The sequence below is a fragment of the Haliotis rubra genome, unplaced genomic scaffold, assembly GCF_003918875.1.
Source record: "Haliotis rubra isolate DU_JTF1 unplaced genomic scaffold, ASM391887v1 Scf158, whole genome shotgun sequence".
NCBI lineage: Eukaryota > Metazoa > Mollusca > Gastropoda > Lepetellida > Haliotidae > Haliotis > Haliotis rubra.
Window position 1 is genome coordinate 1,452,224 of NW_025765536.1, and position 144,179 is coordinate 1,596,402.

Below are 144,179 nucleotides of genomic sequence, written 5' to 3' on the forward strand. Positions count from 1 at the left end.
TGTCAAGTTATACCACGGTGAAGTGTCATGTTATATCACGGTGTAGTGTCAAAGTTATATCATGATGTAGTGTCAGGTTATATCACGGTGCAGTGTCACGTTATATCACGGTGTTGTGTCAAAGTTATATCACGGTGCTGTGTCATGTTCTATCACGATGTTGTGTCATGTTATATCACAGTGTAGTGTCAAAGTTATATCACGGTGTAGTGTCAAAGTTATATCACGGTGTAGTGTCAAGTGGTGTAGTGTCAAAGTCATATCACGGTGTGGTGTCATTTTATATCACGGTGTAGTGTCAAGTCATATATAGTGCAGTCATAAGTTATATCACGGTGTAGTGTCAACTTATATCACGGTGTAGTGTCAAGTCATATCACGGCGTAGTGTCAAGTTATATCACGGTGTAGTGTCAAAGTTATATTACGGTGTAGTGTCAAAGTTACTTATATCACGGTGCTGTGTCATGTTATATCACGATGAAGTGTCACGTTACATCACGATATAGTGTCAAAGTTATATCACGGTGTAGTGTCAAATGTATATCACGGTGATGTGTCAAGTTATATCACGATGTAGTGTCATGTTATATCACGGTGTAGTGTCAAAGTTATATCACGGTGTAGTGTCAGGTTATATATCACGATGTGGTGTCAAGTTATATCACGGCAGAGACCATATAATATTATATGGTCTCTGATCACGGTGTAGTGTCAAGTTATATCACCGTGTAGTGTCAGGTTATATATCACGATGTGGTGTCAAGTTATATCACGGCAGAGACCATATAATATTATATGGTCTCTGATCACGGTGTAGTGTCAAGTTATATCACGGTGTAGTGTCAGGTTATATATCACGATGTGGTGTCAAGTTATATCACGGCAGAGACCATATAATATTATATGGTCTCTGATCACGGTGTAGTGTCAAGTTATATCACGGTGTAGTGTCAAAGTTTTATCACGGTGGGATTTCAAAACTGTATCACGATGGGGTTTCACAGCTATCCCACTATGGGATGTCAGAGTTACATCAGGGTGGAGTGTGAAAGTTATATCACGGTGGGCTTTCGCGGTTTATTTTTATAACCGTGTGGTTACACAGCAATAAAACGGATATGTTTCATAACTATGTCACGGTGGAGTGTCAAAGTTATATCACGGTGGTGTTTCACAGCTATATCACTTTGGAGTGTCAAAGTCAATTTGTTCATGACAATTAGCACAACACAAACTACAATTTTCGAAAGTATTATTTAGTAAGTTAACAGAGTGAGTGAGTTTAGTTTTACGCCGCTTTAGCAATATTCCAGCAATATCACGGCGGGGGACACCAGAAATGGACTTCAAACATTGTACCCATGTGGGGAATCGAACCCGGGTCATCAGCGTGACGAGCAAACACGTCAGCCCCTAGGCTACACCACCGCCCCTCAGTTAACAGACAAATTACAGGTATTTTGAACATAATTATTTATTACAGGTATACTGAAATGTACTTGTAATATTTCAAAATGGGGTTTCCACCATGTCTGCACATATATCTGTGTATAAATCTCCTAAATTCTATATATTTTCCCTATACTACATTACTTAAATTGCAATAAACATTGCTCCCGTCTTACATCAAAACAGGATCATATATGAAGCACATCAAACGGTTCCATAATACCATGTTCAATAAACGCCAGGGTGAAATTCGATCAGAAGAACAATTACACAACTTGCGTTTGAGACGTCCCCTGTAAGAAAGGTTATTTGTAATATATAATGCGTATAAACTCTGTATTAAGACTTAAAAAATAATTTGTCAACAAAATGTACTATCTGCCAAAAACGTCACGCTGAAAGGCATATGTGGGTCTGACTCACAGATGTATTTAGATTTACGTGTTTGATATCATTCGTTTCTTTGCTGACATCCATTTAGCATGTTGCAGGTGCGCTACGAACCGGGTGGAAGAAACGAGCTGTTTCATTGGCTGTTGCCGTCACGTGTAGTCTCTCACGCTCGAGCGGTTAGTGCGAAGCTTCACATTGACACTGCTGCAAGCGTGTGGATTATTGGCGTTATTGTTTTGGAATTACAGTTATTCCTGATCACAGTAAGTACTGAAAGGCCTTGTGCGTTGTTTGGCTGCATGGGAGATGTTTGTTAGCCTCAGTAAACAAGCAGATTTGACACAGACAACCCGACAAATGATCTCAAAATATCGATCATGAAGCACACGCTGAATGACAGATACTCATCACACTGCCTACTGTTACATAGTATACAACAGCTATAAAACCGTTTGTCGATAGGTCGACAGGCTTCAGAAGTCGCCCTTTCATGTATTACACAAGCAGCAGACGACTCATTCTGACAGTCTTATCTCTCAAAATCTGATAAAATAGAGCTGATTGGGCCATGTTTGCTGCACTGTCTTTAGAATGAAGTCTGACAATGTGCATCTAGCTACGCCATAGTAATGTGTATTATTAAGTCGAAACGATACAGACGATATGTGGATAAATTGAGTGCATTGTGTACAATTCTCTCATATCATTATATATATATACGTCACTATATGGGTCTGTCTGCTCAATGCTCACTGTGTAGCAGGTGGACCGGTTAAGCCAGGTATGTATAATGAAGCTACGAGGTTCACAGTGTAGCCTAGATTTACCACAGTGTTTACAGTTTACACCTGTCAATACTACTGCTGTCACTGAGCAAGCAGATCAAGTTCTTAGCAGTGGGACACCAGCTCATCACACCACTTTTTGTGGAGAGCTTTTCTCGTTATCGCTCTTGTAATTTACTGGTAATTAAACTATGGCATTACCTGTGCAGGCAGCTCAGCTCGTTAACAGTAGCCGGTTTTCCTATTACCTAGGCTAGATAACACTAGTATTCAGCACACTACACCTTCCTCAGGTGTTAGTTTTTGGGAGGGTGGGGGGATATATGAAGGTTCAGGTGTGCCTTACCTTTCTGAGAAACATGGCACCACAAGCTCTTGCTTGTCCGGTTGCATCAGAACATTGAATCAATTGATCTTTTTAAGATAATTCTTTAAGCTTAGTTTTGGTTGATGAGTCATTATTGTAATGATAATATAGTTGGTGAGTTTTATGACTTTCCTGTCACTGACACTCTGCTACTTGCAGTATAACTAATAAACACTTGCCTTTTACTTTGAGCATGTTACTGTGCTGTTGGCCTGTGGCAAGTGAGCATTTAGCTACAGTGGCTGAGGCATCAGGGCACAGAAGTAGCTACTATTATTATAAGTAACAATAGCAGACTCATGGTTTTTAAGTGTGAGCAATGGCAGGTTGACTACCAGCCAACTTTTTTGTTTTTTATTTAAAAAAAAACAATCCTTTTTTTTCTAAAATATGAATATTTTTGGCTCTGGCAACATAGCATTCTTCCCCACCTAATAATATCATTTAAAACCTTTGTTACTGATGATACGTAAGGATAAGCAGACTCTGGTGTTTGACATGGACACTTACTAAGCATAAGAATCGTTGGGCTTTATGCATATGAAGCAGTGAAACAAAACTTGTGAAGCAAATATCATATGAAAGTCTTTGATATTGCACCGTTCATGACTATTTAAACTTAAAACGTCTGACTCACACCAAGAAGGTTTAGTAGTGTGTGTGGCCTTGTATTGTGTACACGTTCTTGTGATTTCTTGCAAATCAGTGTCAGTAAAATGAGATGTTTTACTCCAATTTTCATTTAATATCTCTATCAAGTTCTTACAATCCCATCATAAGAGGTCATAATGAATAAATGAATTCAGTTATGAAACAGAAATGGCAGAGTCAAAAACATTTCCTTGATCCTACAGATGTTAAAACAGGAACTCTTGTCAGACAATGGCAGTTTCTCAGCATGCATCATATAAAGAGCCACTTAAATATTGAAATGTCTGTAATAGCCATGTCAAAGTGGCTGCAAGTATGGATGAATAATTCATGAAATACTCAGCAGTCTTGAATTTTACTGACTTCTTGTAGTAAATCACATACAGTTCACTTGACAATGTTCTGTCTGTGATATATACTGTTTGTGGCAATATCTAGGATGAGGACTGTGAAGTATTCCTGCCGTCTTTCATAATGTCATTTACAGTATTAACTTTTATAAGTGGATCATGTATCTTCAAAGATATATTCAAAATAGGAAGATGCACTGAGTTTGAACCTTGTGATCTGGCTTCTGTATCTCTGTATATGTTGAACAATTATACCTGGCACAGTCTGTTTCAGCTGGGTTCTGTTGTACTTGATGACAGTTCAACATGTGGTACTAGCTTCTGACCCAGATCTAGTAAACTTGAGTTATTTGAACTGAATAAATGTTTATCAGTTTTTTTACAAGTGTTGATTTGTATAAATACTTGTCCACATTTTGTTACAAAATACCCTGACATTTTATGCATCAATACTTGAAACACTATCTCTGTACTATTTGAAGATGCATTGTTCATATCTCAAATTGTCATCTTTTGAAATGGCCCCTGTAAACATCTTGTAACAAATTGTCTCCCTAGATGTTTATAGACCAGTCCATTCACAAATACCACTCTCAAGTCTGAGGTGAAAAAATTTAGAATTTTACATGAAGGTTGAATTGATAACATTAGACAACCAAATATTGGGGTTTCCCTGCTCCGTTTTTGATAATTTCATATTCTTCCATTTTTTTAAATATCGCCTTGAACAGCATGAATATATCACATTTTGAAAAATACAATAAACAGGAATTTCCCAAACCTTGTGATAGGCAGTCACTAGTATTTCAAATTATTGTATACTGGTACATTGGTAATACCAAATTTGTGTTACCTTTCTGTGAAAATATACTTGAACTTGGCTGATCTAAAACAGCAACGAGTATGGGTTGCAGATGCCCAATTCCAACAGTGATGGGTCAATTTTGTCACTGTTTGTTGGTCTGAGATATAGAAATAAACTTGTCACCACACATAATACCTGTGCACGTGTATCTTTGTGCGAGCGCCTCTGTGTTTTACCACTGATACTATGTGTGCATGTGTGTCTGTGTGTGTGTCATGCTTTTTATTTCGGCTCTATAATTCTATGTAATATATTTTAATTATTTTCTCTATCTCACATATTTTAATGATTTTTAAGTCTCTTGGTGGAGGGCGGTGGGATAGCCCAGTGGTTAAAGCATTCGCTCGTCACGCCGAAGACCCGGGTTCGATTCCCCAATGGTGTACAATGTGTGAAGCCCATTTCTGGTGTTCCCTGCTGTGATATTGCTAAAAGCGGCGTAAAACCATACTCACTCACTCACTTTTGGCGGCTTGTGCATGCATAGCTCTATAAATTTATATATACATTATCTGCATGTACAAGATGAGACTAAAATAAACAAACAACTATTACTGCTATACTTGGTCCTCACCTCTACTCTCTCCCCCTCCCTAATGTCCCACCCAACACATACCTGGAATCTTGATCACTGAGAACTGATCCCTACATACTTGTCAATTTTCTAGCTGAATTGGTCCGTGACATGTGGATGTCCACCACAAACCGTGATTTATTGAGGCAGGTAACACAAGATGCCAGTGACCACAGGGTGTTGGTGGTGTGTAAATATGGTCTTTTGTCCTGTCAGAGTGTGTATTTCAAGCAGGGACCACCAATGATTTAAAATGCGTGATTCCTGAACATTGCAAGTGTTGGATTACTGTTTGTATTACAGTTTACTTATTGCATCAAATCTCCCGTAATACTCTGGGCCTGAATGAACTACTTACGACATCATAATGTTATTGATGGTTGATTTGATGTGTTGAAAGTGCTGTTTGACCAGGAATCAATATAGTTGCATGTGGAGAGTAATACACACGGCTCTCAAGGCTCAGTCTGTGGAGCTTGCTTGCTGCACAATGTATCTATGACTATGGAGGACTCCACTTGGGTCCAGCTGGCAGCTCCCTCACAACCATTTACCTAACAGGCGATGACCATGGACAGGTACTGTGTCCATCAGCTGGATATCTTTCAATAATAAATGGCATGGGCAAATCATCTGCACTATTGTTAACCCATAAAGTGATACCTTATTGGCTAAACAAACATTGAATCAATCATTGACATTTTCTTTGGCAAGTGTTTGCTCAAGGCAGTTAAAGTTTAGCCTTCGGTTTTTCTCCTATTTACAAGCTCTTAATAAGAATGAACAGTCTGAATTTTTGCATATATATAGTCAGATTAATTAAATCTGCAAGTTGAATTTGTTACTACAGTTGGGTGAAGATTAGCCTTGCTCCAAGGCTGTACTGAGTGCTGAGCCCATGGATGAATAGTAATGATATTCTTCTAAGAGGCAAGTCTAGATAAGCGGACAGTACATCTGAGAACCCCAGTCAGTTATTTATTATTTTTTAAAGAAATTATCATTGAAACTCTTAATTTTTACCTTAGAGACTTGTGCAAGTCTAGGTGAAGATGTAAAATGGAAACTGCAATTTGAGTTTTTTAGCATAAAAAGGCTAAACAAATACTCCCATCTTTATAGAGCCATTTGAATCTGTGAAAGGGCACTGTCAGGTGGAAGTGAGCTGTCCATTGATCCAGCTTCAATTGTAGGATAATGTGGCCACCATTTTGGACATTCCAGCATTGCACCTTGCCTGAGGGTACTGGGCAGTTGTAAGTCTCACTGCTCATTAACTGGAGCTGATGTTCTTCTTGTGCTGTGGAATAGTGCACGTTCCACTCATTAGTAACACGTTTACTCTCTATCATTATGAGCTTCCAGGCAATTTCAGTGTTTATCCTTGGACTGGCTTTCTGAGCATCACATTGCTGTAGGAAATCACTACTGGCATTGTTTGGAGATGCAGTTTCCACGGTAACAAGGTGGTAGCGTTGTGGAGTGAGTCACTGGATTTACTATTGTCAGCATGCAAGAAATGCTGTGAAATATTCATACAAGTGTGGTTGCATGGTGTGTATGCCAGAGTTTGATCATCGAACTGTCTGCTGACATTACTATTCCTCTAAGGTATATAAGCCCAGGTAAACATGTGCAACGAGATGCTACCACAGAGGAATGCATTGCTGTCATTGTGGCGAGGTGTTAGTAGATAACATATCCTATGTTGAAGGCTTAGCTTATCTGTAGTAGATACTGGTTCTGGGTGAACACAAGTACAGAGACCACCTCGGCATTCTGTGTGTGTTTACATGAAGCATAAATATCACATAACTCTGAAACTCTACTTTTATTTTGACAGCATTTCGTAGTGCTTGATATTTTATGTTCAGGATAATTCACTTGTGTTTTGTGTAACACATGGAGTTACCATGTTGAAGAGATGTTATCCTTGGGTTGCACAATGTGTTTTGGTGTCAGCAGTCACTGATGGATGTAAGACTTACCTATGTGTGCTTGATGAAAATAGTATCCAGAAATAGTTCGAAGGGTAGCAGCATTTGGTAGAAACCTGTGATGAAATAGTCAGTGAATTCAGAAGATAAGGAATAAGAGATCATACAACAGTATATTGTAGTGCAAAATCTTCAGCAATATGTTGTGATACGGTTGTAAATGTAGCAATATTCTGGGGCAAATATAAATAAGTATATTTTATAATATTTATGTGTATCTGAGGTTATCACAGGGTATAAATCTGATTAACCCATGAAAAATGTATTGGCAATATTCGCCAGTTCATGGAGGTATTTTGACAGGTCGCCACTGGCCATAAAGCAGTCAGTGTATTAATAATCAGATGTCAGTTAGGAACTTGTGGAGTATTGGGTATAAATTATGGCCAGTTGGTGTAGCTGTTGAGGTGTAGTACAGGTTTGTCTCACATGCTTTTGGCCCCACACAGCAGATACAAACACTTAAGTTCCAGTCCAAAGGGTTTTGTTTATATTGTTTGTTTTCATTCAAGAGTAGATGTGTATTGATTCTGATTGACATTCTCGGTAAACGCCTGCTTCCAGCTGTAATGATGATTATGGTATTGTAGGAAACAATGGCATTGTGACCATGACACAGTATGCTCACAAAGTACAAAGACAATAATTAATTCATTTAGGTTACTTGTTTATTTATGCCAGAGGCCGTCAGTAACCAAAATGCATGAGCAAATTTCCAATATCAGTCCCCAGTATCTGTATTGTATGAGACTAGAAATGAATAGAAATGGACAGGGGTATCCCTTCTGTGATTCACTTCTAATTGTGTCGTTACAATTGTGAATAATTGATAACAAACTGTAGTGGGAGACAATATTGACCATGCAAAGAAAATGCTCGGAGTTCGGTGCAGGACAAAACCCAGGTTATCTTGTGTCATTGTTAACCATAATGGACTTCTTAGTTGGGCTTAGCATCTTGTAGACACAATACTAGCGACCATATTGGATTCACCAGCTCTTGGCAAGACAGATTGTGGTCCGGCATATTCTTGTAGAAATAGTGTTCCCATGCTACGGGTGATTTGGGAAGCACTAAGGGTGTATTGATCTGGAGGCAAGTTAGTCTGGGTCGCGTCTTTCTTAGTCATAATAGTCACTTCCCTGATCAATACGTGTACTGTAATGGATGCTGTGATCCCATCTTATTGTTGGGGGATTAGTCATGAACCATCGGTAGGGTCTACACAGGGCTCCGTGGGTAGTAGTTCCCCACTACTACAGCCTGATCATACACGTACTAACAGTAATGAAAATAATAGTATTGTGTGACTCATCGTGTATTACATGGAGTCTGGTTGGGATAGTCATCAACTCATAGGCTGCATCACTTGTTTGCTGGAACCACGTTCATGACTCCTTGTATCTCTTTGAGAACCCATGTCAACTTCAAATTAATTGTGAATAATTGTGAAATTAATTATGAATGCCAATTTAGGTTTGTTAATATTAGAAATCTTTGGGGTTTTGTTAATATTAGAAATCTTTGGGGTTTTGTTAATATTAGAAATCTTTGGGGTTTTGTTAATATTTGAAATCTTATAATAAAGTAAGCTTCTGAAGCTTGTCACCAGTGTATTAAAAACAACGTTTAGTTAAGATAAGCAAATGTATAATTTACCTGTGCTGTGAGCTTGATTTATGGCTATGGTTTATGTTTTCACAGACATGCATTTCATGATTGATTTCTAAATGCTGGTGTGAGAAAGTTGAAGGTATCTAGTGCACCTCCTTGTGTGGTAGTGATCTATAATTGACGCAATCTGCCATCAGTGTCTGTCAGAACAGATTAATGTTTAACTGGCCTGAACCAAAGCAATAAACTGTACATGTCAGATATGTGTGCAGAGCTCTTCTCTTTGATCTCGCTCAAGGTGAGATTATTCAATTTGTTTCCATGACATTTGACCTGGATGGTTCCTACTTTCCATACACACACAGGCAAACAGTGTAGGTGAACACACACAGGCAAACAGTGTAGGTGAACACACAGTCAAACAGTGTAGGTGAACACACAGTCAAACAGTGTAGGTGAACACACACAGGCAAACAGTGTAGGTGAACACACACAGGCAAACAGTGTAGGTGAACACACAGTCAAACAGTGTAGGTAAACACACACAGGCAAACAGTGTAGGTGAACACACAGGCAAACAGTGTAGGTGAACACACAGTCAAACAGTGTAGGTGAACACACACAGGCAAACAGTGTGGGTGAACACAGGCAAACAGTGTAGGTGAACACACAGTCAAACAGTGTGGGTGAACACACAGGCAAACAGTATAGGTGAACATACACAGCCAGGCCTGTGTAGGTGAACACACAGAGCCAGGCCTGTGTAGGTGAACACAGACAGCCAGGCCTGTGTAGGTGAACACAGACAGCCAGGCCTGTGTAGGTGAACACACAGCCAGGTTTGTGTAGGTGAACACAGACAGCCAGGCCTGTGTAGGTGAACACACACTGCCAGGCCTGTGTAGGTGAACACACACAGCCAGGCCTGTGTAGGTGAACACACACAGCCAGGCCTGTGTAGGTGAACACAGCTGTGTATGTTTATATAAGGGACTTACAGGATCACTTTGTACAACCGCACCATGATCTCATCTGGTCCTGACCATCACTGATGACTGTTCGAAGGGCAGACCGCTGACCAGCCTATGAATGTTTTATGACCATACTCATCATGCTTCTATCTAACTACGACCCACTAGATGCATTGATGATAGAAATACAGATTTATATACCAGTTTTTACCAGGTGTCTATAATCACTGATAAGGCCACATTTTCATATCATAAAAAAACACCCAGTTAACAAAGTTAATATGGTTAAAGTTTTGATTGTGAAAAGAATTGCTAAATCCTGTTAACATATCAACCTTCCATATCATTCATTGATAATACAGTTGTCCCAGTTGTTCCCAGGTGCTGGATCTAGGTGACGTGTAGAAGTGTATGGGTGACTGTTATACGTTCAGGATGCCATATCTAGCTTTCAGCTTCTTCCAAGATGGACACAAGTGTATTTTGATGGCAGCAGCATGTAGCATATTCAACGGTATGGGCCCAGCATGGCTGTTATTACATGTATTGTGTCCACCACAAAAGCTGATAATATCAGACTTGGTTAGAATTTAATAGCTTCATTGTCCAAAGGATGGGATAATTGAAATGAAAATAGGTTTCCCCTGCCCGAGGCAGGATGTATGACCCAGGGTGATGTTAGAATAGGATGGAAAGTTGATGAAATGTCAGACAGTGGTGGCCGGATCTGTGGCTGGTGAGAGAAGGTGGGTGGAGACACAGGGGAGCAAGTCAACACTCAATAGGAAATACCTGTAGCAGTGTAATTCCAGGTACAACTTGGTGACACTCAGGTGTATTGGTACAGTTGAATATTTGTACAGGGTTTTACTGGATACTAAATATTGCATTCTACATAAATACTGAAGCAATTGAAGCATGCACATAACATTTATATGACATTTATATTTTGAAAAGAAACATAATCAATCATGTTAATAATTCTAATGTTTATTGCTTGAAGCTCCTATGACTCAAGGTGTATCATCAATTTGCAGCTTACACGGTGTATTCAGGTACATTACTGAGCTGAGAGTCATAATGGAAGGGAGTTTCTGTTTCCCTGTTGGTCTGTGTCACCTTGTGTATCATGATACATAGAGAACACTACGCGAGGTCTCATTACATACGAATTGTACGAAACAAGTGTCCTTCCTATGGTATCGAAAGCGATGTCAGAAACCATGGGAAGGTCACGAGTTTCGTATAATTCGTTACGTAATGAGACCGAGTGTGGTATGTATTACCACGTCTTACATGCATTAAATTGACATTATAGCATATTTTTGTGTTTCCTAAAGAAGTTGCGGAAGAATGTTGTTCTGTACACTTATTGCATAACGTCACACTCTATTGACGTCACTACGCCATTCTCGTCTGCCCCCTTGGTAACTGACGTCACGATGCATGTCAGTTGTCATCGCCTCGTACAGCCTCCTACATTAAACTACTCCGTAGCACCCCGTTTCTTGGTTTGCAGCTGCTTCGCTCGGCTAACATCACTGGTGGAAACTTTGTGTTTATGTTTTTCGACGGATATAATGTCTCAGTTAGACTCACAATTAAACAGCGATTTGGCAATGTACGTAATATTTACATTCCCACAATGCATATAAGTTGTAGAATGAATGAATTCACGTGTTTGTGATGAATGAACATGTTGTTACGTCACGTGACCTAATTGAGAGGTCATTGGTTATCCAATCAAATCGTTAGAATCTCAGGTCAAGTCATTACGACAGGTCAACGCGATATGACACTTGTGTTATATATGAGATTAGTATGCCACTACCCATACGTTGACCACGTGGGTAATAAAATAGTGTATCACTGCAGTGTATCAGACACAGTGGGATATGCTGCTGGGTGATGCTGTTCAGTGGAGTCGCTGAAGACCCGGGTTTAGTTCCCCACATGGGTACAATGTGAAGCCCATTTCTGGTGTCCCCCACCATGATATTTCTGGAATATTGCTAAAAGCGGCATAAAACCATACTCACTCCTCAATGGAGTAGATATCTATATGGGATACTCAAGTGTTTCAGCAAAACTGATCGCCAGCCAACTTACTCTAGATATTTTACAACTGTGTTTGGAAAGGAACACTTGGTGTCATTATTGACATCATTAAGTGGTCAGTGAGATTTCCCAGCAATACATGACAGAGGGTACATTTGTAGCTACAGTGTATAATTTATATGGTGGCACTTAGTGTTCAGATGCATTGCCGTTATGTGAATAACATGGACTCAAGTGGGTATGACTCCGTACTGGAGTCCAAGTTATATATGTCCTCAGACTAGGTTTAGTAGTGGGATTACCCAAGGCAGGTAACTATAACCTCAGGTACATGCCACTATAGGGCCTAAAAAAAATGTTTTGGTTCCAATTACCCGACCGACCCTTGAATTCTGGTGCCGACCCTTGATTTTTTAAGAGGTATGAATAAAATAAGCTTTCAGATACCATTGTTTTTTCTCGGCACCAATGGACATCGGTCATTCTGATAGGGAAAGTCGACATGATGGCCACAAGCTTGACTGAATAAACAATTATACATTGATAAATGTGTTATTAGTTCATACATTACTTCTAAAAAAAAGGTTTAAAAAACCCCATTCCTACCTACCTACCCTAAATTTTAAAGAGGTGTAAACGGAACCACAACATTTTTTTTGTTAGCCAAGGACAGTAACCTCTAACTCTGAAGTACAATGAACATGATGTTGTACAAGTGGTTTCGGGGGTTGTCTTGATAACCACTATGGCATCATGAGGACAACTGATACATAAAAGGTTATGAGACAGTCCCTAGAGAGATTGAGGGAGGGAGATTGGTTCAACAACTCTTTGACTAGTAGTTGTAGTGAATCTATGAGTGATATGGCTTACAATGAGAGGAATGCCTGAAGTAATGCAGGTCTCGGACATTTACCTCAAGTATGAGTATGGTGCTGACAAACTTAAAGATGTAATCACAACAAGATCAGGAATTTAACTCACGATCATAGGTTTCTAGTGTTCTCAAGGGATGCAACTCTGCACAGTTATATGCTATGCATTAGATAACAGGGCCACTTGTGAGCCCTGCGGCAATGTGATGGTATTGTAAATAACTGAATGATCAATATAGCATGCATATTTAAACTGCTATTCTCAGCTGAAAAGCAATTTGTTCTGATTTGATAGATGATGGCAAATCTAAATCGAACTTTGATATTATTGTTTGTTTTGATAAGACAAGGCATACATGATGTCTCAAGGCTGAACATACCAATTCTGATTAAAATACAAATTGGACAAAATTGCAGGATGTTGTAGTGTTCATCATAGTGGTTTTCATCATGTTTGTGTAGGTTAAGAGAGGAGTGAGTGAGTGAGTGAGTTTAGTTTTGTTGCACTCGCAATATCCCAGCTATACGGCGGTGCTCTGTAAATAATCAAGTTGGGACCAGACAATCCAGTGATCAACAACATGAGCATCGATCTACCCAATTGCGATATGATGACGTGTCCACCAAGAAAGTGAGCCTGACCACCCGATCCCGTCAGTCACCTCTTACGACAAGCATGGGTTGTTAAGAGAGGATGGAAGTATTGGATAATGTATATTGCATATATTATATGTATCGAACCAAGCATGTTTGAGAGATTGTGTGTGTCATTACCAGTAACAAATTGAAGATGAAGTATAGCAGGCACTAGGTTGTGATTGAAATGAGGACACTACTTAGCAGAAGCTTGTATAGCTTTGCATGAAAACAAAATTAGGTATTTTGAACGAGTATAGAAGATCATCAAGTTACCACAAGCGGACCAAATATGAAGATTGGGAATTAGGTAACGTTCAGGCTCTTGCAACAGTTGGATGGGTAATGGTATAGGCCCCAAGCAAATGCTGCTGAAAGAAAACATGCTCTTGTGGTGCTAACAGGAATTATTGGTCTCAAAAGCATATGGACCCGTGAGGATGTGAAGAGAGATACAATTGAACCACATGTTCCAGGGGTGAACTCAGACGGTGTTGAAATGTAGGTTGTGGTTTTTCGTATCTGTGTCAGGTAATGGCATTACTATAAATGGACGGACCACTAAATCAATAGATTAGAAGCTTGGCTCTGAGAGTTCATTATCTCAATCCTGCCGGAAGGAGGCTTCTTCTGGCCAAATGGTTCAGGACCAATTTGAGATGTAATTCATCCAAGTCAAAAACACTAACACTGGCTATTGCTATATATCATAGAGGTCTGTTATTGTTTTCTAAATATCAATCAAATATCAATAAATATCGGAAAAGTAAATTTGAGTATCATTCTATCAATATAAAAATAGTCTGAAGGAAAGCAACATATTTCATGTCGCTTGCAAGTGGTGTTGCATTTATGAATGGATTACTAACAAAAACCGTGTTCCTAGCATAGTTTACAAGCAACCAATGAATACAGACGTAACTTTGTGTATTGTCTGGATAATTTCTATATTGATAATCATGAATAATTCTCCCATCAACGATAGTTCCCTTATTCACCCTTTTCAGTCAGCCCAGCAAAATGGAGGATAGACATTAAATGAAGCTCAGTCCAATTCCATTGTTTTGAATTCATGTCTTTAATGTAAAAAATCGAGGCATGAATACTCCTGCAGCTAACTTCAGTCCTATATCGCTGCGTTACATCAGTGACCTGTTTAGCACGTCCCAGAAGGCTAGCCAGGCTCGTGCTGTGTGATTGTTGAATATTTCATGATTCGTTTTGATTTGCTAGAGGTATGGGCTTTATCATGTTGGTCTTCAAAATGTAGGCTTGCAATTTCCTTCAAATAGAGTTGTAAATATTTGTACAGTAAGTTGATGATTCCAGGTCAAACCCAAATTTAACACAGAAAGCCCTGACACAAGATACAGATGAAGACCTGATAGTATCAATAAAGGACAAGTAGCCTAACACCCTGCCTTTGATGGTTTATGTGCCTGACGGCAAGGCAGTATTCTTTACATTTAAACATCCCTTATGGAGTTGCTTTTACTGGGGTCCTTTTACTTGGATTGTAGGGTAACTTGTGATTGTTGTGCGGAGTGTCATGTTGATGTACTGAAAACAAAGGTACCAAGTTGTGTTAGCTGTTTGGTGGGTCATGTGAGCCGATTGCAGACATGTTTTGAGGATATTCGTGTCAAACACAATCGAGGGTATAGTCATGTGGCTGACAAGTTTTGTGGACAATTCTTATGAATTATCTAGTGCAGTTTGTTAGGATATCTATAATTTATGATAATGGATTTGCTTAGAGCTGAGTTCATGCCTGGCTTCAATCACAATACTTTACGGAGTTGCATATAAAATAATGTTGATAAGAAGTAGAATGCTAAATGTCATGTGAATGTATGTCAGTATGTGTACATCTAGAAGTACAGACACTGATCGCCCCTGTGTGACAGAAGTATGCTCATTGCTCAATCATCTTGTTTATACCAGCCAGTTTAAACAGACACATCAGTCACAGTGGTATTTGTCTGAGGCATGAATTTCACTTCTGGGACATTGACTTATGATAAGCAGAATATCCAATATAGTTTTTTTTAAAACATACATTGAAGAATGGCCTCATTGTATTGCAGATGATCTTACAGGATTTTCTCAAGACTTCTTATATTGAAGAATGTCCTTTCAAACATGATAATGGAAATGTTCTGCTACCCCGGTCTAGCAAATTCACCGAGACAATGAAAAATTATGAGTGTCATCACACATGTCCGGTTGATACTAAGGATAAATGTTCTGTTGCAAATATGAATTCAAAATCGTGGAATATTAGTTTCCGCAGGGCATGCAACCATCGTAGCACTAAGCACATGTGTACAACTAAGCACATGTGTACAACTAGACATTGTTTTAGTATTGGTTATGCCAAGATATTCAGACTATGACGTAAATGTGATAGTTATGATTAATATGCATTATATCTGTAAAGACACAGTTCTCTGTGGTATCATCAGGGTCTTTCATATAAAGTTGTGTTCATGAACTGTCTGTCTTTTTCAGGAATCTCTCCAGCAAGACACAAACAGTGGAATATATCTGGTAAATCCTCTGGATTTATTCAGGTGAGTGATTCTCACAGCAGGTGTTTTAGTCCATAGTTTGTCAGGTGTAATTAGGTTTTGAATATTCATACTGTTCAGGACATTTACACCTGCTGTATCAGCTGTGCTGTGTAGTTGCCTGAGGCAGCACTGGATCAACATGCTACTCATGCAGAGTGTAGAATTACTGAGTACTAGGAGCATCATGTAGCAAGGGATGGAAAAAACATTATTTTACACCCGATAGAACGAATTATGTGAAAGACACTGTAACATATTCATTGTGGGTATCCTGAAGAATGGTTATGTTGTAGGCACATGGGCATGAAGGCGAAGTTTGGAATAAATTCTGATTGGTGGTGCTATAAGTATAATCCATGAACAAGATTTTCGGTTATAGTTATCTCAATATCTCAAGTATCTCTTCCAAACAGTGTCATTGTTGCAACTAACCCTGGTAATACAATCTTCTAAATCATGTCTGACTAAAATTATGGATTTCTCATTATGATATATATCTGTCATATCACCAAGATACCCGGACATGGATGTCCCTTTTTGGACATGCTACATGTGTAGTGTGATTGGCCACTGCTTGTGTCAAGGTGCTCAGTGGCCATGAATGAGAGTGGGCAGTATGACAGAAGCCACATCGGTGATCACACTTTAATGGAACCACTGCAATTTTTGTCTGATTCCACAACTCCTTTGAGAATGCTGGGGGCATGTTGAGCTCTTCTCCTCCTCCATGTAACAGAGATAATCAGCAGCCGGTACTTAACATGTCTGTCAATCCTCCACAACCAGTTGGTAATCAGTGAAGGGCTGCGGCAGGACCTGATTGTCAGCTTTGTCTGAATTCATCCAATAGCACCTGCGGCAGATCAGGATAGGATTTTCACCAGCAGCCATTCAAAATTAAGTTGTGTCAATCAGTGGTATCTGACTGTAAATAACAGTCCATTTCCTTGCCTGTTTGGCTACTCATATGCTGAGACATGCTAGTGATTCATGTCCGATCAGATGTCTGGCTGGTTAGGGGGAGGGCAATGGTCATTTGTGGTGTATCCCTTAATACACCAACAAAGGGCTGAAGATAGTAGTCGGTCATACAGACCCTGAAACAAATATATATATATATATATATATATATACAGCCCATGCAAGTCTAGAATATGTGGCAAGTCTAGAATACCACAGTTTCAGGAGAAAATGAAAACAGTTTCTATGCTCCATTTCACTATGTTTTTTATGTTGTTATAATTTAGGAACCATATTTTCTGTAATATATTTTCATGTCAGAGACTAGACGTTAGTGTAATAGTCCAGCTGCTCTGTATACAAGGCAGCATCGGCAGTGTCTCCGTCTTTGTACGTCCATCTGGAACAGTAATACCTGCCTCCACAAGTACTATGGATAAAGGTTCAAAAAATTTCTATGAATGGGTATTATTGATATATTTTATATGTTTATTATTATTAGTTAAGAGGATTCAGCATCAAATTGGAGACATTTTCTGCTTGATTTGAGGTAATCTGATACTGACTGATTGAGTTTGGTTTTATGCCGCTTTTAGCAATATTCCAGCAACATCACGACGGGGGACACCAGAAACGGGTTTCACACATTGTACCCATGTGGGGATTCGAACCCGGGTCTTCGGCGTGACAAGCCAACTCTTTAACCACTGGGCTACCCCACTGTCCCAGGTAATCTGACAGAAAGGACCCTTTTGTTCTCACTCACTCAATCACTCACTCAAACGATGTGCCAGTGCAGTCTGTGAAACTATTCACAACAGTATGTAAAAATCTGAATTTGCAGAATGACTGCCATTTTCATATAGATGTGATCTTGCTGATTATGCACATTTCCTTGCTATCATTTACAATGTTCTCATCATATGTTCCACCACACATCCACAGATATGGTGCTCTACAGATCCTTGTAATCAGCAAAGTGTTGCCCACTTTAAGTTCTCTTTCAGTCTCACAGCATGCCTATCATTAAAGTGTAATTTGAGGAGATTTAGGAGAGGATGCCAGGCCATGTCAACAGGCTATCTATAGGTTAACTTGTCACTTAAACCAGGTTGGCATCTTAAATGCCAGTAATATTACACTGGAGGTACCAGGGTAAAGTTCAAAAATGAAAACCTTTTTGAAATGTTTTTTATCTCTAATCTGTTGCTCAATGAATATGGTAGTGTAAACTGCTGTTACAACTGTTAATATTGAAGTATCTGAGATCTCACCCAATATATGGCTGCTCTGAAGGTTTCTCAGACATACGCACAGAAGACAGGCAGAGTTACGATCACCTCAGTTGCCTTAAGTCAGTGGTATTCTTAGGGTGACTGCCGCCATATTGCTGGAATATTGCTGAGTGTGTCGTAAAACTCACTCACTCGCTCACTCTTGAAGTGGAGAATGCTTCCTGGAATGCAGTTTCTAATCTACTGGTATTAGTTTTTCTGATACAAAACCTTATCTTATTCATTATGACTGCATATCACTGTGTTCTGCAGTTGCATGGCACTATTTTTTAGGGCTGCAATGATTCGGTTTGATAACCATTATCACTATTTCAATTCAATATTAGAATAACTATTATAATTATTTCCACACAGCCAGAACATAATTTTAACCACAACTCAAACCGGTTCGAGCGTTGAAATAAGATGAAACATAATTGGTTGACGCCGGGCTAATTATCCAATGAGAATTCATGTTGAAGTGGAGCACTTTTATGGATAGACAACTTCTTTGTTGCAGTAGTAGTTGCGACGTTTTGGTGTAGATCCTAACAACTAACACCGTTATCATTCAAGCAAAACTGCTGCAACAAAGAAGTTGTCTATCCATAAAAGTGCTCCACTTCATCATGCCAGCTTCTAGATGCCACTTAAGGAAGAGAATTGATGTTAGTAGACATCGCCAAGTTGACGATGGATTTCACACTAAAAAAGCTGACTCTGAATGTTAAATCAAATCTTGTACTTCTATGAAGAATCAAATCGAAAATGATCCAATCGAGGGTCCAATATCCGGAAAATCAAATCGAATCGAGGTCTGGGTGAATGGTTGCAGCCCTACTAATCTTATATTTGGTGAGTGAGACGTCCTTCCAAACTTAGAAATATTGGTCATCGTCATCACTGTAAGAATTGTGTCAGTATAAGCTAGGACCTATTTTGTGTACCTTGTGTCTTCGGCCTAGCCTAATTTTGTACCTCATGTCAACCTTACCTTTTGTTTTTATGAAACTTAAGTCAAGGTATCTTGATAAATAAATATTGTGACTGACTACATGAGAGTGAGCCGTTGCTGGAGTCGGGGAACTGGGTAGGACAGATCCAAGCTGGTTACTGAGCTAATGTTGCTCCTGAATGGAATGACACAGGCTATATCCGGTACTGTTTATTTTTTTCTTCCTTAGTGCAGAGGTTACGATGAATCTTGTTGACAGCCCCAACCTGTACCAACAATGCTGGTGATCTAACACAGACAGCACTGAGGATTCAAAGGTCATTCAAAGGCATCCCAGTGCCATGTGGAATAGTAATAGACAATGTGCAACTTGTGAACAAATGTACAGGTTGTTTTGTACTGCCACAATGTGGTGGAGTGGGGAGACTTTCTGAGAGATGTTTAGACATTGGACAGGGTGTTTGTTCCTTGCAGTTTGAAACTCGTGAGCATCCAGGTTCGAATTGATCTTCAGCCACCCATTCTTGTCGTAAGAGGCGACTAACGGGATCGGATGGTCAGGCTTGCTGGCTTGGTTGACACATGTCATCGTATCCCAATTGCGTAGATCGATGCTCATGCTGTTGATCACTGGATTGTCTGGTCCAGATTCAATTATTTACAGACAGCTGTCAAAAAGCTGGAATATTGCAGAGTGCAGGGTTAAACAAAAAAAAAACACCATCCAATCCTTGCAGTTTCTGATGAAGAAGATAGGTGGAGGAGGATTATTACACTGGTGGAATTTCTTGAATGGTTGATTTACTTCAACTCCTCTTTCTGTAGTATGTGGTATTTTGGCATTTTGGTGAAGATGTTACAATATGTAAACATACCGTTTTCAATCAAACATTTTCTAAAAATTCTAATATTTGCTCATACATTCCAGTGTATCTATTGTATGTTAATGTACATTGTTTCGTGAAAACATTATTAGTTTAAATCACATTTTGAATCAAGTATAATTGTGTTTTCTCTGCTTAGGAAGTAATGCCCAGTGCTTTACTGTTACTACTATATTCAACAAGAGCTGTCTGGCCTACCTTGTTAGCTTGTGACAAAGTTATCTTTCAACGCCATAGTCAATTAATTAGCCTGACAAGTCAGGGTGTCCCTACCTGAGGCCACAGGGAGCACACTTGTTTATGTATTGTGGCACATGTCAGCGTGGGACGGTAAAGGTGGGAGGTCATGTGTCAGGGTCTGGGAATGGCAGACCCAAGCAGCAGCGTGTGGAAATTGTTAGGTAAACAGGAATAAAGTGGTTTTAATCATGGGTGTATCCCTCCTGCAGTCACTAGAGGAAAATGTACCATGATATGTTATGAATTATTGATTCTGCCTGTGGCTTGTTTTGCATGTCAGTCATGCATGTGCTGTCGTATCACTTTCAGGGTATGGAATTCTTCCAATTATACAATGTTATCATAAGATGACATGACTTGGACTGAATATCAAGTATTTGGCATAATGCGTCATGGAGCCTGTTAGAGCTTGATATCATAATATTTCAAAATGCCTTCTACTTTATTGCTCAGTATTGTTGATGGTGTTTTGATATGATGATAATATTCCTAATGAGGAAATAATTGCATAATGGTGCTTTGTCTCACAGACCTATTGAGCCCGTTTTGCTAGGTGTGAATCATGACAGAATAGTGAGCGATGCCCAGCTATTGTCAGCTAGTGATTTCCTAACAACCTACCCAGTCTGCCTCCATATATTCAGAAATCCAAGTGGAACGATGACAAATGATATTGTTTGCCTCTGCTATGGAAGTATTGATTTATTAGCCGTAATTCTGAAACAGACCATAACCTAATTTAGACAGAGCATCAGCATTCAGTAGGCTGTTCCATTCTATGAGCAGCTTCCCTCCGCTATCCAGGAATGGCTAGAACTGGCACCGGGCATATTGAGAGATAGTTTGCTCAGAGAGGGTAGCAGTGTAGAGGTAGGTGGTTGAACCTTGAAGGGGACAGTCTGGCGGAGTGTTCCCAGACTAGGACAGACAGACACACGGACGGATTACCTGGGCTTTGTACACTGTGTTAGATGTGATAGGTTCGGTGGAGCTAGCAGTGGAATTCAGGCAGGGAGAGGAAGGAAGAGCGAGGTGGCCAGTAAAATTGTTTGACAGGTATGTGTGTGCAAATGTATTCTGACCTGTCTGTGTAACAGATAGGATGTTAGCTGTAACAGATGAGCAGAGAAAAATGCTGGAATTTACTATTTGTTGATATTTCAGGTTTTAAAACATAATGTGAGGAAAGCTGCTTAGCAATGATAATTAGACAAAATGTATTATTTTTTATTGGTAAATGATATATAAAAATAGAGAGGTAGGGTGACCAGGTGAAATGCCTGACTAGTAGCTACAAGTGGATGTCCCGAGCAGATGTCGTTTGGTGGCACGGAGAGCCGGTGACACAGCGTGGGCATTACTCAGTGCCAGTGTACGTCATTATGTTAATGTCACTGTGCATCTACTGCTGCCTCCTGCAGCCAGCAGACCTGCTCCATTCTCTAACACAACTAAGAGGAATCCAGCTTCCATTGATTATACTGGGAGAACCCATGGTCTTCCTGAATCAGCCGGAGACTAGTATTGATCTCTTGCTGCTGCAGGTTGCCTGATTTTCGCGTGTCTGCTTCGACATGTCCTGAATATTTCAGTGATTCTCCTCATTTTTACCCAGTCCAATTTAGATATTGTCTTGCCCTGACTGTGCTTTATGAGTTTATTAATTCAGTTTGCTTCTTACAAGTGATTATTGTTCCCATTGCATTACCGTTCATGTGATGGTCGTCAGAGGTAGCGGCAGTAAGGTCGTAGATCAACTTCTCAGTGAGCAAGAATAAATTCAGTATTACTTTCACAAAGAATGCTACACAACTGTGTTATCAACCCTAACAATTCAATATAATGATATTAACTGAAAAAGCATGATATTCTTAATGGAATTAGTATGCCATGAGTTAAAGTACTTTGTTTATCAGCTGGCTGCATAGATGTTATTGAGAGCTTGGTTGATTCAAAATTAGAAAAATAAAAGAATGAAGTTGATTTGAGGTAATATATTATTTAATTTTGCCAACAGATTTTATTGAAGATTTTAAAAAAAAATGGTACCTCATGCAAGTTATTCATCTCAAGCATACACTCGTTATCCAGAGAACACATTTTGTAGAACCTTGGAACATAGTGGGATCATCTCATATCATTTATGAGAGAGGTGGGGGGAGAAGCAGGCTGCCTCATCTGCTTGTGCTAGCTAATTATCCTGTCTTCTTTTTTGAAAGTTTGAATTATGGGTCCATTATGATAATGAATCTGGTAAGCAGTGCTATCTGACAGCTGTTTGAATAAAACAGGGCTGTCAGGATGGCAGTTGTTTGCCTATCAAAGCATGTTTCCATGTAGATAAGCATATGTCTAGTGATACTGCTTCTACTTGCTCTGTAGCAGTTTTCCTCAAAACCAATGCCTACCTACCTACATTATGACAAGCTTAGGTTCCTGACTATTGTGTGTACAACTTATAGGGCTGCTGCCACTCAGGTATCCTCCCATTGCACCAGTTACTATGTTCTCCCAACATGGCTACAGGTGTTTGAAGTGTTAAAAGGGACGGTGGGGTAACCTAGTCCGAAGACCCAGGTTCGATTCTCTACATGGGTACAACATGTGACGCCCATTTCTGGAATTTCCCGCCATGATATTGCTGGAATATTGCTAAAAGCGGCGTAAAACTAAACCAAACTCACTCACTCACTCACTGAAGTGGTAACATTTGAGAAGAAGTCCTACAGGAAGCAATTAGAGATTTGTATGAAAGCGATATCTGACTGGTTCTGTGACGACTCGATCATAGCTATCTTTTCGGTTGGTAGAGATGGGTGGTGAAGGTTCAAAGTTTATTTCATTATATTGCCATATGTAGTCTGTATTGTGATATGAATCATGATATTAAAATTCGAACATTTTCATTCAGAAGCAGAAGCAATTCAGACCATGCCGCCGTCTTTCAGACCCCAATGTTGGCTACAAGTGTATGAATGTGCTTGCACATAGGAGAGGTCACTTCTTATCTTTGTGGACATGCAGTGTGGAATTACAGAAACATTAGTGCCTGGCAATTGTATTACATTAAACACATGAAAATTTCTGTTTAAAATCACAGTATATATCAAAGTAATATTTTGTTATGTATTGTGGGAAGATTGAACAATAGATCGATATCCGAATAATACCACGCACCCTTATTGGTTAGGCAGGTTGATGCCAGGATTCTTAGAAAGGGTCGTGCTTGAGTTATTGTGTCATCGTTGTTTAACAAGAAATGTTGCCCACTCTTTCAACCCTTGGTGCCGGCTGGAGACAAACTCTATAGACTTGCTGAGTGAGTCGATGGATACTGGCATAATTCTTGGGACTCCAATCTCTCGAAGAGGCACTATTCACAGCATTTTGATCTCCCACAAAACACAATTCATGGCACTCCCACCTATTGTCCAGGGGCACTCCCATCTCCCCACCAAACACAATTCACAGCACTCCCATTTCCACACCATAGACAATTCATGGATCTCTCATCTCTCCACCAGAGTCTAAGCCACTGCATACATCAGGTGCTGTTTACAAGATGATTCAAAACTTCTACTACAGACAGGCGTGGCAGGTGTGCCTGGCATGGAACCATTGAAGGAATGTGTGCAGTTTGATCATTACCAAGTCAGCAGTTTGAAGCACCTACCTACATGCTCCACAGACAGGTGTATGGAGGAGGAGGAGGCAGAGGACCCTGGTTCTCACACTTCTGTAGAGTAACAACTCAAAATAGTCCCAGCGGTGGAATGCTGGAGTAGGTCACTGCAACATGATCAGGTTCACGCCGACTCTTTCAGTGATGGGAGGAAATGTTGACTACAACTACCCAGACTGTGATGCTACCTGCATCTGTTGTTATAGCTTGCTGACTACAACTAACCAGACTGTGGTGCTACCTGCATCTGTTGTTATAGCTTGCTGACTACAACTACCCAGACTGTGGTGCTACCTGCATCTGTTGTTATAGCTTGCTGACTACAACTACCCAGACTGTGTGCTACCTGCACAGCTTGCTGACTACAACCCAGACTGTGGTGCTACCTGCATCTGTTGTTATAGCTTGCTACCTGACTACAACTACCCAGACTGTGGTGCTACCTGCATCTGTTGTTATAGCTTGCTGACTACAACTACCCAGACTGTGGTGCTACCTGCATCTGTTGTTATAGCTTGCTGACTACAACTACCCAGACTGTGGTGCTACCTGCATCTGTTGTTACAGCTTGCTGACTACAACTACCCAGACTGTGGTGCTACCTGCATCTGTTGTTACAGCTTGTTGACTACAACTACCCAGACTGTGGTGCTACCTGCATCTGTTGTTACAGCTTGCTGACTACAACTACCCAGACTGGTGCTACCTGCATCTGTTGTTAGCTTGCTGACTGCATCTGACTGTTGCAGCTTGCATCTGTTGTTACAGCTTGCTGACTACAACTACCCAGACTGTGATGCTACCTGCATCTGTTGTTACAGCTTGCTGACTACAACTACCCAGACTGTGGTGCTACCTGCATCTGTTGTTATAGCTTGTTGACTACAACTACCCAGACTGGTGCTACCTGCATCTGTTGTTATAGCTTGTTGACTACAACTACCCAGACTGTGGTGCTACCTGCATCTGTTGTTATCTGTTGTTATAGCTTGCTGACTACAACTACCCAGACTGTGGTGACTGTTGGTGCTACCTGCATCTGTTGCATCTGTTGTTACAGCTTGCTGACTACAACTACCCAGACTGTGATGCTACCTGCATCTGTTGTTGCTTTGATAGCTTGTTGGTGCTACCTGCATCAACTACCCAGACTGTGGTGCTACCTGCATCTGTTGTTATAGCTTGTTGACTACAACTACCCAGACTGTGGTGCTACCTGCATCTGTTGCTACCTGCATCTGCATCTGTTATAGCTTGCTGCTTGCTACCTGCATCTGTTGTTATAGCTTGCTGACTACAACTACCCAGACTGTGGTGCTACCTGCATCTGTTGTTATAGCTTGCTGACTACAACTACCCAGACTGTGGTGCTACCTGCATCTGTTGTTATAGCTTGCTGACTACAACTACCCAGACTGTGGTGCTACCTGCATCTGTTGTTATAGCTTGCTGACTACAACTACCCAGACTGTGGTGCTACCTGCATCTGTTGTTACAGCTTGCTGACTACAACTACCCAGACTGTGGTGCTACCTGCATCTGTTGTTATAGCTTGCTGACTACACTACAGACTGTGGTGCTAATCTGTTGTTATAGCCAGACTGTGGTGCTACCTGCATCTGTTGTTACAGCTTGTTGACTACAACTACCCAGACTGTGGTGCTACCTGCATCTGTTGACTGACTACAACTACCCAGACTGTGGTGCTACCTGCATCTGTTGTTATAGCTTGCTGACTACAACTACCCAGACTGTGGTGCTACCTGCATCTGTTGTTACAGCTTGCTGACTACAACTACCCAGACTGTGGTGCTACCTGCATCTGTTGTTATAGCTTGCTGACTACAGCTACCCAGACTGGTGCTACCTGCATCTGTTGTTATAGCTTGTTGACTACAGCTACCCAGACTGGTGCTACCTGCATCTGTTGTTATAGCTTGTTGACTACAGCTTGTTGACTACAACTACCCAGACTGGTGCTACCTGCTCTGTTGTTACAGCTTGCTGACTACAACTACCCAGACTGTGGTGCTACTGCATCTAGCCCTGACAACAACTACCCAGACTGTGATGCTACCTGCATCTGTTGTGCTGACTACAACTACCCAGACTGTGATGCTACCTGCATCTGTTGTTATAGCTTGCTGACAACAACTACCCAGACTGTGATGCTACCTGCATCTGTTGTTATAGCTTGCTGACTACAACTACCCAGACTGTGATGCTACCTGCATCTGTTGTTATAGCTTGTTGACTACAACTACCCAGACTGTGGTGCTACCTGCATCTGTTGTTATAGCTTGTTGACTACAACTACCCAGACTGGTGCTACCTGCATCTGTTGTTATAGCATACACTGCTGTGTGTGGTGTGTTTCTTCATTATGCCCATCCAGACCTGGCCCTGGCAGTGTCTCATGGATCTGTGCGTTCTGTACTGCATGTACACTCCACTACCAGTGGTGTTCATTGATGATTGTGTGAGATATGTCAGGGTCAGGTGCATCCCCATGTTATACCCCATTAGAGCTCATCCACACTGACTTGGGATTGGTCATGTGTGCGCTCTTGCATCATGTGCACAGCTGAATTAGATACTTATTGACAAATCGATAGATGAGACCACCCATACACTTTCTCAGGTACATCTCCATGTAACACACCTCTACATATCAGCCAGATCAGTCACACAGACCACATTGAAGAAACTGTGGGGTTGTTGCTGAGTGTGGTATAAACAACAAACTCAACAAACGTAGAAGAACTGAATCTTTAGAGGAGCCTAACATTGACATACCGTCACCATATAACTTTTGTACAGGAATATATCACATTCTATCCCAAATACTCACAGGGCAAACTTTGTCTAATAGACAGCAGTATTTTCTATTCTTCACTGGCACCATACACCTTTACATGCTTTGATGCAGCTAAGCACAGTGTTCACGAATGGTGTTTCAAAGTAGCAGGACTTTGGGTCCTGTAAGTTTCAGATGTCTCTCTGACCCATTGAAAATTCACAGGACCCATAGAATAAAATTAAACACACATTTCAGATTTAACATTTCTTATAATTGGCATTGAAATTATTAACAAACATAAGATTTATGAGCAGCAAACAAGTGTCACATGTCACATATAACAGCATCAGTCAAAGTTATTGTGAAATATACAGTCAGACACTGGGGCCGGCGGGTTGTAGACTTCTATCGGACAATTGGCGAATCTGCCGGATTTGTCAGAGGGATTTGTCAGAGGGTCAGACGCTGTTCGTGAACACTGCTAAGCATATGACACTGATGTGTTGAGCTGGTATCAGTACTGTTGTCAACATGGCCCTGGCAGTATTATAAGTGGTGCCACTTGATCAAATTGTGGCAGTGCTCAATGAAAGAGATGGAGTTAAGAGTTTACAGATATCCAATAATTTATAAATGCAGCCAAACACAGTTGTGTTGAAGTTGAAGGAACTATACTTCATGACACCTGAGGTTTGTTATAACCACAATAATATACTGTTGCATCGATGAAGGCTTGATTTTGGCACATCAATGTTTGACAGCAGGCTGTTTTGACTGTGGTTCAGTATCAATAGCTGTGGAGGGACCCACACTCTGGAGCAACATAGGGGACAGCAGTCGGTGTCCAGCGTTTCCTGATCCCTTTCTACAATCCCGTCTTACAATTACAATATTGATGGTTGACCCAGTTTTGTGGGGAACAAACTATAGACCTTAATATCCCTGGTTGAAGTAAGTATTGATGCATGGAAAATAGTTAAATGTGAGTAGTGAACATTCAGTGAAGATGTATGACCCAAGTGTCTGGATGTAGATCAAGTATGGGCAGTACTGGAAGGGGATACTGGCATCTTTTCTAAAAACATACTCAAAATAATCAGTACACAGAATAGACGTATTGACTTATGTTTGACTATCAGTTGGATCCATACAAGAAAAGCGGACAAGTCTATTGTTTTGTGACCGCCTCCGTGGTGTAGTGGTTAGAGCGTCCACCCGGAGAGGCGGAAGGTCGTGGGTTCGATCCCCGACCGCGTCATACCTAAAGACGTTAAAATATGGTACTTGTTGGTCCCTGCCTGGCGTTCGGCATTAATGGGTACATCAAGGACTGGTCGGCTCGGAGTATAATGTGTCTGAGTGGGGTATTCATGCTTCACTGCGGCATGGTATCTCAGTGGGCTAGCACTATAAAACCAGCTTCAGTCTGGGCTAGTACAAGCAGCCGCACCTACACATACACATGCATGCACGTCGTCATATGAGCGAAATATTCTCAAGAACGACGTTAAACCCAATTTCACCTCACATCTATTGTATTGTAGGGAGCATGACCCTTGTTATAATTAATGGACGTATAATTAATGGGCCACAACTGCAGTGCCTGGTTGAAGGCAGTGACAAGTGCCACCAGACACCAGAATACATCCACTGTCTGTCCCGTTCCCTCCCTGATGTTCCCGTGATAGTATTGTCAGGGGACTGTGAACCAAGTAGACTACCATTCACATACTGTCATACCTCTGTTGTGGACTCCTCCGGTTGAAGGTACACCTCATGTGTCTGTGTAACAATGTCGCACAGAGACCTGCCCAGTCACCCGTGACTCTGTGTACACTTGTCTTGAGAGGAGATCGTGGTGGCAGAGTGGACATCATAGGTCTGCCTGTTTTATGTGACAGATATCATCTAGTCAAAAACAAGGATCGGCATTATCATGAGGTTAGACGTTAAAAGATAATATGTGGGGAATGTTTGAAAAGTAACCATTACATGCTCTGTAGAACAGTCAGCAAATCTGTAACAAAGGCTTGTATTGGCTACTTATGAGGCAAATATGTTAAGTGAAATGCTCAATTGTTTATTGATATATTGATTGAAATAATGAAGGTTTAGTTGTTATGAATATTGAAGGTATTGATCTCCACAATGTTGACTTCCTCAATAACAGTCTATTCATGTCTGTACAACAGGGAATGTATAGCACTACAGACACATCCATGCAGACAATAGGGCGTGCTGATATCGTTCCATATATATGTTGTTGTGAGTACGCTTAATTAATCTTAAGAGAACTCAGGAATATTGTTATTCTATAGTCTGTTTGTAAATGGAGAAAAAACAAACTATACATTCCTGGTGAACACCATGTCTGGTATTGCCCTGCCATGATATTGCTTGAATATTGCTAAAACCATAATCACCCACTAATTACAGTACATACCCCAGTTTGTACCCTGGGGTAGGTCCCAAGCAACCCATTGTTGTCTGAAGATGCCACTAAATGATCGGGTGGGCAGTGAAGTTTCATGTTTGATTATATGTCAGCATATCCCAATTCGATGAGGTCAATCAGGATTATTTGTATACTTCATTTCTTCGTTATCACCATGAGCTAGATATCTGGAATATGCTGATTGCAGCATTAAAATAACGAACTCAACTGTATGTCTGAGAATGTACATCGTCCAGCTTCAAGTTCACGAGTACATACCACAGCGTGTAAGAACGGTGCTACAACGGAGCTGATGATGTTGATCACTGGATTGTCTGGTGGAAGACTTGGTTATTTACAGACCGCCACCATATAGGTAGAATATTGCTGAGTGTTGCGTGTAAGAACAAACCAACAATCAAACTCGAATATTGCTGATTGCAGCAGTAAAATAACGAACTCAACTGTAAATCTGAGAATGTACATCACCCTGCTTCAGGTACACGAGTACAAATCACAGCATGTAAGAACAGTGCTACAACGGAACTGATGTGCTACAAAGTGAGGACTTAGCACATTCTTTACATTTCCTTCCGACCAGAATATACACATGGTGCTATCTTCTCTCTGCTGCAGGGGGAAAACTGCCTGATATTTTTAGAGATAAGGAAGATTTGTGATTTCTTCTGAGAACTCAATAAGGATTCTTTCTTGTAATACAATCTTATTCTAATCTGAAATTGCTGAGAAGATATATATCAGCAATTGTTTCCATTCTTGAGGTGAAATAAACTTGACTGTCATTTGCCAGTTCAGACATGCAGCCAGTTGGATGGTGGACAGTTACACTTGAACAAGATTTCTAGCTGTGTGATAAACATGAAATCATTGGTAATTACATACTGACGTTTTGCTGGAATTGACCGAAAACCATTACTACAAGAGAGATTTGTGAGTTGTGAGCCAAGCATTAAGCTCGATATTTAAGTGTGGATATATGACTTGTTATCAACTTGCTGTATGATTTAGAAATTATTATTTGGTAGGTTTAATATTAGGATTATTTGGTAGGTTGATAAAAATGTTATTATTCCATACAGAAATGAGGTATTAAGTATTGTGACATGTTTACACATCTACAACAATGGTCTGCAAGCTTGATAGGTTGATGCAGAATCATACAATGTGGCAGAATATACATTTATTTTGTTGTATCCTGGTTTATCTGAAAACCCATATTTAGAGACAATTATCATTATGAGCATCTGCATGAAGCAGACTTTTCTCAGAAATCTGTCACCTGGAAAAGTAGTGTCTGGTTTACTCTGTTTTCAGAGGGTCATTGAAATGGAAGACATACAACAAAACCAAGTGTTTATCCCGGGGGTTCTGGGGGTCATGGGAGGGCCCTGTACAGACAATACCTGCAGCTCAGGGGTTCATTGTATCGGTGGTATCACCTCTTGGGACACTAATCCTGGCCAAAAGACCAATTGATTGACTGGATTAGAACAGTTTGTACTGCAACGTGTGAACTCCTGAACCTTATTGAGGGGACAAGGTGATCAGTGGGGAGGGTGTTAGGGAGATCCAACACACTGACGAACATGGATTGAGATAAAGAGCTCAGAGGAGCCATTGACACTCAAAAGCCTTGGTTACATTATCTGCAGGGCCTTTCTGAACTTTTGATTAATTGTGATAGGATCTTGTTCCCAATTTGAAGATTATGGAAGTGAATGAGATGTATTCAGAAACATACCTGTCTGCATACTACATACCTGTGTCATTACTACACCTGAAGTATCAACAGGTCTTTAGCACAGTTTCACTCAAAACTTCATCTGTCAAATTCTAATTATTTCATTGTCTGATATTTGTTTTGGTTGTTCTACATGCATATTTACAATTAGGTGTTCGCACAGGTGGATATTCAAGTTAAATATAAACATATAAAACAAAAGTTAGTGAAAACTCCCAAATTGGAAATTCAAATTTCCCAGTTAAGGTCATTAGGATTAGAACTCTGTCCTAAGCTGTGGTGACTGGGAAACTGAAAAACTAGGACATATACAGAAGCTAATGCTTTTATCATGTAAACTTCAGTATTCATTCAGTGCATTCTTAAGTTTTAAGAAACTATTGCTTTTATATCTCAATTTACTGACAGGCACCAAATTTAGTATCCTGAGTAAACAAGAATGGAGAAAAAGAAGTGCTTTTCCCCTTACAATGTTCAATGATTTGATATGTATTTTGAATTGTCGTTTCAATAATAGGTACATAGTGTGGACGATAATGTAAACAAACTACTTATGGTAGCTGATCATAAACTGAAGTCAGTTGAGTGCCTGGAAACCTTATGGTACCCTATCTTATCCATGTTGTTAATCATTTTCATCCATACATAATGCTGTATGAAAATTCCAAAAACAGGATTCCCACGGCTAATATTGATATTTGTCAAATTATAACCATCAATCTGCGAGTCAGTAAGTTTAATATTTCAGTAACTTTGATAAATGTTTCAAAATACCATAATCATTACGAGACTGGAAGGGCCAAGTTCCGCTGTACTGAGGATGGTATTGGTGAAACGAGAAGCAGCCGTTCCTTGTGCCGGGATCGGCAGGTAATGGGTGTTCTCCCTTGACCCATATCGTACTTCTGACACCAGCAACTTCCCCAGGCACACAAGCCATCTGGAAGCCATATTGAATAATCATTGTTACCGAGACGCGGATTTGATGAGATACAAGTGGGCGGCAAGCAGAAGGAAGAATGCAATACCGTTTCACTGTTAGTCGGGGGGAAGACACATCTTGTATGTGACATGGCCAGGTTTATCGCTACTTGATCTGTGTTTGTATTGGTCTATGTATATCTGTCAGTGTGTACAGCATAAAATAGAAGCTCCTGATTTAACATTTGTATTAATGAGCTGCAGTTGGATTGTGGCGTAACTTCATGGTTTAAGCATTTGCTTGTGATGCTGAAGATATGTACACTCCATTCCCTAAATAGGTACAGTGTGTAAGGCCATTGTGTGGTGTTTCTTCCAATAAATACTGCTGGAATATTACAACAGCGGCCTAAAACCGTAATCACACACTATCAGCTAAAGTAATATTGCCCAGAATACCTTCATGACTTCCAATCTTTGTGTCAGGAGATTGCATGACCTCATTATTTCACTTGTTGGGATTTATTTGTTCAATGAATCAGGAATTATGTGACAATGTTCTGAGTTGAAACAAAGCATATTGTAGTATCGATAATCGTGATACTTTATCTGACGATAAATACTAGTATATCGATACTTTTCATCGATATCGTGATATGAATCGTTGACCATACAATTGTTAATGTTAATGTAAAAATTTACGCTGTTACTTGCTATCAAAATATACTTTTTAAAGAAAATAACTAAAGATAGCATATCGTGATATGTATAGAATCGAATCGTATCGTTCCAAGATATCGCGATACGTATCGTATCGTGACATTTCCGTATCGTCACACCTCTAGTCCCAACCTCATCAAGGATTGAGTCTGACCAGGCAACAAACAGCCTTATCTAATTGTGATACCCTGTATTCTAGGCTTATATGCCGAAAACTCACATCTTTTGATTGTTATAGAGGCAAAGATTTATGTGTTTCATCAACAGTGTGTATGACGCAGTGATGTGCCACTAATCTCCTGGTGACTCACCAAGTAAGTGAATCTCTGAGGGACACAAATCCAATGAATATTGAGTTTCTGGGTGTCCTTGTCTGCTTGTGACATTTGGCATTCCTCGTGATATTTCTGCTTTAAGGATGTTTCCCACTTTTAGTGATTGAGATTCAGTCCCTGCATGAATCAGAATTATGTAAAATACCCTTCACATTGATGCTACAGCCATTTACAGAGTGAATTGAGTGAAATGTACAGTATCCATAGCAACCGCAGCAACCATTGTGTGTTATTATAGATTGTTACAAGGCTGATGTGACTGACAGAAGTAACATATCATGCAGTATTATGCTCTAGGGGCAGAGTGTGAATCACACATGTTGCAAGTACATTTCAGGCTTTCTGTCACCAAAATTTGCATAAAATCAATAGATGTCTAAATGACAATGTTAATTTGCACAACTACAACTATTACTCACAGCTTGGAACATATGGTCGATCATTGATCATGGCAGAGTGGAATAATGAGTCCATCACTAGCTTTTACACTGTCAACACGTCACCTTAGATCACCCAGCTCCACCCGCCACTCCCACAGTTCTTTGTGACTCGCGATGCAGCCTTTGTACTTAATTCTGAGCAGTCAACTTTTGTGTTGTAAATGTTCTTAATCTACTTCTTTGTTCCTCTGAAGTTGAAGAAAATCAAAAGAGGAGAGTGTACATTAATCTTCTTGAATTGTTACCATCAACCACAGTAATTCCCAAGGAGGTATTGAGTGAGGTATCCTCATAGGAAGAGGAGCAGGACTCTACTGAGGTGTGAAGGGACACAGTCATCACACAGGCCTTTGTCTCCAGTAATGTGTGTGAGGCTGGTTGTTGTATCCTTGCGAACATTCCATATGCCCTCATGAGAAATACACTATCAGGCATGTATTACTGAGAGCATATTGACGTAAGTGTCCCATGTTATAACAGGTACAGGTAGTGTCGTCAGGGTTTTATCGTGGGGGATGAATATCGGAACAGAGACAAGGAAGTGTTATAATAGGTACAGGTAGTGTCATCAGGGTCTTATTGTGGGGGTTGAATATTGGAACAGAGACAAGGAAGTGTTATAATAGTTACAGGTAGTGTCGTCAGGGTCTTATCCTTACCGATGAATATCGGTACAGAGACAAGGAAGTGTTATAACAGGTACAGGTAGTGTCGTCAGGGTCTTATTGTGGGGGTTGAATATCGGAACAGAGACAAGGAAGTGATATAATAGTTACAGGTAGTGTCGTCAGGGTCTTATCCTTACCAATGAATATCGGTACAGAGACAAGGAAGTGTTATAACAGGTACAGGTAGTGTCGTCAGGGTCTTATTGTGGGGGTTGAATATCGGAACAGAGACAAGGAAGTGATATAATAGGTACAGGTAGTGTCGTCAGGGTCTTATCGTGGGGGATGAATATCGGAACAGAGACAAGGAAGTGTTATAATAGGTACAGGTAGTGTCGTCAGGGTCTTATCGTGGGGGATGAATATCGGAACAGAGACAAGGAAGTGTTATAATAGGTACAGGTAGTGTCGTCAGGGTCTTATTGTGGGGGTCGAATATCGGAACAGAGACAAGGAAGTGATATAATAGTTACAGGTAGTGTCGTCAGGGTCTTATCCTTACCAATGAATATCGGTACAGAGACAAGGAAGTGTTATAACAGGTACAGGTAGTGTCGTCAGGGTCTTATTGTGGGGGTCGAATATCGGAACAGAGACAAGGAAGTGTTATAATAGGTACAGGTAGTGTCGTCAGGGTCTTATCGTGGGGGATGCCTGTGTGCTACCATTTGTACTGCTACTGCTGAGACTGACCTGTGGACTGCTGGAACCACTGACTTGCTCACACTGTGGAAGTGGGCGTGGCAGCGTGTTGACTCATGTCAGCTGGTAGGAGTGTTGACCCAAGGTTTGAATGAACCAGTAATGTTGTAAGTCTGGGGAAGATTTCATTGTAAGCAGTTTGGTGGAGGTGATTCTTAGTTGAGTACCAGTTGCCTGCTGAGTGTTGAAGATATGGATGGACATATCTATGAAGACTTGTAAGTTCAGTTCCTCTGTATAATGGAATGTGATATGTGTCTGAGAATCAAGGCAAGGGTTCAAGTAAATAGTGGAAGCCATCCATTGCTGCTGTACATGTTGACAGATTTAATTATTTAAAGGCTTTCATTTCCAATCATCAGAATGAGTCATGTCAAGTTGAGTGGGTGTAGCTAGTAAAGGTTCCCTCACAATCCTTGTATTAGCCGTAGATGTCAGATGTTATACAACTAATCCCGGACATACAAGGTGTTTGGGGAGTTATTTATAGTTCATTCAATGCAGATTACTGTTACATTTATGCTTGTAGATTTTGTAAGAGGAACACACAGATAGAGAGATGTTCCGATGAGCATTTATGTGTGTCTCTGAGTAATCTTTGTGTATAAGTTCATTCCTTTTTGCAAGATGACTTGATGCAACCATTTTGTCTTCAAAGTTAATTGGTTGGATGAGATCTATGATGCAGGAAGCAGTTAACTGGACCGTGGTACAAGGAAGACATCAGCATGGTTGGCACCCTACGTGATGTGACACTGAAGGTGTGCAGAGCAATCTGACATTCGAGGACATACTCATAACATGATAGCTGCACTTACCATTATTCTATTAATTCTTCCAACCATGGCCACTGTATGAAAGGAGTCAGCGAGACTTGTTGGCGTAAATTACCTCCACCACTGCCTGTACACAACGGTACCATTTGTCTGGCTGTGGTAGGTGTGAAGGTCAATGAGGTAATTGGCCAAACTCAATTCGTTAGGGCAGTTCTGTGTGGTGTAGGTGTGTAAGTGGCAGATGCACATGGTGAGTCAGAACAATTGGGAGGTAGACAAAGGATGCATCAGGTTACATTGCACCAACCTTCTCCTCATGGGTGTGTGCCCACACTGGAGGCAGTATCGGAAAGGTTATCTCACAGACACAGGGTTCCTGATTCCCTGGTATTTCTTTATCAGTAACACACCCTGGAAGATACCAAGAATCCCAGGAAAAATAACTAATAATATACCTTCTTGCTTTAATACTCAGAAAAAATTCAAATACCGGTAGTCTAATGAGAAATTCATGATTTCATTTTAAACAGAAAATACCATTTGCTTAGTATATATTTGTTTTGCAATGTGAAGTGGGGTGAAAGGTGAACCTGCAGATAAAGGGTGATTGTGTCTTATGGCTTGTTGTGCACCTGCATGTAACTTAAGTACTACATTAAGAGCATTGTGGGGGTCAAGTGTCCAGATGGCCACACTTGACTGCTCCCATGTCACTTCAAGTAGTCACATGGCCATCGTAACTGTACCATCAAAGTGATCATCCAGATGACCACACTGACCAGGGAATATGGCCATGTTTGCCCACTCCTGTCTTAGTAGGATGTAAATGTCCCAGGGCAGTAAAGCATGGGGTATTTTGATGAGGAAAAGATACCTGGGTCAGGTTATTCCGAGTGTCCAGGGAGATATGGGAGATATCACCCCTGCTGTATTGACCTATGGATCCTGGGTGAGGACCGAGATGTCATCAAGATAGCATTGGTGCAATATTGAGAATTGGTTCTCTTGAAGCCAACACAATAGAGATCTGGAGATATCATCAGGAGGTATTGTAGTCCCTTCCTAAGCAGGACTGGAGATATTAGTGATAGCTACTGATGATGCCCTTGGGCTGAGCAAGCACCTGCTGAGAGAGCTCTGTCCCATGTGGTTATAGGCTGGGGATGGTCCAGACACATTTCACATGTATCTATAGGTGTTAAAGGGAGCATGCTGGGGATTACATGTGCTGAATAGGATACACCTCTACACATTGCTCAGGACTAATTGGTTAAGGTAGGTAGTCAGGTGTTAGAAAATGGAGTTTGCTTCCTATTTCTTTCTGCAGATACACAGAGGGAATGTTTTTACTGAAACCCATATTAAATGTTTTAACTGGAGAGAAGTAGATGGCATTCATTGCAGACTGGTTACCCACTGAAGCAGTGACAATCATCATTACCAATGTTACGAATCTCCTTCATCAGAGAACTGTCTCAGTGTTGTGCATGTTTTGTATGGAGCTATGGTATTGAATTCAGATTATGATGTACAAATCAGTTTGTTGTTTAGTGTAAGTTGCCCTGAAACTTTCCAGAATAATGCATACAGGAAGTGCTTGGTTTAGGACCTGGGGAAACATGATGTTGCTGTATCAAATATTTTGATTTTGTTTGTTTGATTGTTGTTTAATGTCACACTCAGCAACAATCAAGCTATATGGCAGCAGACTGTAAATACTACAGTCTGGAGTCTGGACGAGACAGTCCAATGATCAACATCATGAGCATCGATCTACACAGTTGAGATGCGATGACATGTGTCAACCAAGTCAGGAAGCCTGACCACTCGATCCCGTTAGTCGTCTCTAACATCTATCATGGGTTACAGGAGAGCAATTTTAACCTAGATCTTCATGGGTACATATGAGATGTACCCTATGCTGATATCTGCTGAATGGATTCACCAGAGTGCTCATCTATCTGAGTGACTCAAGGTTATGGACATTCTACAGCTTCCTGTTCAGCCACTTTCTGCCATGAACTGAAGGTTGTGCTTGTGATCCTTGTCTTTTTACCACCCTTTTTGATTCACTGTCTTCACACTGATCTGTCAAGGAAAGCAGAATTGCATATCTGGCCATTTTGTGACACTTCTTACTGGTATTAATGTGTTCTATGTATGTAACTCAGACATAGATGCTTTCTGTCATACGGGGCAGTGGGGTAGCCTAGTGGTTAAAGTGTTCGCTCATCACGACGAAGACCCGGGTTCGATTCCCCACATGGGTGCAATGTGTGAAGCCCATTTCTGGTGTCCCCCCTCTGATATCGCTGGAATATTGCCAAAAGTGGCGTAAAACTGAACACTCACTTTGTATCATACTGTTTTTTTAGGGATGGTGTAAAGCTATTTAGTTTTTAACCAACTGACAATAAATTATGAGTAGTTTATGGTCCTGATTTCTCTTGTAGCTGGTTACTGGCTGAGCATCCATTTTCCCTCATGTTTTTGTTCAATTGATTGAGTTTGGTTTTCCCAAGAAATTGGTCAGCTAGTCTTTATTGTCAATGAATCAGTGAATCTTCTTTGTTCTGCCAGGTCTGACTGTAGTGGAATATGGAAGCATGTTTATGGACGTATTGTGAATGTATTTCATTGTAATGCGTTTAGCATATGCCATCTGTGACCACCAGCAGAGTACTGGTGAGCACTCTCACAATCATTGCTGCAGTACATGTGGGCACATGTTATTGACTGATGGTGCGGAGTACAGTGGTGTGAGGTCTGCAGCTGTAGTTGTCGGGTGCAGTAGAAATGTACCTCAGCTCAACACTGAACAGCACCGGAGTCAACTCATTTGTCTGCCAAACCGGGTCCTCTTCCAATTTATGGCAGACTCTTGGCTGTACATATCAGAGTTTGTACATACATGCTTTCATTGTTCAATTTATACGTTGTGATATCTGTTTCATATCAACACCAAAGTTGCCATTTTCAGATGGCCGCTGCAGCATTGAATTTCAAAAGTCTGATTTTTGCAAACAAATGTCTTTGCTCATTAACTATTTGCTGGATAAAATAATTAAATTGTTTAATTTAGACATTTTTAGAAGTGCGATGAATTACTAGTGACTTTCAGTACTGCCCACATCAGCAGACGTCAACTTGAGGGCAAGGGAAAGGATTCTCCCAGACCTTGAAAAATAAAGTGAAACATCATTTAACCTTTACCCAAACAAGACAAGCGTGGCTCTGTTTGTTCTACAGGAAGCGCCTCTAGTTTGAGAGTTGTTCCAACCTTCACATGTGTTTGAAGTGGCAGTTATCACTGTTGCAGAGCTTGACCCAAGCCTGTTGGGGTGAACATGACCCATGTTAATTGCAACCACCTATCTGGACTGACAGGAACTGGGATATGCATCACAACATCAGAACAAAATATTATCAGTAGGCAGACGCTTGAAAAGGTTGAATGTGGAAGTTGCAGTGTGGAATTCCATTAGGCCAGGTTGTCTATTGTCATCAGGTCCATTATTGCAGTCTAGTAGCTGGTAACAGAAACAGACAAAATTTGTGACATTGAGCATATCTATGACCACACAATATGTGACAGTGTGCATGTCTGTGCCCCCACTTCCCAGTGGCATGGCGAGCACTCTTTTGTACAAGTTCACTTCTCCCCGTTTTGCCAGCAGTGCAGGACCCGCCACCATGCACACCTCAACATTGGTCCAGTACTGCTAATGAACACCACAATTCAGTGTTGTGGAAACACTGGGCTAACAGATTGTTCTGCTGACTGTTCTTGATGTCTTCAGTTTGCTGACAACATGATAGGAGCTTGTGTCTGTTAGATGTGATATTTGAACAGTGAGTGCACAAACCAGGAATTGATTCAATCCAAGAACAACAGATGCCATAACTCTTGTGGAAGCTGTTCCTAATGTGTTGCCCCTGTGATCATCGTGATCATGCACTTACCATGTGTACCCTACCACTGTGATCATCGTGATCATACACTTACCATGTGTACCCTGCCTCTGTGATATCGTGATCATGCACGTACCATGTGTACCCTGCCTCTGTGATCATCGTGATCATGCAGGTACCATGTGTACCCTGCGTCTGTGATCATCGTGATCATGCACGTACCATGTGTACCCTACCCCTGTGATCGTGATCATACACGTACCATGTGTACCCTGCCTCTGTGATCGTTATCATACACGTACCATGTGTACCCTGCCTCTGTGATCATCGTGATCATGCACGTACCATGTGTACCCTGCCTCTGTGATCATCGTGATCATACACGTACCATGTGTACCCTACCCCTGTGATCGTGATCATACACATACCATGTGTACCCTACCCCTGTGATCGTGATCATACACGTACCATGTGTACCCTGCCTCTGTGATCGTTGTGTTCATACACTTACCATGTGTACCCTGCCTCTGTGATACTGTACTGGCCTAACTTGTACAGGTATATGTGAATAAAGATAATGTTGTATTGATAAGAAGTGTCTTGCTAGTAGACAACTTCTTAAATTTCTAAACATCATGATCTATATAATACACCCTTTATTAGTGATGTTGTCTTGTATCATGATACCAGAGCATCAGTAAATATTAGTCTAATACTGTATACATACAATGTTATGATTTCCGATACTAAAATGATTATTTAGGCCCCAGGAATGTTTACAGTTGTTAAAGTTACCATAGTGAAATTGGACAATGAGAAGACAGGATTTTAAACATTTATTGTATCAACTTGATTAGAGATTTACAAAGTATTAATTTCTGTTACCAAACAGAATACTTATTCTGGGTTTTACGGGAAGCAAGATTCCTGCATATTGGACGCAGAAATTTGGTGAAGTACCCCCAAACTAAAACCCTGTGAGTCCTTGTGGACGCAATATAATTTTTTTCTGGGAAAGACTTTTCTGAGTTTGTAATGACGTCCCATATTAAAATGTAAAACATTTTATTTACAATCATTATTCTAATGACATTGAAAGTAACACATAAAATAACGTAACCATTATCAAATGGGAAGCATCCATTATCATTGATTTCATGCACATTGATTGACTCCCAATTTTGGAAATGGACTCTCAAAAAAATATGCCCCGAGTCCCCAGGACCCTGCTTATTTTTATTATTGATTGTATGTTAAAGATATGGATTCCAAACTCCTGTTTCCCTCTGGTGACTGGAAAGGTCAGGAGTCGTGATTTTGAGTGCTACCACGGTTACACAATATTTTCACAAGATGACATTTTGGAGCTACAGATGTTAAGAAAACAGTTGGGGTGTTTATAATGATCAACATTCCATGTGAGGGACTGGCTTGATATCAGACAACAGGTATATGGCAAACACACAACAAGCCTCCCAGGTTCTATTGCTGTATGTCTTCGAGCATTAATGTGCACGCCACCTAGTGTTCAACTAGAGCAGTGCCATCACTGCTGCTGCTGCTACTCGTTGCCAAAATATAAAACAACAAAGACTTGTTTGAAGGTGGACAACCTTCTGTTTGATTTGTAAAAGTCTACGGGCAACTTGAGGCACAAATGATTTTGGGTTTATAGATAATATAGTTGTGAAAACAGAATAGTTGTATGAGGTAGACATGTGACTCTGGGATTATGTTGCAGGTAGTGCAGTAGAGAGGGGCAACTTGAGGCACAAATGATTTTGGGTTTATAGATAATATAGTTGTGAAAACAGAATAGTTGTATGAGGTAGACATGTGACTCTGGGATTATGTTGCAGGTAGTGCAGTAGAGAGGGACCAATGCTGAGTTAACAATGGGTTCAGGTTTGCCTCCTGCCCTGGTGCTGGTGGTCCTATCCACAGGACTGGCCCTAGCAACAGAAAGTCTGTCTAACCCTGGTAAGTACAGACACAACCCTTACCCTTATCTCCAACAGCACGAAGCAAAGGTACTTTATTGATTTTATTTTGTTTTAGCTGATGTTCTGCTGTTGATTCCATTATATTGTTCATTGGTATTGCTAAACTAGTTTGTTGTTTATATTATTATTCTTTTATTGATAGTTGTTTATATTATTATTCTTTTAGTGATAGTATACAATTATAGACTCTTGTAGAGGTCGATATCGGTTTTTATTGACCTGAGTAAAACAATATCTACCTATATAATAATTGTTTATATCATTGCTATATTGATATGATTTGCAGTTGTGATCATTGCTGTATTGACATTGTAGTTTTGTTGATATTGTTAATGGATGTCCTTAAATTGTTTATTTGTTCACTTTCTCGTTTCATTAATATACTATTACTGATATTATAGTATTATTGGTATGATTGTAGTTTTGTCCTAGTTATGGTGTTAATGTCACACAACATGCCAGCATAGCTGTCAAGCATGGACTCCAGGACAGACATATCTGGTGGTAATGTGACTGGTGGTTTTTCTCTCCAAGTGGGCAGTGGGGAGCCTAATGGTTAAAGCGTTTGCTCGTCACGCGGAAAACCCGGGTTCGATTCCCCACATGGGAACAATGTGTGAAGCCCATTTCTGGTGTTCTCCGCCATGATATTGCTGGAATATTGCTAAAAGTGGCGTAAAACTAAACTCACTCACTCACTCTCCAAGTCTAGTAGAGTAACAAGCACATCACATCTTAGTCTGTCTCACAGTCCCTGAACCACATTATTTTCCCTACTGCCAAGCTCTCTCTGCAGTGCTAAAGCCCTAAATGAAGCAAGTCTAGATTTCCCCAGGTTCTGGTCTCCCTAGGGCTCCTTTGTTACTATAAAAATTATATATATTCAGAGACTAAGCCTTAGTCTAATCACATCTGTACTGGTATCTAAAGTACTGTCGGAAATAGAAAAAAAACTGTTTTAGGCTGTTACTCTGTATCCCTAAAATTTACACAACTGCAAATAGCATATGTCGAAATAACCCACTTCGGCCTAACTGGGCATTCAGTGGGCTGCGTCATAGGATATCCAGAAAAGCATGTTTACTCGTAAAATCAGGCAAAACTTAGAAAAAAATACGAATAGCTGCTGAAAACAATAGATCAGACTATAGATGGCAATTAGGTCACTCAGACAGGTATGATTACGGACCGTCAACTCACCTGGCATGAAATGCATGTGCTGCCTACAGGCACAAGGGGTCATCTCAAAGATATTTTGTGCTTTTTCATGTGTGTTGACTATGCCTCATCTATTGATTAACATCTTACGTGTCTTTCTTTCATAAATTTTATGTTGAGATATGTAAAAGAATATAATGCCTGATAACCATAGAAATGCATCGTATTAAATGTCTCAAAATATATAGGTGGCATGACCACCCGATCACGAAAATCGACAGGACTGGATATTATTTGTAAACAGTTATGACATGCCGTGTACTTCCCCAGTATAATTGCCCTAAAGGATTATCTTATCTTAGCTGATATCTCTATCCCCCAGCCTGACCCCAATGATCGTCTGCGACACCCGTCCAGGGTTTGCTTTTGAGACGAACCCGAGCCTATCTGTTTCTTTTTATAGTGACAGTGAGACTCCATAGTAGCTACATCTTTAATAGTTTCAGCATGACAGTTATTATTTTTTATGCCAGTTATCGTTTATAATGAAGCTAAGTCTAATTTCAAATTGGGCATTTAAAAAGTGTCCTTTGTAATACAATATCGTCGCACACTAATTTGCATAAAGCCATGGTCTGTTCCCAATAAATCGTTTTGGACTTTAAAAAACCCCTGCATTTCCCATTTCTGTACTAATCTCTCCTCAGTAAAGTCCTTTTTCTACGTTTCCTATGTCCCTACCACTGAGACTGTAGTTAGGCCGAACTTAGTTTAACAGATATTTCACACATGCACATAAATTGTAGAGATCAATGAGAAATACAGTTTCTATTTCCGACAGTACTTGAGTGCTCAGTTTTCCCTGCATTAAGCAGTCCTTTTACCTCCTGTATGTAAAAACTTGACACATTTTATATTTTTTATCATTGTTTCAGCCTCCAAGCCGCCCAGTGTTGCCAGAGCTACTAAGAGGAATGTTTATTACTTAGCTGAGGAGAAGATAGAGTTGGATTGTATAGCAGAGGGATCACCTGAGCCTGTGTAAGTAGGCAGAGGGCACCGGAAGGTGATGGGGAGGAGAAGGGGGTGTTCTCCTTAAAAGAAACCTATGTTCACTAAAAGTTCTAAGGATTTGAGTGGTTGGTCTGTGTCATTGCTGATCTCATTGGGATTTATCCTTGCTGATGCTTTTGTATGTTGGTTTGTCTGACCCAGCTGTCCTACATGGACAATTGCTGATAATTGCATAAATTAACATTCACTCAGATTCCTCCCTATAGGAAACATTTCCAACTTGGAGTATTTTACGTGATCTGATACATGGGTTGTCAGATCCAATGTCATATCTCCATTTACATGCATACAACATCAACTTGACATTGCTCCAGTAACTATAGCTGTAACAGGGACAGCCAAATTAATGTTCAACTTTGTCTCGTCAATATTCAGCCATTTAGTAAAGCATGTTCAGCTAGAAGTATATTTCGACATGTTAACCCTCACATGACTAGTAAGGTCTGTGCATAAGTGGCACTCTAATGATAATAATAATAATAAATGTTAATTCATGATATGCGCCTTTTCCATGTACAAGGCACAGCTCAAAGCTGTAACTCACTACCCTGGATAACCCAAGCTGCCTGTGCGGCACTAGAAGGTTAATAGTCACATAACTTATCCCACCATGTACCCATTTTCTGCTTGGTGAACAGCGGCAATTTTGAACAAACTCACTTGCCTAAGGTGAGACCACATGTGTCATGTGTGCTTCTTGTGGGGCAGGACAGATGTCCTAGAAACTCTCCGAAGTGAAGCAGTAATCGAGAGTTGTTGGTGTAGCTGGACACAACATGCAATGAAGATGTACAATGTTGTTTGTATGACATTCCCTATGTGTGATAAACAGTTTGGTTTGACTTCATTTTCAGATATCGATGGTTTAGAAATGGTGTTCAGCTGAACCTGAGTACTACAGAGAACAAGGCACGGATGACCCTACAGTCTAATGTGGGTACTTTGGTCATTGACCAGGCTCGGACCACTGATGAGGGGGTATATCAGTGTGTGGCTGAAAATATTTTCGGCAAATCTCTTTCAATTAAAAGAAATGTGCAGTTAGCAAGAATGGACCCTTTCTCCACCACAGAGATTCAGACCAAGAGGGCGTTGTTGGGTCGATCAGAAATTCTTACATGTACACCTCCAAATAGCATTCCAAGAGCAAAAATCAGCTGGATTATTGTATCTGAAGGTGACACGGACTACCGGGACGAGGAATCGGAAGAAGGGTTTAACTTTGTGAACTTGGATAATCGGATTACGATGGATTGGAAGGGTAATCTGTATATTACCAATGTGAAGCAGGAGGACGGCCAGGATGGGGATAAGTATGTGTGCATGGCCAACAACAAGATTGTACGATCATTCAATCAAGGGGAGGATAAGATTCTGGAACCATTTGGCAGTAAGTATTGCTCCTTCCCTCCTGGATGTTGGATGTGATGTATGCAAGCAGTGTGGAGAAAGTAGAAAAATGCTGTCTTTTGATGGTGGATTTAGGGATAAACTGTTGATTTTTCACCGAGTTGCGTGAGAATAATTAATTCATGTGCCTAAGTGCTGAACTATAGCTGTGAGTGTATGTAAGCTAACAGTAGGCATTATCACATCATTCACTGCTCTAGCTTGGTGCAGTAAAAAAATTAATGTGACAAGTAAGGAAAAACTAGCATGGCTTACTTACATATGTCGCATGTTTTTTAGTCATGAAATTTTGACTTAAAGGAAAGAAAGGTTGTCATCACTGCATACATGTCAAAACAACTTTCAGATATGTACACTAATGTTGCTGTGTATCTCCTTCACATGATGCCATATTATACACTTGCTGGTGTAGAATGAGTAGACATGGATTCTATGTATATTGGCAGAAGCCATGAATGTCAGATCTGCAGATGTATGTGAGTGACCTTTATGTTCTGCTACAAAGTTGGGGGAAAAGAGTTTTAGTTTAGAAAATCATCTCTTAAACTGTACAGCAGAATGAATAGTCCGGTGTCGGTCATCTGAGATCCTGGAAATAGTTGTACACAGTCGTAGTACACAGCTTAATCCTTCAGACATGATGATTTCTTAAAGGTCCGAAAACTGTATCATGCCAAGTTGTCCACATGCATCAAAACCTGTGAAGATGCAGGTTAGTATTGGTCTTCAGTAACCCATTCTAGTCATATGAGGCGACTGACGGGATCGGGTGGTCGGGCTCGCTGGCTTGGTTGATGCATGTCATCGTATCCCAGTTGTGTAGATCGATGCTCATGTCAATCACTGGATTGTCTGGTTCAGGTGCGATGGTTTACAGGTCGCTGTCATATAGCTGGAAAATTGCTGAATGTGGCCTTAAACAGCAAACAAAACAAACCCTCATCAAACTGAGAACTGTGATGTCACTCACTCATCAGCATCACTCGAAGTCCTGACTTAAGTCACATGTTGTCATTCTATACCATGTTAATTGATATTTCCTAGTTCTATACCATGTTAATTGATATTTCCTAGTTCTATACCAAGTTAATTGATATTTCCTAGTTCTATACCATGTTAATTGATATTTCCTAGTTCTATACCAAGTTAATTGATATTTCCTAGTTCTATACCATGTTAATTGATATTTCCTAGTTCTATACCAAGTTAATTGATATTTCCTAGTTCTATACCATGTTAATTGATATTTCCTAGTTCTATACCATGTTAATTGATACTTCCTAGTTCTATACCATGTTAATTGATATTTACCTAGATATTTCCTAGTTCTATACCATGTTAATTGATATTTCCTAGTTCTATACCAAGTAAATTGATATTTCCTAGTTCTATACCATGTTAATTGATATTTCCTAGTTCTATACCATGTTAATTGATATTTCCTAGTTCTATACCATGTTAATTGATATTTCCTAGTTCTATACCATGTTAATTGATATTTCCTAGTTCTATACCAAGTTAATTGATATTTCCTAGTTCTATACCATGTTAATTGATATTTCCTAGTTCTATACCAAGTTAATTGATATTTCCTAGTTCTATACCATGTTAATTGATATTTCCTAGTTCTATACCATGTTAATTGATATTTCCTAGTTCTATACCATGTTAATTGATATTTCCTAGTTCTATACCAAGTTAATTGATATTTCCTAGTTCTATACCATGTTAATTGATATTTCCTAGTTCTATACCATGTTAATTGATATTTCCTAGTTCTATACCATGTTAATTGATATTCCCTAGTTCTATGCCATGTTAATTGATATTTCCTAGTTCTATACCATGTTAATTGATATTTCCTAGTTAAGTGGGTGATGTAGAGACAATATAAATGTCTAGACAGTTTGATTGTTTGGGACTAGAATAACGTAAGTTTTGGAGATAGGTGCAGGGAAAACAATTTTGCTTCTCTCTGGTCAGTTATGTTTTCATGTTTGTAAAGATGAAGTTATGTCACGACTGCCTGTTCTATCCTATTGTCTGGCATGTTTTTCCCCTGAGAAACTGGATAATGGAAATTATGTGGTTACATGTATGGACCAGTGCTTACTGATAACTGGTTTGGGAAAAAGAAGAAAGTCACAAAAAACCAACTCTCATGAACACCATTCCATGCAATATTCTGCTATGTGATGGGGGCTTGTAAAGAATCAGATCTGATGCAGACGATCCAGTGCTTGAGATACCCACAACAAAGACATCGTAGACTTGTATAATCGGTGGCTGTCAATGAAAACAAAACTCAGACATTCAGTATCCTCTTTCTGATGGATACATCTAAAAATGAACAAGCAACATGCATATGCTTACAGGTGAAATTCGAATTTTTACTTTTATTTCTTGATCAATTTTGTTTGTATGCATTATTGTGCAACTAATTTTCTTTCAGTATTGAATAGAGAGACTTATTAAAAAAAATCTTGTGAGCTTTGCTCTGACTGACCAGTTTCAACTTTGGATAATGTGGATGATGTTTTCTGTTACCAGCTGTATATGAGATATTTTATGTGAGCTTCAGCTGGTGACCTGCCACCATGTGTCAGCCATGCTATCCCAGCTGACATATACTGTCAGTGCTGAGCATTTATTTTGTTATTTACAGATCCCGGTGAAAAGGGTAAACTTCTACAAATCTTGTGCAGAATTAGGATCAGTGACTGTCTTAATCCAGTGTAGTTCTTCTTCTAAAATGCTCTACTATAACACTAATTCTCTTCTTCTCGGTCTAATGTTTCTGTAGTGCTGTGAGCTGTAACCATGTACAGGACATGTGTTAACCTGACTGTAAACTGAATATACAAACAAGTAGTTTTCTGGAATGGTTTCTCTTTCTTCTGAAGATCTATGATTGACTACCAATTGGATTTTTGATTGTGTACAGTTGAATGTACATGTAAAGGCTTATCCTGATGTCAGTTCAAATATTTGATGTCAGATAAAAGTTTAATTCCCTATTTAATTGTTGGGGAGTAACAGATCTGCAAGTTTTCTGTCTAGCAAAATCACTTTTTGGGGTTATTTACTCTTTAAGACAATAAATAGCATCTTTTATCATCTGTTTTAAACCATAGATGTTTTAAGTTAGTTATAATCAGTTAACAACTAATCATAATGAAAATGTCATCTTATTAACATTTGCCAAATATTACTGACTAAAGGATATCTCACAGTGTTAGCAATTATGTCTTATCTGTGGGTTCGGCAAGACTCAAAACCTGGGGGAAAAAAATTGTAATTCCACACCGACATTGAGCGCTGATCACTAGATGCTATTGTTAAAGCCTGTGTGACTTACGTGGCTTTTAACCTCTGATATTGCAATTGGGATATATCTGTTGGAAGATAATACCCAGGTTTCTCTCACCTAACACCCGTTACACAAAGCGATCATAGCACAGTGATAGTCACAGCTCTATGTTAAAGTGTGGGAGTTACGATCACCTGTGTGCCATGCCAGCTTTGTGGAAGGGATATTTGAGACAGGCCATATCAGTAGCATGTCTAAAAGGACCGATTTGCAAACTGAATGTTGACAAATATTCATTACTTAACTGATGCACAGTATATTTATAGAGTAATGTTATTTGAATGTTAACCTTACCATTAATCGTAATGGTATTCTGTATTTGTTGTTAGATAATATCAAAAGAATTGTTGTAAAGAAAAAACGTAATCTGTAAGCTGCTGTCAAACATTTTGTAAAGACATGTTAAACTTATGCCCAAGTTAAAAGATATCAGCTGCAAGGACAATATAGTATTCAACACAATGTCTGTGAACCAAGAAATAAACAAACACTTGCCAGGCGTTGTGAATTTCATGTGTTTCAGTGTACACATGGTACATATGCATGTGTTTCAGTGTACACATGGTACATATGCATGTGTTTCAGTGTACACATGGTACATATGCATGTGTTTCAGTGTACACATGGTACAGATGTATGTGTTTCAGTGTACACATGGTACATATGCATGTGTTTCAGTGTACACATGGTACATATGCATGTGTTTCAGTGTACACATGGTACATATGCATGTGTTTCAGTGTACACATGGTACATATGCATGTTTCAATGTACACATGGTACATATGCATGTGTTTCAGTGTACACATGGTACATATGCATGTGTTTCAGTGTACACAAGGTACATATGCATGTGTTTCAGTGTACACATGGTAATTATGTAATCCTGAGTGACTACAGTTTGTGGTTTCTGTCATAACATTTGTGGAGTCCTCTCTGAATGTGGTGGAGTCTAACTCAATAGTTTCTTTGCATTTAAAGTTTCCAGTTTTCTTCAGTTTCAGTAGAATAAGACAAGCAATGGCACAACTATAATATAAAGTGATATTTACGATCTGGATTGCTGTATTGATGGGTTTATAAATTAGCATCAGTTTTGAAGGTTTTTACAGGGGTCGCTTTATAAACATATTCTATATTCATTTCATGCTTTTCTTATCTTTATACTGTGATGGTCTAATATTTTACCCCACTTCTGGTCACGTTGCCATAGTTTCCTTACAAATGTAGTATAATTCATCCATACACAGGGGAAAGTGTAGGTGTGTCATTGATACACATACCGGCAGTTTTACTCAAAGATAGTTTATACATTTCCTCAGAAGGGTACAATGGTTTTTTAAGTACTGCTCCATATATCCAAACAGGGTCTTCACATGTGTATGTCAAAAGTACATTCATTGAGATGAACATGTGAAGTACAGTTTTAGTTGATTGTAATTACTGTTGTAGGAATATTGACAGATACACCTCAGAAAGTGTGCTTATTACTGTTAGTATGTGGACTGATACCTTTCCAAAAGAGATCATGGTTATATTATGATGGATCGTTCATCTTTTCCAAATGGTTATGTATCTTTGGGGGGTTAAGAAGCTGCAACGTTTGCGTTTAGGTCCCAGCAAGTCTCTATGAGTTTCTCTCCATTCATGCATATAGACTATTTATGTCTGTCACTCAACCATATTTTTCAAAATGCACTTTTGGAAAATGTGTGGGGTCCAACACTTACGTTAAACCTTTTGCAATATTTGTAAGTGTGACCTCAATTTCACCTTTTGCATTTGACCATGCTCTTAAATTCCCTCCAGATACATTCCTGGCTCTCTAAGTTTCTTCTCTGAAACTGCAGGATTGACCAAGCAGAACTTTTGCATGCTTGTTTCTGTAGATGATGCTGTGATGTTTCTTATACTCAGATACAGTTTGTCATTACGGGTCACATGATGGAATTCATTTTTATGTGTGTGTGTATTTGAAAGCTGCCAAATGAAGAAATGTGGAACACAGAAAAAGTAAAAACATTTATGCTTATCACTTAAGGTGAAAAACAGAGAGGGAAATTCAGATTCTTTCTATTTATTTATTTTGTTCCAATTATTTCAGTACTTTGCAGTTTGGGATGATTAAAATGGCCTTATGGATGGGATATATTAAATAGCAGGGATGTAGAAGTTTTATTCCAAGGGAATCACATAATAGGCAGGGAATATACACATTGTAAACATGGGAAAGGAAGTAGCTCATGGACCAAAAGCAAGAATGTCAATCTTGAATCCATGTGTTTACATTTTCGATCAGTATTGAAGAGAAATCAAACTTAAAACTGTCTAAATACAAGAATTACCAGAAAGCTAACTGCAGTATTGAAGTCAGTCACTTGTCAGATTGAACACATTTTCATCACAGACATTGCATGTTTTCATACATAACCAAATTAGAAGGACAGTGTTTGTATATCTTGTGATTCTAAACAATAAATCTATCAACAATTTTATGTTTCAAGCATGCTTTCCTGGAACCTGAGAAAACCAGTGTGAAATATCTTTTGCTGGCATACATGTAGTTGTAATATTGATTCTTAAAGCATTATTAATTATATCATATCAGGACTCACTCACTAAGTATTGAAATAAGAAAAAACATTTGATTTTACGTCATTCTGCCTATTTTTCGTCAGAACCAAAATATGTATCTCTGGCAGTGAGGAATTTCTGGTAGAATATCCCTTCTAAGAACTCTTGAATCAGAATAGGGCTTTTCACATATTCAAAGTTCAAATGACAGTGGTGATATCAGGTATGTAAATATGGGAATCACAGGTTTCTGCACAGTACATCATATTATAGATGGTGACAAGGCTGCTTAGTGTTTTATTAGCACTGTATGATATTTTGTATTTATTTCTATTCTTTCTGTGTGTATCATGTAATTTATACCCTTATGAACAAAGTACTTAAATGCTATTTTGGATTTTCTACAAAAGGATCCACATAGGGTTGTCTGAGAACCTAAATTATCTAATGGAGACGTAGACTGCTGGCAAGGGAACAGCAAGGTTCTAATGTCGTTCTCCCCTCCCCCCATGGTCAGGGATAGTTACAATGCTGATTTCTTGTTCAATTCTAGAATAAACGTATTGTTAATGAACTTTATAAATGAAGCACAGATACCCTACCTAGTGTACTTAGGTCGATGTAGACTCTTGAAGATCTGGGTTAGATGTCTTAAACAACTCTTGCTTATCATAATAGGCAATGTAACAGGGTTGTGTGGTCAGGCATGCTGACTTAGTTGATGCAGGTTGTGCCCTAGTTACATGATGTTCGTCACTGGATTATCTGGTCCAGACTTCATTACTTACAAACGGCTGTGATGTAGCTAGAATATTGCTGAGTGCAGCATTAAAAGCACAGACATCATTGTACACTCAAAGGAGAATTGAATATGAAGAGTATCATCTTAAAGTCTTTGGGGATATTTATGTTTCTCAAGTGCAGCTTTCTCCAGTGTCAGATATTTGGCAGTACTCTAGTAAATTTTAGTCTTTTCATATGAACTCATCATTGACCTGAGATACCACCATAATGTTGCTTGTGTTTACTTTTGACTCATTGCTGATTTGCTAGTTAAAATGTCTGTATCAAATGAGTCAAAGCTTGGATCAGTGCACACTACTGGGTTTCTATTTCCCATATATAGGTAGAATGATTGTGTGAAAATAAGTAACTTTTCATTTGTAAATATACATTTGAGTCATTCTCAGTGTGTAATTGGTCACCTGTTTGATGTCACAGTGTTTCATTTTTGAAGAAACACAATATGCCCTCATGGTTTGTTCATGACATCTCAAAGTGATTACATGATATCATTTGAACAATAGGTTGGAAATAGGGAAGTTCTTCAGGGTGTACAGTTAAACCTCTTCCATGTTGTCTCATTTAAACAGTGGGTAGTAAAACTCTGGATATCAACCCGATGCATTCACCTTAGACAGATACTCCATGCTTTATCATAGCTCATTGTATGTTTTTCTATGTATTAAATCCCAGCTTGAAGCAGTATGTGGCTGATGGGTGTATACAAGCCTATCCATACCATGCTTGAATCACATCATGCTGAAAGTGCCGCCATTTACTTCTTTGATTACAAACCAATTGCTAGGCTGCTTCTAGTTCACAGTTGCATACTAGCTAGACATTCAGATTTTCGCAAAGCAGTTGAATTAGACTTTGGTTTCAACTGACAGAACTTACCATCATTTCGTGAAAATCACATCTGCGGGAGTTGTCAAAAGCAGGAAAGAATATCTGCTGTGTTTTGTTAACAGAGCAAATATCAGGTATTTATAGGGTTTAGCATGACCTAGTTTCATGTCTCCAATTCAAGTTTTTAATGAAGAGCATTTGGTTTGTTTACAAACTGGTCTTTAAAATGCATGTGCAGTTCAAAAAGTTTTGCTACCAAGATAAAGTTATTTCTTTTTCCGATGTGTTTTCCCACAAAGCTCCTCCAGTAAACAAGGTCTTCTGCATCAGCTTCCTGCTATAGATTTGCTTGGAGACTTCGCACAGATCATGTAAAGGAGATGCTCGCTCAGTTTTCATCATGCTTCATACAGACGTGTCATGAGATGTGTTGTCATGTTATTCCAGAACCAGCAGACGAGCCCGTGTCCCTTCTGTGGCATTCAGAGTTGAAGGTGCTCGGACTTGTGGGCAAAACGGCCAAGTTCAAGTGCATTTTCGCAGGAAAGTAAGTGTTGTATATAACTCCATTGTTGTTATCAAGAAAACGTGACGATAGATTCTACCTCAGGCTCAGTGCAGTAACGGCAGATGTGTTCAACTATTTCCATTTCATGGGTGACTTGTAGCACAGGACTTTGTGCCGTACAGTGACGAGCTCCACTTGTTACCTGCTAATCCAGGAATTGGGGCAGTGGGGTAACCTAGTGGTTAAAGCGTTCACTCGTCACGGCGAAGACCCGATTCGATTCCCCACATGGGTACAATGTGTGAAGCCCATTTCTGGTGTCTCCACTGTGATATTGCTGGAATATTGCTAAAAGCGGCGTAAAACCCAACTCACTCACTAATCCAGGAATCTATTTCATCGTTTCCTAGGTCTTCTGGTTGTTACTTATTAATGAGATGGTATTGTTTTTAAGGCAGGACTACTTACATTATGTCAGTATGAAGCTTATACTCATGTTTGGGCTCACGTTACATTTATAGTATGTGTATTTTGGTATTTATGTTTGGTAAGAAATACGATGGAAGTGTTGCTGGATGCAGGGCTCCAGATAAGTTTTCAACATCAGGAGTACGTACTTCTTATTTTCGCAATGTAAGAGTACTGGAAAAACTTACAAGTACTGTAGATGGTTTTATATTTAATGTGCTAAAATAATATAAGACAATTTATTTCATTTTTATGAAATTGAGAATTAGTATGTTTAATCTGACTGATCTATACATTCAGACTTACACCCATGTTTAAACGAGACAATGCCTGCAGGAATAATGTTGGAGATGTCACAGCAGGCTTGTATTGCAGCAGAGGCAATATGTTAGATGTCACAGCAGGCTTGTATTGCAGCAGAGGCAATATGTTAGATGTCCCAGCAGGCTTGTATTGCAGCAGAGGCAATATGTTAGATGTCCCAGCAGGCTTGTATTGCAGCAGAGGCAATATGTTAGATGTCCCAGCAGGCTTGTATTGGAGCAGAGGCAGTATGTTAGATGTCCCAGCAGGCTTGTATTGCAACAGAGGAAGTATGTTAGATGTCCCAGCAGGCTTCCCAGCATATTGCAGCAGAGCAATATGTTAGATGTCCCAGCAGGCTTGTATTGCAGCAGAGGCAATATGTTAGATGTCCCAGCAGGCTTGTATTGCAGCAGAGGCAATATGTTAGATGTCCCAGCAGGCAGCAGGCAGTATGTTAGATGTCCCAGCAGGCTTGTATTGCAGCAGAGGCAATATATTAGATGTCCCAGCAGGCTTGTATTGGAGCAGAGGCAATATGTTAGATGTCCCAGCAGGCTTGTATTGCAGCAGAGGCAATATGTTAGATGTCCCAGCAGGCTTGTATTGCAGCAGAGGCAGTATGTTAGATGTCCCAGCAGGCTTGCAGCAGAGGCAATATTGTCCCAGCAGGCTTGTAAGCAGAGGCAGTATGTTAGATGTCCCAGCAGGCTTATGTTATGTCCCAGCAGGTTTATAGCAGAGGCAATATGTTAGATGTCCCAGCAGGCTTGTATTGCAGCAGAGGCAATATGTTAGATGTCCCAGCAGGCTTGTATTGCAGCAGAGGCAATATGTTAGATGTCCCAGCAGGCTTGTATTGGAGCAGAGGCAATATGTTAGATGTCCCAGCAGGCTTGTATTGGAGCAGAGGCAATATGTTAGATGTCCCAGCAGGCTTGTATTGCAGCAGAGGCAGTATGTTTCTTGCACTTTGTTTGTGAAGCTCACTGAATGTTATGAAAATGTGTCGTTGATTTCCATTATGAAATTTATGTGTCCTCTTTCAGCCCTCAGGCAAAAATTGTATGGAAGAGAAAAGGAAAGGAGTTAAACTCTCGAATGAAACAGAACAAGGATATGTTTGACTTTGAAATCAAGAGAGTCAAGTATGAAGACGCTGGCGAGTATGTGTGTGAAGGAAGCAACTCTGCCCATGACAAGGTCATCAGAAGGACCTTCGTGCTCACGGTGGAGGGTGAGTTGACTGTTAACAGTAGCAGTGACTATTGAGAAGGAAACAACTATTCCGATAGCAATAGTCTATTGCAACATACTATTGCGATATCGATAGTCTATTGCGACCATGGTTGTTCAATACTATTGCAATAGTTTTTTCTCCTTGAATTGTCTTATTTGAAGTCATTTCCCAAATGAATGTATAGTTTATATGAAATAAAAACAAGTCGAAGTAGTTTCAGTCTCTTTTAATGAGTGACAAGAAACTTGAAACCCAGATGAAGTAAAAAGTTAAAACATAAACTCAATGTAGCTTCAAGTCTGCACCCAAACACCCGGGTTCTATTCCCCACATGGGTACAATGTGTGAAGCCCATTTCTGGTGTCCCTGCCATGGTATTGCTGGAATATTGCTAAAACATGCGTAAGACTAAACTGACTCACCTTGTGTGTTGTCTGAGGTAACTTTAGCACAATTTTGGAACCACTGTCTTGAACAATCTTTGTACTTCTGTTGGGGAAAGAGGCAGTCTTGAGTCGTTTGATGATTTATTTGATGATGTATGACTATATATTTTATATCCCCTTTGCAGCCCGCCCCAAGTGGGTGGTGGAGCCGAGAGATCTGACTAAGGGGGTGGAAGAGAATGCCGAGTTTTTATGTGAAGCTAAAGGAAACCCTGAGCCCACAATCCAGTGGTACATTAATGGGAACCAAATTGAACGTGAGTATATCACACCCATGGAAGTTTACCCAAAGTCACTCTCTATGCATGACATTGCGTAGCGATATATATACGTTTTGAAGTAGTGTCTATTAAAGATCATTAGCAAGAAGATGTAAACTTTTTTGTTTGAGTAAAGTATTACAAGCATGATCCATGAACACTTTGTACAGCAAATTCTTTTTCAAAAATATTATTTGGTTAAAACATGAAAGTGTTTTGATGTGGAATCATTCAGGGTTGACATTGATAGTTTTGCTTTGTTCAGTGTAAGCCATCTTTGATCGAGTTATGCAGAATGGTTTCTGCTAAAGATTTCCTGTCATTGGATTGTTGTTTTCCAGTTGAACCTGATAATCCAAGAAGAAAACTGGTAGGAAATAAACTTACCTTTACAAACCTGTCCAAGTCCGACTCACAGGTCATACAGTGCAACGCAACCAATAAGAATGGCTTTATCTGGGCAGATATCTTCCTTCACGTTCTGGGTGAGACTTTGATGAATACCTGTACCTAAGTGTTGGAGAACTGGCTTACGTTGATTCGGAGCACACTGTTGCTTGTCATAACCACATGGGATACTCATTGTACCATATCAACACCCGAAGATACACATACAGCTCTGTAGAATGGGGTTTACATCATACACCTGCATTTGTACTGACCAAGTTTGTTGTCACCTGTTTGTTGCCCTTAAGAGATGTTATGTAGTTTTTACTGCACATATAGTTTTAAAAAAAGTCAGTTGGCTGATCCATAAACCAAAACATTTAAAAATCTGTGTGAAGAAGTAGAGATTACATTATGTTCATGAAGCAGTGCACAAGTTACAAGCAGTGGTGTTGGTACTAGTTCAGAGCTTGTTCCTGTTGCAGCCATCCCAGCCAATGTCGACCGCGAACCCTTGCCCAGACTGAAGGTGGCCGAGGGGCAGACAATCACACTGACATGCGAGTCCTCCGGGAAACCCAAGCCCACCGTTAAATGGTTCAAGGGGAACCAGCGGCTGACCGGGGACCGCCATGTCGTACAGGATAATGGAGATCTCCTCATCATGGTGGGTGCATGGACAGAAAGTTTCCTGACTAGGTTGTAGTTGTTGGTGTTGCTGGCCCTGGTGTCTGAGTGTAAGCGGCCAGGTTGATGGTGTTGCTGGCCCTGGTGTCTGAGTGTAAGCGGCCAGGTTGATAGTGTTGCTGGCCCTGGTGTCTGAGTGTAAGCAGGCCGTGTTGATGGTGTTGCTGGCCCTGGTGTCGGAGCGTAAACAGGCCGTGTTGATGGTGTTGCTGGCCCTGGTGTCAGAGTGTAAGCAGGCTGTGTTGTTGGTGTTGCTGGCCCTGGTGTCTGAGTGTAAGCAGGCCGTGTTGATAGTGTTGCTGGCCCTGGTGTTGGAGTGTAAGCAGGCCGTGTTGTTGGTGTTGCAGAATGTGAATCACAAGGACACTGGCAACTACAAGTGCTACGCCAGTAACCGGTTCGGGAAGGATGAAGCTAATGGAACACTCACAGTCAGAAGTAAGCATTTACAAATATTCATCAAAACTATGAGAAGTATCTGGTTTTACCAAAGTGGTAATCGTATGAAACCTGAATCACTTCAGGTTTTCTTCCAATACTAGCTGAGCCATCAAGCATGGTATGATGAAATACCTTTTGAAGCGGTGTTCTATTGAACTCACACATGCACTCATTGAAAGTAATTGTTCCCTCACCCTCCAATATGTTATAACTCAGTGTGCAGTAGAAAAGGTTCCTGAAATCTACCATCCTATTTATTAAACTTCAATTTTACACTGTATCTGCGAACACAAATGAATTACCAAGAGCATGGAATAACATAAGCACCAATTAACAGAGCCCAACTGAAATAAACAAGTTAATCCTGTTATTTAACCATCTTGTGATTATGATACGATGGCATGTGTCAACCAAGTCAAGGAGCCTCACCACCTCACCGTCTCACCATCTCACCACCCAATCCCGTTAGTCGCCTCTTATGACATGAGCTGCTAAGGATCAATTCTAACCCACATCTTCATGGGTTGATATAGCACTTGCTATCATTTACACCAGCCACCATCAGATTACCAGTAATGACACCTTGAACCAAAACTGTAGTTATCAGAGCATGGATGCGTCCCAAATACCATACTCTGAGTCTTAAATGTCATATTGGTTCCATTTGGATTGTTTTATGTTAGATATCATTTTCTTAATCAAAATACATGTCAAGGAATTCCTAATGGTAAACAGTCAAATAATCCATGCATAAAAGCAATCCAACAATATCAATCAACTGTACCGGAAGTGCTATGCTTGTCGTTATCAGGATTTTATACATACCTGATATAAATAGTAGAAGCTGTACTTGAAATAACATATAGGAAGATATTACACCTGATGAAATAATACTAGTTTCAATCCATGTTCTGAATTCACTAAATGGAAATGATGTAGTTTCTTCATAACACTCAGTTATTTTCCTTTATTTTATGCCATGAAGCATACACAACTTCTATATTGTATGTTTCTCTGATAAACAGAGGCAAGGTTATAGCAGCATAGATCGTGTTTGGTACCCTGAGCAAGTCCTGCTGACTATGTCGTCTACCCCATCCAACTCCACCTTGAATAAACAGCTCATCATCTGTAACGTTCATCCATTATTGTGACCCAAAGTTAGCATTGTAGCAAGGGATCACTGTGTGGTTTCTTAGGTTGTCATGAAAACACATGTTAATGCAAATCTTGAGGTGCAATTATGTCAGAAAAGATATAATTTTCAACATTGATTCTGCATTCTGGTTTGTGATTGAGCACTACCCAAGAAAGTCTTGATTTTTCAAACAACTTTTGTGTGTTGGTAACAAGAAATAGATTTATTTCATTGCAATTCCTAATGTAACAATTCTTTGAATTTCAGAGAAGACCAAAATAGATTCCATACCACTCGACCTTGAATTAATTTACGGTAACGAGGCGACCTTCACTTGTGGGGCTATCACGGACCCCCATGAGACCTTGGAGTATATTTGGCTGCGTGATGGTGTCCGTATTGAAGAGGATGATCCCCGGGTCAGCATTAATGACGGCATACTGACGATCATTGACATCAATAGTAAAGACACCGCCAACTACACATGCATGGCATCTAATGGCCTTGACAATGCTACAGCTACTGCCAAGTTACAGGTCAAAGGTAAACTTGTCCTCAAAGGATTTTACAAGAATTGCAAAATTTGTTCATTTGTTTGAAATATATTTCAAAGTTCAGATTTTGAGGAATTACTCATCCAAAATACATGCCTTTTGTTTGTCTTTTCATCATGTCATACGTTCAACTTCGTCTGTTCTTGTATTCTTCAGCACCACCTGATCCACCATACAATGTGTCGTTGAGGCAGTGCTATGCCAATGACGCCATTTTGAAATGGCAGTTTGATAAGAATCAGGAAAACTTCTCTCCGCTGCAAAGCTTTATTGTGGAATACAACACGTCCTTCAACCCAGACAACTGGGTCACTGGTGCAAGGCCATCTGCTGATAGTCGTGAGGCCAAAATAAAGCTTTCATTATGGGTGAGATACAATTTCCGTGTGAAGGCCATCAATGAAATCGGTGTTGGGAAACCAAGTGCTATAAATCCATCTGAGTGCAAGACACCTCAAGGTCGTCCGGACAGGCATCCACGGAAGGTCCAGACTGTCGGCGACAAGACCAACTACCTGGTCGTGGAGTGGGAGGTGAGGAACATAGCAGTCATGTGAACAATTGTACATCTGATCTGCAGTCAGCCAAATAAGTATTTGGTACCTTTATTATAATTTAAACCGCTCAGCTAACTTTCACATAAACTAACCCTGTACAGAAGCACTACTACCCAGTGTAGAACAAGAAGTTTTCTGTGTACATGGTTTAATTCCTTTCTTTATTTCTGTTACATTTGGAACAGACAAGTACCTCTAAAAATATAAAGTACTCCTTTTGTTATTACATCAAACCTGATCAAGCATGAATACTTGCTGTGCCTGAGGAAGATATCACAGATATGTTAACTTACGCCATCAACTATAGTTTTCCAATAGATAAGTATAGCCAAATTGCACATAAATAATTCTCACTCTCATTATGTAAGTTTTGTTTGGCTACTAATACCAAAATGTTGTGTATTTGTTCAGACTATGCCCCAGATTGAACACAATGCTCCTGACTTCTTCTACAACATATCGGTGAGGGAGAAGGATGGGGATAGTGTCATGAACCTGGTCGGTCTGATTTCACAGTGGGCCGGAAGGAGATCTTCATCAACAAAACTTACAAGCCGTATTACATCATAGTGAGGGCACAGAACGTAGTTGGACAGCCATACAACAAAGCCCAGGAGATCCTGGGCCACTCTGGGGAAGCAGGTAGGATGTTGTGTAGTTGGCATTTGCAAACTTAAGACATTTCAAACGACCACACTGCTCTCTAATAAATGTATATTTTTCTGGAACTCGCAAGCTCATGGCATTCAGAACCGCGGTTCAAGTGGAACAACATTTATAAAAAAGAACCCCAAAATTGATGATATAGGATTGATTGTATGGATGTGTTTCCAGCCCCCACTGTTGTCCCTGGCAACTTTGAGCTGGACCCTGACAAAAATGTGACGGCAACAAGTGCAGGTTTCCGCTGGGATCCCGTCAACACCAGCACAGAGTCCATGCAGGGAGAATACAAAGGTTACAAGGTACGTGCCCGAACATGGTGGGAGGACATGTGTCGTGAACACAGAGTGGTGTAGGCTGCCTATCAATATAGATCAGAAATCGGTACCCAAAAGTAGGATGAATATCGGAAGGTTCCTTTGACAATCAAAACTTTAAAAAAACAGCCCATGAACACTAACTTTATGTATTGTGTGTGGAATTAAAAACTATATTCCATCACAGTAGTTTTCGATATTAACGTGGACACAATTTTCATATCAATAATATTTGCACTTTCCAGTGGTGATGGCAGTGATGCATTGATTAGTAATATTTCCCATCCAATATATTTGAGATTATTGATTTCACTTTTGGTTGATCCAATGATTTATCACTTGTCCAAGGTCTATAGATCATCGCATCAAGCGAAAGTGAAGTGAACTGTTTTATTATATGACACAAAACTACTTATAAAAATATAGTTTGCTTATATTTATCAACCTTCTCGTCTGCCATTGTTTAGAAAGGCAAGCAACTCTGAATCAGTAACATTGCAGGACTGTAGCCATTATGAACCTTGTGAGGATGCTACATGCTACGTAGCACTCTAAGCTAATACTGAATCCTGCTTATGCAATTGTGTAGCAACTGATAATCATGTAACAATCTTGGCATAAATTTGTGTGGATGGCATAATTTGATGTTGCCCCAAATTTACCCTGTTTTTAGTGGGGTGTAGGAGCCGAATTGAGGTAAAACCCTTAACCTGGGGGTTGATCCTGTACCCCCATTGTCTATACTACTTTGGTTATGTGTGGGTTACATGTGTTGACCAATCAGTGACGTTGATTCAATGACAGATTCGTTACTGGAAGAAGGATCAGAAGGAGACAACAATGCACGAAGTGTTCATCCCTGACTCAGTCAAGGAGGACTCCAGACGAAAACGAAGACAAGCAGATGACGACAAGATGAGGGCGGAAGTGCGTAACTTACCCTCATATGCAGAAATAGAGTCCGACGTTGTAGTAGTCAACAACTACTTCAGCTCTAATGGCAGCAACATCGTCAACTTCTCAACACCAGAAGGAGGTAAGGAGTCTCTGATGGCTAGTATTCATGATACACCTTACCAACATTGTGTCTGACCATGTCGTATAGACAATGAGAGATAAGGAGAGAGTTCCTCTTTACACCCTACATATTCTGTATGCTTTCAGTGCCCTCAGCTGTTGAGTATCTAGATGCCCTCTACCGTGGCTCCACACACTTCCTGCTTGAGTGGGGGGAGCCAAAGGAGCCAAATGGCAATGTTACTGGGTACAAGGTCGGATACAAGAAGAGTGAGTTGCAGCTAGATTCAGTCTGCTATAGATAATACATTTATTCTCACAACAATTGTGTTTTGTATTTTATTGGAAATAGGGTCCAAAACATTGTCTTATCAGACAATGAGTCTCTACTGTTCCTAATTCAGAAGAGAATATTCGATATGTATTATGTGTTGTTTCTTTCAGTCCAAGGGCTTGAGATTGGTGAGCTGGAGGTGGGTAAGACCGTGACGAAGCGCCGCGTGTTCCTTGGAGGCCTGACTCCTGACACAGCGTACCGCGTGTACGTGTGGGGGCTGACGCAGGAGGGTCAGGGGGGAGGAGTACTACATCGACGTGCGCACAGCTGAACACACATCAGGTAAACTCAGACAATCACTGTTCATAATAGATTTTAATGTATTTCCATAAGTAAAGCCAATGGCTGGTGTGACACAAACCCCAGACTGTATAACAGATAACAATAATAATAATAATGGTAAAAGTGTAACAGTATTTTTCTTGTAATGACTTTAGAAGAACGCTCAAAGTGTTGCACGTTTTAGACAATTGCCTACTTTGGAAAAACCCAGTTCACAACTGGTGTTTACAAACCTTAAAAGATGCACAATTTGCAAATATCCTAATGACAAGAGTTACAGTGGAATTTTCAACCCGAACTATTCATGCAATAAACTACAATTTTTCTGTTGTAACGTTGCCAAATATTGAGGTCAATTTCTTCCAGACCTTGTTCGTCCCATCATTGACGAGGTTAGGGCAGCAGCAACAGCTGTGAATGACCTGGCGGATCCCAGACATCGAAGGACGGCCTGTGGGAGCTCGCTCTTTCTTGCAATATCGCCAACTTACGAAGAATGACTGGGACAGTGTTGCAGAAGAAGAGCATGAAGACTTCTGGCAGGAGATTGAAGGTCTGAAGGAAGCAACTCCCTACAAGGTGCGTGTGGTGACGAAGACTGGGCAGTATGGCACCGAGAGTTACCAGGAAGCTGCCAGTGACCCACGCACATTTACTACCACGGGTGTAGGCAAGTACTATATTATCTTCTCCGCTGCATACAATGGTAGAACAGCAACACTGGTGATAGAGAGGCTACCCGACTATGTTTAAGATAATGTCAAGAATCTTCTTGATGGCGTACAGTGTTGTCTAAGTATTCGTCCATGTTCTTATTAATGTCTCATGGCTTACTACATGTGCTATTATTATCTTTAACACCTTGCTTACATGTTTACAGATATTTTTCAAACGTTGACATATGAACATGCATGTGAGAGGGCAGTAGCTGCTTCTGATTGGTTTGAAGGCGTATTTCACGCAGCCAGTGGCGTGTATATCACTTGTAACACAGTGCAGTAGTTAGGAAGGTCGTGTAATGGCGACATTACTCCAGACCACAGTGGTTTTTCTCATTCTGATATAAGGTGTTCATGACAACTATTGTGGAAACCTTTAGATCTCTGGTACATATGTATAATCTCTGTACTTCTGATATTAGCTAAGGTAATAGATAATTATGAACAGAAATATTATTACTGTGTGATAAGCAGCAGTAGTCCAGGTATATTATGTATTCAGAAAAAGTTGGAGGTTAATGATGTTATCTTGGCATACCTTATTCGTAACATATTTTCAGCAGAGGTTTATCAACATATTTGTTTACAACAGATACCTTCTTTCCTGTCTTCGCTTACCTGAATGCAAACGAAACCGCCAACAATTCTACTGGAGGTTTTATCAGTATTTTTTTTCTTCTAAACGTGGAAATTAATCAGCATGTACTGCATAACACAAGTTCCATGAAGAGTCGGTGATCCGTCTGCATGGCACCATATTACTTGTGGTACCAATCCCTCGTGTGTTGATGTTAGTACTGACATTCCATTCACGTGTAGCCCTTCATTAGCTGGGTGTATAATTAACATGATACAACAGAATTGTTTCCATGCATGCAGCCAACAGATAGAATTAATAACAATATTCTGATATGTAGGCCAATGATGTAGTATTGAATACGGGGAGGTAGATGTGTATTCATTAGCGTATGGTTGTTCATCAAAGGTTGAGGGCAAAAGTTCTCCATGTATGTTAGGACCCCTAATTGAACTGAAGTATTTCCAATGACTGCAGATGTTTTATGTAGAAGCCCATGCTTTACATTGTTGAACACTCAAGGGTAGCTGTAACCCACGTTTTTCCGATCTCGATATTAACAGCATGTTGATGTCGCTGTGTTGGTGATCCTCTCAATGACAAGTGTATATGATAGCGCCATCTGCCTTGATGTTAGATTGATGTGTTGAGTGTCGGAGGTTCATCACGAGGTTGCTATGTTTACAGGCGGTGTAGTAAGTAAGGACACAAATGAGGTTCTTATTAATACTGACAGTGAGGAAGGTATGTATGGAGTTTGTTAAGGAATGATAATCTCTTCTCTCTCCGACATACAGCGCCCGTGACTGCTAGGCATACCTTCTGTACAGATCTCTCTCTGGCCTTTGCTGCCGCCGCGCATGTAGTGAACAATTGATCATGTAGAAGGTTGCCATTGGATGTAAATGTTGCACTGATGCATGATGGGATTGCAGCAATCTGCTCTTATGATGATGTCAAATTCATAAGGTTGTGCATGTTAATATTCAAGTGAGGGCTAGGAGTTGTTAGGTTGACAGTCAGTAGGTTACTGTTAAGATGGACCTCTTCGTTATGGACGCTATACGAGGGCATTGTAAAATGTCTGAAGTATAACACTATTATGAAGAAGAGCTGGATGATGTAATGGTCAGCGCCCGCTTCCTGCTTCTGAGTTGACTCCAAAGTTCCTGATTTGTGTGAACACATTTTGTGTCACATCAACAGAAGCTGTTTGGCCTTTTTCAGCATGCAGAATTGCTCATTTATGAAGTCACTACCACAAAGCCTACTCATCATGTTCCACTATAGACCCTATTTTGTTGGTGATGTAGTCCGACCTTGACACACATGCAAGTATGGTGCTTATGTTTATGTTGTCCCAGCTTAGCCAGTGAATGTGTGTGAAGCTAGATATCTGGTGAGTGTGTGTTGGGCGAGATATGACGCCTGCAGCACAGGTCACTACGGAGCATCAGGGTAACAGGGTTCACCAGTCTAGGGTTGGTATTGGCTTAGCTTTCATGGCTGCCCTTGCTTATTGTTTGCTGAATTGGATGTGGGTACAGTTTGGAATAGGGCTGGAGACACATGTAATAGTATGTGTGGTATGTTCCCAGGGAAACAAAACCCACTAATTCCATGGTTGTTAAGAATGTCTTCATAATTCTTTTGTATTGTACACATGGGAATTGTGATGGGTTGCCATGGGTTTCTAAATGATGTTGTTTGCAACTTGGCATGTATGGCCTAATATTCTTCATTGTTTTGCAGTTGATATCATTTATACTAATGTGTTATATAGAGCTGACACTAAAGTGATTGTGATGTTTCCTGATGTAGACATCCAACCTCAGTGTGACTTGTCATAAGCCTTATGGTTTGAGAGATCATTTGATGTTTACTGCTAATTCTTTTATAGTGTCAAAAGATCTCCAAAATCAAGGTTACCAAATAACTAAATACAAGTGAATGCATTTCTTGCATTTTGAGTTCTTACTAATTTATGCACAAATTCACATGAACATTAACTTTCACAAGAATGCACAGATTCTTAGAGTTATCGGCTTTATGGACAATATTAAGACAATCCAGTTTGTGCATGAGATTTCCCCTGCACAGATAATCAAAAACACTACTGTGACTTTGTAATTCAAGTATGTCTACTTTCAAAATTCCCTGAGATATCTTGAGATATCTTCAGACCTTGAATGGTCAGTTTATTTCAGTTTGCCCCATGGATGTAAGTTAAGCAGTCCTGTCACTGTTGACAGTTATTTTTTTCTTGTTTTGGTTCCAATATTTCAAGATAAAATATAGTATTGTACATATGCTTCACCTACAACTTTGGATTCATCTAACAACAACTGTCTTTTGTTTTTCAGCGGCAAAGAAGGCCAATGTACTCAGTGCCGGATGGTTCATTGGAATGATGGTGGCCATTGCCATTCTGCTTCTCATCCTCATCATTGTCTGCATCATCAAGAGAAACAGGGGAGATAAATACCATGGTTAGTAATGAGTTACTTCCCTTTGAAATACTTTCTCCACTAGATCATTTCAATCTACTCAATAATCAAATATCTATAGCTGGGGTATCTTAAATCAAGTAAGAATTGAACTCAAAATTAAGCCATTGCCATCTGCTAGAGAGTGTATTTATTATAACCTCTGCTTAGATTTGCATTCTGAGCCCTATGAAGACTCCAGGTTAGAATTGGTCTTCAGCAACCTTTGCTTGTCATTAGAGGCGACTAACGGGATCGGCTGGTCAGGCTCGCTGACTTGGTTGATACATGTCATCGTATCCCAGTTGCGTAGATTGATGCTCATGCTGTTGATCACTGGATTGTCTGGTCCGGACTGGATTATTTACAGACTGCTGCCATACAGCTGGAATATTGCTGAGTGCGGCGTTAAACAACAACCAAACCAAAACCAAAACTTTCTGAGATCAACACAAACTTGAAATGTTTTTATACACAACTAAAATATAAGAACTGAATTAAGTCAAGTAGTCTACAATTACTCTCAAGTAAGCTATGATGTTTATGAATGGGCAAGTTGGAATAACCTTCACTTATCCTGACAGAAATTTTGCAACTATTTCGGACATTGGTTCCCACGTTTTGTTCGGAGAAATACTGTTACCATTAACTTGACTTAAGTGGATTCTACTTTGCCTGAAGTGTCAAGTGTCATTGCAGTGCAAGAGAAGGAGCGTCTCCGTGGCAGCAACCCTGATGACGGACAGGATCACTTTAATGAGTATGCAAAGAGGTATTCCTTCCCTGTCACGCTCTCCAGGGAGTCGATATACTGGTTCACTACAAACACCAGCCCATCAGTCCATATAGTCAACATGTATAAGCATGCCTCAAATAGCCCCATGTACTGACTGCCAGATTCAGTTTTAATAACATCATGGATTAGATGTAGGTTTCATATTCGCCAACATGTGATATTGTGTATATCACTTGCATATTGTGTATATAACATCATAAGCCTTACTGGATTTTCTGTTCCAACAGTTCCAGATATTTAATAATTTAAAAAATAAGTCCTTTTTTTGTTATTGTTACTGTTAACAAATGGAAAATTAGTTTAATATCACTAAACATTAATTTTTGGTCAAGCGAACCATAGGTGTAGTTATTAAATAAATCATACGGTTTGTTACTATTAATGAATGAAAAAGTTTCATTTAGTTTTTTACTCCATGAAAGGTTTCTACTTTAGTCCTCCAAACAGCTGTGAATAATACTATTTAACAAAAGTAGCCCTCACCCCTACTAGCATCTAGTTGTGTGATTGCCTGTGATTACAAATTGTTTCTAGGATTTATTTTGGCTAATATTTCTGAAAGGTTATTTCTGATTGCATGTAGTGTTGTGTGTGATCATGTGTGGACATGAATGATACTCTCCCTCCTCTGACCAGTGTGTGGACTCCTGATCTGTCATCTTGCTTCATCTCTCATGCTTGTCTCTCCTCTCTCCTACTTTACTTCTGTAGTAGCACCTGGTACAGGAGCTCACGCAGTGGACTTGGACCTTTCCTCTGACATAACAGTGGGAAGCACCTCATTTCAAACATGACTCAAATTACTGGGGGAATGAGAAAGAAGACTTTCCCCTTGGACAAATCCCACTCTGAGCTCCTGTGCCAGTTAGCATTAACCAGAATAAATAAATCACCAGGTTGTTGCATGATCCATGTTTACATGATATCTTAATAATGAAGGATAAATGACACTATTTCCTGGTGGAATGGTTTTCTTTAATGTGTTTGTCTCAGATGATGTTTGCTATAATGTGTCTCCCTTTTTCGTCTCCAGTGATGAGAATGGAGTTGGACAAAGTAATTCGTTCGAGAACAACCCAGAAAAGATGCCACTTGAGTATGACGAGACGGACAGCATGGAGGACTATGGTGATGTTGACCCTGGAAAATTTAATGAAGATGGGTCCTTTATTGGTCAGTATGGAGTTCAAAAGTCCCCCGAGCCAGCAAATGCCTCAGCTATGTCAACTCTAGTATAAGGAGCCAGATCATCTCGTTTAGATATTATCATTGGAAGTGTGAAATTCTCAGACTGGAAGCGACCTGCCTTAATAGGTACATTGTTTATCTCAAGCCAGTAGCTGAGAGTTGAATTATTAAATGACATACGTACTGACAAAAGTTCATGAGGAGTTGGTCTTGTCGTACTGGCATACACTGTATGAGGCTGGAAGTTACAAGGAGTCTTAGGTCACCAACATACCTGTTGACCACATTGGAGGACCAAATTACAAGACAAATATTCTTCAGAATGTCTGTTGAATGGAAATTTACACCATGGTGAAATACGAAGCACCACATACAAGCCACGAAGTGCTTACATTGTGAAATGTTATGTTGTTATGGAATGATGGATCAGTAAGTGGAAGATCTGAACCAGGTGTTGGGTGACTTGAAATATACTTTTGTCAGGAATGGCAGCTTTGTGCAAGGACAGAAACAACCAGTACTGGTGCAATAGGGGTAAACATGGGCTCTGCTGACCTAAGAACTTCACAGTCTCCGTGGAAGACTATTCATAACATCAGATCAAATGCCTTACCTATGAGGACCTATGTAGAGCAGATGAGTTTTGTCTGTTTTCTTCAAGAGTATTTTATCATTGGTTGCAGTAGCCACGTATCTAAATGAGTGATGCAATTGTTGCTTCAAACGTGTGCAACACATCATAACCCATATAATCCTCCTAGACGTAGTAGTCACACTGTATTGTACGTAGTAGTCAAAGATGCTGGTTGTGATGTTCCCAACTGCTTTCTCCACACCCAGTTCAACTGTGCACATTGTCAAGTGTTCACACAGTCGCTGGGATCCTAGATGTACAAGGGCCACGAGTTTGAAGAAGGCCCAACTTTAGATCCTAGATGTACAAGGGCCACGAGTTTGAAGAAGAAGGCATAACTTTAGATCCTAGATGTACAAGGGCCTTAAGTTTGAAAAAGAAGGCCCAACTTAGATCCTAGATGTACAAGGGCCTCAAGTTTGAAGAAGAAGGCCCAACTTTAGATCCTAGATGTACAAGGGCCTTAAGTTTGAAAAAGAAGGCCCAACTTAGATCCTAGATGTACAAGGGCCTCAAGTTTGAAGAAGAAGGCCCAACTTTAGATCCTAGATGTACAAGGGCCTCAAGTTTGAAGAAGAAGGCCCAACTTTAGTGATGTAAGTTGCTCAAAAGAAGTTAAAGAGCCCTGACTTCATGCGACTGCGTTTGATCTGTCATGGTTGATGGTATTGCGACACACAGCCTTCTAGTTGTTGGTGCTCTTTAACTTGTTTCAGGTAGTATATATTCAAAGGCTTTCTAGCAATCAGATTAGAGGGATGGGAACGGTCTCCTTGTAACTAGTGATAGATCAGGCACATCTCATGGAGCCAGTTGGATTATATGTAGACTACGTGGTGATCCATGTAGTTGATGAAAGTCGTGCATCCATTGGAATCATTACCTGAAATTAACACATCTGCTATGTTTGTCATGTGTTGGAAGAAGGCTATCATCTCAGTCATTCCAACATGTGCACAGCTGCAGATGAGGGAAACAGTCTTTATTACCATGGAGGGACTGTAGGATGCAGCTCCGAGCGCCTCACTCCAACATATTTTGATATGTTATACAAGTTCTAGTCATGTTATTTTGATAGTTCATGTGAAGTTCTCCCAGTAATCCAGATAAGTCTTTGGTTGTTTTGTATTCATTCATACAATGTAACAGTTATAACATAATTCCGTTATTCACATCGAGTGCATATTCAAGTGAAAATCATGGCCGCAAAGTATCCGTGCAATACTGGTTAATCACTGCCGTTATGTGATCAGTTCTACAGGATATTACCTAGAAGGTACTTGACTGCCATTATCATGGCCATGTGTTTTAGCTGGGGAAAATGTCATCAGTTTAGTTTGAGATTAGTGATGCATAAGTTTCTTAGAGACAGGATCATTTTGGGGTTTATCTCTTTTAGCCCAGTAGACTGTTCAGCTAATTGCCCTTTCCGTCTATTAGAACTTCAAGCATTCTTGAGTCTAAGCTTTTTAATCTACCTCTTGATTTTGAGATTTATGGATGTGTAATTTAGTTGTAATTTCTGTCAGTGCCAAATTATTATTTATCATTTGTGATTGGTCTTCATAAAGTTGTGTTTTTGGTTTCTGGGATGATACGAGTCCTGTATCACGTGCTTATGTTAATTATCGCAGTTGTTGCCGAGGTAGCGAAGGAGGCATGCAGACTGAAATTCCAAAGTTTCAAGACAGGCATACATACAAGTTGGTTTGCACCAGCAAATTACATTTGTATATTTTTATAACATTTGTTTTTGGAACATTACAAGCAATGTTTGTTATTTATGATCGAAAAATGTTAATTTTGTTTTTGTTATATACCAGTGCCCAATGCAAGATCTGTATTGCTGTGTGTGTGTGTGTGCAAAGAATATTAATGTCCCGTATTCTTGTTATATCTTGAAATAAGCATTGTTTTCAGGTGATTTCCCTAACGGCTTACCATCATGAAAGTACCATGTTCAATAATTGTACTGACCAACAGCCCAGTGTACATGCTTTACTAGAGTGCTTCTGTCCTCTGCTTCAAGTAGAGTGCTCTCCCCTAGATGTGGAGGAGCCATTTTCCATTCCCATATATATTATCAAGTGCATTTAGTGGAAATGTCCGTTGAAGGTCATAATATATGTGACTTTTTGTGCTGGAGAAAAGATCTGATATTGCGGATATTAATATTGTCGTTGATTGTGTGTCATAACCATGTCCTTGATGTGAGAAATGTGTCATCTGATTAGTAATTGAAACTGTTCATGTCCGATGGGGCATGTCTAATTATCTGTAAGAGTTACCTACCCTTCTTTCTCCATGGCTTTTATGTATGGTATTAACATATTAACATGTCGGTTGACACCAACACATCCAACATTGTCATCTGTATTACTCATACTTTTGCTAGATCACCTTTTCATTTCATTGTAGATAAGCCTCTTGGTTGCACATTTGTTTATTTTATGTAGGATGTCAAGTAGTGCAATGTTAGCTCCAAGCATCTTAGTTGCCGCTAGGAGGCATGAAGTTGAGAGATTGGCAGCCCTCTCTTTACATGGTTCAGAGCTGTGTTGACCCAATCCCAGGTTCATCAGCTGTAACATTCAACATAACACCTGAACTCTGTGTATTGCTGGTTTCAGTTCAACTTGAGATCTAACATGCCGTTCAGGACAGAAACTAAATAATCTCAGAAGGAGCTAGATGAAAAATAGTTGCTGAATGTTTCATGCTTGCAAACCATCATATAATATCTTGAAGTTGGTTTATATCTTATAATTTGGATTATTTTGGTTGCTGATGAAACAATAAGTTGCATAATGCCTAGCCTATGGCACCATAAGCATGATAAGACCAAGATAGTGCATAGCTCACATCCAGGAGAGAACTATTTATGCATAATTATAAGATACATTCCTGTGTGTTTGTGATTTCGTTCCCATTAGCACTGACTGGGTACTAATCTTCCAATTAATATATGCTAAGGTTTTTATATGATGTTTTTTTACAATGCGTTTTGTCATTTTCCTGACTTCAACTATTTTCATCAAGTTACAAGGGAACTCTTAGATTTAAGATGGGTAAATTGTAAAATCTAGTGGTTTTGTGTACTTTTTCCACTTTATATTCTGTGCCTTCTAATTAATTACCCTCGAACCATTAGTCGATGGTTGAAATGGTTTTCATGTTCATAAGTTAGTGCTCTCTTCATGGGTTTGTATTTTATTTAGAAAATCAGAATTTTCACTTTCAGGTCAGGAAAAGGACAAAGCGAAGTTCTTGTATTTTATTGACTGTTATGCCCCTCCTTGTATATACTTCTTGTCAATATGAATGACTTGTTGGCTGCTGAATATTTCAATATGGTCTTTGCCTAATTACACTACATCTGAATCTTGTCGGACATTTCTCTATAGGGGTCATCTCAAAAGCTGTTATGTTCACTCAAATCAACTTGTCTACATTCAGAAATTTCATTTGTGCAAGTAAGCTCATGTAGCAGCAGATATTGTGAAACTGTGGACATGGTAACCTTTGAGACAACTGCCTGTGCAAGCAAACAAGATTAAACGTGGCTTGAACTAGTCAACACTTTCATCCCTCTATCTGGCTATTATCATCATGTTTGTATGTGCAGATCTTTTCACAGAAATCAAAACTGAATAAAAATGTGCTTGAAATACACTATTTTTGTGGTTACTTGTAACATTTACCATTCTCCACAACTCATAAATCATAAACTTTATGCACCTTTTGCTGAATGTGTTAGATCACAACTCAAAAATGCATCACTTTGTCATCTTACAAAGACAAGCATGCTGAAGACCAACTCTACCTGGCATCTTCAAGGTATGACCATGAATTTTAGATGCATTCGTGACAAAAGCAAGTGTATTTTGACTGCATGCTTCAGTCAGTCTCAGTCCTGAATCATATTATTGTCCCATTCACCTAGCACTCCCTGTAATGTAGAAGTCCTAAGTTGAGTAATTATAGATCATTCTGGTTCACGTCCAGAAGCTCCGTCCTGGAGCGTCATATACTCAGTGTCATTAATGAAGGGTTAAGCTATTGGGAACAGCGACTAACGGGTGGTAAGGCTCGCTGACTTGGTTGACACGTGTTTTTCCATACTGCTAAGAAAGTTGTTAACCATTCAGTGGTATCTATTTCCAACAAAAACGAAGATATTACAACTTTTATGAAATAGTGTTCCCAATAGTGAGTGAATGAGTTGTTTTACGCCGCACTCTGCCTATTGTGCAGATCGATGCTCATGCTGTTGATCACTGGATCGTCTGGTCCAGACTCAATTATTTACAGACCGCCGCCATATAGCTGGAATATTGCTGAGTGCGGCGTAAAACTAAACTCATTCACTCACTATTGGGAACACTATTTCATAAAAGTTGTAATATCTTCGTTTTTGTTGGAAATATATACCACTGAATGGTTAACAACTTTCTTAACAGTATGGAAAAATACACCAGGCCGTTGAAATGTCATTATTATGTTCTTTAACGTCCGATACATTCTGTTACAAATGGCACATTTTTTATTCAAATTGTCAATGTGGAAAGCCACCTACTTAATGTCAATGAGTAAATGTCAAGACGCTCTGTCCATGGAAAGTGGAGGACAATACACATGCATTGATGTGTTTTTACTGTCGTTCACTGTTCAATTACCTGTTTGAAATCGAAGCATAAAATGAGACGTTTTTTACACTTGCTGAAATGGGCCTTTTGGAATCTGGTCAAACTCAGCGGCAAGTTGCCTTCCACTTTAATGTGAGACCGAGTGCTATTGGTAGACTGGGGCAGAGATTTCAAGCCAATGGGTCCGTGGAATATGCACATCGACCAGGTCACCCCAGAGTCATAGTCTGTCTCACAGTCCCTGAACCACATTAATTTCCCTACTGCCAAGCCCTCTCTGCGCTGCTTAAGCCCTAAATAAAGCAAGTCTAGATTTCCTCAGGTTCTGAATCTCTGGTCTCCCTAGGGCTCCTTTTCAATATAAATGGGCTTGTTTGTTACTATCAAAATTATATATATTCAGAGACTAAGCCTTAGTCTACCCAGAGTCACTACAGTCCGAGATGATAGGTGCATTATTAATACTGCGTTACGTAAAGATCTTCAGACAGAACACTTCAATGTTAACAATGTATACGTAGGGATATCCAGGAGCACCGTTCGTCGACGTTTAAGGGCAGTCGGACTCTGCTATAGGCGACCTGCAGTTCGTCCACCACGTCACAGGCAGGCACGTTTGAGATGAGTAGACATCATGGCTGCTGGAATCAACGTCAATGGCCCCGTGTCCTCTTCGCAGATGAAAGTAGATTCAAAATTATGTCGTAAACGTTCCCTCTGGATTATGATTGCCAGTTTTCTGTAGGTACCACAGATACAGAATGAAAGAGATTAATTTTTTTCTAAGTCATAGCTATCCCTAGTGGTATGCCTAAATAGAGACATGATTATCTCCCTTAGCTGTGACCTCACAGCATTGTTCTTTGAACACCCTCATAAATTTTTCTGTATGGTCACACACAGACGTGTACAGAGTGGAAGACAATTTTTCCAAGTTTAAATCTTCAGATTCTTCAAGAATACGGTCAGTTGAGATCGCATTTTGTCACTATAGACAATCGCATTGTTACTCTATTACGTTTTGTGAAGCTTGATTTTTTCCCGCCATTGGACTTGATCATGTTGCAGCATAAATGCGTTCAGTGCTAGAAGTGTTATGGCCGAATTAGATCCACATTCCCAATGTGCATCCTGTTTTGCAGGAGCCCCTTGTACAGTAAAGTCGCAGTTTGCTATGCTTGGCCTTATCTAAGGAGGAATGGGTTAACATGGATAAGCCCGTAATCAGGCTAGAAAAAGGAAATAATTGTTAGACGCTTCAGATTCCTCTAGAATAAGAAATCTGCCATGTCCATATCGAAGTCTAGATCAAGCTGATCTTCCTGCCAGGTCGATTTGTCAGCTATTATACGGCTCTATTGTCATCTTCAACCAAAACACAATCATCCATGCGGCAGTCATTCCATGATTTTGAAGTACGTAAGAGGGTGATCTCTTTTTTTACGGAGGCAATAGATTTTTGGTGTTCCCTTACAATAAATGCTCTTTACTTATATGACTCATGCGACGACGGGCACGCTCGGTCCCAAAGTCAGGAGTCATTTCCCGTAGGGCAGCGCGGTGCTCTGCTCATTTCGGTCCAGCATCACACACGTCCTGAAGCCGGGTCGCCGATCCCCATGGTGGGAGAAGCTAAGGTTTCGAACGGGAGGGACTATGTCGACGGTTTCGACATTAGGTAGGATTTGCCCATGGCTCAAGCCGCACGGGCCCTGCCTTCAGTCCCAGGGTTTCAACCGGCAAAGGTTACAACCCATTAAATAGCCCTCTCGGTCGGCCACCCTTTTCCGCACAGGCGGATTGGAGCCGCACAAGCATAACGGGGCTGATCCCGTGGACCCCTTGCGGCCCACACATATGGGATCGTCCCAGTCAGCCGTAACGTACGGCTACGGGGGACACGGACTTCGCCTGACGTCTACCGTAGCCACCGGTAGTCCGGCTGATCAGTGGGATGACATAACGGGATATGTCTCAGATCAGGTTGGCACGGACGGACGGGACTATGTCGACGTTGTTGACCGACGGCAGCTTTTGCCCATGGCACAAGTCGCACGGGGTCCTACCGTCAGTTCCGGGGGTTTGACCCTACTATCAGTAAGCCCGTTTGGCCGGCAATTGTTTTTCCACATAGTGGGGTAGTCTCTCGTACAGACCCTGAAGCAAATATATCCAAGAAAGCCCACACAAGTCTAGAGAATGTGGCAAGTCTAGATTTCCTCAGCTTCTGAAAATGATGAAAGTCTCAGGGCTCCTTTTCATTATATTTCATTTTTTTTACTATGAACTTTTTTCAGTAAAATATGTTCATTTCAGAGACTAGTTGTTAGTCTAATGGTGGGGTAACGGCATTGATTATGGTCGGGTGACGCCCACGGGATCGTCAGCCGTAGTAACTCGAATGACGCCGGCAAGAACCATAGTTTAGTGCCCGTAGGCAGTTGAGATGCTCTATGGTCTTTACACGGGTAGTTGAGTATTAACCTTGGAGTGAGCGAGTTAAGTTTTACGCTTCACTCAGCAATATTCCAGCTTTATGGTGGCGGTCTGTAATTAATCGAGTCTGGACCAGGCAATCAAGTGTTCAACAACATGAGCATCGATCTACGCAATTGGGATACGATGACTTATTGTGTTAACCAAGTCAGCAAGCCTGACCACCTGATCCTATTAGTCTCCTTGTATGTGAAGCAGAAGGGCCTCCCGAGACATCTCTTTCCCATTCATCACTTGTGAAATGGCATGTGAATTTCTCACTTCTCAACTCTCGGTAGATATCTACCTTCAGGGGGATAGATATAAGGGAGTCAGCAGTGTTTGTCATGACGCAGATAACCTGCGTATTTGACACACAATTATCTCAAATAGGCAGTGAATTTAGAAGCTAGCGTCATTGTTGACGAACTGCTACTGGGCCATTAGTTCAGATAATCTAACTTGGTTTAGAACTATGCGATGACTGGTTTTTTGACTGCTCGGTGCTGCTTAAAATACCTGACCTGTCTTACCTTGTTTTGTTTGTCGTTATTAAACAATCAACATTTGATGTCTTGATGGAAGTTTCAAAATGACGTTGACTCACAAACATGTCCATGACTCCTTCTCATATGACACTAGAGAATCATTATGACTCCTAAATTTTTTATGCCTACGACAAACACTGAGTCAGGGACTTGTCGATCTCGTCTGCATTCTACAATCTGTTCCACTTGGTACAAAAGGCTATAAATTTTCGTCATCTGAGCCTGTTACTTCGTCTACTTCTTCACCTATTCATTCGTTCCTTTGGAATCTACCTACGGTCACGGCTTCCTAACAACCCGGTACAGTTGTTTTATGTACTCTGTATCAAATACAAGAGTCTAAATGGCATGGCACCAGAATATCTAATCATATAAGTGCATTGCTAACCCCGTTCAACCACCCAGACAACTGCGATCTGGAAGCAATTCTTATTGAATACTCCTTCTTACAGACTGCCTTGGCCTCTTGTTGAGAGTGTTCTTTCAGTGGTTGCGCACCATCACTGTGGAATAGACTGTCCCTCGCCAAAAGCTGTCTCCATCTTTTATTGCGTTCTAATCACATCCTTTAACGCATCTTTTTTCACCGTTCTATTAACTCAAACATCACTTTGTATCGCTTGAGCATCCACCTTGTGGCTGGATTTCGCGATATATATATAAACTTTTCAGCATTATTATTTTTTACAGATTAAAGATTGTATGCAGCAGAGAGGGTTCGGGTGATCCTTGCACAGTGAGGCTGGTAAGGCTCATCATCAGCTCAGGGCCCTTGCCCCCTCTACACGCAGCCCAGACAGCGAATGGGACTTCTCCCAGGAAACGCTGCCTAGTGGAACCCACCAAGAACTTTCCGGAGAATATGAAGGCTCCCCAACACTGCAGCCTTCTGCATTACCCAGAGTGTCAGAAGGGCTGTACTCCCGGTGGAGAACCCGGGCACTCTCCTGATCTGCGCCAAGAGATCAGGAGGTACCAAACCAAGGGCACCGAGAACAATGGGGAGCCTGGCGACAGTGTACTTGGGATGCAAGCGAGACATTTCAAAGGCGAGGTCCGCATATTTATCATGCTTTTCCTGAATCTTGCCAATCACATTGGTGTCAAAAGGGACAGAAAATTCAATAATAAAAAATAAATTCATTGGCTTTATCAAAAGGACAAGATCAGGTTTGTTGGCAGGAATTTTCTGAGGGCTGTATTATTATTATTATTATTGTTATTATTATTTTTACAGATTTAAGATAGTATGCAGCAGAGAGGGTTCGGGTGATCCTGGCACAGTCAGGCTGGTAAGGCTCATCATCAGCTCAGGGCCCTTGCCCCCTCTACACGCAGCCCAGACAGCGAATGGGACTTCTCCCAGGAAACGCTGCCTAGTGGAACCCACCAAGAACTTTCCGGAGAATATGAAGGCTCCCCAACACTGCAGCCTTCTGCATTACCCAGAGTGTCAGAAGGGCTGTACTCCCGGTGGAGAACCCGGGCACTCTCCTGATCTGCGCCAAGAGATCAGGAGGTACCAAACCAAGGGCACCGAGAACAATGGGGAGCCTGGCGACAGTGTACTTGGGATGCAAGCGAGACATTTCAAAGGCGAGGTCCGCATATTTATCATGCTTTTCCTGAATCTTGCCAATCACATTGGTGTCAAAAGGGACAGAAAATTCAATAATAAAAATAAATTCATTGGCTTTATCAAAAAGGACAAGATCAGGTTTGTTGGCAGGAATTTTCTGAGGCTGTATTATTATTATTATTATTGTTATTATTATGTTTTACAGATTTAAGATAGTATGCAGCAGAGAGGGTTCGGGTGATCCTGGCACAGTCAGGCTGGTAAGGCTCATCATCAGCTCAGGGCCCTTGCCCCCTCTACACGCAGCCCAGACAAGCGAATGGGACTTCTCCCAGGACACTGCCTAGTGGAACCCACCAAGAACTTTCCGGAGAATATGAAGGCTCCCCAACACTGCAGCCTTCTGCATTACCCAGAGTGTCAGAAGGGCTGTACTCCCGGTGGAGAACCCGGGCACTCTCCTGATCTGCGCCAAGAGATCAGGAGGTACCAAACCAAGGGCACCGAGAACAATGGGGAGCCTGGCGACAGTGTACTTGGGATGCAAGCGAGACATTTCAAAGGCGAGGTCTGCATATTTATCATGCTTTTCCTGAATCTTGCCAATCACATTGGTGTCAAAAGGGACAGAAAATTCACTAATAAAAATAAATTCATTGGCTTTATCAAAAAGGACAAGATCAGGTTTGTTGGCAGGAATTTTCTGAGGCTGTATATGGGCCTATTCCACAGAAGTTTGAAAGCATCATTTTCCATGACGCCCTGGACATGTTCAGGGTCGTACCATGGATGGACCTCGGAGTCAAAGCCACAGACATGGCGGAGGCGGTAGTAAAAGTAACGTGCCATGCCATCATGTCGTTTTTTAAAAAAGATATGCTGTTTGTGCCAAAGAAGGGCATCCACTGACAAGCTTAAGATGTTGGACAGTCTCTGTAAATTCATTACATAGTCGACATTTCATATTGATATTTTCTTTAAGAATCACATTTTGGCGATTACGAGTGGGAAGTGACTGGTCCTGAGCAGCAAAAAGGAAGCCCTCAGTTTCACATTTAAGACCAGCCGACTTCATCCAGGCGAAGGAGTAGTATTATTATTAGTAGTAGTAGTATTACTATTACTGAATTTGAAACACCACGGCTATTTCGAAGCCACGGTTCAAAATCAACCCGCTGATCCACGAGGTGGCGGCAGTTCAGGTAGCACATGGACGATACAGTAGTCGGACCAGGTCACGGTCAGGTGAATCAACTAGATAATTGGGATGACACGTGTGTTTCTTGCCAGAATGCACAGTCAGTTGAGCCATCCACGGGAGGTACGGGCTATGTACCGTTAGGTTGGAACAAGACCAATATCCAGTCTCTAAATACAGGCAAGTGAGTTATTCAAATTGCCTCTATTTACCCAGCAGGGTAAATGGGTACCTGGTGGGATAAATCATGTGACTATTCAACTTTCTATCGCCTCTTGGCAGCATGGGTTATCAGGGGTAATAAAAGGTAACATGTCAACACTTTGAGCATGTGTTTTGTACATGGAAAAGGAGTGGTTTATTATTTTATTATTCTGACAAGCGCCTATAGTCCCTCTGCATTCTAACGGATCTTGGAAGGTGTATTCTGTCGTTAGGTTACTTTGTCATCAACTCCATCTCCCTAAAACACGCTAATGGCATCTGCCGTTTGGTCTACCTACTTCTGCCATGCTTTACGACCATGTGTTAAGCTGGGCCCTGTCTCGCTTATCGCAATATAGGCAAGGTGGCGCAAGTTACCGAGCGCAAAGGGAGGCGTGAACCAGCTTGGGAACCAGCTTGGACCATGTGTAAGCTAGACCAGAGACCATATATTAATATTATATGGTCTCTGGTTAGACTATAACGAATTATTTCATTGGCGGATAAATAGTATTTATTGCGGACTGAATGAAGCTGATTGCGCTCTCCTTTTAATTTTTGGATGTTGTTTGAGGCAGTTTCCCGATGCCAATCACACACAAGTGATTGTGTTAGACCATTCGACAGCTATAGAACAATCTCAGCTCTTATCTGGAGATAAGAATCTTCCAGAACAATTAAATGAAGAATTGTTTCAACAATACCTTGATACTTTCATTGTTATAAAATTCGATTCTCCATTATTTTTATTTTTTACATTGAAGGGAATTCAGCTTCACGGCTATCTCAACAATTTCTTAGCGGATTTCTACTTTATCTTACAGACGTCAAGAAACTGAAACACAGTACTATGGTGGGTTACCGATCAGCAATTGCTTCTGTTTGAGATATACATGGACTATCAGTGGTTCTAAGAGCTTTCTCTACAAGCCGATTAGATAGTTCAAGTTAAGAAAAACTTTCCAGCTCCTACAATCTTCCCCAAATTGGTTTTATGTCTAAATACTGCATGCAGTCTCTCCAGAAACCTCCTTCCAACCGACGCAGGAAAGTTTATTGACATTTTTTCTCCTTAAAAGATGGGTTGAATTGCTACAGATTCCAGTTCCAGAATATCAGAGTTTTTTGCCATAAACTTTAGTCAATCTCCGTTACAGAAGGATATAGATGGATGTCATGTAGAACTTTACCAGCATTTTATTGCCAAGAATCAGGCTTCTGCTAGCGGTCTCTCGGCCACAGAGTATACCAGATATCTCTACCTCTAGATCAGTAGGGGCGGTGGGGTAGCCTAGTGGTTAAAGCGTTGGCTCGTCACGCCGAAGACCCGGGTTCGATTCCCCACATGGGCACAATGTGTTAAGCCCATTTCTGGTGTCCCCCGCCGTGATATTGCTGGAATATTGCTAAAAGCGGCGTAAAACTAAACTCAGTCAGTCAGTCTAGATCAGTCAGTACTAGACTCCTATTACCTATTCTGAGATGGTATATCCAGCGTACTCTCAACATCAGACGTAATTGCCGCTGTCTTTTTTATCTCATGCAAGACAAATGTTGATTCGGAGATCTCGAGAGAATATATATATATCCAATCTCAGCAGTGGATCATTATTTTGGACTGAGGTGAGGATGGATACAGGATAACAGTAATTGGAGAGCCTTATCTACTAATATTTATCACCAGTTAAGCGGAATTGTTATATCCGCTGCAGTTTATTACTCCAGATAAAATAATCCACGAGAAGACATGAAATCGCTTATCGGAAGTGACGTCATAAGACCGGAGTGACGTCATAAGACCGGAAGTGACGTCATAGGACCGGAGGTGTAGTCATATGATCGGAGGTGACGTCATAGACCGGAAGTGGTGTCAGTAACACCGGACGTGACGTCATAAGTCCGGAAGTGTAGTTATAAGTCCGGAAGTTCTCAGATTTTGATAAGAACGATATCATCATTTAGGAATTAATTCAGTTATTGATCTAATTTCTCTCCAAATATCCTCTCTCACGTTAACTTCCTGTTCTAGTAATGAATTAGCAAGATATCGAGGTGGCGGGAATATTGAACAGGAAGTTATCTAAGTCATAGTTATCCCGAAGGGGAATTCTGGGATTCAAGAGGTATAGTGGTATTCTTATGCTTCCTCATTCACTGGGGCCCTCCATCCTTATGTGGGATTCTGGCAACCATAATCCAGAGGGAACGTTTACAACATAATTAGGAACAATTACGGATGTTGTTAGTAATTATTAGTAAACTTACCTCTGGATTATGGGATTTAGGTCCCTACCTTCCTCCCCGCGAAGTGTATGAGGAGAAGTATCTTTTTTTTTAAAAAAAGAAGAAAAAATTATGAGGGTGTTCAAAGAACAATGCTGTGACGTCACAGCTAATGGAGATAATCATGTCTCTATTTAGGCATACCTCTAGGGATAGCTATGACTTAGAAAAAAATTAATCTCTTTCATTCTGTATGTATCTGTGGTACCCACAGGAAACTGGCAACCATAATCCAGAGGTAAGTTTACTAATAATTACTAACAATATCCGTAATTGTTCCTTTTGTCCTTCCATGATGGTCGGCAGAGGATTTATTGTCGCAATGCAGCGCGAATCACAACTGCAACTGTGGCCATGCATAATCAATTTGGCCATGGTTTGGGCAGGGATAACTCCTACTGGACGTACTGCACATGGTCGACGGTAATCTTACGGGACAACGTTATCGGAACGAGATTCTGGCTCCTATAGCAGTACCATTCCTGCAAACTATGCATGGTTTTTATGCTCGACTGCAAGACAACAACGTTAGGTCTCATAGAGCAGTATTGTGTAGAGCGGATGGAGCGGCGAGAATGCTCGCCAGACCTCAACCCAATTGAGCATGCCTGGGATGAACTCGGTCCACGTGTGAACAAACGTCACCCAGCACCAGTGGATCTCCCAGGACTGCCCAGAGCTCTAGTAGAGGAAAGGAAAGCGATTCTGCAAGCTGTGGTAAAGGGGCTTTCACACTTATTTCGAATTGACAGGAATCAAGGAGAATCAGCCAGAAAAAAATACTTCCAAAATTCGAACCGCATTCGGGAGAGAATGTCAAAATAAACATTTTTTTCAAGCTTTGTAAGAATGCTGTCAAAATATTCTGGCTGACAGAGGAAATTAAGGAGGAGGCTGTATGGACATTACACAAGACTGATGGAGGAGCTCAGAGTTGAGGACACGCAGTCATTCTTCAACTACCTTAGGATGGAGCCTGCCATGTTTGATGAGTTGGTGCAGAAAGTGGGACCAAGAATAAACAAGCAGGATACATATATGAGAAAGGCGCTACCTCCAGGCTTGAAGCTGGCCATGACACTGAGGTTCCTGGCTTCAGGTGATCAGCCTCATCATCCCAGAAGTATGTAAGGTCATTGTGGAGGAATACAAGGATGAGGTTATCATCTGCCCTACCACTCCGGAAGAATGGGCACCCATTGAAGAGGTATTCAGAAACAGGTGGAATATTCCTTTGGCAAACATGTAGCCATTAGTAAACCTGCCAAGAGCAGCTCATTGTACCACAACTACAAGGGCTTCTTCTCTGTGGCCCTCATTGCCCTTGTGGAAGGAAATTACAAGTTCCTGTGGGTGGACGTTGGTGCTTACGGAAGTATGTCTGATGCTCAGATCTTCAACGAGTGCGAGCTCAAGGATTGCCTTGAAGACGGGAGCATATGATTTCCTGATCCGTTCCCCTTACCCCAAGATGACGAGCGTATGCCGTGCTTTATTCTGGGAGATGATGCCTTTGGAATAAGGGCCTTCTTGATGAAACCGTATGGTCATAGGACTCTCCAGAGAGACGAGAGAATCTACAACTACAGGGTCAGCAGGGGCCGACGGGTAGTAGAAAATGCATTTTGAATTATGGCCCAGAGTTGGCAAATCCTCCTCACCACCACGCTGTCAAGGCCTTCCGTTGTGAAGGACATCATTGAATGCTGTGTCTGCCTGCACAACTTGATGAGGACTCGTTATCCTAATCTCCACAATGGTATGGTGGATGAGAAAGATGAGCAACGTGGTGCCAGGAGGCTGGAGACAACTTGCGCAGCTTGAAGATGTGAATGATCTCTGAAGTTTCAGTGACAGGCGGCTACGTTTTCATGTGATTCGGCGGTGTTCTGATGACGTCAGGGCTCATTTGAAGAGCATTCGGGACGTTCTGACTGTATTCGAGGTGTATTCGAAGTACATTCGGGCTGTATTCCAAGTGCAATCGAAATATTCCGATACGTTTGAAGAATATTCCACCTAAATTCAACCAGCAATCGAAGTACATTCGAGGCGCATTCGGGACATTCTTGAAGGATTTGAAGTGCTTGCCTTTTCGATTCTCCCTCGAATCCGTTCAGAATGCTTAGAATGCAGTTAGAATGCACTTCAAGTGCTGTTCGATATTTTTCCACTTCGAATGTACCTCGAAAGTTTTGAACATGTTCAAAACATTCGGGCATGTTACAAGAATTGACACGAATAGTTGGAGAGCATTCGGAATGGAGTAAGAAGTTTTAGAATGCAGTTCGAATTTCCAGGAATTGTCATTCCGACGGCATTCCGGCTCATTCCGCCTCAAGAGTGAAGGGGGTATATAAGGAGCATGAGAACAAGGTGTGTGTGTGTGTTGGTCTAACTGATGTTAGCTAGTGCTCTCTGAACTTTTTGTCTGTACATGTATGTCACGATGTGTCACGTTTGTCAAAACATTAAAAAATATGATGACACTATTATTTCTGAGAAACGCTTCTTTACATGTGCTATAATATCATTTGACCCTTTATTAATAACGATGAGTATACATTCAGAACCTAATCATTAGCCTAGGTATTCTTTACAGAGAATGCCAAACACCAGTTCAGTGTCCACACTAGAATGTCGACAGTTAAAGTCTACTGTGATGCACTGCCGCCCGTATAAGAGTGAGTGAGTGAATTTAGTTTAACGCCGCACTCTGTAAACAATCGAGTCTGGACCAGACAATCCAGTGATCAACAGCATGAGCATCGATCTATGCAATTGGGAACCGATGACATGTGTCAACCAAGTCAGCGAGCCTGACCACCCGATCCAGTTAGTCGCCTCTTACGACAAGCGTGGGTTACTGAAGATCAATATTCTAACCCGGACCTTCACGGGTCGCCCGTATAAGAGGAAAGGCACATGTTTCGGGCCAATGACCACTCTTATCAGGTGCCTATTTCGTTCACAATTAGATATTTTCACAGACAGCGTAACCCAGTGTGCTAGCCCAAGGCGGCGGAATTCGTTACGGAAGAGACAACCATGTTCAAGGAAGCCAAAGAAATCTTTGCTCGCGAAAGTGCCCAAGCATGTGGCGAAGAAAATGGCTGAAGCACCCTGAAAATAGTTTCATTTGAAACGGTTATGTATTGGTATTGGTTCTATTGATTCCATTTAGATAAAATTCAACCGTTTGTTTTGTTCCAAACATAGTTAACGACACGATAATGTATCTTGCGTGTCGCCCTGAAATTCCCCGGTCTTCTAAGTGATAGCTGAAAGGTCTTCTTCATTTTTAATACAATGGGCAGTGTTAATGTGTTTCATCTTTCCTTTCCTAACTAAGTGATAAACTACCGCAGGATGTAAGATCTAATACCCCATAAGGCACCTGCGCGGTCAGCGTGGTGCAGTCGCCGTTACTTCTCACAGAGGACACAATGGGTCAGTGGTCACCATATTAACCGTGATGGGACGAACAGTCAAGCATGGCTGCCATAAAGAAACCCTGTGTTAGATAATTGCTCATACCATCAATCATCGGTTTGTCTGGTCCAAGGTTTATTTGGTGACCCTTTATCGACCCTTTCCAAGCATTCATTAAACACGTCTATTAACCGTCATACTTGTACAAGGACCCATGAACATCCGGGTTACAATTGGTCTTCAGCAACCTATGCTTGTTGTAAGAGGTGACTAACGGCATCAGGTGGACATGCTCGCTGACACATGTCATCGTATCCCAATTGTGTAGATCGATGCTCATCCTGTTGATCACTGGTCGAAACTCTGGTTTAACCACTGGTTAAAACAAACAAAAACTTGTCCAGTGAAGATGGACCATGATTTTCCGACAACTCATCACCTATAAGAGGATGTCCTATTCACTGTGATTATGAAATGAAAAGTTCGAACTTAAAACCAAGGAAGTTTCGTGTATATTCACCACTGTGAAGCCCAACGGGGGCGGTGGGGTAGCCTGATGGTAAAAGCGTTCGCTCGTCACGCCGAAGACCCGGGTTCGATTCCCATCATGGGTACAAATGTGTGAAGCTCATTTCTGGTGTCCCCCGCCGTGATATTGCTGGAATATTGCTAAAAGCGGCGTAAAGCCAAACTCACCCACTTACTCACTGAAGCCCAACGGTTAACAGCATGAGCATGAAGCGAAAAATACATTCGGTCAAATACATGAACAGAGAGTGCGTTTATTTACAGCATGAACGTGATGGTTGTGTACAATATAAATAAACATGGTTGAGAAATCAACATATGATGATACGTTCGCAAGACTAATGACAAACACCAAAACATCAGACAGAGGTTGTTGAACAGCTCCTTCCTGTACTAACTGTCGTGACCAATCGGAAAGGTTGATATTAATGACGAATGTCAAAATACACCGCTTGTATGACATGAGGGTCATACCAACTCTCGTTCCTCCAGGGCAAGGAAAGTAATACTAGTAAAGCCTGCTGAAGGGGAGATTCTCATCCTGCCGGGTACCCAGTCACTGGAACGTTCACAACCTGTGATTCAGTTCCAGACAGGATAGAATAAGAAACTTGCATGAGCCAAGATTTGGGTAATTGTTTGAAAAATAAATTATAGATGGCATATCTGAAAAAATTGAGTTGAATGATACACATCTAAACACTGTAACCAGCAAATACTGGTATGTTAAATAGGTAATTAAAACGAGTGGACATTACTGACCGCTAGACGGGATGAGAGCGTGACATTATTTGAATACTCGGGTGTGGTATATTTGCTCAGTGCCCTGGTTGTTCGTCGCATCTAAGTTGAAACAGAGATTCGAAGACAGATATGTACCCAGCCCCGTGGTTCTGTATCTCCATGGCAATATGTCGGCAAACCTACACTAACCCGGGATCCATTCCGGGGTCCTCACAATCTCAATATTACCTGCCTTGATTAACCATTGTCAATTTTGATTGGCTACGCTACTCGATCTAACATTTCGTCCATTTTTAAGGACGCGTGAATGTATATTAAAACTTCGGGTGGCTTTGGTGTCTAGGTAATATGGAGTAACCTCCCTTACCCTCTCGTCGACGCTTGAATTGTTGGTAAAATGAAAATCAGGCGATCGTACCAACCACGGGAATGGATCTAAGGGTTAGATAAAGTTAACCTAGATGTGGGCTCTGGGGATATACAGGCTATATGCCTGTTGTGTCATGACTGGGAATGTACTTACATAGACAGATAACATGTGGCGAGCTGCACTAGTGTGTACAAAAAGCATGGGAATGAAACTTTCCTAAGTCATATTAGATCACTAAAGGTTCATAGCATATTTACACAGGTTTCAAGGTCGGATACATTCGATGTGAAGATCAATAAATAAGTGCCCACGTGTTCAGGGTCCAACCAACGTCCATGTTGGAAATACCAACAGCTGCTATATCACCAGTGACTGTATACTTTAGATTCTTACACATATGTACGGCTTCTGATTCAATCTAGAAACATTAAAGTTAGTAACCATACAATCAACTGGATATATCGAGTTTGCTGAACACAAGGACATGTCATGTTTATGTTGAACCCATGTTTGGCTATTTCTTTCTTATCGGTACCTCGATACCGTAGCCCAACACTAAGTACAATAGTACATAAATAAGCTTGATGTTCCTAACCAGGGCCGTTTTTCTGGAACAACATTCAGCAGATACCGTTACCAGGCTTGCATATATTCGTTGTACGTGTACACATTTGATACTTTATAATTTGCTTCGCAGATACATAGGTGGAAAAAAGGTTTGCATAAATCTCACGATGCAAAAGGAGCCGGCAGATGACAATAAAAGTGGAAACATAAGTGCACGATCCTTTCCGGTATATCAGGAGCGATGCTTGCGTACACAATTTGTATATAGTCTGTGCAAGTGCTCTCACTGCTGCGTTTATAGACGGTAACCTTCAGTGTTAGTATAAGCCAGTAATTGCCACACCAAAATGTCTGCAATGACGAGACGATGTCCCAGTTTAAGCTGTGACGTAATGATGTCCCAGTTTAAGCACTGACGAGACGATGGTCCAGTTTAAGCATGATGGTTTCCTTGAATCTGACAGTAGCTGTTCCTTCACGGGCATCTGATAATTCCTGGATGACAAATGGTGCTGCCAGTTTGTTCCCCTACCTCACGAAATGTTATATAAACTGTCCTAGATTGGCGAGGGGGCTTCATCAACTTGATACAGACAGAGTCAGAGATCGGAAGACGAGACATAAGCCACATACGATACCACTCCAATGAACTCTACTCGCGTCATTTCCCGATACAGCGCAGGATTTCTCCTTGGCATCCTTTTTCAAGGTCACCTGAAAGAACTGGCCCTTGCTGGGACTGTTCCTGTGGACGACACACTTGTACATCCCCGCATCACTCAGCCTGGGCTTCAGGATGATGAGCCGAGCGTCGGTCACCCGGTGGTGGTCGACCATGACGATGTTGTCGGATGACCGCAGCACGGATACATCGTCCTTGTACCATTTGACACGGGAACGATATCCCTTCATCCTACATATTAGATCTAATGGGCCGTCATTCTTGACCACAGTGTAGATTATATCCCCACTTTGTGAAACATCTGAAAAGACAACAGCAATTAAACTGTTAGTTACGTGTTGGGTGAGGTGGGGTTCGGGATGCCTAGGTCTCACCACAGTATCATGTTGTGCTGACCCCACGCAATGGCTTTCTCAAATACGACATGGATTCCTCAAATACGACATGGATTCCTCAAATACGAGTAACATTATTTAATGACACCCTCCCTCATCATTGTAACAGCCCAGTCAATAAACGACGTTCAACTGTATTGTTTCTTCGCAAAATGCACTGCGTCTTTTCTTCATGACTGTCAACCACCCCATCCCTTCCCTTCCTATGACTGGAACATATTTGACATCCCTCATTTGCTGTCATATATCTCCATGACCCACCACCAAATCTTACTGGCTTCCTCTGCAATTGTAAATGCCATGCCCCTAAAGCTTTCTTTGTTCTATAGAAAATAAACTGTAAATTGTGTTAAACTGAATTAAGATATCGTATCTGGGTTATTGTATAGTCGTCCCTCAAGCAGAATTGCCTGCATATTATTTAAATCCACGTGTGCTTCTCCCTCCAGTATCTCTCTCCACACTATAACTTGTATGATCAGTACAACTCGATAATCCTTAAGTGATCATCAACTCCCGTCCCCTCTCAACTTCCGCTGCAAGAAAACGTTCAAGTTAAGCCCAACCCACCTTCTGATGGCTTACCGTAGGCCTCACCCTTTTTGCCATGTAAAACTATCCCCGGCTCTGTTGACGAATCTTTGCTTCCAACATCGATGTCTATCACCTTCGTGGTTGACACAGGAGATGTCGTGGACGACTCTGTTTCATACATCAGTGTAGTCGTATGTTCCCTGTCTGTTGTTGGAGCTGCCGCCATCTTGGTTTCTGTCGTCAGCTCTTGCATCTTTGGCTGTGACGATTCCGTGACTAAGAGTACGTTGTGAGTTACAGCGTCCTGAGTGGTCATGTCTTCGTCATCACCGGTTCCGTTGCCTGAACCGTAGTCTGTTTCGTAGTCATACTCGTCTGGTGGAGAAAAGGAGACATGGTTACTTCATGCCTGCCAACTTCATGGCTTGAGATGCGTTCATTACTCATGCCAGGCTCTCACGACAAAACTGATGGATCTTACGCCAAACTGGGCCTTTTCTTTAGCATGCACATTTTGACCGTAAAGTCACACACATAGGTCTGAATACATCGTTTACAGTAAAATCTGAGAAGGAAATTTGCTATTATGGGTTGGCCTCGCCCCTCTGACCCCGACCAGGTTCAACCCTGCGGGCCTTGGACCCACGCATCTCAAACTTTTCTCTCTTGGGGTTGGAAGCCGCAGTACTTGCACTTTGATTCAGCGACACAGGTATAGATGGAAGTATTTTAGTAATTTTACGGCTCTGAACAGGCATACTTGGTTTACTTGTAGGTCTCCCAATCTTACTGATATACTTCCAATAAAGCTCACTGGTAGATATTCCAGCTATATCACGGCATTCGGTAAATAATCCAGTCTGGATCAGGCAATCCAATGATTGTCATCATGAGGATCTAAACAAATGTGATACATTGACATGCATCGATGACGTCTACGAGCCTGACGACCCGTCAGCCGTTAATCGCCCCTCAAGACAAGCATGTGTTAATGATTAAGGTATATTAGCATTTTTCGGTTTGAAGCTGGAAACGTTGGGGAACAAACGACGTTTTCGTTCAATGCAGAAAATACATATAGTCCGTTTGGCTCAAAAGCGGACCGATGAATTGCAATCTAACTCGAAAACTAATAAAAAATACCATACTCAATGAAACCCTGATCATAATCAAAACATCATACCCACTCTGTGAGGTTTTTGCAGAATTTTTCTCCTAAAAATAAAAAAGTTGTTTAACAAACTATCATTCAAATATTGACACAGTTCACTGTTTGTTACGAGGGAGGAGTGCAGAGAAAGGGACAGCCAGGTGTTCGAGAACGGATGGAGACGGCACAGCACAGGTTAATGAATAAATAACTTTGTGAACGTGCTTCTCGAACACCTGGCTGTCCCTTTCTCTGCACTCCTCCCTCGTAACAAACAGTGAACTGTGTCAATATTTTAATGATAGTTTGTTAAACAACTTTATTATTTTTAGGGCAAAAATTCTGAAAAAAAACTCACAGAGTGGGTATGATGTTTTGATTATGATCAGCGTTTCATTGAGTATGTTATGTTTATTAGTTTTCGAGTTAGATTGCAATTCATCGGTCCGCTTTGAGCCAAACGGACTTTTATAGTTGAGTGATTCGACAGTCTATCCTTCACATGCTATCTGGAGTGTTCATAGTACCCAACAGACCAAAGTAGAGCCTGTGCGTCGTTACACAAAGCACATAGCACAACGATTGTCCAACAGACTGGCGGCACACATGAAGTACATCACTTTGTGTAACGGTACCCACTACAACACGTACTGCAACAGCGGCGACCATAACTATTGCAGGAAGACAGAAATGGCCTTCAAGTAATGGAAGTATCTACCAGTTGGTCATAGTTGAGATGGAGGTGATAGTTCAGATGTTGGTCATAGATGAGACATAGGTGACATCAGAGATGCAGGTCATACATTTGAGATATAAGTCATAGTTGAGATAAACCAAACACTCACATTACAATGAACATGCATAAAATATATACATTGTACAGTAGGATGGAACAACAGCATCCACAACAAGCTCATGCACAAAATTACATGCACGCCTCTTAAATTCCAGAATTAGTGAATACATGGCGGGAAGTGTATCCCTTTCACAGCACTGTCATCAAGGAGATTGCACATGAGACCCTTCGCATTGAGAGTTATATAGAAACTGGGATATGCTGATGTAGAAATCGTCACGGTCATTTTGTTAATGGTTGTAGCAGCAGTAGTGGCAACAATGATGTTGTAGCAGCAGTAGTGGCAACAATGATGTTGTAGCAGCAGTAGTGGCAACAATGATGTTGTAGCAGCAGAAGTGGCAACAATGATGTTGTAGCAATGGAGTAGGCATGAGCAATGGAGTAGGCATGAGCATCTGTCTACACAACTGGGATACGATGACAGGCATCAGCCAAGTCAGCGAGCCTTGACCATCCGATCCCGTTAACATGGGTCGCTGAAGACTAAATCTAACCAGGATCATCACGGGTAGTAGTAGTAGTAGTAGTAGTAGTAGTAGTAGTAGAAATAGTAGTAGTAGTAGTAGTAGTAGTAGTAGTAGTAGTAGTGATGGTGGTGTCGGTAGTAGAAGCTGAAGTATTTGGAATGGTGTCAGTAGCAACAATGGAGTATAGTAGTGAAGTGGTGTAAGGAGTGAAACAAGGGGTGAGTCAAGCTGGCCACTCACATTCTCTCTCCGCCGTGCTGACTTGCTCTGCATCACTGTACGTCCGCTGCCCACTGTCCATTGCCACGACCCGCACCTCGTAGGTGGACTGTGGGTGCAGGCCGTACACGCTCTGGGAGAACCGGAAGTCGTCTATCCCCGCCCCGCGTATCCAGACGTCTGTGCCTGATGTTACATTGGTATTATTCTGGATGATTACACTGCCACAGCACCACTTACTTAGTCAAATGTAACTAGCATGTACTACCTGCTGGAACATCCTTGCGACAAGTGTATATGCATAACCCACCCAGTATGGTGTATCATATAAACATACATAATGTAACAGTTGGTTTGTGTTTCTCCCAGCCCAGCAGCTTGCACCATTAATATATTAACTTCCCAACCTATTGGATCATGTATTTATCACCTAATCAATATATTGTCCCATGCATGGATCACTACCCAACACTTTGTACCCTTAATGAATTAACAACCCAAAGAGATTGCATCATGTATCACCTAGTCACCAGTTTGTATCATGTGTGCATCACCTAGTCAACAGTTTGTACCATGTATGTATCACCTAGTCAACAGCATGTACCATGTGTGTATCACCTATTCAACAGTTTGCACAATGTATGTATCACTAGTCAACAGTTTGTACCATGTATGTATCACATAGTCAACAGTTTGTACCATGTATGTATCACCTTCCCAGTAGTTTGTACCATGTTTGTATCACCTACCCAGCAATTTGTACCATGTGTGTATCACCTAGTCAACAGTTTGTACCATGTATGTATCACTTAGTCAACAGTTTGTACTATGTATGTATCACCTACCCAGCAGTTTGTACCATGTATGTATCATCTGGTCAACAGCATATACCATGTATGTATCACATACCCAGCAGTTTGTACCATGTATGTATCACCTACCCAGCAGTTTGTACCATGTATGTATCATCTGGTCAAAAGCATATACCATGTATGTATCACATACCCAGCAGTGTGTACCATGTATGTATCACCTACCCAGCAGTTTGTACCATGTATGTATCATCTGGTCAACAGCGTATACTATGTATGTATCACCTACCCAGCAGTTTGTACCATGTATGTATCACCTACCCAGCAGTTTGTACCATGTATGTATCACCTACCCAGCAGTTTGTGTTCCAGGCGGTAATAAGCGGCGGCTCTGGTGTCAGAGCTGTTCTGGAGATCCCAGGTAACTTCAACTTCTGTGTCCGTCGGTTCCATGTCCACAATCTGTGGCTTTGTAATTGCTGAAATCCATTTTTGTTACAACTAAAACATCTTTATAGATACAGACATGCACTACCATCGGACACCGTTCGGTAATATATCAACATCCGGTACGTCAAACCCGTACAAGAACATATCATGAATATACAGCCAATCAAATTAGAAAGGAAAATATCAAATAACTCACACATAAACCAACTGAAGACAGTGTGTAAAACTGTCGATGAACCTATTAACGTGCAAAATGAAGATATAAGGCCGGACACCACGCAATACCTGTCGTTTTCTTGGCCGTTTTAGCATCCTTGTAGATCGGGTCTCCCTCGCCCTTCGACGTCAGTGCCCACACATACAGGCGGTACTCCGTGTTGGCCTGGAGATCCTTAATGAAAGAGCGCCGTCTGGTGGTCACTGGTAAAACCGTCACATTTCCTGTGTGTGTGCTATCCACTGTAACGAACACAACATTGTCATTACTCCCCAAGCACCTATGACTGCAAATAGTTCACTTTTAATAAATGTCAGAAAATGACACCTGTGAAAAAACTAAGTACAGGGTATTGTAAAGGACATTGTACGACAACTGGGTTTAAGGCAAAACGTTTAAAAACTACTCTCAAAATTACCAGATGTGTATATATTATATTCGTTTCAGCACTTGCATTTGTGGACACTTTACAATACTCAGTGTATCGAAAGGATAAGAAAGTAACCCTTTTTTCGGACTTGTCTAATGTGACTACGTCGTTGACCCATTACTTCTGAGCCAATTGTATGTACTATATCATGCAAGAACTCCATAACGGGATTACAAAAACAATTATTTGTCAGTCATTTGAACATATCTAATCATCTTCAAACCAAAGTTTCAAAGTTTTCAGTCAATATGAAATTTGATGTTTCTAATGAACTATCACTGCGTCCTCTGTTGTGTTATTGATGACATAGAGAAACGAAGTCCATACATATTCCAGAAGTATCCGTTTGGTCTGTTGTTAAGTTGATCAGATCGTAAATCAAACCATTTCCTCAAAACATTCTGAAAAAAGCAAACGTTAACGACCCACATTTATCCCGGGGACTTCTAGTCCGAGGAAGGTAGAGTGCTATAACTGTTACACTTACTCTGCTTGTAGCCCACTTTGTAGCCAGTCAGAATACCGTTAGTGTTGGCTGGCTCCCCCCACTCCACCAGGAAATGGATGGCTCCACGGTGCAGCACGTTCAGGTACTCTGGGGGATTCGGCACTGTCAACAGGGAAAACCAGTCAAATCTACCCTCCTAGTTTACATCCACATCGTGTCTAACACATACGTGTCTGTGAATTCATGTATATAATATAATCACAAGCAGAAACATACTTTGAACAACAGACACTCTGCTACGTTAACGTTCATTTTGATGTTAACATTTTCCAGATCCACAAGAACAGTGACGCCACTACTGGTGCCGCCCGACAAGAATGATGAGAGTTAAATTAAACATGATGCTTCGATCTTGAAACAGATAAATATATGGCAACAGCATACCTCCTTCTGGAGTGCTGAAGTTGACGACGTTGCTGCCGATGCTCTTGAAATGTGTGTTGGCAACAGTGACGTCAGCCTGAAGATCGGAGTACATCGGCAAATTCCGGATTACTGTTTGAGTTCCCGATGTTTCCGTGGATTCGAGTGGAACCAGGGTTTCAAACATGTTGTCTGGGTCCCCTGACTTCCAGTATCGGACCTGGAGAAGAACCAGGCAAGGTCATGGTGCGATGGCAGTTTAACCTCTCAGTGGTTAACCGTCAAAGTGTCACAAATGCAAAGCACTATCAATGTTATGTAACGTATGCGTATATTTAACCGGTGGTCCCTGATGTTAACATAGCTGACCCGTACACATTACATGGGTTATCAAATGAAATATGATATTTGTTTCTTCTTTCTGCCGCACTTGACAAAATTCCACTTAAATGAAGGCGTTCTGTAAATAACCAAGTCTTGGACCACAGACGGATATCAGGATTCACGAACATCGGTGTACGCCGTTGTCATGACATTTAACATCCACGTCTGTCCACCCGATCCCGTTAGTCGCCTCTTACAAATACATAATGCCACATGTAAATCCTTTAAGAAAATCTTTCAGTGAGAAGGTAATGTTCTTGAATGAAACATAACCACAGCCTTGCCCTGTACACATTTCTGAGCATGTTGTCCAGGACTAAGCAGTCCTTACACAGGAACTGTTCAGTATATAGTACTTGGGCAAGAAGTTCCGGCAGTTCCAGGCACGTCGACACCCCCCGAACCTCATCACCACCAACCTCCCCTCAAACCTCAACACCGCCAGCCTCCCCTCAAACTTCACCACCAACAACCTCCCCTCAAACCTCACCACCAACAACCTCCCCTCAAATCTTGTCACACCATCTTCCCATCAAACCTCATCACCAACAACCGGCCCATCAAATCATACCATGTATCCCTGCAGCTTTCCTCGAATCAATTCTGGGTCGTCTTCAACCCCTGTCCACGAGAACAGGGCTTGTCCTTCATCCAGAGGGGATGAGTCGCTCAGAGTCAAATTGTCAGGAAAGACCAGCGGGACTGAAACAACATTGAAACAAGACACTGTTAAAATTGCCAGGTCTTGGACATATTCCACGTTTTCGGATCAAGGTTTCGTCAGTGCATGAAGTGCATGCATTATCAACATAAGATGAATGGGGTTGGGGACGCACCCCCTTTCAGAGCTTGTTAAACACGACATGTTAAAGGAAGAAAGGCTACATAAAGTACTGGCTACATCGTGTACTGGCTACATAAGGTACTCGGAGAAAAAAGATCACAATCGACCCTAATCTCCAAACAGCAGGTGACATTAGCCCATACAGTGTAGGTGAATCTAATCCTGCAAGTGATTGTCAGGCATGTATCGTAGGCAGTTTGGAACAGGGTTTATCGGGGAAATCTATAATATTCCTTGAGTAATGTAAATTGAATATCTCTCTAAGTAATGACCATGCTGTCAATGGAAATGAATCAACACAACATGACCATTGTCAGTGTGGCCACCACCATAGAGTCCTTAGCTGACTATAATCAAAGTTAGACATAGGCTGGTTGGCCACTGAAGGATGTCAATGTGGATGAGGTGCGGGATACTACAGGCTGACCAGACATCTGTCGTCAATGCGACACGTGACAGTCTGATCAGAGCCTTAGGGATAAATTGAGAATGCTTTGTGTTAGTCGAGACTGGACCCTGAGACAGCGACTAGGCAGGTTGGCTGACCATCGCCTCCGACATGCCGCCTAGTCATTGTTGTAACATCATGTAGTTATACACATTGAATCACGAATAAAAGTGTTGTGGACCCACTGATGGACTTCTGTCATTGAAGACACAGTTATCCCTTTTTTAACAACCCGGGATACATGGTGGTGAAGTGAGTTGGCTGGTATGAGCACCAATAGAGACCTTGATATTTGAAGAGTAAATAATTAATTTCTTACCATCTAATTGTTCAAAGTGTGAAGTACAATCTGGTGGAAAAAGAACGGTAATGGTAGTGGAACATGAAGCTCTCGCCAACAGTAAGTCACTCACTCACTCACTCACTCACCTCCCTCTCCGGAGTAACCCCTGTGACTCTTGGCAGGCTCTGCAGGTTCGCCGTTACGGTTGACGGCCTTGACTGTTACAGTGTAGGGCTGGTAGACGTTATCAACTGGCATTTCAAAATGGTCCTTGAAAGGGTCATTTAAGATGAAGCTCTGGACAGTGTTGTCCCCCCTCCTTGCTGACCATGACGACGTAGTGGAAGCCGGGGCCGTTGTGCTGGATGAGTGGCATCGGCTGCAACAGATCAGGGACCTCGTGCTCACTTGATCTTCAGGCGTCTATTTCTCCTCACCATCCCTCTGACCCTATATCCCCGCAACCCGCCACTCTTCATTCGTTTGCCATGTAACCCTGCCAACCCTGTAACTCCAGCCTACACCAGAACCCTAATAATCAACAGTGCCCAACCATCACTGTGAGTAGCCAGTCACAGAAAAAAATCTTATTTATAACTTTATATCTACAAAATAGAAAAATTGCCAAATTATTCTACAATCGCTAAGGCTTCATTTCCATATGTATTTTGTAAGATCAAGGTGACAGAACACCACCACCCTCAGACCACGTGGACTATACATACTTCCCACTCCACCGCCAGGACGTTGGTTGTGTCTGTGATGGTCTTCACCTTCTTGGGGTGGGAAGCTGGCCTTTTTTCAGGGGTTTCACAAGCATCCATGGTAGGGGCACTCGGAATGCCGGGCCCAATTTCATTCACTGCCTTCACACGGAAGGTATACGAGGCGAAGGACGACAACTCCACTTTAGTTTGACGTTTATTTCCTCCCACAGTTTTCATCTTGTACCAATTTCCTGGATCATAGGCTGTGCTGTACTCCACAAAAAACCGCTTGAGAGGTGAATGGTTGGTCTGAGATATGTTGAATTTCCAGGCTATGGTGGCGGTATTTTTGTCACAGCGTAACAGAGTCAATTTTGAAGGCTGGCCCGGGGGTGCTGTTGGTGATAACATCAGGAAGGGTTACTTCAAGTCAGAAATCTATCTAAACCTCCATACTACACCTTGTACAATATACGTCCCCTGTTGACAATATATGTAACAGCAGAACTCATAAACACTGCTGAATTTCCACTACCCCATCTTGATTCTCTATAGGTAATATTCATGTTTATATAGTATATGATTTATGGTTTAATTGCTCAACAGGTCTCGGAATCCTTTGCATAGAAACTAAACACTAAGCACTGTGGGCTGCGAGAGTGAGGGTGTGGTTTGAGGCCGCTTTGATCAGTGTTCCACCGCTGTGGAAGTAAGGCCTAAAATAATGCAGGTTTTGGATGTTTACTACTTTCATTAACCCCACGAGCAAGGGTATGGATATGACCACCCTGGAACTATGATTGCTGCAAACCAAAATCCGATCACTGATTTCTGGCGCACCCAAGGGACGCAACTCTGCACAGCCAATTGTTCAAGTTTTAACTTTGTAGTAGTAATGTCCCCACCTTTGATGTACAGGCCTGTATATGGAGATGTGTATTGGGTGTCTACTGCATATGGCTCTGACTTCTGTCTGTGTAACTGAACTAAAGCCTTCTTGGACATTTTTGGCTAATGTGTCTTTCTTGTGTAGTTCTAATATAGACAGCCCTCCAGTTAACTTTAATGGTGGAAAATGCAATGTCCACTGACCAGGCAAACCAGTGAGAATGGACGTTACAGCTCACGATCCAGTGGCCTAATGGCTTAAGGAGTGACTCTCCTAAACTAGACTGAATTATCTCGTCTAAGCCCCACAACTCTGGCGGTATGTCCATGACAGTTCCTTACCCTGGACCAGCATACGTGCAGACGCCATGTCGGAGTCGATACCGTTGGTTGCCATACACGTGTACACAGCTGTATCTGCCAAGGCAACCTTGGCCATGACCAGCCCGCCGTTCTGCCGCTTCAGCTGGGGGTTGGTCAAGTCCAGCGTTATGTTGTCCTTCTTCCACATATAGCGGAGGTTGCTGGCCTCAGCAGGGTCAGTGACGGCCTCGCACTGCATCACGGCATTCTGTCCCGTCCTCACAGATACGTCCTTCGGAGCGTGTACAATCCGTGTGGGATCTGAAAAGGAAGTGTGCCAATATACTACTTTCGTTAGTATCCAGTTGAACGTGAACGATTAGAATGTCAGCCTCAAGATTTCTGAACAGATACAACTCAAATTCAAAGATAGCATCTGTACACCATGCTTCAAAGTTGTGTTACCAAGACCACGTAGCATTGTGGGTAAGTCCTCATACATATCATAACAACGCGCATTGCAATACGATCTGAATGATGAAATACAACAATACCAGTTAATACCTCTGGTACACGCTGCTATTTGTTACTAAAATTAACATTTCTTTGGCTACAAAAGTTAACCGAGCCTCTCGACTCTCAAATCGTTCCAAGCACAGGGGAAAGCCATGGTATGGCGTTGTTTTGGTATTACAAGAAGAAAGTAAGGTCTTTGAATGGCATTCAGGAATGATACAAAAAAGGAAGAGATTCTTTATGGATGTCAACTTTTCTATTATGAGGAACTCATCGTTTCTGAGTATATCCTTACTCTCATGAGGCAGTTCAAAATTGAAGGAGCACAAAGCAGTATGTCATGAAAAAGGCAAGATGGACAGACAGTTACACAATACCCAAGCCAACCACAATGTTATTATCACCAAATCTGTTATAGTCTCAAGTACCGGTGACCCACAATGCTACTATCACCAAATCTGTTATAGTCTCCAGTACCGGTGACCCACAATGTTACTATCACCAACTCTGTTATAGTCTCAAGTACCGGTGACCCACAATGTTACTATCACCAAATCTGTTATAGTCTCAAGTACCGGTGTCCCACAATGTTATTATCACCAAATCTGTTATAGTCTCCAGTACCGGTGACCCACAATGTTATTATCACCAAGTCTGTTATAGTCTCCAGTACCGGTGACCCACAATGTTACTATCACCAACTCTGTTATAGTCTCCAGTACCGGTGACCCACAATGTTACTATCACCAAATCTGTTATAGTCTCCAGTACCGGTGACCCACAATGTTACTATCACCAAATCTGTTATAGTCTCCAGTACCGGTGACCCACAATGTTACTATCACCAACTCTGTTATAGTCTCCAGTACCGGTGACCCACAATGCTACTATCACCAAATCTGTTATAGTGTCCAGTACCGGTGACCCAGAATTTTACTATCACCAACTCTGTTATAGTCTCCAGTACCGGTGACCCACAATGTTACTATCACCAAATCTGTTATAGTCTCAAGTACCGGTGACCCACAATGTTACTATCACCAAATCTGTTATAGTCTCAAGTACCGGTGACCCACAATGTTACTATCACCAAGTCTGTTATAGTCTCCAGTACCGGTGACCCACAATGTTACTATCACCAAATCTGTTATAGTCTCCAGTACCGGTGACCCACAATGTTACTATCACCAAATCTGTTATAGTCTCCAGTACCGGTGACCCACAATGTTACTATCACCAACTCTGTTATAGTCTCCAGTACCGGTGACCCACAATGTTACTATCACCAAATCTGTTATAGTCCGCGGTACCGATGACCCACAATGTTACTATCACCAACTCTGTTATAGTCTCCAGTACCGGTGACCCACAATGTTGCTATCTGTTATAGTCTCCAGTACCGGTGACCCAGTTTTGCTACAGTTAGAACTTCATTACATCAAAAGTATCTTCTTTGTTTACATCTTCCAACTAGAGAAGTCTCCCTGATTCACATCCTTATCAAGACCTGAGTGTCCAAGCTGTTCTAGTTCAAGCTGACGGACAGCCTGGCTCACACCAGGTTCACTTGTCGCATAGTAAGTTGCACAAACGTCCATAACAGACGTATCACACTACAGTCAAAAGCATTTATTTCAGGCATTTCAAAATTCACACACAGCTCCACCAATTGCCATCACAGGCAGGACCTGACACTGGACTTTGCTAAGGCAACGTTCACAGCCCTGGCCATTCTTGGTCGGGTGTATGTAAGAGGGGCCCTGGGAAGCTCGGCAAGACATGCAACTATTTCGCCGGTTTAAATACATTGCTGGCAGTAGGACAGTTTCTGTTAGTACGACGAGTCCGATGAGATTACGCGTACAGTATATGGATGTGATGCCATGTCCATACAAGAAATGTCTTGCTGTTAATATGCAGCTCTGCATAATTGGTTTTCAATACATTAAATTTGGGAATTCATGCTTTTGTCATGATATAATTTCTCGGCAAAACATCGATGTTCCCATTACTTCCCAGTTAGAAAATATTAATAAACATATATCAAAGTGACTATGTGGTGAAAAGTGTTAAAGTATAATAGACCGTGGATTGGTTTAACCACCACATAGGAAGTTATTCTTTGTTCCAGACCCAGGGATTCAACAAGGAACGCACTCTGTTGAACAGATTCCTACGTACGTCCTTGTAAAACATGCTTTTTGTACATGCTTGTGGCTGACATATACCTGTAGTTTACCAAGACAATAAAGGGCTGCAAGGAATGACTTACCTCTTATGATTACTGTGTATATACGGCTGTCCTCGCCGTATTTGTTCCGTACAAAACATTTGAACAGTCCACCATCTCTCATCATAGCTTTCTGAAAGACAACATGGAATTACAGACGCAGTTCCTGCAGCAGCACCAGAACACAGTTACTCGTCCCTTCCATTCCTCATTGCTTGCTGGTTTAGTCATCTACTTTATCGTCCAGTTTCTACAATACCTTATCACGTTTACATGAAGACATCCACTACATTTCCAGTCAGTGTCCAGAGAAGTTTACATGTGGATCATGCACCAGAGATAATAAAACCTGTCCGTTAAATACCACGCCTGGGTGATTTGAGTTCAAGGCAGTTTTTAAATTTATTTCGGTTTTTCCAAGGCTCAATGAGGGAGGAGAGTCCGAATTAAAACATGTCATGACTATTTCCTGTAATAGGCAATCATATCATCTGAACAGAAGAGTTTCCACAACCTGACTCAGATATGGTGATGCTTGAGAGAGAGACACCTGTCTTATAACACACTCGTCCTGATAACACTCACTTCGATCAGCAGGGATCCATTCTCAAAAAGCTCATATCTCCCATCTGCGTAAAGTTTCTTCTCTCCTTTGAACCACACCAGGCTCGGTTCGGGGTGACCTGTATGGTGGCAGTGTAGCATTGCCCTCTCCCCTCGAATGACCTTCACATCTGTGTGCGCAGGTTCATTGATGACTGCAGGGATGGCTAGAAAAAAGTCATGTCATGAACATGTTTGTGTTTACAAAATGTCCGCTGCACCTAGAAGTACCCAGGTCACAAATGTTCAAGCCTGCACCATTCCCAGACCGCCATAAACAGGATGTGAATGGCATAACAAATTAAAAGCAATTTTTCGTAGGAAATCCCACCTCAATTATGCAATAGAACCGTTAAGCTGTAATCCCGTTTAAGCAGAACATGTCCTACCTTCTGGAAGGGCTCTCAACCAATCGGTTATTTAAAGGAACTGCATTGGATAATTCATTTTAAAATCGGAACCCGTCATCATTCGACATGAAATCGTCCATAATACTCTCATATTTTGCCGTTGGGGTATTTCAATCAAAGCATGAATTATATCAAAGACAATTCTTGATATTTTGTATTAAAATATCATATTATGGGGAATAAGGCAGAAATAGGTTCTTTGCATTGCTTCAAATACAACGTAATTTTCCAGAACATTATATTTTATTGATGACTTCCTCATAATTCATTTTAAAAACGCTACACTGTCTGTGTGAACATACATCATGTTGGACAGCAATAACATGCTGTTATAACCCACAGGCTTTGAAAATAAATACATCAGCCAGAGTTTGAATTTTGTAGTTCCTGCAACAAAATGGCGCCCGACGTGTGTATGATGTGTTTTGACTGACTTAGCAATATTCCAGCAACATCACGGCGGGGGACACCAGAAATGGGCTTCACACATTTTACCCATGTGGGGATTCGAACCTGGTTCTTCGGAGTGACGAGCCAACGCTTTAACCACTAGGCTACCCCACCGCCCCATGATGTGTTTTGAAGGCCTGTTGGTTAGGTCATGAGACTTAGTGTAGCCATAATACAGCAAGTACAGAATTTGTAGGAATTATAATTCATCTAATTTATGTCACTACCATTTCACTATACTTCCCTGCACAGGCAACCTTACTTGTGTTCTGGCAGATACAACCTTGACTTTGACACATACTGTCATTGTAACTATTGTAGAGGCAGGTCATATCACTCCATTAACACTGCATGTGCCAGAGGGTCACCACAATATCAATTATATATCAAAGGAAATTGGAGCTAATATTCTGCTTTGAATTGTTATTAGCAGAAAAATTAGTTGTCTGCATTGCTTCATATATCATATAATGTTCCAGAACATAATATTTTATTGAAACTTCTTAATAATTCGGCAAGAGCATAGATCTTGTGATTCTGCGCTATCAGCTGTGACAGATAGATGCTATACATAACGTTTTACACCGCGCTCACCAAGAATATTGATGTAGGTGTCGGACCAGATGTAGCCGTGGATGTTGGAGGCGTTACACTGGACAACCATGGTATCTGTGCGTCGTGCGTTCATCAGCATCAACTTTCCCTCAGTAACTCTCTGGTTCTCTTTCGGCTCTCGCTCTGTAAGATGTTTAAAGATAGACCGATGTAGTATCAGGAGATGGATCACACTTTTGTTAGACATGAAGAGACAACATTTAAGTGAGAAGTATGGATCACAATTAGAAACATTTGTTTACCCTTATACAGGATTCTTTATGAATATGTATACAGAAGTTCTATTCGGACTGGCACAATGAAAAGGTGGGGTTCTACAAAGACATATTAATGCTAAAGTGGTCACAACTGAACTTTAACATGGACTTGCGACGACCGGAGCCGTACGTTCGACTTTTTGGAACAAGCCCTGGAATATCAATTATCCTGTTTCGTTCAATAAATGGTCAAACGACGTAGTTGATTCCACTTAAACATGCGCCTAAACTAGAAACAAAGAGACCAAGTGAAACCGCCTGATTATTTCAAGGTCAGCTCTGTGAGAAAAATAGGCAACAAATAAGACTGGGATGACTTCAACATGTCTGGTCAACTTTAACTCTTTGTGGTTCAATATTCCTGCAGCACTATCCTTTGGAGTAGTCACTTCACATATATTCAGTTCTAATAGATCCACGTTTTAGGCCTAGGAGCGTTGCTCAACTCTCAAGGAAAAGTATCTCAGGATTAAGATTACAGTATTTCAGCTACCAAAACTTTCGAAACATGGTTGACATGTGGACAACATTTCCAGGTTTGATGCATTAGTGACCATGTACGATGCAAACCTTTAAATTTGATAGACGTATATCCAGTATTTTCACATTTTCTATACATGACAATTACATGAAAGCCACCACCTTCCTTTTCTTCCCTTTTTTATCAACCACCTATAACTCCATCCACCTATTTCCTTCCTCTTTCTACTGCACGTCTATAATTCTATCCACCTACTGCCTCCCTTCTCCTCTTTCTATTACCCGTCCATTTTGAGTCACTTTGCATTTCATCCTTCTCATTTGTTGACGAATGGACTGTACCAGTTGCACATGACCTTCAACATACCTCTAAGAGCGATGCCATTGATAAGCCACTCTATGTGTGGACTAGGAGTTCCTGTTGCCCGACAGTCTATCACCACGTCTTCTTCCTCAGCAACAGTGACGTCCTGGGGCTCAGTCACCCACGTCGGAGCGGCTGGAACAGGCATTAACTCTATACTCTCGCAAAATGTAGGTTTTAGATAGAGTGATAGAATGGCCCTATTGAATGTTGTTCCAATGCACATACTATGATAAACATCAGCTACAACAATAGGTATCATCACTAGAATTTTGTTAAAATTCTACAAACGTCCTTGTTAACGTCTACCCCTACCTTCTACGTCCACCGTGAACGTCCTTGTTTACCTATACCTCTACCTTCTATGCCCACCGTGAACGTCCTTGTTTACGTCTACTCCTACCTTCTACGTCCACCGTGAACGTCCTTGTTTACGTCTACACCTTCCTTCTACGTCCACCGTGAACGTCCTTGTTTACCTATACCTCTACCTTCTATGTCCACCGTGAACGTCCTTGTTTACGTCTACACCTTCCTTCTACGTCCACCGTGAACGTCCTTGTTTACCTATACCTCTACCTTCTATGTCCACCGTGAACGTCCTTGTTTACGTCTACTCCTACCTTCTACGTCCACCGTGAACGTCCTTGTTTACGTCTATCCCAACCTTCTACGTCCACCGTGAACGTCCTTGTTTACGTCTACACCTTCCTTCTACGTCCACCGTGAACGTCCTTGTTTACGTCTACACCTTCCTTTTACGTCCACCGTGAACGTCCTTGTTTACGTCTACTCCTACTTTCTACGTCCACCGTGAACGTCCTTGTTCACGTCTACCCCTACCTTCTACGTCCACCGTGAACGTCCTTGTTTACGTCTACACCTTCCTTCTACGTCCACCGTGAACGTGCTTGTTTACGTCTACTCCTACCTTCTACGTCCATTGTGAACGTCCTTGTTTACGTCTACACCTACCTTCTATGTCCACCGTGAACGTCCTTGTTTACGTCTATCCCAACCTTCTACGTCCACCGTGAACGTCCTTGTTTACGTCTACCCCTACCTTCTACGTCCACCGTGAACGTCCTTGTTAATGTCTACACCTACCTTCCATGTCCATCGTGAACGTCTGTGTTTACGTCTACACCTACCTTCTAAATCCACCGTGAACGTCCTTGTTTACGTCTACACCCCCTTCTAAGTCCTATGTTAACGTCACTGTTTTACGTCTAAACCTACCTTCTACGTCCACCGTGAACGTCTTTGTTTACGTCTACACCTACCTTCTACGTCTACCGTCAACGTCCTTGTTTACGTCTCCACCAACCGACCTTCTACGTCCACCGTAAACGTCCTTCTTTACGTCTACCTCTACCTTCTATGTCCACCGTGAACGTGCTTGTTTACGTCTACTCCTACCTTCTACGTCCACCGTGAACGTCCTTGTTTACGTCTATCCCAACCTTCTACGTCCACCGTGAACGTCCTTGTTTACGTCTACACTTACCTTCTACAACCACCGCGAACGTCTTTGTTTACGTCTACCCCTACCTTCTACGTCCACCGTGAACGTCCTTGTATACCTCTACCACTACCTTCTACGTCCACCGTGAACGTGCTTGTTTACGTCTACACCTACCTTCTACGTCCACCGTGAACGTCTTTGTTTATGTCTACCCCTACCTTCTACGTCCACCGTGAACGTCCTTGTATACGTCTACCACTACCTTCTACGTCCACCGTGAACGTGCTTGTTTACGTCTACACCTACCTTCTACGTCCACCGTGAACGTCCTTGTGATGGGCATGTTCCCCTGCTGGCTCCCTGAACACATGTACACTCCTGTATCAGCTTCCTCCAGGTTCTCGATCCGCATGTCATAGTTTCCAGGCCCAAATTTAGTCCGTGTTAGGTCCAGCATGGATCCGTCCGCGCGGCTCCAGGACACCTGAGGAAGTGGGCTTGAGAAGCCACAGAGAAATGGTATTTCACATGGAAATAACATCTGAGACTTAGTAGCCAATCAGAAACTCTAGGACACCAGAAGTTGTATTCAGGTAGCTGTTATCACCGAAAGGTGTGGTCGTGAAATAACTTTCATTGGTTCGTGGACTCTATATTCAATAAATAACTTGGTACCTTTTATCAGACTACAGTGAGTGAGGTTTTACGCCTCTTTTCTCCTTTAGCAATATTCCGGCAACATAACGGCGGGGAACATCAGACATGGGCTTCACACATTGTACCCATGTGGGGAATCGATCCCGGGTCCGTGACGAACGGACGCTTTAACCACTAGGCTACCCCACCGCCCTTATCAGACTACAACACCACACACATCTGGGTGATAAATACATTCATGGGTACAGACATTAGTTTGGTCAGATGTACAATCTCTGAACGTGTGAGTCAGTCTGAACCAGGACAGAGGTGAAATTGTGGTGAATTTTTGTGGCCTGGCCGACAGCTCTCTATCGTACGTCATGTCATTTCTGTGGCGCGGGTCGTTTCTAGTGTTTCCAGTCGCTGGCTTGGCACTGGATAGAGTTGCAGGCTGTCGTGGTACAGGAGGATAATTGAAGACCAATTCAGTAGCAATATGTACTCACTTGCCCCCGAATATACACATCATCTTCAGCGTCTTCCCTTGCAGCCCCAGCATCGCGGACGGAGTATGCCACGTCAGAGACATCGGTACCTCGGAAGACCTGCCTACAACACAGTACGTGGGACAATTACATTGTGGACGATCCAGCTGTCTTTCAAAGCTTACTGTTCAAAGCGCCATGAATATAAAGTCGACTCGATTATTTACCATCTGTAAACGACATACCTCTGGTTGGCCTCAATCTGAAGGTATTTCCATAACGCATGGATCTCACGACTTTGTTGTAGGCCACACAGACGAACTGCCCGTCCCCCCGGGATGTCGTCCTCGCTCAGACTCACAAAGTGCAAGTTACCTGCAAAAGTGGGATCAGAAGTGTCTTATGTACATACAGCTGATGATAAAGCTCTGCAACCAAGACTGATAATGCATCGACGACGACGGTAAACTGCAACATCAGTGACAATGTAACAGGGGCTGATTCCAGTAGCTGTTCAACCTGAATTGCGCGGGGAAAAGTAAAATCAGCTACATGTCACTAAGTTTTGTTTAAGTTAAACTGTAGGGAGAAGGATGGGTGGACTGAGTTTCATTTAACCTGAAGTGATTCAGAAACTAAAAGAACAGCTTGACCTACGCGTATAACAATGTGTACCTCCTCTTCAACGTTTCCTCTGATGAAAATTACAGGACCGGATAAGAAATAGAACGTGATTCCTCAAGTCACAATTTCTTAATGGAGGAAATGTGCTGGAAGACATGCGGTGATGGTTTAGTTAGCATGCACGTGTACCTACATAACATTTACACGAAGTTCAATATGTCTATGTTTTGGACTTGTGTCAGCATTTAAAACGTAGTTAAGACTAAAGGTTGTCAACAATGCTAAATCATAACGATTTCGGGAAGCCTTTTCTTAATATTCGGCCGCAAGCAAGTCTTGGAGCAAAACTTTGTTCATAATGTATGTTTGTTGTTTAACGCCGCACAATATTCCAGCTATATTGGGGCGGTCTGAAAATATTCTGGATTCCAAAAAATCCTATGATTGGCATCACGAGAATCAATGTACGCACACAATAGGTTGGTGTTTAACGCCACACTCACATATTCCAGCTAAATGGCGGCGGTCTGTAAATAATCGAGTCTGGACCAGACAATCCAGTGACCAACATCATGAGCATCGATCTACGCAATTGGGATACGATGACATGTGTCAACAAAGTCAGCGAGTCTGACTACTTAATCCCATTAGCATGGGTTACTGAGGACCAATAGGGATAGGATGACAAGCATGAACCTCGTCAGTGAGCCTCACCAAACAGCAAGCATGGGTTGTTATGTTGTAAGTAAAAAGATCGGAACATCTCTTGGGTCAAGGTGTTGTTCATATTTTGAAGTTCCGCAATATTCCACAATCAAGCATTTGAACACTACTGACAGGGGCGTAGGAACAGGGGGGCCTTGTGGGGCACTTTTTTCAAGACGAAACCATATCTACCTTACCATTACTACAATTTCATTTTGATTTTCAATACTTTTCATAAATTAGCACCCCCGTTCTGAAAACCGTTCCTACGCCCCTGACTGATACGTATCATACCAAAACATCATTGCTTACCGTAACTTCAAAAGTTTTGATCACATGTTGATTAAAACAGACCCCTTGTTGTACATTGTGTTACAACATGTCAACACTGGCCCCGGGGGCATTGGGGGTAGCCTTGTGGTTAAAGCGTCTGCCCGTCACGTTGACGACTTGGGTTACAATGTGTGAAGCCCATTTCTGGTGTTCCCCACCGTGATATTGATGGAATATTGCTAAAAGCGGCGTAAACCCATACTCACTCACTCAACGCTGACCCAGAAGACGTCATCATTTCAAGACACGTACTAAATAAGTTTAATAAGTTTCTTACTAACACTTCCTTCGCAAAACCACTTACCCATATAATCTGTGACGATTGTCTCCGAGGGCTCTACAAGCACTAAATTCTCGTCCTCTTCGTAATCGTAGTTGTCGTATTCGTTGTCGAACTGGTAGGACCACACACTCTTCGGTTCGGGAACGCTCCGAGGGGGGTTACAATTGAGCTTCAAAGGGTACCCTAGCCGTGGACGCAGTGTTCTGACCTCGGAGGTGCCGGGGGGTCCAACCCACCCCTGGGTCAGTTCGTATTTGGTGGACAAGGATATCCCATGTATGTTCTCAGCTCGGCATTGGTAGTAGCCATCATCTGACTGCTGGGCGCGTTGGATCACAAGCGTGTTGTTTGCGTCTACGCCCACGCGGTCTCTGTTGATGTCGCTATTGTAGTCAATGTTGACGCCGGATTTCAACCAATACAGGCTGGAAAGCAACTTCACAAAATATATCCAAATATTTGTAAAATATGTTGCACGTTGTGACCCAACTTTAATGAATATACACCAATACTAAGACAACTTACAACCCCGTATTCAGGGCGATCACTGCTAGGAACGTCCATATATACACAATATACATTTCTCGTGCCCATGGTTTGTTTATCCGTGCGATTTAACTGTAGTAAAGTTAATGTACATCTAAAACATGGGTATACAGGTATTGTAAATCCATGTTTTGTTAACATATATAAACAACAGTAGCCGTTGGATTGTACGATTTTCCTGGTGATATGTTTCAACCATATGTGCGGGTTGGTTGTTTTAACATACTGTATACTGCAAGGTTCAAACTGGTAGACAATGACCTTTACACACGTGAAGTGTTTGGTCACCCCCACCGTCAGCAGCCAGTAATGTAATGTGTACTTACACAGGTGAGGGGCGTCTCACGAAGTCACAGTGACCTTGACACACGTGAAGTGTTTGCTCACCCCCACCGTCAGCAGCCAGTAAGGCAATGTGTACTTACACAGGTGAGGGGCGTCTCACGAAGTCACAGTGACCTTGACACACGTGAAGTGTTTGGTCACAAGCAACAGCAGCAGCCAGTAAGGCAATGTGTACTTACACAGGCGAGGGGTGTCCCAGGGTCACAGTGACCTTGACACGCGAAGTGTTTGGTCACAAGCAGCAGAAGCAGCAGCCAGTAATGTAATGTGTACTTACACAGGTGAGGGGCGTCTCACGAAGTCACAGTGACCTTGACACGTGGAGTGTTTGGTCAGCAGCAGCAGCCAGTAAGGTAATGTGTACTTACACAGGTGAGGGGCGTCTCACGAAGTCACAGTGACCTTGACCTTGACACGTGAAGTGTTTGGTCATCAGCAGCCAGTAAGGTAATGTGTACTTCACACAGGTGAGGGTGTGCCAGGGTCACAGTGACCTTGACACGTGAAGTGTTTGGTCACCAGCAGTCAGTAAGGTAATGTGTACTTACACAGGTGAGGGGTGTGCCAGGGTCACAGTGACCTTGACACGTGGAGTGTTTGGTCATCAGCAGCCAGTAAGGTAATGTGTACTTACACAGGTGAGGGGCGTCCCAGGGTCACAGTGACCTTGACACGTGAAGTGTTTGGTCACCAGCAGTCAGTAATGTAATGTGTACTTACACAGGTGAGGGGCGTCTCACGAAGTCACAGTGACCTTGACACACGTGAAGTGTTTGCTCACCCCCACCGTCAGCAGCCAGTAAGGCAATGTGTACTTACACAGGTGAGGGGCGTCTCACGAAGTCACAGTGACCTTGACACACGTGAAGTGTTTGGTCACAAGCAACAGCAGCAGCCAGTAAGGTAATGTGTACTTACACAGGCGAGGGGGGTCCCAGGGTCACAGTGACCTTGACACGCGAAGTGTTTGGTCACAAGCAGCAGAAGCAGCAGCCAGTAAGGTAATGTGTACTTACACAGGTGAGGGGCGTCTCACGAAGTCACAGTGACCTTGACACGTGGAGTGTTTGGTCAGCAGCAGCAGCCAGTAAGGTAATGTGTACTTACACAGGTGAGGGGCGTCTCACGAAGTCACAGTGACCTTGACACGTGAAGTGTTTGGTCATCAGCAGCCAGTAAGGTAATGTGTACTTACACAGGTGAGGGGTGTGCCAGGGTCACAGTGACCTTGACACGTGAAGTGTTTGGTCACCAGCAGTCAGTAAGGTAATGTGTACTTACACAGGTGAGGGGTGTGCCAGGGTCACAGTGACCTTGACACGTGGAGTGTTTGGTCATCAGCAGCCAGTAAGGTAATGTGTAATTTACACAGGTGAGGGGCGTCCCAGGGTCACAGTGACCTTGACACGTGAAGTGTTTGGTCACCAGCAGTCAGTAAGGTAATGTGTACTTTACACAGGTGAGGGCGTCTCACGAAGTCACAGTGACCTTGACACGTGAAGTGTTTGGTCACCAGCAGTCAGTAAGGTAATGTGTACTTACACAGGTGAGGGGCGTCTCACGAAGTCACAGTGACCTTGACACGTGGAGTGTTTGGTCATCAGCAGCCAGTAAGGTAATGTGTACTTACACAGGTGAGGGGTGTCCCAGGGTCACAGTGACCTTGACACGTGAAGTGTTTGGTCACCAGCAGTCAGTAAGGTAATGTGTACTTACACAGGTGAGAGGCGTCTCACGAAGTCACAGTGACCTTGACACGTGGAGTGTTTGGTCAGCAGCAGCAGCCAGTAAGGTAATGTGTACTTACACAGGTGAGGGGCGTCTCACGAAGTCACAGTGACCTTGACACGTGAAGTGTTTGGTCATCAGCAGCCAGTAAGGTAATGTGTACTTACACAGGTGAGGGGTGTGCCAGGGTCACAGTGACCTTGACACGTGAAGTGTTTGGTCACCAGCAGTCAGTAAGGTAATGTGTACTTACACAGGTGAGGGGTGTGCCAGGGTCACAGTGACCTTGACACGTGGAGTGTTTGGTCATCAGCAGCCAGTAAGGTAATGTGTACTTACACAGGTGAGGGGCGTCCCAGGGTCACAGTGACCTTGACACGTGAAGTGTTTGGTCACCAGCAGTCAGTAAGGTAATGTGTACTTACACAGGTGAGAGGCGTCTCACGAAGTCACAGTGACCTTGACACGTGGAGTGTTTGGTCATCAGCAGCCAGTAAGGTAATGTGTACTTACACAGGTGAGGTGTGTCCCAGGGTCACAGTGACCTTGACACGTGAAGTGTTTGGTCACCAGCAGTCAGTAAGGTAATGTGTACTTACACAGGTGAGAGGCGTCTCACGAAGTCACAGTGACCTTGACACGTGAAGTGTTTTGTCACCAGCAGCCAGTAAGGTAATATGTACTTACACAGGTGAGGGGCGTCTCACGAAGTCACAGTGACCTTGACACGTGAAGTGTTTGGTCAGCAGCAGCAGCCAGTAAGGTAATATGTACTTACACAGGTGAGGGGCGTCCCAGGGTCACAATGACCTTGACACACTTGAAGTGTTTGGTTACAAGCAACAGCAGCAGCCAGTAAGGTAATGTGTACTTACACAGGTGAAGGGTGTCCAAGGGCTTCACATTTGAGTTCGAGTGTTTCTCCCTTCACGAAGTACCTCTTCTTGGGAGCCTTGCTGGTAACAGCTGGGGGTACTGAAATGACGAAGTGTTACTGTGTATAACAGGTTGTCGTCCGGGATGGAGCGTGTTTCAACTGGAGACATATCTCATTAGTTTAAACGTTATCAAATCCACAGAGGATTATATATCTTCTCTGACACTAAATGTTTGACATGAGTTTGTAACTGTCAACACCATACTGAAGTTTGATCCATGTCGCGTCGCCATACATAAATCGTAATTACTGTTTCGCTAAACAGACCTGTTCCATCTTCCAAAAGAGTTATTGTTCAGGTATGATGCTTTGAACACATTTACCATATTATAATTCCAGACATCAATAAGCATCAAGCAGGCAGTACATTAGTACGATTTCTGCCTTTGCTCTGGATAAGAAGTCGAAAATATTAGTACACAAGCCCTTCGTAAAATAAGACTGAACAAAGAATGCGGAAATATGGGCATTTAAAACAATGCGTTTTTGTCTGTTTTAGAAAGTAGCTTATAAAGTTGAGCTATCTCGCGGACACCGACTGCAAACTGATCTGTTTCAGAGAAATAGCTGAAAAAGCGGAAGGTTAATGGTGGTAAACTCAACTGAAAAAGCGAAAGGTTAATGGTGGTAAGCTCAACTGAAAAAGCGAAAGGTTAATGGTGGTAAGCTCAACTTGCGACAAAGTAGAACACTAATCGATAAGCAAGAAAATCACCTTGGTGTTCGCACTGAGCATTTGACTTCGAATAACAATACAGCCAAGATCGAAGATATGCATGTACCGGGATAATACCAGTATGAAAAGCCTTCTTGTTCCACTGCACCATGTAGACACACAAACGTACGAGGTACAGTGTATATTTACATCGACCATGATTGCGAGGTTTTGAACTCAATCTGTACCATGTGTAACGTCATGTAATGTCGTCCTGTTCCAGTGCATGACGTTACGGCCAGCAATCAAAATCACAACACTTACGGGGAAACTCGTCAGCTGCAGTATGCACGCCCCAGTGCAGCATCAGCAACAGCATCGGCCACGCACTTCCCGTCTCCATCGTCGCTCACTACGCTGTCACCCACCTACAACAATATCAGTACCATATATAAGTATATATATACAGCCAGACCACGTCTACTGATGTACGTATTCCAATCCTGTAAAAGCTGATTTGTAACTCAACCAGGACCGGTTGCTCTCAAAAATATTGAATATTACCACCCCGAGATGATACCGTCATCTACGTAGAACATACTCTCATATCCATATTGAGAGGTTTGAACTATATCACACTAGGGTGTTAGCTCAGCACCATATAACGGTCTCGGTATTGTATCATACATGGAGATGAAAGTATTATCCACGTGGCACCATACGACCACCTTTGATGCAACTGTGTTTATCTTCCGCCAATCGTATCCCAAATGCGTAGATCGATGCTCATGATGTTGATCACTGGATTGTCTGGTCCAGACTCGATTATGTACAGACCGCTGCCATATAGCTGGAATATTGCTGAGTGCGGCGTAAAACACTAAACTCACTCAGTTACCCACCTTCCGTCGCTCCCCACACATCTAACATAACCCCCTCAACTTCTCTTTATTGAATGACAAGTCCCTAAGTAATGACCATATTCCTAAAGTTGTGCATCTCGCCCGTCCTAACATGCACAGTGGGATAAATGTGGCAATCCTCCATAGTGCTGGTCCGTTAACGTGCGAGACGGCTGTTGTCTGTGTGACTCCTACATCAACCAAACAGGAATCTCCAACGCTGAAAGCGCTCTTAAAATCCACACCCATCGTTCATGAATATACTACATGATGTAAATCTTTACAACATTTGTCTCAAATTATTTCTTGAAACAAAGGTTTCATATTTCATTAGTGTCTATTGGCCATCAACCATCTCCAGTACAACCATAGCGCCGTCTTGTAACTTACAACCATCTCCAGTAAAACCATAGCGCTGTCGTGTAACTTACAACCATCTCCAGTACAACCATAGAGCCGTCGTGTAACTTACAACCATCTCCAGTACAACCATAGCGCCGTCGTGTAACTTACAACCATCTCCAGTACAACCATAGAGCCGTCGTGTTACTTACAACCATCTCCAATACAACCATAGAGCCGTCGTGTAACTTACAACCATCTCCAGTACAACCATAGCGCCGTCTTGTAACTTACAACCATCTCCAGTAAAACCATAGAGCCGTCTTGTAACTTACAACCATCTCCAGTACAACCATAGAGTTGTGTAACTTACAAGCATCTCCAGGAAAACCATAGCGCTGTTGTGTAACTTACAACCATCTCCAGTAAAACCATAGCGCCGTCGTGTAACTTACAACCATCTCCAGTACAACCATAGAGCCGTCGTGTAACTTTCAACCATCTCCAGTACAACCATAGCGCTGTCGTGTAACTTACAACTATCTCCAGTAAGGCCATAGCACCGTCGTGTAACTTACAACCATCTCCAGTAAAGCCATAGCGCTGTCTTGTAACTTACAACCATCTCCAGTACAACCATAGCGCCGTCGTGTAACTTACAACTATCTCCAGTACAACCATAGCGCCGTCGTGTAACTTACAACCATCTCCACTAAAACCATAGCGCCGTCGTGTAACTTACAACCATCTCCAGTACAACCATAGCACCGTCGTGTAACTTACAACCATCCCTAGTAATGCCATAGCGCCATCGTGTAACTAACAACCATCTCCAGTAAGGCCATAGCGCCGTCGTGTAACTTACAACCATCTCCAATACAACCATAGAGCCGTCTTGTAACTTACAACCATCTCCAGTAAAACCATAGCGCCGTCGTGTAACTTACAACCATCTCCAGTACAACCATAGCGCCGTCTTGTAACTTACAACCATCTCCAGTAAAACCATAGCGCCGTCGTGTAACTTACAACCATCTCCAGTACAACCATAGAGCCGTCGTGTAACTTTCAACCATCTCCAGTACAACCATAGCGCTGTTGTGTAACTTACAACTATCTCCAGTAAGGCCATAGCACCGTCGTGTAACTTACAACCATCTCCAGTAAAGCCATAGCGCCGTCTTGTAACTTACAACCATCTCCAGTAAAACCATAGCGCCGTCCTGTAACTTACAACTATCTCCAGAACAACCATAGCGCCGTCATGTAACTTACAACCATCTCCACTAAAACCATAGCGCCGTCGTGTAACTTACAACCATCTCCAGTACAACCATAGCACCGTCGTGTAACTTACAACCATCCCTAGTAATGCCATAGCACCATCGTGTAACTTACAACCATCTCCAGTAAGGCCATAGCGCCGTCTTGTAACTTACAACCATCTCCAGTAAGGCCATAGCGCCGTCGTGTAACTTACAACCATCTCCAATACAACCATAGAGCCGTCTTGTAACTTACAACCATCTCCAGTACAACCATAGCGCCGTCGTGTAACTTACAACCATCTCCAGTACAACCATAGCGCCGTCTTGTAACTTACAACCATCTCCAGTAAAACCATAGCGCCGTTGTGTTACTTACAACCATCTCCAGTACAACCATAGCGCCGTCTTGTAACTTACAACCATCTCCAGTAAAACCATAGCGCCATCGTGTAACTTACAACCATCTCCAGTACAACCATAGCACCGTCGTGTAACTTACAACCATCTCCAGTAAGGCCATAGCGCTGTCTTGTTACTTACAACCATCTCCAGTAAAACCATAGCGCCGTCATGTTACTTACAACCATCTCCAGTACAACCATAGCGCCGTCTTGTAACTTACAACCATCTCCAGTAAAACCATAGCGCCGTCGTGTAACTTACAACCATCTCCAGTACAACCATAGAGCCGTCGTGTAACTTTCAACCATCTCCAGTACAACCATAGCGCTGTCGTGTAACTTACAACTATCTCCAGTAAGGCCATAGCACCGTCGTGTAACTTACAACCATCTCCAGTAAAGCCATAGCGCCGTCTTGTAACTTACAACCATCTCCAGTACAACCATAGAGCCGTCGTGTTACTTACAACCATCTCCAATACAACCATAGAGCCGTCGTGTAACTTACAACCATCTCCAGTACAACAATAGCGCCGTCTTGTAACTTACAACCATCTCCAGTAAAACCATAGAGCCGTCTTGTAACTTACAACCATCTCCAGTACAACCATAGAGTTGTGTAACTTACAAGCAACTCCAGGAAAACCATAGCGCTGTTGTGTAACTTACAACCATCTCCAGTAAAACCATAGCGCCATCGTGTAACTTACAACCATCTCCAGTACAACCATAGAGCCGCCGCGGTAACTTTCAACCATCTCCAGTACAACCATAGCGCTGTCGTGTAACTTACAACTATCTCCAGTATAGCAGGCCATAGCACCGTCGTGTAACATCTTACAACCATCTCCAGTAAAACCATACAACTATCTCCAGTACAACCTTGTAACTTACAACCATCTCCAGTACAACCATATAAGCGCCCGTCGTGTAACTTACAACCATCTCCAGTACAACCATAGCTACCGCCGTGGTAACTTACAACCATCTCCCAGTAACAACCATAGCCGTCGTGTAACTTACAACCATCTCCAGTACAACCATATAGCGCCGTCGTAACTAGTACAACCATCTCCAGTACAACCATAGCTCGCGGTAAGTCTTGTAACTTACAACCATCTCCAATACAGGTATAAACCATAGCCGCCTTGTGCAACCATCTCCAGTAAAACCATAGCTAGCCGCCTTGTAACTTACAACCATCTCCAGTACAACCATAGCTCCGCTGTGTAACTTACAACTATCTCCAGTACAGGCCATCCAGCCGTCGTGTAACTTACAACCATCTCCAGTAAAACCAAAGTAACTTACAACCATAGCAACCGCCGTCTTGTAACTTACAACCATCTCCAGTACAACCATCCAGTACAAGCGCCTTTGTAACTTACAACCATCTCCAGTAAAACCATATACAACTTACAACCATCTCCAGTAAAACCATAGAGCCGCCATAGCCGTTGTGTAACTTACAACCATCTCCAGTGTAATACAACCATCCCTAGTAAGCCATAGCTACGCCTTGTAACTTACAACCATCTAGTAAGGCCATAGCTACCTGCCCTTGTAACTTACAACCATCTCCAGTACAACCATAGCCCGTCTTGTAACTTACAACCATCTCCAGTACAACCATAGAGCCGTCTAATTGTAACTTACAACCATCTCCAGTACAACCATAGCCGCCGTGTTGTACAAACCACTTACAACCATCTCCAGTACAACCATCTAGCATAGCGTTGTGTAACTTACAACCATCTCCAGTACAACCATAGCACGCTGCCCTTGTAACTTACAACCATCTCCAGTAAAACCATAGCCATCTTGTCCAGTAACCATCTCCAGTAACCATAGCGCCTTGTGTAACTTACAACCATCTCCAGTAAAACCATAGCGCTGTCTTGTAACTTACAACCATCTCCAGTAAAACCATAGCCGTAACTTGTAACTTACAACCATCTCCAGTACAACCATAGCAACCATTGTAACTTTAACATAACCATCTCCAGTAAAACCATAGCCGTCGTGGTAACTTACAACCATCTCCAGTACAACCATAGCTGCCTTGTAACTTACAACCATCTCCAGTACAACCATAGCTTGTCTTGTAACTTACAACCATCTCCAGTAAAACCATAGCGCGCAAGCCTTGTAACTTACAACCATCTCCAGTACAACCATAGCAACCGCCGTCTTGTAACTTACAACCATCTCCAGTAAACCATAGCTACCGCCGTGTAACTTACAACCATCTCCAGTACAACCATAGCGCCGTCTTGTAACTTACAACCATCTCCAGTACAACCATAGCCAGTCAACCATACTTACAACCATCTCCAGTAAAACCATAGCTCGCCTGTAACTTCATAACCATCTCCACAACCATACAACCATCTGGCCGTCCCTGTAACTTACAACCATTCCACAACCATCTCCAGTAAAACCATAGCGTATAACTATGTCGTGTAACTTACAACCATCTCCAGTAAAACCATAGCCGTCTTGTAACTTACAACCATCTCCAGTACAACCATAGCCGTCTTGTAACTTACAACCATCTCCAGTACAACCATAGCGCCGTCTTGTAACTTACAACCATCTCCAGTAAAACCATAGCTTGTAACTTAAGCAGCATAGGTAACTTAACTTACAACCATCTCCAGTACAACCATAGCTCGCCTTTGTAACTTACAACCATCTCCAGTATAACCATCTCCGTAACTTACAACCATAGCATAGCTCGTCTTGTAACTTACAACCATCTCCAGTACAACCATATAGCTCGCCTTGTAACTTACAACCATCTCCAGTAAAACCATGCCGTGTAACTTACAACCATCTCCAGTAAACCATAGCGCCGCCTTGTAACTTACAACCATCTCCAGTACAACCATAGCGCTGTCGTAACTGTAACAACCATCTCCAGTAAAACCATAGCGCCGTCTTGTAACTTACAACCATCTCCAGTACAACCATAGCCGTCCTGTAACTTACAACCATCTCCAGTAAAACCATAGTGCCGTCTTGTACAACCATCTCCAGTACAACCATAGCTCCAGTAACTTACAACCATAGCGCCGTATTGTAACTTACAACCATCTCCAGTAAAACCATAGCGCCGTCGTGTAACTTACAACCATCTCCAGTAAAACCATAGCGCCGTCGTGTAACTTACAACCATCTCCAGTACAACCATAGCGCCGTCTTGTAACTAACAACCATATCCAGTAATGCATAGCGCCGTCGTGTAACTTACAACTATCTCCAGTAAGGCCATAGCGCCGTCGTGTAACTTACAACTATCTCCAGTAAGGCCATAGAGCCGTTGTGTAACTTACAACCATCTCCAGTACAACCATAGCGCCGTCTTGTAACTTACAACCATCTCCAGTACAACCATAGCGCCGTCGTGTAACTTACAACCATCTCCAGTAAAACCATAGCGCCGTCGTGTAACTTACAACCATCTCCAGTACAACCATAGCGCCGTCGTGTTACTTACAACCATCTCCAGTACAACCATAGCGCCGTCCTGTAACTAACAACCATCTCCAGTAAAACGATAGCGCCGTCGTGTAACTTACAACCATAGCGCCGTATTGTAACTTACAACCATCTCCAGAAAAACCATCGCGCCGTCGTGTAACTTACAACCATCTCCAGTAAAACCATAGCGCCGTCTTGTAACTTACAACAATCTCCAGTAAAACCATAGCGCCGTCTTGTAACTTACTGTGACTCTAGCTATTTCTGTCCAGTGTATACAGATATTGGCATAAAAAATGTGTCACTTCTCCATGCCGCCCCCAGTCATACTGTTAGTCTCGAATATATATAATTTTGATGGTAACCAATAAACCCATTTAAATTGAAAAGGAGCCCCAGTGAGTTGGGAAATCCTGAAACTGGGGAAATCTTGACTTGTTTCATTTAGGGCTTTAGCATTTCAGGGAAGGCTAGGCAGTAGGGAAAATAATGTGGTTCAGGGACTGTGAGACAGACTATCACGCTGTGTACCCGGTTTAGAAGGTATGTGTGTGTTTAGTTGATATAAGGCGATGTATCAACATAGGAACCAAGTGCCAAAATCCGACATTGATTTTTCAATTAAGAAAAACAGACCCGCCAATACAGAACATCAGGTGTACGGGCACCTGCTCTTATTAACATCCGAACTTGAATCATTACAACCCCGCGTCTGTAAACATCTACACTGTAGGGATATGATGGGGCTATTGATGGAGCTGGGCATTATCAGCAGCACCACCAAATACCAGGGGAATGTTCTGTGAACTTACTGACCCTTTAACGGAAGAAAGTCTCTGCAAGTCGCCAAAACGTTTGTTTACAAGAAGAACAAACCAGATAAACTGCTCCTCCTGAACTCAATGAATGAGAAAGCACGTGGCTAGATAACCAGGGTGTCGGATTCTACTTACTATATCTCCGGCTTTGCGCACCGGCGACCATGAAGTTGTGCGAGGTTCACCAAGTGAGTTCAAATGATGCTCAGCATCGCCATGTTTCGGCCGGTCACGACTGTATCATTCTATACAGTGTCTTTAACCCGTGAAGATCCGAGTTAGAATTGATCTTCGGTAACACATGCTTGTCGTAAGAGACGACCAACGGGATCGGGTGGTCAGGCTCACTGACTTGGTTGACACATGTCATCGTATCACAATTGGGTAGATCGATGCTCATGTTGTTGATCAGTGAATTGTCTGGTCTAGATTCGATTATTTACAGACCGCTGCCATATAGCTAAAATATTGCTGAGTGCAGCGTAAAACTAAACTCACTCACATCCACTCGCTTTAATACAAAGCACATGAATAGGCTATCAAATCCCTTAAGACCGGAAAATCCCCGGGTTCTGACGGAATACCACGTGAGTTTTTAAAAAATGCAAATTTCATTATTCCATACTTAGAATTATTGTTTAACGCTGTATTAGACACTGGTGTATTTCCAGACAACTGGAACATCGGTATGATTATACCATTGTATAAGAAAGGTAATAAGAATGACCCGAATAATTATCGTGGCATATCATTGTTGAATGTGATGGGTAAAATTTTCACTTCTATCCTTGACTCCAGAATTCGTATCTGGATGGAATTGCATGAGATTTTACATGAGTGTCAAGCAGGATTTAGAGCTGACTATTCAACAGTCGATAACATATTTGTCCTTCAATCTCTATGCCAAAAATATCTAAGAAAACCCAAACATCGATTTTATGCAGCTTTTATTGACTTTAGAAAAGCCTTTGATTTTGTAAATAGAAATAAGTTTTTTATATGTACTCCTCACCAAAGGTGTCCATGGTAAAATGTTCAAGTTGCTGAAAGATATGTATGACAAGGTATCAGCTTGTGTTAAAGTTGGAAATAAGAGATCTGAAATCTTTAACACATCATCTGGGGTAAAGCAAGGTTGCATGCTTAGCCCAGCTCTGTTTATACTTTTTATCAACGAGCTTGTGGATGAAATGAATAACTGTGGATTAAGAGGAATATTTGTCAAAGATGGTTTAAATGATATTCTATTACTGCTTTTTTGCAGATGATGTTACCTTGCTTGATGACACTGTTATTGGTTTACAAAGAAAACTTGATACATTGAATCGTTTTTGCTCAAAATGGGGTTTAGAAGTTAATCTTGACAAATCTTGTATAGTAGTATTTAGAAATGGTGGATATCTTAAGAAATCAGAAAAATGGTTCTATAATGGAAACCAAATGAATGTTGTATCACCTTCCCGTCAAGATTAAAATTTAAACAACTTTTAACAGCAACAAATGCACATCTATTGAAGTCAATAGCATTATTTCTAAAGCGTAACTTGCCTGTATGAAAATGAACTAATTTCATTGTTTTTGTCTGTCCATCCGCACAATATTGTTATTATATGTTTGTACTCTTGGCCACGTGGCCTCAAATACTGAATAAACTTCTTCTTCTTGAACTGGCAAACAAATAATAAACAGATTGGTGACCTGATGGAAACAGATATGGAAAACGGTAGCTACAAGGGAAGTCCAATAACAAATACAAGACTTAGTATTGACTCATATTAACTGGAGATTCAAAGATGCGGCATACGAGTACACAGATAGGCAAATAGATAGGCAGGTTTCCATGGACACAAGGACAGGCAGATAAATACAGGGTGATTCAAACGTACGTTCTTTACGATCCCAAGTTCTCCAGGGCAAAGATGGCTCGCGTTAGTATTTGTCCTTCGTACTATGTGTTTGGGGGATCCTATACTAACATCTAAAGGGTTTTAACAGAAAAAGCATTGGAGTTGTATAACTCCGTTGTGTAACAATCACAATCACAGATTCATCTCACTTAACACCACTCTACATGTCAATACATGGCACTTATCTGACATGATGGTAGGGGCAGGTGAAGAAGACAGAGAGGCACACAGGAAGCGGAAGACATGAAGATAGGCAGATGAGACATGTAGGCAGATGAGACATGTAGGCAGATGACAAATGTAGGCAGATGAGACATTTAGGCAGATGAGACAGATAGGCAGATGAGACATGGAGGCAGAGACACATGTAGGCAGATGAGACAGGTAGGCAGATGTGACAGGTAGGCAGATGAGACATAGAGAGGCACACAGGAAGCGGAAGACATATGAAGATAGGCAGATGGCACATGTAGGCAGATGAGACATAGATAGGTACACAGCAAGGCAGATGAGACATAGAGAGGTACACAGGTAGGCAGATGAGGCATAGAGAGGTACACAGCAAGGTAGATGAGACACAGAGAGGTACACACGTGGGCAGGAAGGCAGATGAGACATAGAGAGGCACACAGGTAGGCAGATGAGGCATAGAGAGGTACACAGCAAGGCAGATGAGACACAGAGAGGTACACAGGTAGGCAGATGAGACATAGAGAGGTACACAGATGGGCAGATGAGACATAGAGAGGCACGCAGGTAGGCAAGTAGGCAGATGAGACCTAGAGAGGCACGAGGGTAGGCATGTAGGCAGATGAGACCTAGAGAGGTACACAGTTAGGCAGATGAGACATAGAGAAGCACACAGGTAGTCAGATGACACATAGAGAGGAACACAGGTAGGCAGATGAGACATAGAGAGGCACGCAGGCAGGTAAGTAGGCAGATGAGACATAGAGAGGTACACAGTTAGGCAGATGAGACATAGAGAAGCACACAGGTAGACAGATGACACATAGAGAGGCACACAGGTAGGCAGATGACACATAGAGACTCACACGGATAGGCAAGTACGAGGGTGATACATGTGTAGTACACAGCAGGTACGGAGATATCTCATAGACAAAAGTACCACAGAAGACTATCTTGACTAAACTAGGTGTTATTCACAATTATCTGGGTGATACCGGACATAATGGCTTTCCACATCGCATGTAGGTTGATCCATACAAACTTATGACATACAAATACATGCTGGTTATGACGTCAGTAAATGACATTACCAACACGTCGCTGAACGCAAGAAGTCGTCTCACCTTCAGTGCTGCCCAGGCCAATAAAGGTTATTTACTTGTCTCCCGAGCAATAGCGAGGTCTGGTGGTACAGTGGACGGCTGTCGGTTCAAAGCAACTTGCGCTGGTGCATCTGGCGCTGCTGGAAAATGACATCAAACATATACTATTCCTGACAATGAGGGAGTGAGTGAGTTTAGTTTTACGCCGCACTCAGCAATATTTCAGCTATATGGCGGCGGTCTGTAAATCATCGTCTGAACCAGACAATCCGGTGATCAACAGCATGAACATCGATCTACGAAATTGGGATACAGTGACATGTGTCAACCAAGTCAGCAAGCCCGTTAGTCGCCTCTTGCGACAAGCATGGGTTACTGAACATCAATTCTAGCCCGGATCTTCACGGGTCCTGACAATGACTTGAAGATCACCGCCTAGTTATGTGGGCGTGGCTTGAACGAACGAAACCGCGGCCACAATACCTAAACTCGCTAGAAGGTCACCGTTTTCGGCGTCTTATTTTGTTGAGCTGATGTTTCTACCATTATTGAACCAGGTTAGTGTTCTTTCATTTGATTCTAACCCAGGATTTCATTTTGGACATTTCGAACTTTTAACAAGTTAGACTCCCACAACTAGACGTCACGACGGATATCATAGAAACATAATGTTCAAATCCTGATCTGTAAAAACTGTGGGGGTCATTTAGACAAAAAGTAGACTTCCCCACATTACAAACTGGTCTCGGGCCGGTGGGGTAGCCTGATGGTTAAAGCTTCCGCTCGTCACGCTGAAGACACGGGTTCGATTCCCCACATGGGTACAATGTGTGGAGCCCATTTCTGGTGTCCACCGCCATGATATTGCTGGAATATTGCTAAAATTATTCTCACTTACTCAACTGTGTCTCTCTCTCTTCTGTTTCTTTATGCATATGAATCGGAAATTCTGCGCGGAGAGGCAATGTAGAAGTAAGTTAATTTGAAGACGAAGTTAGACTTGTTAATAATCTTTGGGTATATCGGTTATCTGATAACCATCACCGTTCAACTTCCATGACAGAAGTTGTCCAGACAAGACAAGATGGCATTCTGTTCGTAACCAGCGATATTTATTGTTCAGAGCCGGTGGAAATTATGTTGATCCGGACCCAGTTCTGCAGACAATTAGTCTCATTGGGAAGACCAGAGCAGTTAGGAGAGTCGTGGATGCTGACATTATGGAGCAAGGTGAATGGGGTAAGATAGAGCTCCCCCAAGGGTGGTCAATTAGCTAACGTATTGTTTGCTCTTATAAGTAGATTGTAGCCTTCACACACGTAGGTCATGATGAGTGTAGGAAGCTGTAGATTGTAGCCTTGACACATGTAGAATCATGATGAGTGTTGGAAGCTGTAGATTGTAGCCTTGACACATGTAGAATCATGATGAGTGTGGGAAGCTGTAGATTGTAGCCTTGAGTGAGTGAGTGAGTTTGGTTTTACGCCGCTTTTAGCAATATTCCAGCAATATCACGGCGGGGGACACTAGAAATGGGCTTAACACATTGTACCCATATGGGGAATCGAACCCGGGTCTTCGGCGTGACGAGCGAACGCCTTAACCACTAGGCTACCCCACCGCCCCTTGTAGCCTTGACACATGTAGAATCATGATGAGTGTGGGAAGCTGTAGATTGTAGCCTTGACACACGTAGACTCATGATGAGTGTGGGAAGCTGTAGATTGTAGCCTTGACACACGTAGAATCATGATGAGTGAGAGCAGCTGTAGATTGTAGCCTTGACACACGTAGAATCATGATGAGTGTGGGAAGCTGTAGATTGTAGCCTTGACACATGTAGGTCATGATGAGTGTAGGAAGCTGTAGATTGTAGCCTTGACACACGTAGAATCATGATGAGTGTGGGAAGCTGTAGATTGTAGCCTTGAGTGAGTGAGTGAGTTTGGTTTTACGCCGCTTTTAGCAATATTCCAGCAATATCACGGCGGGGGACACCAGAAATGGGCTTAACACATTGTACCCATGTGGGGAATCGAACCCGGGTCTTCGGCGTGACGAGCGAACGCCTTAACCACTAGGCTACCCCACCGCCCCTTGTAGCCTTGACACATGTAGAATCATGATGAGTGTGGGAAGCTGTAGATTGTAGCCTTGACACACGTAGACTCATGATGAGTGAGAGCAGCTGTAGATTGTAGCCTTGACACACGTAGAATTATGATGAGTGTGGGAAGCTGTAGATTGTAGCCTTGACACACGTAGAATCATGATGAGTGTGGGAAGCTGTAGATTGTAGCCTTGACACACGTAGAATCATGATGAGTGAGAGCAGCTGTAGATTGTAGCCTTGACACACGTAGAATCATGATGAGTGTGGGAAGCTGTAGATTGTAGCCTTGACACACGTAGACTCATGATGAGTGTTGGAAGCTGTAGATTGTAGCCTTGACACATGTAGACTCATGATGAGTGTGGGAAGCTGTAGATTGTAGCCTTGACACACGTAGAATCACGATGAGTGAGAGCAGCTGTAGATTGTAGCCTTGACACACGTAGAATCATGATGAGTGTGGGAAGCTGTAGATTGTAGCCTTGACACACGTAGACTCATGATGAGTGTGGGAAGCTGTAGATTGTAGCCTTGACACACGTAGAATCATGATGAGTGAGAGCAGCTGTAGATTGTAGCCTTGACACACGTAGAATCATGATGAGTGTGGGAAGCTGTAGATTGTAGCCTTGACACACGTAGAATCATGATGAGTGTAGGAAGCTGTAGATTGTAGCCTTGACACATGTAGAATCATGATGAGTGTGGGAAGCTGTAGATTGTAGCCTTGACACACGTAGGTCATGATGAGTGTAGGAAGCTGTAGATTGTAGCCTTGACACATGTAGAATCATGATGAGTGTTGGAAGCTGTAGATTGTAGCCTTGACACATGTAGAATCATGATGATGAGTGTGGGAAGCTGTAGATTGTAGCCTTGACACATGTAGGTCATGATGAGTGTAGGAAGCTGTAGATTGTAGCCTTGACACACGTAGAATCATGATGAGTGTGGGAAGCTGTAGATTGTAGCCTTGACACACGTAGAATCATGATGAGTGTAGGAAGCTGTAGATTGTAGCCTTGACACATGTAGAATCATGATGAGTGTGGGAAGCTGTAGATTGTAGCCTTGACACACGTAGGTCATGATGAGTGTAGGAAGCTGTAGATTGTAGCCTTGACACATGTAGAATCATGATGAGTGTTGGAAGCTGTAGATTGTAGCCTTGACACATGTAGGTCATGATGAGTGTAGGAAGCTGTAGATTGTAGCCTTGACACATGTAGAATCATGATGAGTGTTGGAAGCTGTAGATTGTAGCCTTGACACATGTAGAATCATGATGAGTGTTGGAAGCTGTAGATTGTAGCCTTGACACATGTAGAATCATGATGAGTGTTGGAAGCTGTAGATTGTAGCCTTGACACACGTAGAATCATGATGAGTGTGGGAAGCTGGACTGCAGTAGACAGGAGACAGGGTACCCCAGTGCTGGGCGTCAGGAGGATGGTACTGTCTGGTTGATGTACTTCATCTCATTAAGCATAGTGGAGCTGCTTGTCAGTTAATGTGATGAGGTGATAACACACTGGGACATGGAATTGATGTGAGACCTCAGATACAGCCGACTGTGTAGATACGGGGAACACTGCGAAGATTTTGGGGAACAATGTGGAAAATGAACTGAACGTTGTCAAGATGCGCTGAACACTGAATGCGCTTAAGGCTGTGAAAAATGCACTGAAGGCTGTGAAAAATGCACTGAAGGCTGTGAAAAATGCGCTTAACGCTGTAAAAATTGCGCTGAAGGCCGTGAAGATGCAATGATTCAGTGTTCTGTGTGCAAGAATCGCACCGGGAAGCCTTTCAGATAAAGATCTTTGACATGTACTGCTAGTGACAAATGACGATAAAGGTATGGCATTTAGATGAATTAATTATCTGTTACCTATTAGTTTAGCTTTATTCAGTGTCCATAGAAACGATAAAGAAGTACAATCTCCAAAGAATATGCTTGTCCGTTGTCTAAACTTCATAAAAGATCTCTTTAAGTTAAGCTAAAAAAAGGCCTCCGATTCTATCAGTAACTTGCAAACTTTATTACTTAGTGTCCCCACCCAGCAATGACTGTTATTTAAAAATCCTATATGAAGCAAGTCAAAGTTTTCCCCAGTTTCAGGTTCTTAATCTCACACCTTGGGCTTCTTTCCCATTTAAATGGAGTATATTTTATCTCTTTCAAAATTATGCATTTTCAGAGACTAAGTGTTAATCCCGAGGAATGCCCTCACCCAGGCGTTCACCCATACATGAGACTGAGTTTGTTGCTATGGACGGCGCCGGTCGGCTATGTCTGATAGTTGATATTACCATGTTTACGGTTACAGACGTGACCAGACAACAAACGGCACATACAAAGCAGCCAGGTGGATGACTCAATTAGTAATTAATAAAATGCCCGAACACACACTCAGTCTAGGAGGGAAATACAATAAATTCCTCGGCCTTTGGGGCTTCTGCGAAAACATGGATGGGGGCTTTGCCAACTTCACCGTGGAGGTAATCCGAACTGTATCAACAACGGTGGCTCGTGTTGCCAGCAACAGCAGCGGCAACCTCCACGGCGACCTACTGTCTGAACACACGCCGACTGGGCGATGATCCAGCAGAAATGGAAACTGCAGTCTTGTCAATGGAACCTGTAAATACCCAACAGCTAAAACTGCGAAAACTATACAGCAAATGATTTACGTCATGGAAGGAAGTAGGAAAACAGTTGCGGCCGTAGTAATATTTGCACAAGGGGCGTCATCCCACACGTAATCAACCATTGAACCTTAGGTGCAGCAACCACACAGGCAATATCTACATATCCACGACTAGCATGTCCCTGTCCCACCGTCACGTACATTGAAGCTTAGGTGCAGCACCCACACAGGCAATATCTACATATCCACCACTAGCATGTCCCTGTCCCACCGTCACGTACATTGAACCTTAGGTGCAGCAACCACACAGGCAATATCTACATATCCACAACTAGCATGTCCCTGTCCCACCGTCACGTACATTGAACCTTAGGTGCAGCAACCACACAGGTAGTATCTACATATCCACCACTAGCATGTCCCTGCCTCACCGTCACGTACATTACCCATCGCACTATTTCACTACCAGTCCACCATTTACATCATTTACTCATCCATCTATCCATCCATCCATCCATCTATCCATCTATAACGAATCAATGACAAATCAACTACGCACGTACAATAAAACAATCAGATTACAACCCCGCTGTAGTAAGTGAGTATGGTTTTACGCCGTTTTAGCACTATTCCACCAATATCACGGCGGGAGACACCACAAATGGGCTTCACACATGTAAGGAATCGAACCAGCGTCTTCGGCGTGACGAGCGGACGCTTTAACCACTAGGCTATCACACCGCACCCAATCCATCCGCAATGTTGTTTTAAGACTCAAGTTTACCAATATATTCTGCTCTTAAACAACATATACTCATTGAATGTATAATGTATTACAAATGATTCCGTTGGCTGATCGAGCTATGTATTTTGCATTCAACTTTTCCTTAACGAAAACACAACTGACTGATGTTTCCTGATTAGTTGATGGTAGAATGCTGGATTAATCCGCTGACCGAGGTCACTCAGTGTTATGTTTTCTACAATTTTGTGTGCGCAAACAATTAAAGGAGCATTTTGTGAAGTTATTATTGACGACACAGTTGAATTTGTCTACAATAACTGACCATAATATAGTGGCATTCAAGAATTAGGTGAGTAAACACAAAACATACAACTTCATGGGTAACAACCTCTGACTTAATTGTTTGATCGCCATTGTGAATGTCGGTGAGTCAACTTGGAAGCATAAGGCTTTATGGATAAGAACTTCTTGTTTATTACATGGAGCGACGTTTCGGTGTAGATTCTTATACCGTTATCAAGTGACCTTTAGCTTGATGTAATAAACAAGACGTTGTTATCCATAAAGTTCATTCTTCATTATTAACTTCTGACTTAAAACATTAAACGACATCACGTACGGGTGTAGATAGACCGTTGTCAAGCAGGGCTGGCTACAACCTAGTCTGTCTCACAGTCCCTGAACCACATTAATTTCCCTACTGCCAAGCCCTCTCTGCAGTGCTAAAGCCCTAAATAAAGCAAGTCTAGATTTCCTCAGGTTCAGGAATCTCTGGTCTCCCTAGGGCTCCTTTTCAATATAAATGGGCTTGTTTGTTACTATCAAAATTATATATATTCAGAGACTAAGCCTTAGTCTAGCTACAACCAAGCGATGAGGGGCACAGGATATGTCGTGACTAGCAGCAGATTAACATTAACAACTACAGATAATGGATAACAATAGCACACAGATGTTTGGAGTAAGAATAACAAATAGCACACAGATGTTTGGAGTAAGAATAACAAATAGCACACATGTATTGAAGCCATATAAGGAGTGAGTATGGTTTGACGCCGCTTTTAGCAACCTCACGGCGGGGGACACCCGCCATATACGGAACAGAAGGTTGAAGCTGATTGGCTAACGACTAAAAAAGTCGAATAAGCTGATAGGATACTATCTTTAATAGGTGTCCATTGCTTGATTAGGTCTTTAGCTGGCATGTAAATATACATGTATGTAATATTAACTATATCTGGATATGTTTTAAAGTGGAGTTTATTATAGCTATTGTCTGAAGTATTGCCTGGGTGATTGTCTGGGATGTTGTCTGGGATGTTATCAGGGAGATTGTCTGGGATGTTGTCTGGGATGTTGTCTGGGAGATTGTCTGGGATGTTGTCTGGGATGTTGTCAGGGAGATTGTCTGGGATGTTGTCTGGGATGTTGTCTGGGAGATTGTCTGGGATGTTGTCAGGGAGATTGTCTGGGATGTTGTCTGGGATGTTGTCTGGGAGGTTGTCTGGGATGTTGTCATGGATGTTGTCTGGGAGATTGTCTTGGAGGTTGTCTGGGATGTTGTCTGGGATGTTGTCATGGATGTTGTCTGGGAGATTGTCTGGGATGTTGTCAGGGTGATTGTCTGGGATGTTGTCAGGGTGATTGTCTGGGATGTTGTCTGGGAGGTTGTCTGGGAGGTTGTCTGGGATGTTGTCTGGGATGTTGTCTGGGATGTTGTCATGGATGTTGTCTGGGAGATTGTCTGGGAGATTGTCTGGGATGTTGTCTGGGAGATTGTCTGGGAGATTGTCTGGGATGTTGTCAGGGTGATTGTCTGGGATGTTGTCTGGGAGGTTGTCTGGGAGGTTGTCTGGGATGTTGTCTGGGATGTTGTCTGGGATGTTGTCTGGGATGTTGTCTTGGAGATTGTCTTGGAGATTGTCTGGGATGTTGTCTGGGAGCTTGTCACCTTCATGTCTTGAGCGATGTCATATCTGTGTTGTATTTTCTGGGGTATTGGCATACCTTAAGATAGTCACATCAATGTCTACATTGTCTGGAGTATTGTCACATCAATGTCTACATTGCGTGAGTATTGTCACATTGATGTCTACATTGTCTGGAGTTGTCATATCGATGCCTACATTGTCTGGAGTATTGTCAAATCGATGCCTACATTGTCTGGAGTCCTGTCACGTCGATGCCTACATTGTCTGGAGTCCTGTCACGTCGATGCCTACATTGTCTGGAGTCCTGTCACGTCGATGCCTACATTGTCTGGAGTATTGTCACATTGATGTCTACATTGTCTGGAGTTGTCACATCGATACCTACATTGTCTGGAGTATTGTCATATCGATGCCTACATTGTCTGGAGTATTGTCAAGTCGATGCCTACATTGTCTGGAGTCCTGTCACGTCGATGCCTACATTGTCTGGAGTCCTGTCACGTCGATGCCTACATTGCCTGGAGTCCTGTCACGTCGATGCCTACATTGTCTGGAGTCCTGTCACGTCGATGCCTACATTGTCTGGAGTCCTGTCACGTCGATGCCTACATTGTCTGGAGTCCTGTCACGTCGATGCCTACATTGTCTGGAGTCCTGTCACGTCGATGCCTACATTGTCTGGAGTCCTGTCACGTCGATGCCTACATTGTCTGGAGTCCTGTCACGTCGATGCCTACATTGTCTGGAGTCCTGTCACGTCGATGCCTACGTTGTCTGGAGTCCTGTCACGTCGATGCCTACATTGTCTGGAGTCCTGTCCCGTCGATGCCTACATTGTCTGGAGTCCTGTCACGTCGATGCCTACACTGTCTGGAGTCCTGTCACGTCGATGCCTACACTGCCTGGAGTCCTGTCACGTCGATGCCTACACTGCCTGGAGTACTGTCACGTCGATGCCTACACTGCCTGGAGTACTGTCACGTCGATGCCTACACTGCCTGGAGTACTGTCACGTCGATGCCTACACTGTCTGGAGTACTGTCACGTCGATGCCTACACTGTCTGGAGTACTGTCACATCGATGCCTACACTGTCTGGAGTATTGTCACATCGATGCCTACATTGTCTGGAGTATTGTAACATCAATGCCTACACTGTCTGGACTATTGTCACATCAATGCCTACACTGTCTGGAGTATTGTCACATCAATGCCTACATTGTCTGATGTATTATCAATTCAATGCCTACATTGTCTGGAGTATTATCAAATCAATGTCTGCATTGACCGGGGTATATTGTCATATCCATGTGGTATTGTCTCTTCGTAAGGCGCCATGCTCCACCAACAGCATCGTTCTACCATGCACTTCGTCCATCCCTCTGCGTTCAGTGCGAGATCTTGTGCTCTCTGCAATATCAGTAATCAGGGGCCGGAGAGTGCGTTAACCAAATGGCCTTCGTGTATTTCGGGAAACGGGGATTTATCTCTGGACTGGAACCTACAATCAAATCTTTTTTCATGTCCAAATTAACTGCAGCAACAGTTGATTGTAATGGACTCGTTTCGAGATCTGCAACCCCTACAGCAAATCAATACAGGCCGTGTTTGTAATTCCGTGTGACGTAGTAGATCAGGCTGTTAATACATATTAACGTGATACAGATTAGAAACGTATGTGGTTCAATATAACACGAGCATACATCAGACTCGTAGTGGTATCGTGAACACAAAGACTGACGTTTGGAAACCAACATATTATAATTGCATCATACAGCGGGTATACGATGATCTGTATGGCAATAACCAAACATATTGCATCATACATACACCCAACATATAGCATACAACAGCCGGTATAGGTGGTCAGTATAACATACACCGAACATATAGCTTACAACAGCCGGTATAGGTGTTCAGTGTAACATACACCAAACAAATAGCATACAACAGCCGGTATAGGTGGTCAGTATAACATACACCCAACAAATAGCATACAACAGCCGGTATAGGTGTTCAGTGTAACATACACCCAACATATAGCATACAACAGCCGGTATAGGTGTTCAGTATAACATACACCCAACAAATAGCATACAACAGCCGGTATAGGTGTTCAGTGTAACATATACAACATATAGCCAACATATAGGTGGTCAGGTACAACATACACCCAGCATATACAACAGCCGGTATAGGTGGTCAGTACAACATACACCCAACATATAGCATACAACAGCCGGTATAGGTGTTCAGTATAACATACACCCAACATATAGCATACAACAGCCGGTATAGGTGTTCAGTGTAACATAACATACAACAGCCAACAGTGTAACATATAGCATACAACAGCCGGTATAGGTGTTCAGTGTAACATACACCCAACATATAGCATACAACAGCCGGTATAGGTGTTCAGTGTAACATACACGGTATAGGTGTTCCAACATACAGCATACAACAGCCGGTATAGGTGTTCAGTGTAACATACACCCAACATACACCCAGCATATAGCATACAACAGCCGGTATAGGTGTTCAGTGTAACATACACCCAACATATAGCATACAACAGCCGGTATAGGTGGGTGTAAGGTACACCCAACATGTAACATACATACAACAGCCGGTATAGGTGGTCAGTGTAACATACACCCAACATATAGCATACAACAGCCGGTATAGGGTCAGTGTAACATACACCCAACATATAGCATACAACAGCCGGTATAGGTGGTCAGTAACATACACCCAACATATAGCCAGCCGGTATAGGTGTTCAGTATAACATACACCCAACATATAGCATACAACAGCCGGTATAGGTGTTCAGTATAACAGACACCAAACATAGCATACAACCAACATATAGCATATAGCATACAACAGCCGGTATAGGTGGTCAGTATAACATACACAACACAGCCGGTATAGCATAACAACAGCAACGGTATAGGTGTTCAGTATAACATACACCCAACATATAGCATACAACAGCCGGTATAGGTGTTCAGTGTAACATACACCCAACATATAGCATACAACAGCCGGTATAGGTGTTCAGTGTAACATACACCCAACATATAGCATACAACAGCCGGTATAGGTGTTCAGTGTAACATACACCCAACATATAGCATACAACAGCCGGTATAGGTGTTCAGTGTAACATACACCCAACATATAGCATACAACAGCCGGTATAGGTGGTCAGTGTAACATACACCCAACATATAGCATACAACAGCCGGTATAGGTGTTCAGTGTAACATACACCCAACATACATACAACATATAGCATACAACACCCAACATATAGCATAGCCGGTATAGGTGTTCAGTGTAACATACACCCAACATATAGCATACAACAGCCGGTATAGGTGTTCAACATACACCCAACATATAGCATACAACAGCCGGTATAGGTGTTCAGTGTAACATACACCCAACATATATACAACAGCCGGTACAGTATAACATACACCCAACATATACATACAACAGCCGGTATAGGTGTTCAGTGTAACATACACCCAACATATAGCATACAACAGCCGGTATAGGTGGTCAGTGTAACATACACCCAACAAATAGCATACAACAGCCGGTATAGGTGTTCAGTGTAACATACACCCAACATATAGCATACAACAGCCGGTATAGGTGTTCAGTATAACATACACCCAACATATAGCATACAACAGCCGGTATAGGTGTTCAGTATAACATACACCCAACATATAGCATACAACAGCCGGTATAGGTGTTCAGTGTAACATACACCCAACATATAGCATACAACAGCCGGTATAGGTGTTCAGTGTAACATACACCCAACATATAGCATACAACAGCCGGTATGGGTGTTCAGTGTAACATACACCCAACATATAGCATACAACAGCCGGTATAGGGTGTGTAACATACACCCAACATATCAGTGTAACATACACCCAACATATAGCATACAACAGCCGGTATAGGTGGTCAGTGTAACGTACACCCAACATGTAGCATACAACAGCCGGTAGGTGTCAGTGTAACATACACCCAACATATAGCATACAACAGCCGGTATAGGTGGTCAGTGTAACATACACCCAACAAATAGCATACAACAGCCGGTATAGGTGGTCAGTGTAACATACACCCAACAAATAGCATACAACAGCCGGTATAGGTGTTCAGTATAACATACACCCAACATATAGCATACAACAGCCGGTATGGGTGTTCGGTATAGGTGTTCAGTATAACAGACACCAAACATATAGCATACAACAGCCGGTATAGGTGTTCAGTATAACATACACCCAACATATAGCATACAACAGCCGGTATAGGTGTTCAGTGTAACATACACCCAACATATAGCATACAACAGCCGGTATAGGTGGTCAGTGTAACATACACCCAACAAATAGCATACAACAGCCGGTATAGGTGTTCAGTATAACATACACCCAACATATAGCATACAACAGCCGGTATAGGTGTTCAGTATAACATACACCCAACATATAGCATACAACAGCCGGTATAGGTGGTCAGTGTAACATACACCCAACAAATAGCATACAACAGCCGGTATAGGTGGTCAGTATAACATACACCCAACATATAGCATACAACAGCCGGTATAGGTGTTCAGTGTAACATACACCCAACATATAGCATACAACAGCCGGTATAGGTGGTCAGTGTAACATACACCCAACAAATAGCATACAACAGCCGGTATAGGTGTTCAGTGTAACATACACCCAACATATAGCATACAACAGCCGGTATAGGTGTTCAGTATAACATACACCCAACATATAGCATACAACAGCCGGTATAGGTGGTCAGTATAACATACACCCAACATATAGCATACAACAGCCGGTATAAGTGTTCAGTATAACATACACTAAACACAGGTGTTGCGATACTTTGTTCCATGTGTATATAGCCTCTGGTTTCAACATTATCAAATTGCAAAATGGAAAGCGAATCTCAACAGTTCAATAAATATAAACTCATGGGCAAAAACAGTAAAACAGAAACAACACAAGATTTGGATTATGTAATAGATGTAATTTGTAGCAATTTCATTTGCACTTTGCTGTGTGTACAAATCATGACCTGGTTGAAAGAACTGAAAGGTGACATTGACATTCAAACAGTCAGGGGGTAAATACCAAAGTTACAATTATATTCCTTTGACGAATTGCGCACACAAAAGACAGAAAAGTTTGTTCCAGAACGATCACAACGTCAGTAGCGTGTGTGTCCGCCAACAGCCGCGATGCACGCTCGTGCACGTCGTCGCATCGATGACGTCAAGCGTCGGATGACGTCATTTGGCAGTCGCTGCCATTCGTTCCTCAGTGCCACTTCCAACTCTTGTCTTGTCTGTGGAGGGTGATGACGACCACGAATTTGTCTTCCTAAATGGTCCCACAAATGCTCGATCGGATTCCTATCTGGTGATCGAGAAGGCCAGGGTAGAACATTAACGTTATTCTGATGAAGAAAGTTTCTCGTCGCTATTGCTGTATGGGGAGTTGCATTGTCTTGCTGAAACAATACACCATTTGGTTGATTGTTCAAGAAAGGTAAGAGAACAGACTGCAAGACTTGATTTCGGTACTCATTAGCATTGAGATTCCCCTGAATAACGACCAAGGGTGTCGTTTGGTCGCCAATAATGCCACCCCATACCATCACACCACCGCCACCATAGGCATGGACTTCCTGAATGCATGCTGCTGCAAAACGTTCACGCCGTCGCCTGTAAACTCTCTGTCGGCCGTCATTTTTGTGCAGGCAAAACCGACTTTCATCGGTGAAGAGGACCCCACGCCAATCACGCACTTGCCAGCGGTATACTCGTCTTGCCCATTGCAGTCTTTCAAACCGATGTTGTTGAGTTAATCTCATTCCACGGAATGGTCGATAGGAACGTATTCCACCTGCTCTCAAACGTCTGAGGACAGTCCTTCGACTGATGCGACGTCCCAACGCTGTTTCGGCCGTTGACGTTGCCGTAACAAATCGATTTCGGAGGTGTATCAGGCGTATATGGTGATCTCCTATATCTGACATCCCTATGGCCCTCTCTCTCTGTTCTGGCGTCAGTCGTGGCATACTTTTGATGTGTTTTTAGCAGCTGTGATATGACGGGACCGATGCATCGCATTTATACCGAAATTTTGCACGTGCAATATGAGCTAGGAGCATGGAACATGCTTTCCACATTTGTGACGTCATCACTCTCACCTTTCGAACGTGTTGCGTTTTGGCGGTGTATTTCCCTTCCCAGTAGTGGGGCCAACACTGCCAGCATGTCTTATTCTCATAAACATGTCAATGACAGTGAAAACAATAATATTTCATGTCCTATACTTTCTTTTGCCCATGAGTTTATTTTATCAAACCCACAAATATATCTGACATGAATAACTAGAATGTCCGATGATATGCAGGAAATAAACATTCTCATTTAAATTTCTTTCACGGACATGAAACTCCCTGACGGAGTGTCATGACGGTAACATTACATATATCGCCACGGTATGTTGAGATGCATGACATATTTCCAAGGCATAAATCAACTCAACAGTTCTATAACTGACAGTTATGTGATTCAATCAGCACATTAGGCTCATGCCGAGTCAGCGACATCAAGCTTCTCGACTCTCCACATCCCACTACAGAAACCCCTCCTTTAAGGGGCGGACATGCAGCCTTACCGTGTGCGACCAGAATCGATCTGCCGTCACCCGCGGGGAGAAGTGAAATATTTATACAACTGTAGATCGGTTAATGAAACCGCCTCCCAACTTCAAATAACTCAAGCTGCTGTGTAATCTAGTAAGTCGAAGCGATGTCTCAAATTACGTCATTTCTGCTGTACAAACTATATATAAAGGCTTCAGTCGAGTTTGTAATATTTACTCAACTGGGTTTGGGTGAACCCAGAGCACAATCAAGGCCGTGTGCTCCATCACGCCACAAGGTAATTACAAACTGATTAACATGATTACATGGAGGCAGATTATAACTAATGACGCGAAGAAGTGGGAGGGATTATTTAGCACAAAATGTCATACTGTTTTCATAACAACATTACTTTAAAAAATAACTGTATGAAATGCGGTAGCGGCAACACGATGCTGATATTCCTCATCACTAGAGTGAGTGAATGAGAGTGAGTTTAGTTTTACGCCGCACTCAGCAATATTCCAGCTACATGGCGGCGGTCTGTAAGTAATCTAGTCTGAACCAGACAATCCAGTGATCAACAGCATGAGCATCGATCTACGCATTTGGGATACGATGACATGTGTCAACCAAGCCAGCGAGTCTGACCACCTGATCCCATTAGGAAGCTATAAAATCAAATATGTCCTAGACACATAGGTGAGGGCTACAGTTTCCAGGTGACGACATGCGGTAGTCGTGTTAGTTGTCTAGGACATACTACCTTCTATATCTTCTATATCTTGGCGGGCTGTAAATATTCAGGTCTGGCCAGACAAACCAGTGGTTGATAGTAGGAACAACGAGCCATGTCACAGTGACACCATGGCGCACAAAATGTCAGGTCTCATGTCCAACTCAATGTATGGAGTAGTTCCATCATCATTGATGCCGAACGTGTTATTAATTACATGAAAGCTCTGGAAGAAACGAAGTCAGATACAAAATCCATACCTATTTCAACGCTTCGATACAACATAACAGCCATAATTATTCCTCCGCGTGCATTAAAAGTATAGGATTTGGGTGGTTTAGCCAGAGCTCTGAAGTTGCAAGCTCATGGGCACTATTAACTTGGCGGTATAGCTTGGCAGTAAACTGTGGATTAGCTGGAGTAGTATTGGCTAGTGTTGTACCAGTACATGTCCACATCATGGGTGGTGTGAGTGGTGGTCCAATCATATCCCGACACACACGGAATTAGACTAACAACTAGTCTCTGAAATGAACATATTTTACTGAAAAATGTTCATAGTAAAAAAAAATAATATTATGAAAAGGAGCCCTGAGACTTTCTTCATTTTCAGAGGAAATCTAGACTTGCCACATTTTCTAGACTTGCGTGAGCTTTCTTGGATATATTTGCTTCAGGGGCTGTACGACAGACTAACACGGAATCAGGAATGAGAGAATGCTAACCAAAATAACATGGCCGCCCTCACTTCCACATTCAAGCCAATCTACGAGCATATTAGTGAGTTAACCAGCCATTGTTGATTACATAGCAAATCTATAATGGAATATAAGTTGGCTCTCACGGGTTCAACATGATTCAATCATTATGCAAATTCACCTAATACACTGGCATACACAGACATTATAAGAATGGTTAATTCCCCATTGACCACATCGTATTACAGTACCATGGCGATTCATATAAAAACGATCACATTATGGTAGTCAATATATAACAATGTTCTTTAAGATTTGTAAATGTTAGCGTAATTGCTACCAGTTAGTGTAATTGCTAATTGCTAGATATATTTAAAACCTGACAAGTATGATGGTCACTATGGATGTCCAAGGAGGACAGTACAGCTTGTGGGCAAGCCTGACCAAGATACAGTTCCTTTTCGTTGTGACAATCTGTCCCTTTACCTAACATACAACCAAAGTGTTCTGTATTCTTTTCACACTCGGTAGATGGTCTGTAGTTTTAATGTATTTTCCATCGAATCATGATGCTTGGGGAAAGATGGTTAGACACTCACCAGGACTAAAATATCCCGAAATATGGATGGTGAAGATACCAGTTTCCATCATGAGTATGTTGAACACAGTGGGACTGGCAGGTTTCACACATATATTCCGTCTAAACTCCGTTTCATCATGGAACAATACAGAAGTACACCAGTTACCTTTACATAGCCGGAGCACTTGGTTTTACTGAATATATATATACAGACATTGTTACAATGATCCTGGGAAACCTGTACAGCTTTTGATAATACCAATGGGTAAAACAACGCACCAGACATTCTATTTAATTCATAATTTTGAACTTTAAATATGGAATATTAGAGAAAAACGCGAATAAAAGTGAACGAACCCGATCCTCGTCCCAGACTCATTGTATTTGTATTTACCGATTATGTTACTTATACTAACATGAAAGTCTCAATACATTTGTTATTCCTGAATCCAACATCCAACAGTCCAGCAGCCATGATGGCGCCAAGGTTGGGCGCTCAGACTCGTCATGTTTCGATCATGAATTATGACAATGACTGACCTCAGTTAGTCAGAGTCCGGCTTCATGGAACCACGCCGATATTGATAAATCATGAACGTTTTACCCGCTTGTCTAATCATGTTATTCTTCGATCAAACAGGCCGGAAAATATCGCTCAACTTCAATGAGTCATGCAAGACTGCAATTGGCGCATTATCGATTAGTATGTAAAGATGGCGGAGAGTTATCTTTAATATTCTTACGGCAAAGATGGACAGAACTCTTAACGTCCCGAACCGCTGAATGACTCAGACCGACCCCATCGCGTGATTGAGATGTCGGCCTACTGTAGGAACCCTACTAACTGATGTTGAGCATACTTGACCCACAAACAGCAGTGCAACTTCAGATATATATTATCTGTTTAAACAAGGACACGGTTTTATTCCAGTTCCAAATCTACGTCGCACAATGCTGATTTACTTTTATGTACAGTTTGATAATGAATTGATATCCAGGCTATACCTTTACCTTGTTGTGTAAATTATGATTAAAAGTATGTGAAGGTCAAAACATGGTGGGTTCCTTTACAAATCCCATTTCACAAATTTGAAATCTGGAAAACTACATCAAAATACCTATTAATATGTGTACGAGACCGTCTCCCTGTGTGTTTGTGTAGAGGACCTACATTATCTGTTTGACAGTTTCATCACCACAGAGTTTGAAGCACTCAAGCAGATCGCTATCGTTACTTCAGTTCAGCGGTAAATCACTACCTGAACTCGTTAACCGCATGTGGTAATCAGATCATTACACAAATTTGATTACTTGGTCCTGCAGTGCCGATGCAATCGGACACATTCCAAACAATGTCTGGGCGTATATGTGGGATGTTGATGTTGATGTTGATGTTGATTCATCGGAAGAAATTACAAGATTCATAAAGTACGAAATAAATGTAATACAAATCTTGGCGTTCATTAATTATACCCTGGGAGTTTGGTAAGTGGGTTTTAAAGAAGATCCACAAATCTATATCTAGATTTAGATAATGTTATATCTAGGTAATGCTACCTGGAATGAAACAGACTCGGCGTGGTGAAGGTTTTTTCAGATGCACGTTAGTGGACCGCGTGGGCTGGACACAAGCTGGGGGACTCGGAACCTCTGCTATCAAAGTCTTTGTAGGATACCAATATACATGACAATGTACAGCATACCGTTGTTGGCTAACATGCGTGGCCATGTTAAGTGGTCACCTGTGCGTTGACTGACATTTAGTCTAAGACATGCAGTGAGCCTGTTTTATGATATACATCTACAAACATAAACAATGTAACGGATGAACTCCAAAAGGAGCCCGGAATTCCAGATTGATTCATTCTAGTCCTAAAGAACTAATTCAAACCAAAAAACGATAATGCATTTCTCTCAATAATGCTAATATCAGCCCTCAGGGAAGCTACCATATTATTTATACTACCATATTACGTATTTAGATTACAAAATATATTAAGTTGGACTAATTTGTTAATCTATTCTCCAGGGAGACGGAATAACCTGAGCCACATTCAGTAAGTACCCAGTGAGTTAAGATTATCAGGAATTGAAAACATGGGAAGCTTGCAGGGGGCAGATTGGGGTACGATAGAATATTTATTGTTTCAGTAACTTTTATAGTCATCGACGTTCTACCCTGAGCAAGTGTTTATTACCGTCAATATTTACCCTAAGTGACTGTTTGACCAGGAGTTGTGTTGGGTCATGGTCCGTCCATCAACCTTTGGCTGCACCCAAGAACTGAGATTGGAAACCAGATACAGTAAGCATCAAGCATGGTATATCAGCATGGCATATCAGCATGGTATATCAGCATGGTGTATCAGCATGGTATATCAGCATGGTGTATCAGCATGGCATATCAGCATGGTATATCAGCATGGTATATCAGCATGGTATATCAGCATGGTGTATCAGCATGGTATATCAGCATGGTATATCAGCATGGCATCAGTGGTAGATAGCTTGGTGTACATCTAGAACACCGGGACTAATGGACAGTCGGGGGATAGTCGCTGGGGTCAGGTTTCAGCCAGGTATATTTCTCGGTGTCAATATGTTTGTTTCACGGACAAATGTGTTTGAACATCGCCTGAGAATAACAAAGGATTTATGTACTAAATATTCAGCTATATGTCGTTAGTAGGTGTTTATACTGCATAGTGTCGGTACTGAAATGATATGATGGTGATCTCTATCAGAAGCCAACACTGGGGTTGCAGCAGTCGAGGTTGGTGCTGTTAGGGTGGAAAACACAGCAGGTGTAGCTACCTGAGACACAGTCAGCTACCTGAGAGACGGTCAGCTACCTGAGAGACGGTCAGCTACCTGAGAGACGGTCAGTTCCCTGAGAGACGGTCAACAACCTGAGAGACGGTCAGCTACCTCAGACAAAGTCAGCTACCTATGAGACGGTCAGCTACCTCAGACACAGTCAGCTACCTGAGAGACGGACAGCTACCTCAGACACAGTCAGCTACCTCAGACACAGTCAGCTACCTCAGAGACAGTCAGCTACCTCAGACACAGTCAGCTACCTGAGAGACGGTCAGCTACCTCAGAGACGGTCAGCTACCTCAGACACAGTCAGCTACCTGAGAGACGCTCAGCTACATCAGACACAGTCAGCTGCCTCAGACACAGTCAGCTACCTGAGAGACGGTCAGCTACCTCAGACACAGTCAGCTACCTGAGAGACGGTCAGCTACCTCAGACACAGTCAGCTACCTGAGAGACGGTCAACAACCTGAGAGACGGTCAGCTACCTCAGACACAGTCAGCTACCTGAGAGACGGTCAGCTACCTCAGACACAGTCAGCTACCTGAGAGACGGTAAGCTACCCGAGAGACCGTCAGCTACCTCAGACACAGTCAGCTACCGCAGACACAGTCAGCTACCTGAGTGACAGTCAGCTACCTCAGAGACGGTCAGCTACCTCAGACACAGTCAGCTACCTGAGAGACGGTCAGCAGCTGACTGTGTCTGAGTCATGACCGTCTCTCAGGTAGCTGACTGTGTCTGAGGTAGCTGACCGTCTCTGAGTAGCTGACCGTCTCTCAGGTAGCTGACTGTGTCTGAGGTAGCTGACTGTCTCTGAGGTAGCTGACTGTGTCTGAGGTAGCTGACTGTGCCTGAGGTAGCTGTCTGTCTCTCAGGTAGCTGACTGTGTCTGAGGTAGCTGACCGTCTCAGACACAGTCAGCTACCTGAGAGACGGTCAGCTACCTCAGACACAGTCAGCTACCTCAGACACAGTCAGCTACCAGAGAGATGGTCAGCTACCTCAGACACAGTCAGCTACCTCAGACACAGTCAGCTACCTCAGACACAGTCAGCTACCTGAGATACGGTCAGCTACCTGAGAGACGGTCAGCTACCTGAGAGACGGTCAACAACCTGAGAGACGGTCAGCTACCTCAGACACAGTCAGCTACCTATGAGACGGTCAGCTACCTCAGACACAGTCAGCTACCTGAGAGACGGACAGCTACCTCAGACACAGTCAGCTACCTCAGACACAGTCAGCTACCTGAGAGACAGTCAGCTACCTCAGACACAGTCAGCTACCTGAGAGATGGTCAGCTACCTCAGAGACGGTCAGCTACCTCAGACACAGTCAGATACCTGAGAGACGCTCAGCTACATCAGACACAGTCAGCTGCCTCAGACACAGTCAACAACCTGAGAGATGGTCAGCTACCTCAGACACAGTCAGCTACCTGAGAGACGGTCAGCTACCTCAGACACAGTCAGCTACCTGAGAGACGGTAAGCTACCTCAGACACAGTCAGCTACCTGAGAGACGGTAAGCTACCTGAGAGACGGTCAGCTACCTCAGACACAGTCAGCTACTTCAGACACGGTCAGCTACCTGAGAGACGGTCAGCTACCTCAGACACAGTCAGCTACCTGAGAGACGGTCAGCTACCTGAGGACGGTCAGCTACCTCAGACACAGTCAGCTACCTCAGACACAGTCAGCTACCTGAGAGATGGTCAGCTACCTCAGACACAGTCAGCTC

At 41.9% G+C, this 144,179-nt stretch overlaps 4 protein-coding genes across 4 annotated transcripts; 1 reads left to right on the forward strand and 3 right to left on the reverse strand.

Annotated features, from left to right (window-relative positions):
* Window positions 1-2,005: 2,005 nt before the first annotated feature.
* On the forward strand, window positions 2,006-72,519 carry LOC124271145 (neuroglian-like). Its single transcript, XM_046706211.1, has 25 exons — window positions 2,006-2,107; window positions 16,099-16,160; window positions 41,485-41,605; window positions 43,722-43,827; window positions 44,715-45,250; window positions 47,936-47,950; window positions 53,294-53,393; window positions 55,175-55,362; window positions 55,937-56,068; window positions 56,413-56,556; window positions 56,944-57,125; window positions 57,493-57,583; window positions 58,992-59,267; window positions 59,435-59,811; window positions 60,247-60,319; window positions 60,352-60,477; window positions 60,670-60,800; window positions 61,620-61,851; window positions 61,980-62,102; window positions 62,277-62,430; window positions 62,871-63,121; window positions 63,763-63,825; window positions 66,111-66,236; window positions 66,933-67,005; window positions 68,063-72,519. The coding sequence occupies exons 3-25, from the start codon at window positions 41,521-41,523 to the stop codon at window positions 68,265-68,267; spliced, it is 3,789 nt and encodes a 1,262-aa protein (XP_046562167.1). The 5' UTR covers window positions 2,006-2,107; window positions 16,099-16,160; window positions 41,485-41,520; the 3' UTR covers window positions 68,268-72,519.
* Window positions 72,520-85,973: 13,454 nt separating this feature from the next.
* On the reverse strand, window positions 85,974-96,835 carry LOC124271167 (neuroglian-like). The gene is made up of 9 exons (XM_046706251.1): window positions 96,617-96,835; window positions 95,467-95,597; window positions 94,533-94,731; window positions 94,128-94,250; window positions 93,279-93,452; window positions 92,897-93,022; window positions 91,753-91,917; window positions 89,088-89,411; window positions 85,974-88,408 (listed from the first exon to the last, which is right to left on the reverse strand). The coding sequence occupies exons 1-9, from the start codon at window positions 96,726-96,728 to the stop codon at window positions 88,005-88,007; spliced, it is 1,758 nt and encodes a 585-aa protein (XP_046562207.1). The 5' UTR covers window positions 96,729-96,835; the 3' UTR covers window positions 85,974-88,004.
* On the reverse strand, window positions 96,751-107,251 carry LOC124271168 (neuroglian-like). The gene is made up of 10 exons (XM_046706252.1): window positions 107,128-107,251; window positions 106,904-107,006; window positions 106,065-106,255; window positions 104,297-104,428; window positions 103,172-103,315; window positions 101,700-101,884; window positions 101,157-101,247; window positions 98,408-98,689; window positions 97,196-97,572; window positions 96,751-96,849 (listed from the first exon to the last, which is right to left on the reverse strand). The coding sequence occupies exons 1-10, from the start codon at window positions 107,165-107,167 to the stop codon at window positions 96,751-96,753; spliced, it is 1,644 nt and encodes a 547-aa protein (XP_046562208.1). The 5' UTR covers window positions 107,168-107,251.
* A 16,248-nt stretch (window positions 107,252-123,499) lies between these two features.
* LOC124271146 (E3 ubiquitin-protein ligase RNF12-B-like) lies at window positions 123,500-137,246 on the reverse strand. Its single transcript, XM_046706212.1, has 3 exons — window positions 137,161-137,246; window positions 130,249-130,919; window positions 123,500-123,591 (listed from the first exon to the last, which is right to left on the reverse strand). Exons 1-3 carry the CDS (start codon window positions 137,244-137,246, stop codon window positions 123,500-123,502), a joined length of 849 nt encoding a protein of 282 aa, XP_046562168.1.
* Between the last annotated feature and the right edge of the window lie 6,933 nt (window positions 137,247-144,179).

What these genes read in the sequence shown, in the direction of transcription:
- LOC124271145 (XM_046706211.1), top strand. Translation starts at nt 41,521, where the DNA reads ATGGGTTCAGGTTTGCCTCCTGCCCTGGTGCTGGTGGTCCTATCCACA. An exon ending in GAGGGATCACCTGAGCCTGT is followed by an intron (nt 43,828 to 44,714) that starts GTAAGTAGGCAG and finishes CTTCATTTTCAG; the next exon opens with ATATCGATGGTTTAGAAATG. An exon ending in AAGTGCATTTTCGCAGGAAA is followed by an intron (nt 53,394 to 55,174) that starts GTAAGTGTTGTA and finishes GTCCTCTTTCAG; the next exon opens with CCCTCAGGCAAAAATTGTAT.
- LOC124271167 (XM_046706251.1), bottom strand. Translation starts at nt 96,728, where the DNA reads ATGCCAGTTGATAACGTCTACCAGCCCTACACTGTAACAGTCAAGGCC. An exon ending in CAAAGTGGGCTACAAGCAGA is followed by an intron (nt 93,453 to 94,127) that starts GTAAGTGTAACA and finishes TGTTCGTTACAG; the next exon opens with TGGATAGCACACACACAGGA. An exon ending in CAGCACGGCGGAGAGAGAAT is followed by an intron (nt 89,412 to 91,752) that starts GTGAGTGGCCAG and finishes TTTCTCCACCAG; the next exon opens with ACGAGTATGACTACGAAACA.
- LOC124271168 (XM_046706252.1), bottom strand. Translation starts at nt 107,167, where the DNA reads ATGCGTTATGGAAATACCTTCAGATTGAGGCCAACCAGAG. An exon ending in GTTCACGGTGGACGTAGAAG is followed by an intron (nt 104,429 to 106,064) that starts GTAGGTGTAGAC and finishes TGCCTGTTCCAG; the next exon opens with CCGCTCCGACGTGGGTGACT. An exon ending in CAATGGCATCGCTCTTAGAG is followed by an intron (nt 103,316 to 104,296) that starts GTATGTTGAAGG and finishes AACATCTTACAG; the next exon opens with AGCGAGAGCCGAAAGAGAAC.
- LOC124271146 (XM_046706212.1), bottom strand. Translation starts at nt 137,246, where the DNA reads ATGTTTATGAGAATAAGACATGCTGGCAGTGTTGGCCCCACTACTGGG. An exon ending in AAACGCAACACGTTCGAAAG is followed by an intron (nt 130,920 to 137,160) that starts GTGAGAGTGATG and finishes ACATCGCTCAAG; the next exon opens with ACATGAAGGTGACAAGCTCC. An exon ending in CATCCCAGACAATCACCCAG is followed by an intron (nt 123,592 to 130,248) that starts GCAATACTTCAG and finishes GTCATTTTCCAG; the next exon opens with CAGCGCCAGATGCACCAGCG.